Here is a 143,836-nt window from a genome sequence, read left to right on the forward strand (position 1 = left end):
TGCCTGGGTTGCAGGCCAGTTCCCAGCAGGGGACGTATGAGAGGCAACCATACATTGATATTTCTCTCCCTCTTTCCTTCCCTTCCCCTCTAAAGATAAATAAATAAAATCTTTTAAAAAATTATTTTGCTGTTGAATAAACAGTCCTACCACACATTAGAAACCATCCTACAGGCAATTTGACGTGACTAAAGGCATAAGAAACATTAGTAGTGGTGTTGCAGCTCATCTAAGAGTTTTTAGTACAGTCGACAAAAGTTATATATTTTCCATCTAGAGCTACATTAGCATTTTTAAAGAAACCATTTCCCTATCCTTTAGAGTAACCACAGGTCCCCAGTTATCTTTCCTGGGGAGTACAAACACCTATGAAACATGAAATGAAAGTTTGTTTAACATATGATCCAGTCTACTTTTCTTCTAGTTGGCTTTGTGGGGATATTATCTTCAGTGTCTTAAGTCATACCTTATCTCCAGGCTCCAAGGAATGTAGCAAACCTGTGGGGAAGATATCTCTAATACAGATAAAATCATTAATCACAGCTAAGGTCTGACTTAAATGTTGTACATAGTTCATAATTTCATAAGGACTCAGTTGAATCCCAGTTCCAGGAACCACCCTTATCCTGAGCAGAACAATATGTAAAACATGATCCCAATGGAGATGAGCTTCTTCACACAGTTTAGCTACATTTTTCTTATGGTATAATTAATCTTCTCTAGCTTCCCAGAAGCCTAAGGTCTCCATGCCATGTGGGGTTTCCACTTGATTCCTAAAAATTTACCAACATTCTGTGAAAATTCTGAAATAAGAACAGCTCCATTATCATTCTGGATGCTGCAAGGTAGGCCAAAGGGAGAAATTGTTTCCTTCAGCAAGGCTTACACCGCCTCTGAGGATCCTCAGATCTAATAGGATAGGTCTCCTGAAAAGGTAGCAACAAAGACTAACAAATACTGTATGTCCATTTTTAGGCCCTCTGTATCTGGCTAAAGCCTACTTGCCAGTCTTCAAACAGGCACTGTCCTTGGTATTGTTCCCCTTCTTTCATCTGATGGGGATCTGTCTTAAAGTTGTTCTTCTGGCACACAGTACATCTAGCTTCTGTTTTCCATATGGCTTTAAGAATTCCAGGACCTCAAATCAGTATATACCTCACTCTCTTTTTTTTTTTTTTTTTAGATTTTACTTACTTCTCTTTAGAGAGGAAGGGGGGAAGGAGAGAGGGAGAGAAACATCAATGTATGGTTGCCTTTCATGCATCCCCTGCTGGGAACTGGCCTGCAGGGAACTGGCCTGCAACCCAGGCATATGCCCTAACTGGGAATCGAACCACAATTGTGTGGTTCGCAGACCCGCGCTCAATCCACTGAGCTACACCAGCCAGGCTACCTCACTCTCTTTAATACTATCAGTTCACCTTTCTAAGCAGAGGTTCCTGGCAGTAAGGCCTTGGCCTCTACTTTTCTTTCAAGAGTCACAATGACATACCCATCTTTTCTGTTCCCTTTGTCCACATAACTGCTTCCATCTGTATATAGAGTCCAATCTGCCTCTTCTAGAGGATGGTCCTGTAAATCAATTAGTTTTGAGGGAGACCTTGAGATTATCAAGAATTGTTTGGTACCCCCCCATTCTTCCAGCAGTGAGTCACAAATTTCCTTTTTGCTCTAGCAGGCTTAATACTTGGTGGGGTATATAAATGGTGATAGGCTGTACCAAGTAACACTTTTCACCTTCCTAGTTTTTGTAGCAGATCACAGGTGGCTGCTACAGCTCTCAAGCATGCCGGCCACCCCTGGACAGTGTGATCTAGTTTCTTTTCTTTTCTTTTTTTTGAAGTATTTTTTATTGATTGTGCTATTATAGTTTTCCCAATTTTCCCCCTTTATCCCCCCTCCACCCCGCATCCCCCAACCCTCCAGCATTTCCCCCGCTTTGTTCATGTCCATGGGCTGTATATATAAGCTCTTTGAGTCCTGTTTCCTATATGATTTTTTCTCTCTCCTCATCTATTTTATGCCAACTAATTATGCTTCTTCTTCCTGTACCTTTTCCCTGATATTCCTCCCTTCCCCTTCCCTTCACCTTTCCTATGATTCTGTTACAGTTCTCATTGTTTGCTTAGTTTTTGTTTTCATTGTTTTTCTTTTCTTTTAGGTTCATTTGTTGATAATTGTGAGTTCATTGTCATTTTACTGTTCATAGTTTTGATCTTCTTTTTCTTAGATAAGTCCCTTTAACATTTCATGTAATAAGGGCTTGCTGATGATGAACTCCATTAAGTTGACCTTATCTAGGAAGCACTTTATCTGCCCTTACATTCTAAATGATTGTTTTGCTGGAGAAAGTAATCTTGGATGTAGTTCCTTGCCTTTCATGATTTCAAATACTTCTTTCTAGCCCCTTCTTGCCTGCAAGATTTCTTTTGAAAAATCAGCTGATAGTCTTATGAGAACTCCTTTGAAGATAACTCTCTCTTTTCCTCTTGCTGCTTTTAAGATTCTCTCTTTATCTTTAACCTTGGGTAACTTAATGATGATGTGCCTTGGTGTGTTCCTCTTTGGGTCCAACTTCTTCAGGACTCTCTGGGCTTCCTGAACTTCCTGGAAGTCTATTTTATTTGCCAGATTGGGAAGGTTTTCCTTCATTATTTGTTCAAATAAGTTTGCAATTTCTTGGTGTTCCTCTTTTCCTTCTGGCACCTCTATAATTCAGATATTGGAATGTTTCAGGTTGTTCCAGAGGTTTGTAAGACTCTCTTCACTTTTTTGAATTCTTGTTTCTTCATTCTTTTCCCATTAGATGTTTATTTTTTTCCTTTTGTTCCAAATCATTGCTTTGAGTCCTGGTTTTCTTCCTGTCACTGTTGGTTCCCTGAATATTTTGTTTTGTTTCACTTTGTTTTTTTATTTTTTTTTGACCAAGCTCAATCAGTTCTGTGAGCATTTTAATTACCAGGGCTTTAAGTTCTCCATCAGATAGGTTAGCTATCTCCTCATCACTTAGTTCTCTTTCTAAGGTTTTGCTCTGTTCTCTCTTTGTTCTGTTCTCTCATATTTCTTTGTCTTGGTGCAGCTAATAGGTTGTAAGGGGGCATGGCCTTAGGTATTCACCAGGGCAGGGCAACCCTCTCTGTTGCTCTGGTGCTGCCTGCAGGGGAGGGGCCAGAGACGGAACAATGCCGCTTGCCTGCTTGTCTCTAGTGCATTTCCCAACTGGACTCTCATGTGAGACTGGGAGTTTTACCCACTGCAGCAACTGCTGTACTCCACAGTCAACTCTGAGACTCAGTTTCAACTTCAGCTGGCCCCGCCTGCCAGGTCTGCTGCCTCACTTCGGTTCTTCTGAGTTGGCCAGCACAGTCCACTGCCTTACCAGTCTGCTTATTCTGATTGTTTCTTTTCTTTAATTCATTGGTTATCAGAGTTTTATGCAGTTAGATTTTCTGGTGCTTTTGGTTGTTTATTGATTTTTAGATTGGTTGTTATCCTCTTTTTGGTTGTGCAAGGAAGCTGAGTTTCTACCTATGCCTCCATTTTAGCTGGAACTTGATCTAGTTTCTTTGACAATCCCAATAAGACTCCTACCAGATTAGAGCAGGAACCTTACTGCTTGCTGGCAAATCTGGGCCTTCTGTGCTGAACTTTATAGCTACAAGATGCCAAATGGTTCAAAGTAATTATAGTATTAGTTAAATGACACATCTACATATTGTAACAGAGTTCTTCATTCTAGTTTTAGATCTTTTCAGCCTTGGCTCAGTGTCTCCCCCAAAATTGTAGGCCAGTTCTTTCATTTATTTATTTATTTATTTTCATTAATTCATTAATTCATTCATTCATTCATTCATTTTTAGAGAGGGGAAGGGAAGGAGAAAGAGTGAGAGAGAAACATCAATGTGTGGTTGCCTCTCATGTGTCCCCCACTGAGGACCTGGCCTGCAACCCAGGCATGTGCCCTGACTGGGAATCGATGCTTCACAGGCCCGTGCTCAATCCACTGAGCTACACCAGCCAGGTGTAGGCGAGTTCTTAAACCCTTGTGGTAAGACTGTCCAGCAGTAGAGTCTTGCCCTGAGAGTCCAGGTCCTGCCATTCAAAAGCAAACAATGGTTGAGAGTCTTGGTCAACTGGCATGCAAAAGAAAGCATCTTTTAAGTCCAATACTGAATACCAGAGGCTGTGCAGGGTATGCTGTTCTGTATGTCATTTATAGCTCTTAAATCTTGTATTATAGAGGGAGTGGCAGGGACAAATAGGTCCAAATTTCTGAACCTTCTCAATTATTGTACATATTCCCTCTAGGCCTTCCTTTTGTAGGGATACTGCCTCTTACTGGAGTCTCCACCTCGGGTCTGAGGTCAACTTTAACAAAGGAGGCTGCTAAGCCTTCCCTGGACTTCCAGCAGCCCACACAAAGGTGTTTACTTGATTCTCAATTTTTTATGGTGAGCACTGCTTTCCTCCTTCCCTTAGTTTCATAAGAAAATTCTGGCATGCCCTGGAGGGAACTGTAGGTGGAGCTGTCATTATTCTGGAGAGAGTGATCTGAGCTCAGAGTTTCAATAACAAATCCCAGAGGAGAAAAAACATATCTCCCACAGAACATTCTTAATGTCTTCAAGGAACATTGGCTTTCAGGGCTTCCAGAAATTCCAGTTACAGTTCAGCTAGAGGTCTAAGGACCACAAAATATGTTGCTTTGGTATCAATCAAAAGGGTCTACAATTTGTCCCCCCACTGTCAGTTTTACCTGAGTTCTCAGACTCTGACCTCCTTTTCCCTTGCTTGGGACACTTATTTTTGCAGTGCACTTTTTCCCTTTCAATATGATTGCCCTGCCCTGGTAGGAGTTTGTCATCCACCAAATTTGGTTCCCTAACAGGTCTGAGATAAAGAGATCAGTTCTGGCTCACCTCCTTTGGCTCCCTCAGTCAAGTTAGGAGGAGGACTCCCCAGGGCTGGAGGGGCCATGGGAGCCCTGACCGTGCTTACAGCAGCCATCTTTATCTTCCTGGTCCCTCTATTCTGAGCTTCTGCTATCTGCCATAGGCAAATTCTTTTTTCTCTGAGCCATTTCCCCATTCCTCTGATCTTTGACAAAACAACTCTAAATGCAGTATAGTACAGTAGTTTAAAGAACCATTCATCATCTAGCATTCTCCTAAATCCAGATTAAACATAAGCCAAGCAGCATTACAATAAAAAACCATTTTCTTAGATCATAATCATAGGTCAACCAGTCAGTCAGAATTCACCCCAAAGGTCTGTTCCCAGAACAGAGGCTACCCCACCACCATATTCTACCAGAGCTCTGTAATATTACACAAACCAGAAGGCACCTCTTTACCATACAGAGCTCTATAAACCAGAAACCACCATAATTAAACGGGACTGCAATCCCAAACCAGAAAGCTCAGTGATTCAATTGCAAGTGAAGGTGACATGGGTGCTGAGAATCAGAGAAGAGTCCCCAAATGAAATCATGTGACAGCTGCTAGGGAGTCTCCAATTCCACACACTAGGGCCCCTCAGTCCGAGCAGCCAGTGGGACTTCATGCCAAATAGCCACTTAACAGACTCCTGAAGATGCCTTATCTGGGTCACCTGAACATGAAATTGGAGGTCAGTGATTATGCTGCCTGCCACTACCAGAGTGAATAAGTAGAGACAAGTATTAAATTTTTATGGGTGCTTTATTCAGATGGCTGGCAACATAGAAAGACAGTGGGTTATGTACCCTCAGAAACCGTCTTAACATCTCATTTTAAGTCTGCCTTTTTATAAGAAGAAAAGGTAGGTAAGAGGTTTGGGAAAAGGTTAATTGGATAACAGCAAGTTTCCCAGTACTCCTTTACCTGTTGATCAATTCTTTTTTTTTTTAAATTTAATTGTTATTCAAGTAGTTTTCTGTCTTTTACTCCCATCCCAGCCCACTCCAGATACCAACTGCTGGTTAATTCTTTATCTGCATCCCTCCTTGCAACACAATGGCTCAGATACCATCTCCATGGTTTGCAGATCTCCTAAGGTACAAAAGGTTGAATTGCTTGTGGACCTCTCGGAGTCATTGTGGCCATGCATTTCAGTTCCTGGAATAACAGCTTTCCACGTGCATTAATCCCTTAAGCCTGTTAACTAAGGCTAAAATCTCTGACTCTAGAGTTCCCCTATCAAGTAGGCAACTTGGGAACTGGGTGTTTGGCTAACACAGAGGCAGAGGTAGATGTGCTTCACTTCTTTAAACAATCAAAAGAAAGATAACAACCAATTTAAAAAGAAAAAAAAAACAAGAACTGCAGAAAAATCCAACTGTATGGAAGTCCAACAACCAAGAAGTTAGAGAAACATTCATCCAGACTGGTAGGAGGGGCGGAGACAGGAAGCCGAGGCAACAAAGATGCACAAAAAGGTAGCAGTTGGTGGGCCAGGGTGGGAGAAGGAGATGGTGGACTGACATATCCCACATTTGAGTGAGGATAAGATGGGAAGAACAACTGGGGAGCAAGACAGTCTGTGCAACCCAGGGTTCCACCACGGGAAACTAAAGACTCAAAGTCTCTGTCTGTAAAAACCTTTGGCAGGTGAGGCAGCAGGAGAAACTCTTAGTCTCACTGGAGAGTCCATTAGAGGGACCCACAGGGTCCTAGAATGTGCACAAGCCCGCCTATCTGGGAATCAGCACCTGAAAGGGCACAATCTGCTTGTGGGAAGTGACTGAAAGTGGAGTGAGAGCCAAGCAAGTGACATTGTTCCCTCTCTGACTCTTTCTCCACATACAGTGCTACAATGCAGCAAAGAGGTTTGCCTGGGGCTCTGGCCCTTACAATGTGCACCTTAACAAAAAAAATATGGCCCAAATGAAAGAACAGATCAAAGCTCCCCCCAAAATGCAACTAAGTGATGAAGAGATAGCCAACCTATCAAATGCACAGTTCAAAACCCTGATTATCAGGATGTCCACAGAATTGATTGAGTATGGTCACAAAATAAAAGAAGAAGTGAAGGCTATGCAAAATTAAATAAAGCAAAATATACAGGAAACCCACAGTGAAGGAAGGAAACTGGGACTCAAATCAAAGATTTGGAACAGAAGCAAGAAATAAACATTCAACTGCAACAAAATGAAGAAATCAGAATTTTTAAAAATGAGGAGAAGCTTAGGAATCTCTGGAACAACCTTAAACATTACAACATCCAAATCATAGGGGTGTCAGAAGGAAAAGAGGAAGACCAAGAAATTGAAAACATATTTGAAAAAAATAATGATGGAAAACGTCCCTAATCTGGCAAAAGAAATAGACATACAAGTCCAGGAAGTTCAGAGAGTCCTAAAGAATTTGGACCCAAGGAGGAACACACCAAGGCACATCATAATTACATTACCCAAGATCAAAATGAAGGAGAGAATCTTAAAAGCTAAAAGAGGAAAGAAGATAGTTACCTGCAAAGGAATTCCCATAAGACTACCAGTTAAGTACTCAAAGAAACCTTGCAGGCTAGAAGGAGCTGGAAAGAAGTATTCCAAGTTATGAAAGGCAAGGACCTGCATCCACAATTATTCTATCCAGCAAAGCAATCATTTAGAATGGAAGGGCAGATAAAGTGCTTCCCAGATAAGGTCAAATTAAAGGAGTTCATTTTCACCAAACCCTTCTTATATGAAATGTTAAAGGGACTTATCTAAGAAAAAGAAAAAGATCAAAACTATAAATGACAACAAATGAAAATAGTAAAATGACAATAAACACAACTATCAACGACTGAACCTAAAAAACAAAAATAAAAACTAAGCAAACAACTAGAACAAGAACAGAATCACAGAAATTGAGATCACATGGAGGATTATCAGCGGGAAGGAGGTTGGGGAGAATGGGGGTAAAGATACAGGGAATCAGAAGCATAATTGGTAGGCACAAAATACACAGGGGAAGATTAAGAATAGTATAGGAAATGGAGAAGCCAAAGAACTTATATGTACGACCCATAGTTATGAACTAAGGTGGGAGAATGCTGGAAGGAGGGGTAGTGCTGGGCAGAGAGAGATAAAGTGGAGGGGAAAATGGGACAACTGTAATAGCATAATCAATAAAATACACAAAAAAAGAAGGCAACATGGTTTTAGGAAGCAAGAAGCCAGGGAGAGCCAGACTAGGATGGGGAGAGGGTCCTGGGGTAGGGAGGCTAAGAGATCCCATTCCAAGTTTCCCTGAGTGATGCCCAACCCAAGGCCTTGGGGGCTGGTTTGTGAACTGGGGGAGGAAGCTTATATCTAGGTAACCCTCCCTGGGGTCTTCAAGCATACGAGGGAGCACATGGTTGACCAGACCACATGTGCAGTCCACAGGGAGCCCCTAACCCAGTGACAGTCAGCAGTTGAGGCCAATAGACACTAGCAGGCCCTCAAGGGCATGTAGCTGCTGCTGCATCACCTCAATGTTGCTGTAGATCTATACCATGCTGGCCATGTAGAAGCGGATATCATCTATCAGCAGGATAGACCCCAGCTTTTGCCAACCACCAGAGCCACCACATCTTCCCTCACAGCCTCTGAGAACTCTTTCCACTCTACCAGCTGTGAACAGACTAGCTCAGGGCATGCCTGCTGCCCACCACTGACCACTGCCTGCCCCCACCCACCAAAGCGTATACAGCCCACCTTCTTGATAACCTTAGCCATGTACTCATTGCACTGATCCTCAAAGCCTACCAGGCAAAATAGCTTGGCCACAGGCCACACACCTGCACATGCCGACCATGGTATCCTCATCCAGCAGCTGGGCCAGACTGCAGTCACACAGTTGTTTCAGACCCAGCAATAGGTATATGTTAGCCATCTTCAGCATATCATAAGCCACATTTGCAATGGGGGGGGGGGCAATTGTAGTGAAATGAGGGTGAGGAAGGGTGCACCTCGAGGTCACCAAGACCTCTCAGGGGCCCAGCTGTAAGGTTGGGACCTGCTGGGGAGAGAGGTTGGAGGCTTCAAGCAGAGCAGACGCTCCCTACCCATGCCAGGTGCCTGGCCTAGATCCCCACTGATATAAATGGGACCAAAAGGGACAGAAGAACCTGGAGTTCCCATGCCTCAGGCAAAGCAAAGCCTGAGCTCTGAATCACACAGACATGAGCTAGGAAATTCTACTTGTGGCATCTTGGGCAAATCACTTCACCTCTGTGTCTTAGCTGCCCTGTGAGCTGCAGACAATCATGCCTGCCTTAAAAGGCTGCCAGAAAACTGACAAAAGTTGCTTCTGGTAAAAGTAAGGCAGAGACCCTACTAATGGAGGGGAAGTAACAATTTATTAGCTCCCTCCCACCTATAGAGACTGTGGTATTTAGGGCATAGCCATAGTTGTACCCTGTGCTGGAAGAGATTATGTGCTCAGCTCTGGTCCTGACTCTGGATGGCCACAGGAAGCAGGCTGAATGTAGAGCTGACAGGACCTCTGCCAACCCATCACAGGTCATGTGCATGGTACTTACTTGTGCCAGGCACTGTACTTGCAATGTGCACATTCAACCACACAAGACCTTAAGAGGTAACAACTATCAGCACCCCCATTTTCTAGAAGTGGAAATTGAAGCATAAAGCAGTTGAGTAACTAGCCCAAGATCTCACAGCTCTGTGGGGGACTAACCCAGAATTAAACCAGATTTGGAGCCCAAGTCCTTGCTCTGAGTCATTAAGAAGCTGCCCTCTGGGTGGCAAAGCTTCCTGGGGTCAGGATTGGCCAAGGTGGAAGCTGGGTGGCAGGGTCCAGAGAGCTTGACTACACTACAGGAGAAATGAAATAAGGAGGTAGGAGGGATTCTCTAAAAGGCTATGTGGTAAATACTGTGTGCCACAGGGTCTCTGTCACAGCTGCTCAGCTTTGCCATTGAGTAAAAGCAGCTATGGACAGTACAGAAATTAATGGGTGTAGTTGTAGTTTTCATAAAAAATTATTGACAAACAGGCTAGATATGGCCTGCAGCCCAAGTGGAATGAATAACCAGCAAGCTGCCTGCCCAGGTATACTCACCTCCACATGAAAGGCAGACAAACTTCTCTCTTACAGAAATTGCCATATGTACAATGGCCTTTACAAACACACACATACCTTGGTAGAGAACACTCTTGGCACTATCTGCTGCCACCGATGTTGCCTTGTGTTAGGGAGGCCTTGGAGCAGGTGAAGATAGAGGGAGGCAGTGAAAAAACAGAAGACAGAAGATAAAGAACCCCAGGAGTCTGCAGTAAACTACAGGCAGGAGGCTCAGAGATGCTCACTATTGTGGGAATCCAGGGTTACTGTCCTCTCATTGAAGAAGTTGGGGACCCTATGTGGCTGAGTTGTCCCCAAGTGTCATGTGCTCATGACATGGGTGTTGTCACTCATTCCAGTTCTAGAACCTACTGAGGGCTCTTCCACCTAAAAGAAAAATGCAAATGGGCCCCACACTCCCTCTCCAGCCACATGGAAAACCTGCCTCTCAAAGCCAGTCAGGACCTGGGTACACCCTTAAAGCCCCAAAGTGACATGGGCTGTGTGCCTGTCCTGACCATCGTGCCTCCTGGCCCTGGCACAGAACACACAGCCCACCCCAGCCTGCACCTTGGGGTGGCTGCTGTATGTGTAGTAGATAGAACGCATGGGTGAAGATGCAGGGCCAGATTCAGGGTGATGGCTGGAAGGTAACCAATGGTCTCCAGTCCCTCATTCTCTCCAAAGTAGTCATCCAACAGGGCCTGGAAGTAGTCACTGTGGCCAGAAGAGAAGGCTTGGGGAAGGCTAGGCTTAGGGGAGGCCAGGGCCAGGGCTGTGCCCAGAGGAGCTGGCCCAGGGCTTAATGCAGGGAGGGGGTTGAATATCACCTTGTGAGAGAGACAGCTGTAGCCCTCCACTCAGAAGCAAATATTAGGAAAGATTTTGAAGACATCAGGAAAAAGGAAGGGCAACTCCCCAAGACACCTTGGAGAATGTAAGAGGAGATACCATTAGAGCAAGTGAGAGAAGGTAGAGAGGTTGGCCTCCACCAAAAGCCTACTTTGCCTTGATCCTGGAGGCATGGACTGCCACCCTGTTTGCATATTTAAATACAAGAGAAACAACAGTGTACAACTAGGCTCAGAAAAGGGGTAGGGGTAGGGGTAGGGTGCAGACAGCCAGTAGGACCAGGTCCTCACAGAGCCAGGAGTCCTCTGGTGGGGGAGCCTGATGCTCAGAACCTTCACATACTTGTAAGTGCCTGAGGAAACAACACAGCTTCAGTGAGTTAGGTTGGTTCTGCCAGTTCCTTCCCAAAACCCTGGATCCCAAAGCCTAGACACACCAACTCAGACACTACCTTGCACTTGGCCTCCAGGTCATTGATCCAATAGCTGGCAATGCTTGGCCAAGCACTCAACAGTCACTGTGTTCCACGCTGACCTCCAGGTGGCCTGGGAGCAGTGTGGGAAGTTCAGGGCCTGAGAGGGGCCATTAACAGTATACTACATTGGCATGTAAAGTTTCATAGGTGGTCCCTCCTTCTCAGCCAACTGGCTGCAGAATTGGGACTTGTGGGCCTACATGCTGCTTTGACTTCTCCATAAGAGCCAGTGCCTGAGTTCTACAGGTCCCAGAACAGATGGGAGGGGAGCTAAGTTTATGGGTGAAACAAGCTCTTCCTCATCAGATACACCAACTCATTGTCTGCCAACCCAACCCAGAAGGCAACTGGAACTGCCTCACACTGCAGGGAACAAAGCACCAGGCAGTAAAAGGTAAGCCTAAGGCCACAACTGGGTCTGCTCCTGGACAGAAACACAGCCTCCGCACTGCCTGCTCAACCCTGGCCTGTGGGTCAGGGATCACTGTGTATAGGTACTGCAGCAGGGCCCCAAAGGCCACGGGGTTGATCTGCAGGAAGAGACAGCCAGGAAGGAAGGTTAGAAGTATGGCCCAGCACAAGCCCCCTGCTGTCCCTCTGCTACCCCACCCCAGAGAGGGATGCACCAGTGGGTTCCTGAGGACCATGATGCTCTTGCCCTTCCATTTGGTGTCCAGTATGTTGGTGAAGTAGGCACCGAATGCACCCATGATACAGTGATGGGCTCAGAAGGGCTTCTTGTGTACCATGAAGAACACCTCTCCTTAGTCACACCACTCCAGTCCCCCCTTCCATCCTGTAGGAGAGCCCTCAGCCCTATGCAGGCCACACCTACCTCAGACCCACTGGGCAAAGGCCATCCGCATGCCCTGTGTCTATCCACTACTGTAGGAAGTAGTCACAGTAGTCCCACTTCCTACAGGAGGCTGTCACTTGCTTCTAATTTTGCAGGGCCCTGGTGGATGGTATCACTTACAGCCCCATAGAAGCAGCATTCATCCTGGAAGGTGTTGGCCTTGCAGTGGGCTCCTGGGGGCAGCGGGGCCATGGGGCTGCATGCTATATAGTTGGGGAGGGGCCTGGGGAAATCCTAATTTCCGTCCTCCTCCTCTTCTCCTCACATGTAGGATCCATATACCCTGGGGACACATTCCTAAATGACCCTGGGCCCACTCTGACCCTAGGGCTTAGGCACACAGGCAAAGCCCTGTACATTCACACACACATATTCACTCACACATACCACAGACTACACAAAACAGAGTAGGCTGAGAGGTTGGCCTGGTTCTGTGCACTGAGGACACTGCCATTGACAGGTCCCTGTTCTCACTGAAGTGACATTTAGTGGAGTAGAAGAACAATAAACATATTAACAAATGATAGCAGGTGCTATGAAGAAAAACAAAGCAAAGATGAAGGGTGACAGTGACAGCGGCTACCACAGAGGGAGGCCATGGAAGGGTACTGTGGCAATGACAATGTGCAGAGACCTGAATGAAGTGAGTCAGCCATGCAAAGATCTGGGAAAAAGCAGTCTAAGCAGGAAGAATAGCAAGTGCAAAGGCCCTGAGGTAGCACAAACTTGTAGCAGCACAGAGGAGACCAGTATGGCTGGAACAGGGAGCACATGGGAGAGCCAAACAAGAGAGGCCAGAGGGAGAGAAGGTCATGTAGCAACTCCCAAGCAAAGCAAGGCATTCCATTTCTACACTAAATACATTAAGAAGCCATCAGAGGATTGTAGATGGAGCAGAAGAGGCAGCCATAAGACCAGCGAGAAGGCTGGCACTGCATCTGGTCCAGGGACAGATGTGGTAGCTGGAATAGGCAGGAGCAGCAGAGATGCAAGGTGGACAAAGCAGAGAGTAGGTTCTGAAAGTAGAGCTAACAGTACTTGCTGAATGGGTGTGCAATGAGGAAAAGAAAGGACTCAAGGCTGTTTGCAAACGTGTACACATGCCTTATAGCACTTGCACACATGTACACAAACATCCATAGCCCCTGTTGCCTTCCCTCACCAATGGCCAGAAGGTAGAGTGCCAGCGCTTCAGCTCCACCTGAGGTGGAGAAGGAAGAAGTACTGGGAGGGAGCTGCCAGGACTCAAGCAGCAGCCTCTTCTACGCTGAACACCCACCCAGCTAACACTCACAAGGGGATGGTGTTCCACTTGTCACATACATTCACATCCACATCTCACTGCTGCAACAGGTACCTGGATGGCAGGGGCGGGGGGGCAGGTGTCAGAGCCTGGGTCAGTACAGGCTCATAGTCTGGGAGGGGAGATCCATGGAAGTAGGAGGGAAGACATTCTTTGTGGCTGAAGGAAGCCTCCCCCAGGTAAGGCAGGTGACAGAAAGACCAGCACAGACGGTGTGGAGATGAGAACATAAAAGACAGATCCTGAGCATCAGAGGCCAGGACCTAGAGCTGAAGAGGCTGAGACTCTGGCCTGAAGGCATTTTGGAGAGAGGAGGTGATGGGGGCTCTGCTTTAGCCAGGACCCTCTGGTGACTTAGGGAGGCTTTAGGCAGGGAGGCCAAGGAGGAAGCTGCCTATAGGCATCCTGGTGGTGTGGAAGTATGCAAAGAAGTAGAGATTCTAGAAGGTGGAAGTCAGGAGAAAGGTACAACAGATGATGCAATGTCGAGGCAAGGACATCATCATGGATGGTGGTGGAGCCAACATTGAGAAGGGCAGCCTTGAGGGGTGTCCAGGTTGGACCAGGGGATGCTGAGTAGCATTCAGCTTTGGGAGTTATCTACTAACTCCCAGGTGGCACCTGATGAGAGAGAGTGGCCCAGGGGAGCTGTGGGAATAACTAATGGGGAAGGAAGGGCCAAGTAAAAGAGGTGCCCCACATCCCAACAGGGCCCCCTCTCCACTCCCACCAGAGCCATGGAGATGGTGATTTCAGCTCCATATGTGCTTTAGCTGCATTAATTAATTTCCTAATCTCCGATGACCAGAGGCTGACTGTGGGCCCATGTTTTCCCAACACCAGGTCCACAGGCATCAGGGAGAGGAAACAGATCAGGAGTCCCAGGCCTGCACCTAGTCTGACCTCAGCCTCCAGTACTCAGAGGGTGAACCTCCTCTCCTCCCACTTGTTCTCCAGGGCTCCACAGCAGTCCTCTCCTCCAAGAAGTCCTTTGGGACCATCCTATCCCCACACTCCCATCTGTAAGGCTACTGTGACCCCCGGCGGCCTTTTGCCAGTGGTCTGTGGTGAGAAAGGTGCTGGTGCAGAGGCCGCATGAACTTGTCCTGGAGCCATCCCCTGCAATGCAAGGGGCTGAAGGCACTCTTAGGGTGAAGGCACCCTCTCAGGGCTGCGGGGTCCTCACTGCAATAGGCCCAAGTCCCCCTTCCCGCAGCTGGTGATGAAGGCTCTGGAATCTACGGCACTGTCGAGCGGGCACCCGTGAACTGGCCACAGGCAGCAGAGGTGGCAGCAACTTTGACGCTCCCGAGGACATAAACAGACACCTGCGGCCCCACTCCTCCCTCCCGCTCACCCCACCCTCAAGTTCCCACAGCCCCACCCGCCCCGCAGCAAAAACCAGTCGGGCAGGCAGAGGGACTGGACCCGGTGTGGGCTCCGAGCGGTTTTAATGGGGGGTCCGGGGCCGGCCCCTCAGGACATCAGGTGTGGAGGATTATTCCGAGGCTACGTGGGGTGAGGGGGAAGCGGGAGGAGCCAGCACCCGGGACCAGGTTGTGGGGGGAACCAGGCTGTGGGGGAGCGGCGGTCAGGAGGGAGGGAACGCTACTGTGCGTCCCAGTCCATCTTGCTTGTCCTGATGCAGTGGGCTCACGCCCTCCTCACAGGTGCGTGTCCTCCTCGAACATGTCGGAGTCCTCTGGGTCACGCTTTCCCCCTATGAGCACGCTCCAGCCCCCCGGGCCGTTGACCACCCTGCCGCCGTTCAGTCTGGGATGCTTCTCTTGCATCTCCGACTGGCTGTCACTGGCCACATCCAGCGTGGGGTTGTCGTGGCAGCCGTTCTCTACGAAGCGCAGCTCCTCACCGTGAGACTGTGAACCGGGACCAGGCTGCTGGGCTAGGGCCTCCACCCCGGCCCAACCCCCCCCCCCCCCCCCCCCCCCGCCTCTGACCAACCAACCAGTTGCTCGTTAGTGCCCAGACGACCCAGCTGGTGACCTTGAACAAGTCACTTCATTGTGCCTTCCCTAGTCTATAAAGCCCTATACAGGGAACCCCAAGGACCCTGGACAGATGGCACTTTCCTTCTGTTATGTTTCCACAGCCCAACTCCTTCTTAAAATAATTCTACTGATCCTTTGACTAAAGCCTGTGGCCTCCAGAACACCGGCTGACCCCTCCCAACAGCCTCCTTATAAAGAGAAATTATGGGACTCCTGGGAAAAATGGGAATCTTGCCCTGCTATCTCCTCTGTGGGGATTATTTTCTGACTGTTGGGCAGTGCTGAACTAGGGCTTCTCTGGTGAGAACTCCTGAGATGAGCTCAGGCCTTGCAGGGCTACTCTGCCCCAGAACAGGTTGGTGCCATGAAGGACTCCTGTGGTTGGGGCTAGTTCCCTACACAGAAGGTCATTTGAGATGCAAACATTGGACAGGTAGCCTCACCTGCAGCACTCCATCCCAGGGCAACTACTGCCAGCCCACATGAGATAAAGATGACAAGTTGATGGGCACTTCCATCTCCACCAGCATTGTCCCCAGCCCAGGACCTCTGCCCCACCCACCTCCGCACTCACCACATGTTTCAGCTTGGGCAACCGGCGCTGCCAGCAGTTGTAGAGCAAGCCCAGAACAATGATGATCACACAGATGGCACCGATGACCACCAGCACCACAAAGAGCGTCCCGTAGTCACTACGCACCTGGCTGGCCCGGGCGTGGCAGCTACTTGTCATGGAGTAGTTCTGGATGCCAATCTGGGTTTGGAAGGGGCCAGGCTCCTCAGCTGAGGTCCTGGGGTGCCATGGCTCCCACCCCAACATGGGGCCATGGGGTTGGGAGCTTAGGAACAGGGACAAGCTGTGAGGAGGAGCAGCACACTCCTGGCTCCTGAAGCTCCCTTAGGGGCCTGGATCTGTGTTCATGAGTAATTCTCTCTGCCCTATGCCCACCCTGTTTACCTGGGGGCAGCTTCAAGCCTCTCTACCCAAATCTCCATTCCTTGCCTCCCCCTAACATCCCCACCATGGCTGTGATTGACCCTGACCTTGTGACAAAAGTCTGGCTCTAAATCCTCCTAGTTGTGTCTCTGACCCCCACTGAGACTGCCCTCCCATGCTGTCAGTCATGATCCAAACTCAAAAGAGTCCCCACACCTGTCCCACCAGTTTGAAAAAAGGACAAAGGCAGCTGTGATCCCCGTGCCACACATCCTCCATCACACACCACCACAGGCTCAGGCCCCTGAGACACAGCTTCCACCTTGGGGGTAGGGTATTCTAGTATTAACCTGCTCTTCATGGGACACAGATAGTGCAAGGGATGCTGGGGACAGCCCACATCATGGGCCAACCCCAGCTTTTACCTTCCTTTTCCCACTGGAGTGGTCACCAGTGGTATTTACCTGCCGAGCCCCATTCCCGCATTGCTGGTTGTCTTGGGTGGGCCTGCTTTTTCTGGCCCAGAGGCATTGTGCTCTGACCCAGCCCAGCAGATGTTTACTCCATAAATCAGCATCCAGGCAGAAAGGGAGCAAAGAAGGTGAGATACCCTCCTCAGAAGACAGGTTCCAGGGTGAAGGTGTTGTTTCCTGGTACCTGGTGCAGTGAGCTGGGAGTCCCCTTTCTGCAGGTAGTCAGCTCTTCTTTGGTTTCTGTGAATCGCCTGTGTATTTCTAGTACTTTTCTCTATTGACTCTAAGTTATCAAGAGTCAATTTTTTTCTTGATAGAACTTGATAAATTTGCCCACTAATATATTTCCAAAGGCCTGGCATGCCTTTGGCCATGTCAAACAGTATGAAGTATCCATTAAAGCCAGAACAGCCAGGGGCTGGGAGAAGGAGCAGGAAGGTCTATAAAAAAAATGTCAAGGCCAGCCTGTTCCTACCAGCTCTCAGGGTTCAAACACCCTAACGTTCATAACCAGAACAGCCCTTAGTAAAGGCACAGCATCAAGGTGAAAGACCTGAGTCTTGAGTCATTCCAAAGTTACTAGCTGTGCAATCTCAGAGGAGTTAACTGCCCTTCCCTGGGCTTCAGCTCTAATCTTAAATGGAGTACCAAGATTACTCAATAGGGTGCCTTATTTAATGCTCAAAAGCCCTGGGGTGGTGGTAAAGGAACAGAGTACAGTTTGGCACTCAGTAAGCATTCAATAAGCTAGTCAAAAAACCCAGAGCCCCCACAGAATTCACCCCTCAACCTTGTGTGTAGTAGATGAGGAGGCAGGACCACAGCCATGCACAGCTCATCTTTGTTGTCCAATACTGCACAGCCCTCAAGGAGGAAGACTGATGACAGATCACTGAATTTCACAGTAAGTAGAAGGATTTTAGTAGAAATGATGACTGTCCTCAAGAAGGGATGTGGAATGAGGAGCAGGAGGGAATGTGGATCTGCCCCTCCATCAGCCATGGCTCTGCTCCACTCTGTGGGTGGTCAGCCTGTCTCCTCAGCCAAGGTCTCCAGGATGGGCCAGATAGATGTTAGTCAGGTGAATCTCAAGAAGGCCTGGCTGTCTGCTGTGCCCTAAGCCCCACCCCCCAACCCCAGCTGGCCAAGCACTGCCTACTCCCATGGTTTCTGAAGAAATGCCCAGGCCTCTTGTGCTTTCTCCTCTGGTTCTGGAGCCACAGCACATGCTCCTACCCGCCAGGGTTCTGAACAGTTCCTTGGCCAGACATAGTGTTTTTCCCCACTGTCTACCCCAAAACCTCCCACCTACTTGTCAATATGCCCCTCAGAGGTCTCCTCCCCTCTGAGTCCTCTCCTGATCACCACCCACTCCTTGGCCCCTTTCTGCCCTTAGCTGTCACATGCACACTGCAGTTGGTAGTTAAGTGCTCAAACACTCTGTCCCTCCCATGGGAACTGTGTCTTGGGAGACCTGAAAGGAAGAGCTACAGAGCAAGAGTCTATTTTTTTTTTTTGCTCCTTTGCACCACATGGTGCAGGCTGCCCTCCTGTCCTCAGGCAGCCCTGCTCCCACAGCCTTAAGGAACAGGAGAAGGACTCATCCCTGCCCTCTTACCTCCACCAGACTCCTGCGGATATCACCCAGCATGGAAAGGACATCTTGAGTGGGCACCACTCCTGGAGGGAGACATCAGCAGCAGCACAGCCTTGGCCACTGAGGCACTCCCCCTGCACACTCCTGGCCCCTTGGACAGCCTCTGACCTGAGCTTCTTCTTCTAGAGCTCCACTCCCTGGCTCCTGACCCCATACAGATCTCATGGTGCATGCATGACCACTCTCCTCTGCTTGCTGCCCACTGGTTGACTCATTAAGAAAAATTAGTGAGTTCCTACTGACAGTTGTGATACCAGGAGGTCACTTCCACAACTCCTTAAAGCTAATTCTAAACACACCCCTTTTTGTCTCACCATAAAGTGTACAGTACAACTGTCTGGCACCTGTGCTGAAACCACACCTCTTCCCCCTCCTATTCCCAGTGTTCCCACCTTGTTTCTCCTCCTGTTTCCCAGCTTATTGGTACCCACAGACCCTAAATTAGGGAGTCCAAGCAGCACCTCATCTTGCCATCCTAAAAGCCCAGCGCACATCCAAAAGCCTTTGGCCGCACTTCCCCACAGTCCTGCAGGATTGCTCCCATGGCCTTAGGAAACTTCTACAGATTTGGCCTGCCTCCCACTGCTCTCCTGGACCCTCTCACCAGTTATGCCAATACCTGTCCTTGGGTACCCCTCCAGCTCACCCTGCTCGCCCACCAAAGTCATCAGAAGGTGCTGCTCCTTCTCACTGGGCTTGCTCAGGGAGATGTGCCAGTCTCCATGGTAGCTGCTGCCATGGCGGGGTAGCACCTCCTCCACCAGGGCCAGGAGCTGCAGCCCCCAGTGCTGCCGAAACACCTCCTAGAGGGGCAGAAAGAGAGCCTATGCTCAGTGAGGAAGACAGCTCTAATTATTCCTGCCTCTAGTCCCAGCCCCCCTCCAACTTCCACCCACCAGTCAAACACTTGGAAAGACCATCTGGCTATTACAGAGGGGGATGCTCTGGACTACTCAAGAAACTGTAAGCTTGGCCTTCAGGAGGACTATGGGTTTGTTCCCTACAGACATCCAGGTGCTCCTTCCCACCTTGGTTTTGTACCATCAGGAGGCCATGGGACCTGTCCAGGGATACTCACAGGTGAGCTGGGAGAACGCAAATGCCCACATAGGATGACAAGTCCAGGAAGGGGGTTTGTAACATGTGAAGGGGTATGAAAGACTGTTCATGGTGCCTATGTGTATAGTGCAAAGAATGAATATTTTGGGATGTGGCTGTAAAGGGCCAAAAGATGTTCTCATTCATGCAGCCACTAAAGACCGGGAGAAAGGTGAAAAGCAGTCTAACTGTTCTCATTTCTCATCTATCATTGCAGAGATACAGCCCAAATTTGGGGGCCAAGAAAGGTATCTCAGCACTTTAATGATGGTAGTGGCAACCAGAAGAACTAAAGAAATGGTTAAAATGGTTACCCAATCCCCCTGGAAAGCAGGGCTGGGAGCAAGAACAGGGGTATAAGGAGTCTTCTTTCTCATCTTACACTCTCTTGTACTCTAGATTGTCTTGACCTTGTATCTATGTAATTACATTATTTTCTTTTTAAGCAAGAAGCTGGCACTGAGCAGGAATGCAGTGAGTGGCAGGAGTTCAGGCTGGGTGGGGCTGGAGGCCAAGACCCTGCCTCTGTCTCCCAGCCTGCCACTGTCCCTACCTAGCCCCACCTGGAAAAAGACCCTCATTTTGGCTCTGTGGCTGCTGCCCACACTACCTTCCCTGTCCCCCAGCTCCTCTCCAGCAGCCTTCTCCTTCCAGTATCTGGGAAGTCAATAATACCCTGTTCCTGGTTTCCAAAGCTCCCAGCTAGACACCCCTCTGCCAGCTTCTCAGCTCTTTTGAATGCCCTGCTGTGAAGCTGTAAGCCACGTCTGCCATGAGGAAAACACATCCCTCTGGAACCCCTGACACTCCTAATCTCCTTTCTGCTAAAACCGGAGCTAATGAGCTTTCCCTGATGTCATGTCAATCTGAAGGCCACCAGGGTAAAGTCCCTCATTATTGTGGCAAGTGCCAGATTTAGGCTCAAGCCTTGGCACTCAGCTAGCCTAACAAAAACCCAAATGGGTTTTGAATGTGGAAGAAGACTGGTACCTAGAGATCAACATATGCAGTTAGGAGAGCCCTAGTTCCTAAAATGGTTCTTACCACCTTCACGTGTGTATATATAGGGAGTGGGTGCATGTCCACACCTGTCTAAGCAGGATACATGGTGAATGCACTGTGACCCAGCGGCCTCACTGCTTGCAAACAAAATAAAACATAAACAAAAAACCACTCTCCTGCCACCAGCAGTACATCTTCCCATGCCACAGCCCTATACTCCACCACATATGCATGCCTCCCATTTTCCTGAGTCCAATTATCTAGTAAGCCCAGGCTGTTAGGATTAATACCCACATTTTCAGATGGGGAAACCGAGGCTTATAGAAGTGCAATACTTTGCTAAAGGTCACGGAGCTGATAAACAGCAGAACCAAGACTTGAACCCAGATTATTTAGATTCCAATCCAAAGCCAGGGCTTCTCTCCCAGGCCACTAACACTCAGTTCCTACCTACAAAATAAATAGTATATTTTCAGTAAGATATAGTCATCATGGGTGCGTGGGCTTCAGCCAGATAATTCATCAAGCTATATACTTCAATATTTGTGTGTTTTTCTGGATGTATATTGTAAGTCATTACAACTTATCTTAAGTGCAATACACTCATGAATATAAGCTGTCTTCTCTGCTTACTCCTGAGCAGATGATCCTTCTCACAAATCTCACAGTTTGTCCTACTATAGGGGCTCCAGATTCACTGGTATGGTCCTTACAGCAAACAAGAAGGGACATGTCTTTACCTATCAGATCATGTTGACACTTGGCAATATAGTAGATGGAACTGATGAAAGCTCTGCTCTCCTACCCTGGCCTTCAGGAGGACTGTGGGTTTTTTCCCTACAGACCTCCAGGTGCGACCGACTGCTATTCCTCTCTCTCATTTCTATGCTGCATACACATAGAAATACCAGATAAAATACAACAAAACAATGAAGATGTTCTGAAAGCATGACCAGCCTCAAACGCAGAGGAGACAGAAATAGAGGCAACTCAAAGCCACAAGAGTAAGCAGGCATTAAGGTCACAGTAATCCCTGGGTATCCGGGACCCAAATATAGGATCCAGCAGTTGGAGACCTGACTTTCAATGCTCACATGAAGACAGGAAATGTGCTCCTGACCCAGGCAAGGTAGAGAATTAGAGCAGAGTACCAGGATACAGCCTCAAAGAGCAGCCCTTTCAATAAAATGGGGACTTGAAAAACTTCTCTCACCTGGAGAAGCTCTGAGAGGTATGCCATCTGCCTGTGTCCATGGGTAGGAGGAAAAAAGTTACCTAAGATCACTTAAAACCCCCAGGTTTATATTTCATCTAGGGGTGGATTCTAAACTTGTATTCCTTTGCGGTATAAAAAGCCAAGCCAAGAAATAAGATTAAATTTATTCTAAGACTATTAGAACTCCTGAAGGTACTCTGAAATTGCTCTATAGAACTTCTTTCATAACCTGGGGTTCAAGATAAGATCACAATAAATTCTGAGAAATATAGGGGAGTAAAGCACAAATTCAACAGACAAGAGAACTGACATGCCAAGATGTGATGTCATTAAATATGAAAGAGATAAACGATAAGTATGTGTAAAATAATTAAAGCCTTAGCCAGTATGGCTCAGCTGGTTAGAGCATCATCCCATAAATCAAAAGGTCACGGGTTTCATTTCCATTCAGGACACATGCCTAGGTTATGGGTTGAGACCCCCATCAGAGTGCATACAAGGGGAGACCGACTGCTATTCCTCTCTCTCATTGATGTTTCTCTCCCTCTCTCTCTCCATCCCTTTCCCTCTCTCTAAATCAATAAGCATTTTCTTGGGTGATGATTTTTTTAAGGTAAAATAAAGAAGGAATAGAAGCCATGATGAAAGAAGAGGGCAAAATTAAAAAAGAAGAAAGAGATCTGGAATCAAATAGAAATTACAAAGATATAAAAGGTATCTATATTGCACACTCAATGGATGAGTCAAACAGATGATTAGACACAACTGAAGAGAGTTACTAATTTGGAAGCTAGAGCTGGAAAATTACCCAAAATGCAAAACAGAGATTTTAAATACAGAGAAAACATAAAAGTGTGTTAAAGGACACTGTAGATGGAAAAAAAATCCCAATAAACTTCTGATAAGAATGAGAGAAAGGGAATGCTGGGAAGATGGCAACGGAGTAAGATGGAGCTGATACTAGCTCCTGTACTCATGGGTGAAAATCCTGGCAGATTTATAGAGAAACAGCACAATAAACCATCAGTTACCCAGCATTTATGAAATTAAAAGACCAGAGATTGTGACTGATGCCGAAACACCAGACGGCGGCAGAGTCAGCTACTGGAGCTGGGTCTCACACGGCCCCTGTGCTGCCACCAGAGCAACAGGCCTGGGAGCCGGGGAGTCAGGTACAGAAGCCGGACACTCCAAGCCCCTGTGACGGTCCTGGGAGACAGAGGAGTCATGAACCGGAGCGGGGACATTCTCGGCCCTTGTGCCGATGCCTTAGCTACCGGCCTGGGCAACGGAAGGGTCAGTTGCAGGAGCTGGGACACCAAAGGCCCCTATGACGCCACCATAGAGACAGGCCTGGGCCCTGAGGAGCCAGCTACAGGAACCGGGACATTCTCAGCTCCTGTGCCGCTGCCATAGTGACGGGACTGGACACCGGGGAGTCAGGTACGGAAGCCAGGACTTTCCAAACCCCTGTGACGCAACAGAGGAGCCAGCTATGGGAGCCGGGAAGTTCTCAGCTCGTGTGCCACTGCCACAGCGACGGGACTGGACACCGGGGAGTCAGGTACGAGAGTTGGGACATTCTAAGCATCTGTGCCACTGCCATAGAGACAGGACTAGATGCCGGGGAGTCAGGTATGGAAACCAGGACACTCCAAACCCCTGTGACGGCCCTGGGCGGCAGAGAGAGCCAGATATGGGAGCCGGGACATTCCCAGCCTCTGTGCTGCTGCCGTAGTAACGGGCCTGGGTGCTTGAGGAGGTGGCTACTAGAGCCGGGACATTCAGCAGTGGTAGGCGACCAATGCAGGGACCAGCGTGATGACCAGCGTGAGTGTAGGTGGAGATGAAGAACATCAAGAAACTTCAAGGAGTCTGCACCACTGAACTTCACAAGGATCATACCACAAAAGTTTACACCATAAAACCAGGGTTTCAGAACAGATCAATCTTAGAAGCAGAGACTAACAAGAGTCTCAAACAATGGGAAGACAAAGAAACAATCCCCAAATGAAAGAAAGAGCAGAAACTTCAGAAAGAATGTTAGATGAACTAGAGGCTGATCAACCATCAGGTAGTGAATTCAAAGCACTGGTTATTACGAAGTACAAAGAGCTCACAGTGAACTACCAGAAACTACAGGGGAACTATAATGATCTCTCTGCAAACTACAGCCACATCAAAAAGGAAATAGAAACTATCAGCAGGAGACAAGAGAAAATGAAGAACACAATTTCCAAATTGAAGTACACAGTAGAAAGTTTCCAAAGTAGGATAGATGAAGCGGGAGATAGGATTAGTGAGTTGGAGGACAAGGTAGAAAGCATCTCACAGAAAGAGCAAGAAAATGAAAAGAGGCTCAGAAACAATGAAGAGGGATTAAGAGAAATGCAAGACAATATGAAACGTAATAATATCCGAATAATAGGAATACTAGAAGGAGAAGAAGAAGAACAAGGGATAGAAAACGTATTTGAACAAGTAATGAGAGAAAATATTCCTAATTTGATAAGAGAAAAAGTCTCACAGATCCAGGAATCACATAGAGTCCCAATCAAGAGGAACCCAAGGAGGCCCACTTCAAGACACATCATCATCAAAATGCCAAAATTCCAAGACAAAGAGAGAATCTTAAAGGCAGCAAGGGAGAAAAAAGAAATAACATACAAGGGAGCCTCAATAAGGTTAGCTACTGACTTCTCAATGGAAACACTTCAAGCAAGAAGAGAATGGCAAGAAATATTCCAAGTAATGAGAACCAGAGGCCTACAACCAAGGCTACTTTACCCAGCAAGGCTCTCAATCAAGATAGATGGCCAAATAAAGAGCTTCCAAGACATAGAAGTCTAAAAGAATATGCCTCCACCAAACCAGCTCTACAAGAAATACTAAAAGGACTGCTTTAAGGGCAGGAAGGATAAGAGGGAGACAGAGAGGAACACAGGTACAAAAATGGCAATGAATAAGTACCTATCAATAATAACCTTAAACGTAAATGGATTAAATGCTCCAATCAAAAGACACAGAATAGCTCAATGGATAAGAAAGCATGACCCACACCTATGTTGCCTACAAGAGACCCACCTCAGGACAAAAGACCATCACAGACTAAAAGTGAAAGGCTGGAAACAAGTTTTCCAAGCAAACAGACAAGAACAAAAAGCTGGGGTAGCAATTATCATATCGGACAAAATAGACTTCAAAAAAAAAAAGTCCATAAAGAGAGACCCAGAAGGTCACTTCATTATACTCAAGGGAAGAATGAACCAAGAAGACATTAACATTGTAAACATATATGCACCAAACATAGGGGCACCCAAATATATAAAGAAAATCTTAGAGGACTTCAAGAAAGATATTGACAGCAACACAATTATAGTAGGGGATTTGAATACCCCACTATCAAAAATGGACAGATCTTCCAAACAAAATATCAACAAAGATATTGCGGCATTAAACAACACCCTAGATGAAATGGACTTAACTGATATATATAGAGCCCTTCATCCCAAAGAAGCTAAATACACATTCTTTTCAAATGCACATGGAACATTTTCAAAGATAGACCACATGATAGGACACAAAACAAGCCTCAAAAAATTCAAGAAAATTGAAATTATACCAAGCATCTTCTCTGACCACAAGGGACTGAAATTAGAAACTGACACCAAAGAAAAAAACCCAAAGCACCCAAAAACATGGAGACGGAATGGTATGCTACTAAACAACGAATGGGTCAAGAATGAAATTAGGGAAGAAATCAAAACATTTCTGGAAACAAATGAAAATGATCTCACAACAACCCAAAACTTATGGGACACAGCCAAGGCAGTCCTGAGAAGGAAGTTTATAGCAATACAGGCCTACCTAAAGAAAACAGAAACATTTCAAACAAACGACCTTACTCTACGCCTGCAAGAACTCCAGGAACAACAACAAAGACAGCCCAGAGCAAGCAGAAGGAAGGAAATAACCAAGATTAGAGCAGAATTAAATGACATAGAAACTAAAAGCACAATTCTAAGGATCAATGAATCCAGGAGTTGGTTCTTCGAAAAGATAAACAAAATACACAAGCCTTTAAGTAGGCTCATCAAGAAAAGGAGATAGAGGACACAAATAAACACAATCAGAAATGAAAAAGGAGAGATTACAACTGATACCACAGAAATAGAAGAGATTGTAAGAAATTACTATGAAGAACTGTATGCCAAGAAATTTGAAAACCTAGGGGAAATGGACACATTTCTAGCAAAATACCATCTTCCAAAACTCAGTGAAAAAGAAGCAGAAAATCTAAACACACCAATAACAGCAAAAGAAATTGAAGCAGTAATCAAAAAACTCCCATCACACAAAAGCCCTGGACCAGATGGGTTCACAGGAGAATTCTACAAAGCATTTAAGAAAGAGCTAACCCCTATTCTCCACAGACTATTCCAAAAAATCCAGAAGGATGGAAAACTCCCAAATTCTTTTTATGAAGCCAGCATCATCTTAATTCCAAAACAAGATAGAGACACAACAAAGAAAGAAAACTTCAGGCCAATATCACTGATGAACATAGATGCTAAAATTCTCAACCAAATATTGGCAAATCGCATCCAACAATATATCAAAAAGATCATACACCATGATCAAGTGGGATTCATCCCAGGGATGCAAGGATGGTTCAATATTCGCAAATCAGTAAATGTAATACATCACATAAACAAAAGCAAAGACAAAAATCACATGATCATATCAATAGATGCGGAAAAAGCTTTTGATAAGGTACAATACCCATTTATGATAAAAACACTCAGCAAAGTGGGAATACAGGGAGCATTTCTCAAAATAATAAAGGCCATATATGAGAGACCTACAGCCAATATCATACTCAATGGGAAAAAGCTAAAAGCTTTTCCACTAAGATCAGGAACAAGACAAGGTTGTCCACTTTCATCACTTCTATTCAATATAGTATTGGAAATTCTAGCCACAGCGATCAGGCAAGAAAAGGAAATAAAAGGCATCCAAATAGGAAAGGAGGAAGCAAAACTGTCACTGTTTGCAGATGACATGATAGTGTACATGGAAAATCCTATAGATTCTACCCAAAAACTGCTCAAACTAATTAATGAGTTTGGCAAAACAGCTGGTTACAAAGTCAATATCCAGAAATCAAAGGCATTTTTGTATACTAATAGTGAATCAGCAGAAGCAGAAATAAAGAAAAAAGTTTCATTCGATATAGCAAAAAGAAAAATAAAATATCTGGAAATAAACCTAACTAAGGAGGTAAAAAACCTGTATGCAGAAAACTACACAGCCCTGAAGAAAGAAATCAAGGAAGACACAAACAACTGGAAACATATACCTTGTTCATGGATTGGAAGAATTAACATCATCAAAATGTCCATACTACCCAAAGCAATATACAGATTCAATGCAATACCTATTAAAGTACCAATGGCATATTTCACAGACATAGAACAAACACTTCAAAAATTTATATGGAACCATAAACAAGCCCGAATAGCAGCTGCCCTTTTGAGAAAGAAGAACAAAGTAGGAGGGATCACAATACCTGTTATCAAACTATATTACAAGGCCACTGTAATCAAAACAGCCTGGTACTGGCATAAAAACAGGCACATAGACCAATGGAACAGAACAGAGAGCCCAGAAATCAACCCAACTCTCTACAGTCAATTAATATTTGACAAAGGGGGCAGTAATATAAAATGGAGTAAAGATAGCCTCTTCAACAAATGGTGTTGGGAGAACTGGACAGCTACATGCAAAAAAATGAAACTTGAGCACAGACTTACACCATACACCAAAATAAATTCAGGTGGATAAAAGACTTAAATGTAAGTCGTGACACCATTAAAGTCCTAGAGGAAAACATTGGCAAGAAAATCTCAGATATTTCACGCAGCAACTTCTTTACTGATATGTCCCCTAGAGCAAGGAATGTAAAGGAAAGAATAAACAAATGGGATCTCATCAAAATAAAAAGTTTCTGCATGGCTAAAGAAAACAGTATTAAATCAGCAAGACAACCAACTGTATGGGAAAACATATTTGCCAATGATACCTCAGACAAAGGTTTAATCTCCAAAATAGACAAAGAACTTACACGACTCCACTCTAGGAAGACATGGAACCCAATTAAAAAATGGGAAAAGGACTTGAACAGACACTTCTCCAAGGAGGACATACAGAACATTCAGAGACACATGAAGAGATGCTCAATATCGTTAGCTATCAGAGAGATGCAAGTTAAAACCACAATGAGATACCACTTTACACCAGTCAGGATGGCTATCATAAACAAAGCAGCAAACAACAAATGTTGGAGAGGTTGTGGGGAAAAGGGGTCCTTAGTTCACTGTTGGTGGGAGTGCAGACTGGTACAACCATTATGGAAAACAGTATGGAATTTTCTCAGAAAAATAAAAATCGACCTGCCTTTTGACCCAGCAATTCCACTGCTAGTATTATATCCTAAGAACCCTAATACACCAATCCAAAAGAACCTATGCACCACAATGTTCATAGCAGCACAATTTACAATAGCCAAGAGTTGGAAGCAACCTAGGTGCCCATCAGTAAATGAATGGATCAAAAAATTGTGATACATATACACCATGGAATTCTATGCAGCAGAGAGAAAGAAGGAGCTACTACCTTTTGCAACAACATGGATGGAACTGGAAAGCATTATGCTGAGTGAAATAGGCCAGGTGCTGAAAGACAAATACCATATGATCTCACCTTTAACAGGAAGCTAAACAACAAAACAAACAAGCAAGCAGGAAAAAAAAAACCAAAGACACTGAAATAGAGAACAAGGGGATAGTGACCAGAGGGGAGAAGGAAGGGAAGTTAAGGGGAAAAGGGGGGAGGGATTTGGAGGAACAAATAGGAAGGACACAGGGATGAGAACTAAGGGGGGTGGAAATGGGAGGGAGGTGGGGAGCAAGGGGTGTGGGGGGCTGGGATGGGAAAAATAGACAAAAAACTGTACTTGAAAAATAACTAAATAAAATTTAAAGAATAAGAATGAGAGAAAACTGGGAATCTGGTAATGTCTAACAAACTACATATGCAATCTTAGTTCTAACAATTTACTCTGAATATACATCCCAACAACACTAAAATACATGCACACATTATTCACTGCAGCAATGGAATTGCAGAATATTGGAAACAACCTCAATGCCCATTTGAAGGAAATTTGATGAATTAACTGTGGTACACAAACATAATGGAGTTATTATTCAGTTGTAAAAAATGATAAAGCATGATCTCATAAACTGACATAAAGCGATTTGCAGAAATATTGTTAAGGGGAAAAAACAAAATGCAAGAATATTGTTAAGGACTGAGTTGTGTCTCTCTTGAATTTATATGTTAAAGTCAAGTCCTAACTTCCAGCACATTAGAATGTGACTGTATTTGGAAACAGTTCCTTTAAAGAGATAAGTTAAAATGAGGTCTGTAGAGAAAGCCCTAATCCAATGACTGGGTTTTTGTTGCATTTTTATATTTTGTTTTTGTATTTTTACAAAAGGATATTAGGACATAGATATGAACAGAGGAAGCACCATATAAGGACACAGGGAGAAGATAGTCATCTATAAATCAATGAGAGAGAGAGAACTCAGGAGAAAAAAACCTGCCAACATTTAATCTTGGACTTTCAAATTCAAATATAAATAGTATGCCCTTTTTTCTGTAACAAAGAAAGAATAAATTATACATCTGCATATTTCAATAAAAAGGAACTCAGGAAAAATAACCAGAAACTTATGACTGGTTATCTAAGGGGAATGGGTGGGGGTAAAAGAGATATGGGGGAAAATGGTGTTTCTCTAAGTATACATTTGTATATCATTTAGTTATTTAGAACCACAGTATTGTTTTACATACTCAAAATTTGTAAATTTGTAAAAACAAATAAATCAACAAGGATGAGAAAAAGAAACTAAAATTAGACACAAACAAAAACAAACCTAACTATGTTTCAAATGTATAACTACACCAAAAGGTGGGAAAAGCACTAACCTATGGTATCTTAGGTAAAATAGGAGAGGCCAGTGAGTCAGCATTGCTTTTTCTAGATTGTGAGGATCAAATTCTTCAAACTGAAGCTCTAACTTGCAAGACTTAACCTGTAAGACTATGGGCACTTTCTCCCTATCTTTTTCTGAAGATGTGTTTTCTGTATGGCCCCATCATTTTTTATACACTACTATTACTCTTTGATCATGTCAAGGTCATTAAACACGAAGAAAGACTGAGGAACTGTTGTTCCAGATTAAAGGAAACCAAAGAGATATGACAACCAAATGCAAGGCATGATTCTGGATTAGATTTTGAACCAGGAGGAAAAAAGCTAAAAAATGTAGTACTGGACCACTGATAAAATCTAAATAGGGTCTATAGATTATGGTTTTATGTCAGTGTTAATGTCCTAATTTTGATAATTGTTCTGTGGTTATCAAAAATCTTATTCATGGAAATACAAACTAATATACTTAGGGTAGGAGCAAAAGGGAATGATGCCTTCAATTTGCTCTCAAATGGTTTGAGAAATTGCTAGCGATTAGTGAATCTGGATGAAGGATATATGGATTTCTTTGTACTATTCCTTCTGTAAGTTTAAAATTATATCAAAATTAAAAACTACAAAATAAACATGAGAAAGACAGGCATTTTTACATAAATAAAGGCCGAGATATCTTTGCAAAAATAATTACTAAAGGGTATATTGGATTGGCAAAAAAGTCTGTTTGTTTTTTTTTCTGTACAATGGCTCTAGTAGCACTTAGTTGTCTTTAACTTCATACAAAACAATTCTGTTAGATTGTACTGTGACAGCTGTCATCTCAGCATATATATTTTAAAAACTTATCAAAATTGTGAAAATTTTTGTAGCTACTTTAATACTGAAGATGGAAGAAAATATGCAACATTTTCAGTATGTTATGCTTTATTATTTCAAGGAAGTTTAAGACACAACTGAAATGCAAAAAGAAAAAATTTGTTCAGTGTATGGAGAAGGTGCTGTGACTGATCAAACATGTCAAAAGCAGTCTATGAAGTTTCATCTTGGAGATTTCTCACTGGATGATGCTCCATGGTCGGGCAGAATACTTGAACTTGATAGCAAACAAATCAAGACCTTAATTGAGAATAATTGATGTTATACCACACAGGAGATAGCGGACATACTCAAAATATCCAAATCAATAAAGTTACTGGAAAAAAATGAAGAAGTCTTTTATTTTATGAAAAAAAAATAAACAAACTATTTTGCCAACCCAATATTTCAGGATGAAGGTAATTAAACCCAGAAGAAAGCCGTGGGAATGTGAGATATGAGCAAAGAAACCAATAAATATGTTGATAAAGCAAAATAAGCATTCACTACTAACAACAATGACATGTTCAACATTACCATTCATCAGAGAAATGAAAATCAAACCCATAATGATATCTTACCTCACATCCAATGGCATGGCCACTATAAAAAAAAAACCAACAGAAAATAACAAATATTGGCAAGGATGCAGAGAAAGTAGATCCCTTATTAAAAATAGAATCACCATATGATCCAGTTATTCCACTTCTGGGTCTATACCCCAAAGAATTTAAAGCAATGTCTGGAAGAGATATTTGTACACTGATGTTCATAGTAGCATATTCATGAGAACCAAGAGATGGAAGACACTGAAATACCCACTGATGGATGAATGAATAAGCAAAATGTGTTCTATCCATACAATAGGATTATCTAGCCTTAAAAAGGAAGAGAATTCTGATACATGCTGTAACATGGATGGACCTTGAGAACATTCTGCTAAGGAAAATAAATCAGTCACAAAAAGACAAATACTGTATGACTCTACTTCTGTGAGGTCCCTAGAGTAATCAAAGTGATAGGGACAGAAAGTAGAATGGTTGTCAGGAACTGAGAGGGGGAGAACGGGAAGTTGGTTTAATGGGTACAATTTTGCAAGATTAAAAAGATCTGGAGATCTGTTTCACAACAATATGCCTATACTTTCAAAACTGTATACTTAAAAATGATCAAGAGGGCAAATTTTGTTCATTTTTTTACTATAATGAAAATATCCATCATAAAAATGACTAATTGGGTAGACATCAAATATTAGATGAGAATAACAAACAAAAAATCAGAGAAAGCAGAATGAAAGCATTTTAATTATCTGTGTTATTTAGAAAGAAAAAAGAAATTTATCTTTAGATTTTATTGTTCAAGTATGCATACCAAATATTTAAGGGTCCTCAGTACCTTTATTGTGTCTCTAAGTACTATTTTTCAATAAGGAAAGTGAGCTTGGAGAAATGTTGATTATGAATGTGGGGGAAGGAACACACAAGACAATCCTGGAACATCTTATTATGACAGAAAGCAAGGAAACTACCAAACACTAACAAGTTGGTCAAATGGACACAGAAGCCAACTCAAAGAAGCTTTCACTAACAAAAGGCAGGGCATTTTAGCATTAATAAGAATAATAACTGGCCCTGGCTGGTGTAGCTCAATGGATTGAGTGCAGGCTGTGAACCAAAGGGCGGCTGGTTCGATTCCCAGTTGGTGCACATGCCTGGGTTGTGGGCTAGGTTCCTAGTGGGGGCCACATGAGAGGCAACCATACAATGATGTTTCTCTCCCTCTCTTTCTCCCTCCCTTCCCCTCTCTCTAAAAATAAATAAAATCTTTTTAAAAGAATAATGACTGCAATGGATTAAGATACATCAGTATGTTAAAAGTATCCATGTATAATTACGCTGAAAAAAAATCTCAATGGTCACTTTTGGATTAAACATATGCACATACTTCCACTTTCCCTCAAACTCACTAAACAAAAGTAAAGAATATTTTTAATTTAAAAAAATTTTTAAAGATTTATTTTATTTATTTTTTAAATTTCTTTTTTATTGATTATGCCATTACAGTTGTTCTATTCCCCCCTTCATTCCCCTCCACCCTACTCCCCCGTCCCCACCATTACCCCCCCTTTAGTTTATGACCATGTGTCTCAAGTTCTTTAGATCCTATATTTCCCATACTATTCTTGCCCCCCCCCCATCTATTTTCTATCTACTGTCTATGCTACTTATTTTCTGTACCTTCTTTCCCCTTCTCCTCCTCCCACTCCCCTATTGCCAACCCTCCTTGGGATCTTCATTTCTATGTTTCCGCTCCTGATCTAGCTGTCCTTTTAGTTTGCTTTTGTTTTAGGCGTGGTTCTTAGTAACTGTGAGTTTGCTGTCCTTTCACTGTTCATGTTTTTTTACCTTCTTTTTCTTAGATAAGTCCCTTTAACATTTCATATAATAAGGGCTTGGTGATGATGAACTCCTTGAATTTGATCTTATCTGAGAAGCACTTTATCTGTCCTTCCATTCTAAATGAAAGTTTTGCTGGATAGAGCAATCTTGGATGTAGGTCCTTGCCTTTCATGACTTGGAATACCTCTTTCCAGCCCCTTCTTGCCTGTAAGGTCTCTTTTGAGAAATCAGCTGACAGTCTGATGGGCACTCCTTTGTAGGTGACAGTCCCCTTAGCTCTTGCTGCTTCTGGGATTCTCTCCTTCACTTTAATCTTGAGTAATGTAATTCTGATGTGCCTTGGTGTTTTCCTTCTTGGGTCCAACTTCTTTGGGACTCTCTGAGCTTCCTGGATTTCCTGGAAGTCTATTTCCTTTGCCAGATTGGGGAAATTCTCCTTTATTATTTGTTCAAATAAGTTTTCCACTAGTGGCTGTTCCTTTCCCCCTTCTGGTACCCCTATAATTCGGATGTTGGAGCATTTAAAGATGTCCTGGAGGTTCCTCAGAGTCTCCTCATTTTTTTTTTGAATTCTTGCTTCTTCGCTCTTTTCTGGTTTTTTGCCATTATTTGCTTTCTTCTGGTCCAATCCATTGATTTGAGTCCCAGTTTCCTTTTCATTGCTATTGGTTTCCTGTGCAATTCCATTCATTTCAATTAGTTTCGCCTTCATATATTTGTCTAATTTGTGGCTATAATCAACCAGTTCTGTGAGGATCATGATCACCAGTTTTAAACTGTTTTAAACTGTGCATCTGAGAGTTTTGCTATTTCTTCATCGCTTAGATTTATAGGCTCTGGGGCTTTGAGATCTTCCTAAGCCATTTTTGGTCTGTTCTCACCCATTAAGTATGAGTAGCGGAACCTTGGACTCTCAGGTTGCTGGGTTGTGACGCTATATATGGGGGCGTGGTCAGAGCGGGGAAATGGCAACCTCCTCTGCTGTTTCTCGCCATTGGGTGAGGAGCAGAGCCTTAGGTGGTTCACCAGGGTGGGGCCGCTCAGGTCTCTGGGTTATGACGCTGCTGTATGTGGAGGCAAGGTCAGAGCAGGGAAATGGCAGTGCCCTGCGCTGCCACTCGCCGTGGGGCCTGCTCAGTCCCGTAGTCTCACTGCCCACACCCTTGCTTGTCTATCTGCGCAGGAAAGCGCGACCACAGTCAACCCGCAGCCCTGCTCCCTCACTGTTTCCCCAAGGTCACTCGCTGAGTCGCTTACTAGGTCCAACCCTGCGCCTGGGTTCCGCGCGCCTGAGTCTGTCTGACCGAGTTTTTCTGTGCAACCCTGCTCCGACAGCTGCTGGTTTCACCCCTCTTACCGGTCAGGCTGAAGAATTTGTTGTTATCAGACTTCCGAAAAGTTCAATTTTCTGTGTTCTGGCTGTGTTTTCTGTTGCTAATATTTAATTATCTCTAAACTTGGTTGTGAGAGAAGGCACAGTGTTTCCACCTATGCCTCCATCTTGGCGGAAGTCTTAGTTTATTTATTTTTAGAGAGGGGAAGAGAGGGAGAGAAACATCAATGTGTGGTTGCTTCTCACATGGCCCCCACTGAGGACCCTGCCTGCAACCCAGGCATATGCCCTGACTGGGAATCAAACTGGTGACCCTTTGGTTTGCAGCCTGAGCTCAATCCACCAAGCTACACCAGCCAGGGCCATTTTTTTAAAAATTTTAAAACCACAAAGACAAAACCAAAAAAACCAAACAGAAGAGGAGACAAGAGCAATAAAATCTGAATATATGAGTTAGAATTTCCTGATTTAGCTGAAAAGTTGCTCAACATCACTAATCATCAGAGAGATGAAAATCAAAACCACATATTACTTCACACCTGTCAGAATGGCCATCATCAATAAATCAACAAACAGTGCTGACAAGGATGTGGAGAAGAGGAACCTTAATGCACTGTTATTTGGGAATGCAGATTGGTACAACCACTATGAAATATAGTGTAGAGTTTCTTTCAAAAATTCAAAATGGAATTGCCTTATAACCTAGTGATTCCATTCCTAGGAATATATAAAAAAACTAAAACACTAATTTGAAAGAGTGTATTCACCCCTATTTTAATTTCAGTGTTATTTACAATAGTCAAGATATGGAAGCAACCCAAGTCCCTACTAGTAGACGAGTGGATAAAGTAGTGCAGGCATGCAATGGAATACTATTCGACCATAAAGAAGAATGAACTCTTACTCTTTGCAACAGCATGGATGGACCTAGAGGGTATTATACTAAGCAAACTAAGCCAGAGAGAAAGACAAACACCATTTGGTATTTCGCTTATCTGTGGAACTTATAGAACAAAATAAACAAATAAAATAGAAACAAACTCATAAATATAAAAAACAGACTGACAGAAGATCCCTTCCCCTTATAGAGAGGCTAGATGAAAAAGATAAAGGGATTAAGCAGTATAAATCTGTAGTTACAGAGTAGTCACAGAGATGTAGATTACAGCATAGAGAATATAGTCAATAACTATGACAACTATCATGACAACTATGTATTGAACCAGGTGGGTACTTAAAATGTGGGAGAACCACTTCATAAAGTATATGATTTTTCAATCACTTTGCTGTACATCTGAGAGTAATACACAATAATATTGAATGTAAAGTTTAAGTGAAAAAATTTTTAATTTAAAAACACTTAAGGGATTGAGCATGGGCCTGCGAACCAAAAGATCAAGGTTCGATTCCCTGTCAGTGCACATGCCTGGGTTGCAGGCCAGTTCCTAGCAAGGGCCAATTCCCAGCAGGGGACAATTCCCAGCAGGGGACACATGAGAAGCAACCATGCAGTGATATTTCTCTCCCTCTCTCCTTCCCTTCTCTTCTAAAGATAAATAAATAAAAATTTAAAAATATTTTTAAAAACACTTAAAAAGAAGAATTCCTTGATTTAGCAAGCCCCAAGGAGTCAAATCCTTAGCTAAAACAGAGAAAGCTGAGAAGCAATAAGACTTATACTGTCAAATTTCCCAAATGCTCTGGAATAAGCAGCACTGGTTACCTTTATAAGATGGGATGAAATTAAAAAACTAGATATAAAAAAGCTGTTTGGAAGTCTGTTTAAGCATCAGCTGGATTCCTACTTCCTCTTCCCAAAACTTCACAGCTGACAAATATCTCTCCCCCCAGTAGAAGAATGAATGTTTATTCTTTAAAGAGGATAAAACAGAGGATCTCTAACCTAGCAGACACCTGGCACAACTGTGGGAGGAGGCTCACACTGCAAACAAGAGGAGTAAAATATATTTATGCACACATGTTTCTAATAGTGAGATGCCCAATTCTCTCCCAACTCTGGCTCCCAGAACATTGGCAACCAGCCCTTTATACTCCCAGGAGAACAGAAGTTCCCTTTTTCAAAGAATCTAATCACCTCAGAGAAAAAGACCCAAAGATGTTGAGATTAGAAATTTTGAAGTAAAATGATTCAGCCAGAACATCCTCCTGAGAAGCCATAGTTAAGAGACTCCACCACCATGCTCAAAACTTCCAACCAGCTTTCTGGTGGCAAATGCCACCAGACATTTGAGGAGAGTGGGCATGTGGAAAAACTGAAACCAAAAATATAGAAATGGGGAAAGCAACCCTTACAGGGAGAAAAGATTTTTTAAAAACTATTTTAACATCTTCAGAGAGTTAAGATACTGCGCACAGAGCAAAACTATCCCTTTAAATTAAAGACAAAGGGGAGCAAGAACAAAAGAGTCCTTGCTCCTAGAAATGTGAAAATATGAAAGTACTATCTTCCTGGATGTTCGTGGGTTTATTCCCTGGGTTAGGCTAGTTCCCTCTGACTTAAGAGCTAGGCTTTCTACCCTGTCCACTGCCCATTCTCCAGTGCCTACCCACTGCCCACCCACTGCACCTTCTTTGCCCTCTCCCTCCAATCTCAGCCTGAGGTCCTCAGCTTAGCTCTGCACTCACACAGTCTATGTTCTCTGTCATGTTCAGAATGATGTAATTTTTCCCAGCCAGATTGCTCCAGTCTTTGCAGATAACCTGTACAATGAAACAAAAAGAAGGGTGACAGTTACAAAGAGTGTAAGGAAAGGCATCCAGAGAGAGCATGGGTAGAAAATTTTTGAGAAGCTAGGAGGTGAAGGCCAGGTGTAGGCTGTGATAGCTAGTGGGGAGCTGATAGCCTCTGCAGGAAAATGACATGCCCAAGATCCACAAGGTCCACACACCCATATATCTTCTTGCAGCAAGTGAGAGGAGGAAGCCAAGAGTGACATAAAGGAAGAGGAAACTGTGCCAAAGGAGCTAGACCAGAGAGGGTTTGCCCTAGCTACAGACAAATTAGTTTTTAATATTCTGTTGGGCAAACAAAAATATCACTGCGGGCCAGGTGCACAGGCTGAAAACTTAGGATCCCTTTCTTTTCCTTCTGTTGTTGAAAGGTGTGAGCACTGATTTAGATGTGTGTGTATACTGCATAGGTATAATGAGGGGAGGAGCAGAGGACAACTGCACATGTAGTAGGTGTGAGAACAGAGCTGAAGAGAATACAGCACAAACTCTCTCCACTGTCATAAGCAGTATGGAAGCCAAGGGTAGCAGCAGTAGCACCTGAACAAATGAAAACCAGGCCAGGGCACCATATGCTTTCAAAACTTCTACTTTGCATGTAAGTGTGGTGAGGACACCCACTGCCAGGACATGAGGTGTGCATCCCCAATAGTTCTGTAAGGCTATTCATGATATCATGGGCCTCTATCCTCAGCCTGGCACACCTCCCACTGACATGCAGCCGCAGGGTGGCCAAGGGCCTGCACGCACTTCCACATTACCTGAGTAGAATCCCAGGGGATTCTGGATTGAGCTTCAGCAGCCTGCCTTTGCTTGGACTGCTGGCTGAGGTCTTCTTGTCCCAAGGTAGCAGAGGAAGGTGTCAGCTCTGTGTCTTGGGGGGCCTGGGAAAAAGCAGCTGAGGCTCCAGGGTAAAGGGGATCTTCATCTGGGGTCTCAGATCCACTGGGGGCTTGAGGAAATGAGGCTGAGGACAGCACCTCCCCTTGTTTGCCAGCCAACACAGCTATTCCCATGGTAGACTTCTCACTTGTCTCCTGAGGAGCCTCAAACTCTATTTCATGCTCTGCAGCTGGTAGCACTATGCCCCCTGCCTCCTGGCTTGTGAAGTCCTGACCCCCCATGATGACAGTATTTGGGGTGACTGAGGGTGGTGACAGGCTTGGCTCTATGCTGTTCCCTACCTCCACATATGAGGAGGTCTGGTCCCCAAAATCTTCATGCCTATGTTTGGGAGCCAGGGGAGTCTGGCTGCTGCTGCTGGTGGGAGAAAAGTGGTAGACCTGAGTTTGGGCTTCTTCTGGAGCTCTGTTCACAATCATTCGTTCTTCCTCCTCCTCCTCTTCCTCCTCCTCCTCCTCCTCCTTCTCTACCTCCTCCTCCTCCTCTTCTTCCTCTCCAGGAGCCATATGCCAGGGTGGCTCCATCAGGTTCATCTTAGGCAAGGGAGGGGGGAGGCTTGACACCTCTTGACCCTGGCTGGTGTCTTCTATGGGATCTGCCTTCTCAGTCAAGTCTGGGAAACCATAATCTAAGAACAGAGATAAAAAAAAATTAATTCACTGGTTTCATTATTCACTGATTTGTTTAGTATTTGCTGGAGAGATAATATAAAAGAACCATGAGACCCATAGGGGGACAGTGAGGAGGTTGCAACAGAGGTCATGTCAGAAAAAGAGTAGGCTGTGGCTGGGTAAGGGGAAGGGGGCTAACTGCAGGGGAAACAAGGACCAAGCTATTCCTCATTTCCTTAATAATATTAAAAATGACAAACATCTTCCCTGGCCAGTGTGGCTCATTTGGTTGAAATATCATCCTATACAGCAGAAGGCTTTGGGTTCAATCCCTGGTCAGGGCACATGCCTAAATTGTGGGTACAATGCCCAGTTGGGGCACATATGAAAAGTCACAGATAGATGTTTCTCTCTCCTGCTCTCTCCCTTCCCTTAAAATCAATAAACATATTTTAAAGTATATTTTATTGATTATGCTATTACAGTTGTCCCATTTATTTTAACCCTTTTATTCCCCTATACCCTGCACCACCTCCTCTCCTACCAGAATTCCTCCACCTCTTAGTTTATGTCTGTGGGTTGTGCATACAAGTTCTTTGGTTTTTCAATTTCCTATACTATTCTTAACCTTCCGGTGTCTATTTTGTACCTACCATTTATGCTTCTCATTCCCTGTACCTATACCCCATTCTCCCCACTCCCCTTCCACACTGTTAACCCTCTGTGTGATCTCCATTTCTGTGATTCTCTTCCTGTTCTAGTTGTTTGCTTAGTTTGTTGTTTGAGGTTCAGTTGTTGATAGTTGTGAGTTTGTAATTTTAATGCTCATATTTTTTATCTTCTATTTCTTAGATAAGTCCATTTAACTTTTCATATAATAAGGGATTGGTGATTATAAAGTCCTTTAACTTGACCTTATCTGGGAAGCACTTTATCTGCCCTTCCATTCTAAATTATAGCTTTTCTGGATAGAGCAATCTTGGATGTAAGTCCTTGCCTTTCATCACTTGGAATACTTCTTTCCAGCCTCTTCCTGCCTGCAAGCTTCCTTTTAAGAAATCAGTTGACTTCCAGTCAAGATGGAGGCACAGTTAGATACACTGTGCCTCCTCACACAACCAAAATAAGGACAACAATGATTTAGAAACAAAATAACAACCAGAACTGACAGAAAATTGAACTGTATGGAAGTCAGACAACCAAGGAGATAAAGTAGACATATTCATCCAGACCAGTAGGTGGGGCAGAGTCGAGCAGCCAGGGGAGGGGGGTTTGGCAAAAAAAGTGGTGGCACCAGGCACACAAGGAACCCCAGATGTGCAAGACAGCAGCAGACAGACCCTGGGCACACAGGTGGTGGCTGGCAGACCCCGGGCCTGGGTGGCAACAGGAAGACCCAGACTGGTGGTCACTGTGAAGCAAGGCACTGCACACAAGGCAGCAGGCTGACTGAGCAGTCCCACATTTGCACACAGATAAACCAGGTAAAATTGGGGAGTGAGACAGACCACACAACCCAGGATCCCAGCACAGGGAAATAAAGCCTCAAAATACTGACTGAAAATACCTGTGGGGGTTGAGGTGCCAAGAGAGACTCCCAGCCTCACAGGAGACTTCCTTGGAGAGACCCACAGGGTCCCAGAATGTATACAAGCCCACCCACACAGGAATCAGCACTAGAAAGGCCCAGTTTGCTTGGGGGAAGTGGTAGAAGGGACTGAAATTCCACAGAGAGCGGAGCAGGCACCACTGTTCCTTCTTGAACCCTGCCCCCACATACAGCACCACAACACAGCATCTAGGTTGCCCTGCCCTGGTGAACACCTAAAACTCCACCCCTCATACATAACAGGCAAGATAAGACAAAAAAATGGCCCAAACAGAAGAACAGATCAAAGCTCTGGAGTAAATACAACTAAGTGATGAAGAGATAGCCAACCTATCAGATGCACAGTTCAAAACACTGGTGCTCAGGATGCTCACAGAATTGGTTGAATTTCGTCACAAATTAGATGAAAAAATGAAGACTATGCTAAGTGAAATGAAGGAAAACGCACAGGGAACCAATAGTGATGGGAAGAAAACTGGGACTCAAATCAAGGGAGTGGACCAGAAGGAAGAAAGAAACAACCAACCAAACAGAAAACAATGAAGAAACAAGAATTTTTAAAAATGAGGAGCAGCTTAGGAACCTTCAGGACATCTTTAAATGTGCCAACATCTGAATTATAGGGGTACCAGAAGGGGAAGAGGAAGAGCAACAAGTGGAAAACTTATTTGAACAAATAATAAAAAAGAACTTCCCCAATTTGGCAAGGGAAATAGACTTCCAGGAAGTCCAGGAACCTCACAGAGTCTCAAAAAAGCTGGACCCAAGGAGGAACACACCAAGGCACATGATAACTACATTACCCAAGATTAAAATGAAGGACAGAATCCTAGAAGCAACAAGAGTAAAGGAGACAGTTACTTACAAAGGAGTTCCCATCAGACTGTCAGATGATTTCTCAAAGGAAACCTTGCAGGCAAGAAGGGGCTAAAAAAAGTATTCCAAGTTATGAAAGGCAAGGACCTACATCCAAGATTGCTCTATCCAGCAAAGCTTTCATTTAGAATGGAAAGGCAGATAAAGTGCTTCTCAGATAAGGTCAAGTTCAAGGAGTTTATCATCACCAAGACCTTATTTTATGAAATGTTAAAGGAACTTATCTAAGAAAAATAAGATAAAAAACATATATAGTAAAATGACAACAAACTCACAATTATTAACAACCACACCTAAAACAAAAGTAAACTAAGCAAACAGCTGGAACAGGAACAGAACCACAGAAATGGAGATCACATGGAGGGTTAGTAACAGGGGAATGGGAGGAGGAGAGAGGGGGAAGAGGTGCAGAGAATAAGTAGCATAGATGGTAGGTAGAAAATAGGGGAAAGCAAGAATAGTATGGGAAATGTAGAAGCTAAAGAACTTATGACACATGGACATGAATAAAAGGGGGTAATGTGGGTGGGAGGGGGTGTGGAGGGGAATAAAGGGGGTAAATGGGACAACTGTAATAGCATAATCAATAAAATATATTTTTAAAAGAAATCAGTTGACAGTGTAATGGGAAATCCTTTGTAGGTAATTCTCTCCTTTTCTCTTGCTGCATTTAAGATTTTCTTCTTCAATTCCCAGTCAGGGCACATGCTTGGGTCGCAGGCCGGTTCCCTGCAGGCCAGTTCCCAGCAGGGGACGCAAGAAAGGCAACCATACATTGATGTTCCTCTCTCTCTCTCCTTCCCCCCTTCCCCTCTAAAGATAAATAAATAAATAATTTAAAAATATCTTCTAAAAAAAAAGATTTTCTTCTTATCTTTAATGTTAAAATGTAATTATGAGGTGCCTTGGTATGCCCAACTTCTTTGGGACTCTCTGACCTTCCTGGACTTCCTAGGAGTCTACTTCCTTTGCCAGATTAGGGAAGTTCTCCTTCATTATTTGTTCAAGTAAGTTTTCAATTTCTTGGCCTTTTTCTTCTATTTCTAGCACTCTTGTGATTCAGATGTTGGGACATTTAAAGTTGTCCCAGAGGTTCTGAAAACACTCCTCAGTTTTTTGAATTCTTGTTTCTTCATTCTGTTCTGGTTGAATATTTATTTCTTCCTTCTGCTCTAAATCATTGATTTGAGTTTCAGTTTCCTTCCCTTCACTTTTGGTTCCCTGCACATTTTTCTGTATTTCACTTTGCATAGCCTTCACCTTTTCCTCTATTTTGTGACCACACTTAACCAGTTCTGTGAGCATCCTGATTGCCAGTGTTTTGAACTCTGCATCTGATAGGTTGGCTATCTCTTCATTGCTTAGTTATTTTTCTAGAGTTTTGATCTGCTTGTTCATTTGGGTCATATGTCTTTGTTTTGGCACAGCTGTTATGTTGTAAGGGGCAGAGCCTTAGGTATTTGCCAGGGTGGGGCAACCCACATTGCTGAGTTGTGGGGCTGCATGTAGGGGAGGGGTCCAAAAGGGAACAATACTGCTTGCTTGGCTCTCACCTGACTTCCAGTCACTTCCCCCAATACCCACAAGCAAACTGGATCCTTCTGGTGATGATTCCCAGGTGAGTGAGTTTGTGTACATTCTAGGACCCTGTGGATCTCTCCAGTCAACTCTCCTGTGAGGCTGGGAGTTTCTCCCACAGCTGCAACCCCCACAGATTTTTACAGCCAGAGGTTTTGAGGCTTTATTTTCCCATGCTGAAACCCTGGGTTGCATGGCCTGTCTTGCATCCTAGTTGTTTCTCCCAGTTTATCCATATGCAAATGTGGGACCACTCAGTCTGCCAGCCACCTTACCTTGCATCCTCTCCATCCTAGCTATCCACCTCCGCCCCTCCTACCAGTCTGAATGAATGTGTCTTCTTTAACTCTTCTTTAACTCTTTAACATCCATACACCAGTTTGGATGTTCTGGCAGTTCTGGTTGTTTTTTGTTTTTAAATTTGTTATTGTTCTTCTTTTGGTTATATGAGGAGGCAAAGTGTATCCACCTAGCCTCCATCTTGGCAGAAGTCCCATTTTTTTTTCAACAAACATTTCTTAAATGACATAAATCTTCCACAAAAATTACAGAAATACAGGATAGTATAAAGTAGAAAGTTTATATTTATACCCCTCAGAGCTAGCCCTCATTTGGATAGTTTGGATATCTTCTCTATTGTTTTTAAAATTTGTTTGTGTTTCCTCATCTGGGAATTTCACCAAGAATACCACATTAGAAAAGATTCTCTTTATAAGGTCTAAGAACCCTTTTGGGAACAAAATATAATTTTGAAATTCCAATTACTATCCTCAGAAAGTCAAAACTATTGCATCCCTAAAATAAAAATAGGATAATAAGAAAGTCAAGTAATCTTTTAAATAGAAAGAGTTCTTAGAAATTGAAATTCAAATGTTGAAATGTAAAAATTCAATAGAACAGCTGAAAAAAATTATGGGAAGGTCTCCAGAGCAAAAGGAAAATGACAAGTTTTATTCTTTTATAATTCCCAAAAAGATAGAACCAACAAAATGGAGACAGTAAATAGCCAAAAGAAGAAAAAGAAAATTTTTGTGGCCTAGAAGCATGAATCTTCATAGTGAAAGAGAATACACACAAGGGGAATGATAGAAGACTCACATTAAGCCTCATTCTATGACAACTCGGAATTTTAAGGGGCAACAGGAAATCCTAAAAACTCTCAGAAAAATAATAAAGGAACCCATAAAGGAACAAGAAACAGATTATCAAATTATCATTGAAGCTGGAAAAGACACTGGAGTTTGGAGCCTGTCCCTACCAAAACAATAAGCAATGACAGTGATTGAATCTTTATGGGTGCTTTATTTGATGGCTGGCAATCTGAGAAGATGGTGGGTTCATACCCTAACAGACCATCTTCATCTTTTCCTTTCAGGCCAAGGCTTTTATAGCAGGGAATAAACAAGGTACAGTGAGGGGTTTTGAAATTCAGGGAGGGTCAGGTAGAAGAAACTGCAACATTCCTGTCCTGGGCAGTTACTTGTTCCCAGGGGCAGGTGGTTGTTTGCCCTTTCCTGAAACACAATGGCCTGGATACCTCCACTTGTCCTCAGGTGGTCATCTTTAGCAGTGCCCCAGGAGAATGACTGTTTTCCCAGGAGCCAGGATGGGCCTTATCTGTAGTTTCTGAAACAAAAGCTTTAATATATACATTACTTGCTAGGCTTATAACTCTTTACCCCAAAACAAAGTTTCCCAACTCTTAAGTCCTCCATCATCATCACACTTCTAATTAATAACACTAGACTGAAGGAAAAAACTGAAAAATGCATTCCAAATTGTAAGGGAAGTTTAGTTTGAACTTGAAATGTTATACCCAAGTAATATAATTCAAGTGTGATTAAAAATAAAGACATTTTTATGTATGCAAGGACTAAAAGGTTTTACTATCCACAGATTCTGAGAAAATTAGTTAAAGAAGTTCTCTAAGAAACCATCCCCCCTCTCCGACCACCCCTGGAAAAAGACATGGGAAATCAAGAAACATGACAAGAATGTCATAAAAGTAAATCTCAGGGTAGAAGCTGTGCAGCAGACCTAGGGAGCAATTATTCAAATTAAACACAGAATATAGAGAGCTCTGAGAATTATTACAGAAAGAAAAACTGATTACCTATAACAAAAGTATTGTTTTTACAAACTGAATAATCTCAGTGTTAATTGAAAGCCCACTATATTTAAATGAGTAACTATAATATTCTACCTACCCCACTTCTTTTAAATGTATGCCTTTTTTTAAATAGTACAGACTTAGCAACTCAAGACCTTTCATTACTTTCCCTCTTGTACACACTCTGCAGGGAAGCTTACTTGCTCCCCACACAAAGAAGACCTCAGGGACGAAACCTGCTGCTGGAACGGTGACCACAGAACTGCTGAGGAAACCCATGCCAGACTCCAATACAGAGCAATCTAGTATCATTTTTACAGACAGGGGAAAACAATCAAGGTTCACAAAACATTTGAGGAAAGCTAGGTTTGTGAAAAAGCATGAGAGTAAGAAAGCAAAGCAAGTGACCTCTGAGAGAAGAGTTAACCTAGTAAACAAAAGAGAATGTAGAAAACCTTTTTATTAGCATCTTCAGAGATATTCAAGAGGAAATTATATCCATAAAACAAGTATATAGAAGGAAAAATATTTGACTTCAATATAGGTAAAAACTTTATAATAGATGGGTTTAAAATTGAAATGTAATGCATAAAAAAATAACTGAAATGGGCTGGATGACCACTTGGCAGAATACTATAGAACAGAATATAAGATGGGTGCTTGGGAAATAAAACAAATACAATCATCAGATTTCATTACTAGAAAATTAATCTGACAGCAATATGCAAGAATTAGAGGAAGGAGGAAATGAAAGTAGAGAAAAGAACTAGGGGGCTTGTTGCAATAATTCAGGAGAGGGGAATTCTGCCAAGATGGAGGCATAGGTGGAAGCACTGTGTCTCCTCGCACAACCAAGTTTAAAAACAACAAAGTTTTAGCAACAAAAACACAGCCAAACCACAGAAAATTGAACTATATGGAAGTCTGACAACAATGAACCCTTCATCCAAATGGGTAAGAGGGGCAGAGCCAGCAGCAAAATGGGGTCGGGCAGGAAAGATCCACTGGACCTACCCGGGCAAGCAACCCAGGCATGCAGGCAGCTGTGGGCAGATCTCAGGTGTGGAGTAGTACGCCCACTGAGGGCGCAAGGTGGCAGACTAACCATGGTCACACATTCGAGCACAGATAAACCAGTGAAGGAGTGAGTGGTGAGACAAACCGTGCAGGCTCCAGTGGCAGGAAGTGGCAGAGGGGACCGCTGTTGTCCCTCTCTGACCCCGCTCCCACATACAGCATCGCAAACCAGCTACCTGGGTGGCCCTGCCTTGGCGAATGCCTAAGCCTCTGCTCCTCCTACCTAACAGGCACAAACAGAGAAAAACATTATGGCGCAAGAACAACTCAGAGCCCCAATGTTGACAAATCTAAGCAATGAAGAAATAGCCAAACTTTCATATGCACAGTTCAAAACACTGGTGATTAGGATGTCCACAGAACTGGTTGATTTTAGTCACAAACTAGAGGAACATATGAAGGCTAAACTAATTGAAATGAAGGGAAATGCACAGGAAACCAATAGTAATGGAAAGGAAACTGGGACTCAAATCAAAGGAGTGGACCAGAAAGAGGAAAAAAATAACCAAACAGAAAAGGATGGAGAAACAAGAATTCAAACAAATGAGGAAAGGCTTAGGAACCTTCAGGACATCTTTAAACGCTCCAACATCCGAATTATAGGGGTACCAGAAGGGGAAGAGGAACAGCCACCAGTGGAAACCTTATTTGAACAAATAAGAAAAGAGAACTTCCCCAATCTGGCAAAGGAAATAGACTTCCGAGAAATCCAGGAAGCTCAGAGAATCCCAAAGAAGTTGGACCCAAGAAGAAACACACCAAGGCACATCAGAATTACATTAGCCAAGATTAAAATGAAGGACAGAATCCTAGAAGCAGCAAGAGATAAGGGGACAGTCACCTACAAAGGTTACCATCAGACTGTCAGCTGATTTCTCAAAAGAGACCTTACAGGCAAGAAGGGGCTGTAAAGAAGTATTCCAAGTCATGAAATCCAAAGACCTACATCCAAGATTGCTCTATCCAGCAAAGTTTTCATTTAGAATGGAAGGGCAGATAAAGTGCTTCTCAGATAAGATCAAATTCAAGAAGTTCATCATCACCAAGCCCTTATTATATGAAATGTTAAAGGGACTTACCTAAGAAAAGGAAGATAAAAAAGATGAACTGTGAAAGGACAGCAAACTCACAGTTATTAAGAACCACACCTAAAACAAAAGCAAACTAAGAGGACAGCTAGATCAGGAGCAGAACCATAGAAATGAAGATCACATGGAGGGTGATCTTCAACAGGGGAGCAACAGGGGAGTGGGATGAGGAAAAGGGGGGAGAAGGTACAGAAAATAAGTAGCATAGATGGTAGGTAGAAAATAGATAGGGGGAGGGCAAGATTAGTATGGGAAATATAGAATCTAAAGAAGTTGAGACATGTGGTCATAAGCTAAAGGGGGGAATAGTGGGGGAGGGGTATGCAGGGTAGAGGGGAATGAAGGGGGGGAAATAGAACAATTGTAATGGCATAATCAATAAAACATATTTTTAAAAATCAAATAAAATTCTCAATGTAGAAGAAAAAATAATAATTCAGAAGAGATAAATGAAGATGATGATATTGGAAATGATGAGAGAAAAATGAATTCAGTACATGTTCCTGAGGTAGAACTGATAAAATGTGGGGGATTAACAGGAAAAAGTTAGCACTCTGACTGACTATAGGAGTAGCCATGCCATAACAGAAGTTGTGAAATCTAGAGGAACGGTGCTTTGGAAACCCTCAGGAATTACTTTAACAAGCCAATGGATTAGAGAAAGTCTCAAATGTGGCAGGATAGCAATGCACTCACCAGCAGAATTCCACTGGGGTGTAAAGTGGCAAGGGGGGGTGTCCTAAGATATCAAGCTGGCCAAAACAATCCCTCTACTCAATTTGATGCCCACTTTCCAAAACCCAAGTTTCCATACCTCCAGAGAGAACCTTGCTCCCAGTAAAACAGTTCATATTCTCCTCTAAGATTCCCTTGGCTTCAGTTTTTCATGTGGCAAACCAGCGTTCTTACTGTCACATGAAAAACTGAAGCCCAGAGAATTACTTAGAAAGGTTTAAAATTGAGACTAATTTTAAGTGGCTAAATCTTCTGGCTCCCAGATCACATCAACAGCATGACCACTATTATTCACCATTGTAGAGGAAAATATAAACAGTTTAGGGGATTTTACTGGGGTTCTTTCTAGAACCTATCTTCTAAGTTTTGAAGATAGTTTTGATAAATGTCTTACATATATGGCATTAAGGACAACTCCTCTACTATCCTAAATAAAAACAAAATAGGCTCACCCTGGCTGGTGTAGCTCAGTTAATTGAGCGCGGGCCTGTGAACCATGCGATCAAGATTCGATTCCCAGTCAGGGCACGTGCCTGGGTTGCAGGCCAGTTCCCAGTGGGGGACACATGAGAGGCAACCACACATTGATGTTTCTCTCCCTCTCTTTCTCCTTCCCCTCCCCTCTCTCTGAAAATAAATAAATGAAATATTTAATAAAAAAAATAGGCTTCACTTGATTACAAACTCTTACTGATAAGAGTTTGTAATCTCCTTCACTATCTATAGAAGATCCTCTCCTCCTTAAATGTGGTTACTCCCAAACAGTGAGCTTTGATTCACCATTTCTACACTTCTTTCTAACAGAGTTTGCAGATTCCAAACACTTACTTGTTGGCTCTATGCTAAAGGCTCCTAAATCTACATCCCCCATCATCTCCCTGAGAGACTTCCAGCCTCTCATCTTCAGTGACTTAACAGGTCACTAAACGATACTTGCTGAGACTTGGAATTGGCAGGGTTTTTTCCTACTTCTTTACCACCTCTCAGTATCCAACACAATTCCTTTTTCCTTTCACTGCGTGAAGTCAGTTCCACTGCTAATTAACTGTGTTGCCTTAAACATGTTACTTCATCTTGGGTGTTACTTTTATGTCTCCTTTTTCTTATGTGTAAAATAACAGTACCTAGCACATAGGGCTATGGTTATAATTCAATGAGATAAAATCTTGGCACAGCCCATAGTACAGAGCAAATACTTGTTGAACTTTAGTATTCCTCCCTCCGTTATTATCACAAAAAGAATTTTTCTATTGTAAAATCATAATAGGAAAAATAGCACTGTTCTGGAAATCTGCTCCAAAGATGAGGAGCAGGATAAACACTTGAGTGATAAATCAAAGAGAGTCCAGAAAGAGGGCAGGAAAGGACAGACCATCTACTGACAAGTCTAGATATGATCTGAATATCAGAAATGACTCTTACACCAGAAACAAGAATTTGTAGTAAGACCTACTGGGGGCATAGACTATGATTAGGAGGCATGATTAGAAGTCTGCCAGGAGCAGCTGCAGGACAGACCTGGGTGGGATGAAAACAGGGTTCTCAGGAAAGTGGACAGGACCCAAATATGAATGTAGACTAATGAGTAAAGAAACCAAGCATTATCCAACAGTAGAACCATGACATGATCAACTGAGAAAAATACAATAGCACTTCTATAACATTCCTGCCAAAAATGCAGAATCTGAGTCTAATCATGGGGAAACAGTAGACAAACCAAAATTCAGAAATATCGACTTCCGGCCAACATGCAGGCATAGGTAGACACACCATGCCTACCTCGCACAACCAAAAGAAAGACAACAACCAATTTAAAAAGAAAAAAACAACCAGAACTGACAGAAAATTGAACTGTATGGAAGTCCAACAAGCAAGGATTTAAAGAAGAAACACTCATCCAGACTGGTAGGAGGGGTGGAGAGGACTCAGGGCAAAGCAGTGGCTGGAGGACCAGGGCAGGCAAGGTGGCAGCTGACAGACCAGGAGAAGCGGTGGCTTGTTGACTGGGTGGTCCCACATTTGCATGCAGGTGAACTGGGAGGAATAACTGCTTTCCTGGGAAGCAAGACAGACTGTGCAACACAGGGTTCCGGTATGGGGAAATAAAGCCTCAAAGCCTCTGACTGAAAACACTTGTGGGGGGAAAGCAACAACAGGAGAAACTCCCAGCCTCACAGGAGAGTTTGTTGGAGAGACCCACAGCATCCTAAAACAAACCCATCCACCTGGGAATCAGCACCAGAAGGGCCCAATTTGATTGTGGGTAGCAGAGGAAGTAACTGAAAACTGGCAGAGAGCCAAGCAAGTGGTGCTGTTCCCTTTCTGACCCCTCCCCAATTTACAGCACCCACAATTCAGTGACCTGGGTGGCCCGGCCCTGGTGAACACCTAAAGATCCATGCCTTGCTACATAACAAGTGCTCCAAAACAAAACAAACAAAAAAAGTGGCCCAAAAGAAAGAATAGATCAAAGCTCCAGAAAACTACTAAGTGACAAAAAGATAGCCAACCTATCAGATACACAGTACAAAACACTGGTAATAAGGATGCTCACAGAATTGGTTGAGTATGGTCACAAATTAGAGGAAAAAAATGAAGTCTATGAAAAGTGAAATATAGGAAAATGTACAGGGAATCAACAGTGACAGGATGGAAACCGGAACTCAAATCGGTTTTGGAAACCAGTTTTGAGCAGAAGGAAGAAAGAAACATTCAACCAAAACAGAATGAAGAAACAAGAATTCAGAAAAATGAGGAGAGGCTTAGGAACTTCCAGGACATTTTTAAATATTCCAACGTCCAAATCATAGGGCTTCCAGAAAAAAAAGAGGAAAACTAAGAAATTGAAAACTTATTTGACAACATAAAAAAGGAGAACTTCCCTAATCTGGCAGAGGAAACAGACTTTCAGGAAGTCCAGGAAGTTCAGAGAGTCCCAAAGAAGGTGGACCCAAGGAGGAATACACCAAGGCACATCATAATTACATTACCCAAGATTAAAGACAAGGAGAGAATCTTAAAAGCAGCAAGAGAAAAGGAGAGAGTTACCTACAAAAGAGTTCCCATAAGACTATCAACTGATTTCTCAAAAAAAAAACTTACAGGCAAGAAGGGGCTGGAAAGAAGTTTGTGAATTCATGAAAGGCAACATCCATGTAATTCATGAAATTCATGAAAACTTCATCCATGAATTCATGAAACCTACATCCAAGATTCCTCTATCCAGCAAAGCATCATTTAGAATGGAAGGGCAGATAAAGTACATCTCAGATAAGGTCAAGTTCAAGGAGTTCATCATCATCAAGCCTTTATTATATAAAATATTACAGGGACTTATCTAAGGAAAAGAAGAAAATAAAAATATGATCAGTACAATGACAACAAACACACAGCTATTAACAACTGAATCTAAAAGGAAGAAATAAAACAAACAAACTAAGCAAACAACTAGAACAGGAAGAGAATCACAGAAATGGAGATCACATGGAGGGTTATCAGTGGGGGAGTAGGAGGGGGAGAGATGGGGGAATGTACAGAGAATAACTAGCATAAATGCTAGGCAGAAAATAGACAGGGGAAGGGTAATAATAGTATAGGAAATGTAGAAACCAAAGAATTTATATGTATGACCCATGGACATGAACTAAAGTGGGGGAATGCAGGTGGGAGGGGGTGTGCAGGGCAAAGGAAAATAAAGGGGGGGAATGAGACAACTGTAATAGCATAATCAATAAAAGATATTTTTAAAAATTCAGAGGCATCCTATAAAATAACTGGCCTATCTCCTTCAAACATGTCAAAGTCATGAAGACAAAGAAAAGCTAAAAAACTTTCCAGGATAAAAGAGACAAAAGAGATATGACAACTAAATGTAGCACATGATGCTGGACTGGACAGTGAACTAGAAAAAACTATTTTCTTTTTCATTTGCTAGAAAGGACACTACTGGGAAAACTGGCAATGTTTGTAATTATATAATAGTATCTTATCAATGTCAATTTCCTGATTTGCAATCATTGTACTGTGGCTTTGTAAGAGAATGACCTTGCTCTCAAGGAATACAGACTGGAACTTCAGGCCAAGATGGAGGCATAGGTGGAAATACTATACCTCCTCGCACAACCAAATTTAAGAACAATAAAGATTTAGAAACAAAAACACAACCACAACAGACAGAAAATTGAACTGTACTGAAGTCCCACAACAATGAATCATTCATCCAGACCAGTAAGAGGGGCAGAGTCTGCAGCAAGCAAAGAGGAGTCCCAGCAGGAAAAAGCATGGGAAGAAAACCCAGTAAGGCTCCCAAGGCAGCTGGCTGACTGTGGACACATATTCACGTGCAGATAAACCAGGCAGGTTTAAAAATGGTCCATGAGGCAAACTGCACAACCCAGGGCCCAAGCTACAAGAAATAAAGCCTAAAAGCACCAACTGGAAAAACTTTCGGGGGTTGAGGTGTCGGGAGAGGCTCCTAGCCTCACAGGAGAGTTTGCTGGGGAGACCCCCAGGGTCCTACAATGTACACAAGCCCACATACCCGGGAACCAGCACCAGAAGGGCCCAATTTGCTTGTGGGAAGCAGCAAAGGGGACCAAAATCCAAGAGAGCAGAACAAATGCCATTGCTCCCTCTCTGACCCCTCCCCTAGTCACAACCCAGCAACTGTGTAGACCCGCCCTGCTCAACACCTAAGCCCCCGCCACTCATACATACCAGGTGGGTACAGACCAAACCATTATGGCTCAAGCAGAAGAAGAGCTCAAAGCCCCAGAGCCAATACTTCTAAGCAACAAAGAGATAGCCAACCTATCAGATGCACAGTTCAAAACACTGCTCATCAGGATGCTCACAGAACTGGTTGATTTAGATGAAAAACTGGCAAATTAGATGAAAAAATAAAGGCAACACTAAGTAAAATGAAGCAAAATGCACAGGGAACCAATAGTGATGTAAACAAAACTGGGACTCAAATCAATGGAGTGGAACAGAAGGAAGAAAGAATGAAGAAACAAGAATTTAAAAAAATGAGGAGAGGCTTAGAAACCTTCCAACATCCGAATTATAGGGGTACCAGAAGGGGAAGGGGAACAGCAACAAGTGAAAAACTTATTTGAACAAATAATAAAGGAGAACTTCCCCAATTTGGCAAAAGAAATAGACTTCTAAGAAGTCCAGGAAGCTCAGAGAGTTCCAAAGAAGGTGGACCCAAGAGGAATATACCAAGGCACATCATAATTACATTACTCAAGATTAAAATGAAGGAGAGAATTCTAGAAGCAGCAAGAGATAAGGGGACAGTCACCTACAAAGGAGTTCCCATCAGACTGTCAGCGGATTTCTCAAAAGAGACCTTACAGGCAAGAAGGGGCTGGAAAGAAGTATTCCAAGTCATGAAAGGCAAGGACTTACATCCAAGATTGCTCTATCCAGCAAAGCTTTCATTTAGAATGGAAGGGCAGATAAAGTGCTTCTCAGATAAGGTCAAGCTCAAGGAGTTCATCATCACCAAGTCCTTATTATATGAAATGTTAAAGGGACTTATCTAAGAAAAAGAAGATAAAAAATATAAACAGTGAAAGGACAGCAAACTCAGTTATTAAGAACCACACCTAAAACAAAAGCAAACAACTAGAACAGGAACAGAACCACAGAAATGGAGATCATGAGGAGGGTTAGCAACAGGGGAGTGGGAGAAGGAGAGAGGGGGAAGAGGGACAGAGAATAAGTATCATAGACGGTGGGGAGAAAACAGACAGGGGGAAGGGTAAGAATAGTATGGGAAATGTAGAAGGTAAAGAACTTGTGACACATGGATTGAACTAAAGCAGGGGGAATGTGGGTAGAAGGGGGTGTACAGGGAGGAGGGAAATGAAAGGGGGAAATGGGACAACTGTAATACCATAATCAATAAAATATATTTTAAAAAACACATCTCGGCCTCCTTTTTTCCTCCCTAAATTCCTTAAAAGAAAATGTGATAGTTCATCTACAACTTAATTTAAGCCCATTTCTGTTTTATCTAAGTTAGAAATACCTAGGAAGTATCTCCCTCAGGGGAGGAGAATTTACATGTTGTCTTAGTCCCTCTAGTTTAACCTTATTTTCCTGGAGCTAAACAACCAACATTAATTATTCCTTATTTAGCAACCCTTATTAATATTTTTCTTCTCTTGTGAAAACTCTGGATTCACCACAATTTTAACAGTGGTTATACAAAATTGACAGAGTAGTTACACAACAAATTCTTGCTGAATAAGTTGTTAAAACTAAACAAAATCCACTAACTACAGGCTAATTGATGCAAAATGTAAAGTGAGGTTTGGGGGTTTTTTTAAGATTTTTTTCTTGTTCAAGTACAGTCGTCTCCATTTTTCCCCCACAACTCCCATAGCCCCATCCATCCCCAACTTCCACCCTCAACCCTACTTCCCTTTGACTTTGTCCATGTGTCCTTTATATACGTTCCTTGACAACCCTTCCCCCCCTTTTTTTGTTATCCCCATTAGCCCTCCCCTCTGGTTAGTCAATTTGCTCTTTATTTCAATGTCTCTGGTTATATTTTGCTTGCTTGTTTGTTTTGTTGATTAAGTTTTACTTATAGGTAAGATCATATAATATTTGTCTTTCACCACTTGGCTTAAAATAAGGTTCTTGATTCATGTAGCATTATTTATCACAGCACTTAAGCAGCATTCCCCCCAGGAGATGTGATGGGTGGCTCAGCGGCCACTAGAGGTCACTATGATGAAGCTCCAGGTCTCTGGATAAGTAGGATTCTCCAGGCCTTTTCTTTTTTTCTTTTAATTTCATTATTGTTCTCTCAAAAGATCACATTGCATTTTCTTCCTCCTATATTTCACCACAGTTTTGTATGTCTTGTTCCCCAGTTTATTAAGGCCACAATGGACTTTATTTCTTCCTTCTAGAAAGGCCCTATTTCAAGGATGACCTTCATCAGCAGCTTCAACATTAATGAACCGATTCTTCTGTTTAAGACATGGAATTAAAATAGGCATCAGGGCCAGTGGCCTTGAAAAATCACTTTAAATATCCTTTTAGATTAATTTCAAATCACTGAAAATTGTTCCCTGTGTGCAACACTTAAGCCAGTTATTCAACCTAGTGCTAATATAAAAACACAAAATTCAGAATAGATTTATATAAAACAGAGGTGCAAGAGAAGAATGTTTCAGTATAATTAAAAACTTTTTAATGGTCAATCTCAGTAGTCATGAAATAAATGTAAATTAAATAAGATGATAAATTTTTTCTTACCAATTTGAAACTAAATACATTTATATATATGTATACACATATATGTATATATGAAGATAATAGCCATTTTTGAATCAGTGCAGAAAACAGGTACTTACTGCAGTGCTGAAAGGAATAGAAATCAGAACACACTGGGGCGGGGGGAAGCAATATGAATGAAAAACTTTAAAAACAAATATTCTGAACCCACAATTTTACTTCTAGAAGTGCACCCTAAGGAGACAAGTAAGGATGTTAATAACATCTGGTTTTAAGAGTTCCCATCATGGCACAGTTCATATAACAAAGACTGAAAATCATTCAGCTCTCACATAGCAGGAGCAGACTGAGAAATGGGAGCCCATCACATCTGAGATAGATGAGGTTGGAAAGTTGTGTTATGCTGACTTGGAAAGACGTTGTTAGGTGAAACAGCAAGACCTGTACACTATAATTCCATGTTTTTGTAAAAGCATATTTTATGTATTTCCCACATGGGAAAAAGTTCAGAAAGACATACACAAGCCCTGACTGGTGTAGCTTAGTGGATTGAGCATTGTTCTATAAACCAAAAGTTCACTGGTTTGATTCCCAGTCAGAGCACATGCCTGGGTTGTTGACCAAGTTCCCAGCTGGGGCCGTGCAAGAGGCAATCGATGAAGTTTCTCTTTCTCTCTCCCTCCCTTCCCCTCTCTCTAAAAATAAATAAATAAAATCTTTAAAATATATATATATACACCAACATGTTAACATTTGTTAACTCTGGGTGATGGGATTTTCAGTAGTTTTTATTTTGTTCTGTTAACTTCTTTACCTTTTCTCATTTTAATATAATATTTATTACTAGCATAAAACAAAAATACAAATTTTTTTTTGGTGTCTAGGTGAAAGTACTTCTGTCAACTGGTCCTCCTCTTAGTAAATATGTCTGATGTGTGGACAGTAACTCAAAAGGTCAAATCATTCTATAGCAGATAAAATATCAATAAGGATTCACCGTATAGAAAATGTGTCTAGGTCCCAGCAGAAAGATGCTTTGATGATCTGGTTTCTATAAAACTCATTATAGGGATTAGTAATTAAAGTAGTATCATGAATAATTTCATATAGAGAAGGAGCAGCAGATCTTGAAGTAGAAATCTCAAATTTGAGATTTAGCTCTGACACTTATTACTGGTGTAATTTAGTGTTACTTTTAAACCTCTCTAAGCCAGTTCCCTTATCTATAAAACACTGATACTAATCACGCTGACTTTTACAAATTTCAGGTTGCTATGAGGCAAAAAATATTATGTCAAAATAATTTATAAAGTATGCACTGGCCAGATGGCTCAGTTGGTTGGAGCACTGTCCCATACACCAAAAAGGTTGAGGGTTTGACTCCTGGTCAGGGCACATACTTAGACTGCAAGTCTGATATCCAGTCGGGGTGCAAATGGAAGGCAACTGATCAATGTTTTTCTCTTACATTGATGTATCTCTTTCTCACCTTCTTTTCTCTCTAAAATCAAAAAATTTTTAAAAATCCTTAAGTAAGCATTAAAAATAATATTTTATAAAATATAAACATTTTATGAATGTTCCTCACTCAAGTGCAGTGGGGTTTATGCACAACCATCATTTCATTACCCTTTTCCTGTGAATGCACCTTGAGTCTCTTTTGAGAGGCACTCCTCCCTTCTTCTCCATCCAGGAGTAGGGGGCCCTACTACCCCTTGGCTTCAGGGACCCTCAAGACCCACTCTGGGCCAGTAAGAAAACTTAGTCCTGATGGCCTTAGGATTGGCTCTGAGAAGGGCTCACGACCAAGCCCAAGCTCAGTCTCCCCTCTGAGATTTTCCAAAAGTAATGGGGAGGCAGAGTTCTCTCTTATTGGGGTTGCTATGTGAAAGAAGGAAACTGTAGGTACTGGGGGTTCTCAAAGCCACCACACTGGAACAGCCTGCCTAAGATGAGGTCAAGAAAGGAAGGTGAAGCATGATGGAACAAGGTAGATTCTGACTCAGGTTCTCCCCCTGGACCCCACCTGCTTGGAGCTCTACAGTTACTGAGCCAGGAAACACCTGTGAGCCTATTTCATTAGGGTTTCTAGAACTTGCCAATCCCAACGAGTTATCTCTTTTGTTGTAGAACATCAGTTATTTTGTTCACTTGGAAAATTGAAACTGCTTGCAGAGAATTTTATTAAGGACCTTGGAAAATGAAAGGAGTGAAGAGTGACAATAGGGGCAGTCTTGAGATGAATTAGGTAGCCTGGGAAAATATTCTTTTTTTTTTATCTCTTTGGCTCTTTGTTTCTTTTTTTTTATTTTAATTGTTGTTCAAGTAAAGTTTTCTGTCCTTCCTACCATCCCACCCCACTCCCCCAGTGCTCCCCACCTCCCTCCCATTTCTGCCCCCCTTAGTTTTTGTCCCTGTGTTCTTTATACTTGTTCCTGTAAATCCTTCCCCTTTTCCCCTAAAATTCCCTCCCCTATCCCCTCTGGTCACTGTCTGTCTGTTCTCTATTTCAGTATCTTTGGTTATATTTTGCTTGCTTGTTGGTTTTGTTATTTAGCTTCCTGTTAAAGGTGAGATCATATGGTATTTGTCTTTCAACACCTGGCTTAAGTCACTCAACATAATGCTTTCCAGTTCTATCCATGCTCTTGCAAAGGGTAGGAGCTCATTCTTTCTTTCTGCTACATAGAATTCCATTGTGTAAATGTACCATAGTTTTTGGATCCATTCATTTACTGATGGGCACTTAGGTTCCTTCCAACTCTTGGCTATTGTAAATTGTGCTGCTGTGAACATTGGGGTGCATAGGTTCTTCTGGATTGGTGTTTCAGGGTTCTTGGGATATAATCCTAGCAGTGGAATTGCTGGGTCAGAAGGCAGATCCATTTTTAGTTTTCTTAGAAAATTCCATACTGGGAGAAATATTCTTAATCATTAACAATTCTGCATGAATTAATTGATCTGGCTTTCAGTTGGCTTGATACTAGCTACTAGAGTGGGAAATTTATATTACATTTTTCCCTACTTTATTAAGACTACTCTTTTCAATTGAAATGTCAGAGAATCATAATATTTTAAAGCTGGAGAAGATTTCAATATGTTATTCCCAAAGTCTTACTTACAGATGAAGAAACTGAAGCCAAAATTAGGAAAGGAACCCACTCAAGGTCACACCAGTACTCATTATCAGGCAAGCAAAAACTCCATCAGCTGTTTTTGCCATTGGACCCCCCTGAGGATTACTGCTACAGAAGGTGAAGAAAATCACAAGCTCTAGTTCTTCTAGGCCCAAACAAACTAGAAATGAGATGTATAATAATATTAGTAACAATAGAATGTACTGATTTCCATGCTCTCTTTGGCAGCACATACACTAAAATTGGAACAATACAGAGAAAATTAGCATAGCCCTTGCACAAAGATGACATGAAAATTTTTGAAGCAGTCCATTTTTTTTTAATTGAAAAAACATACTGGTTTCCTTTAACACATACCATCAACGTGCTCTCATGACAATAACCCAGGTCTATAGGCATCACTGCTCAGGAGATGCTGATTCTAGACTCAGCTCTGCTGCACATAAGCTGTGTGACTTTGGGCAAAGCACTTGCTGTGGGAAAGTAGACCAATCAAAAGACAAGCAATGGGGGAGCCTGGACAAAAGCAGCTCTCCTTTTCCCACCTGCTCTAAATCTCCTGCTCATTCTCATTGGAGGGCACTTGTGTCCCCACCTCAGAGTCCTTCAAGTATGTACAGTAGAGATAAAAAAACCAGATCTGTGTTGTGGAGCCAGCACGTTGTGCACCTGGCATGAGCAGCAGAAAGAATGTATGCAAAGTGCTCATTACATGTCTTGTGTTCAATGAATGACAGGTATTTTTATTATAATGAAACCTACAGAAGCCAGTGGGATAAGAAAAGAGGTGAAGTGAGGGTAAAAGAAGAGGAAACAACTGGAGGAGGTGTGTGCAAGGCAAATCTGAGTTAAAACCAAGGTCTTCCTGCTGTGTTCCTGAGGAAGGTCCAGGTACATAACTGTTACTTTCTCATCCAGGCTCTCTGAATGATTGCTTGTCTTAAACTACAATCTCAGTTTGAAAAAAAAGAAAAGCCCAGAGAAAGACCAAGTACATATAATTTTCCAGTATACGGTAAAAGTGGCATTTCTTTTCGATGATGAGAGGATAGACTTATCAATGAATGTTTCTACACCAATAGGTTATATATATGAGGAAAATAAATTAGATCCCTATCTTATACCACACAACAAAATAAATAATAAAATAAAATATAAAAAATCAAGCTCCTGGGGGGGTGGGCTGGGATGGGTTTAAAAGGCAGAAAACTGTACTTGAGCAACAATTAAAATAAAAAAATAAGCTCAAAAAGAATAGAAGAAATAAAGATGTATACACCACAGGGAAGAAAAGGCTTTTCTAAACATAAAGCATAGAAAAACACAAAAAATTCATAAGAAAAATTGTTTTAAGCTTATAAAAATTAAATTTATGTATATCAAAAATTACTATGATAAGGCCCTGGCTGGTGTAGCTCAGTAGACTGAGCACAGGCCTGTGAAGCAAAGGGTCGCCAGTTCAATTCCCAGTCAGGGTACATGCCTGGGTTGCAGAGCGGGTCCCCAGTAGGGGACACATGAGAGGCAACCACACATTGATGTTTCTCTCCCACTCTTTCTCCTTCCCATCCCCTCTCTCTAAAAATAAACAAAATATTTTTTAAAAATTACTATGATAAAAACAAAGGTAATTGACAAACCAGAGAAATGTTTTCTATTATATATACATCAGAGAAATGGTTAGTAGCTATTCTATATGAAAATGTGTATGGTAATAAAAAAGTCTCAGTAGAAAAAATGAAAAAGTAGTAATAATAGCTAATATTTACACAGGACTTACAATGTGTCAAGCACTGTGCTAAGCATGTTAAATGTATTATTGTACTTAAATCTCACAACCTTATGATACTACTATTATCCCCATGTCCTAGATGATAAAACTGAGGCTTAGCTTGTTAGTTGTCAAAAATCACATAGCTGTTCAATGGCAGTGCTAGAACTGTGGAATCTGCCTGACTTCAAAGCCTGTTCTCTTAATTACACTGTATTTCAAATCAAATAGAACTCTAAATGGACAGAATATGTATATATCATATCTAGAGAGAATATATAGAATAAGTATACATACAATATATGTGTATGAATATATACACATATATGTTAAAATTTACTAGTAATCAAAGGCCATTGCAATCTTGTCTATCAAATTGACTAAGATTTCTAAATGGCAAAATTCAGTGGTAGGAAGTGTTAAAAAAACTGGCACTCACTACACTTCTAGTGGACATGCACACTAAAAACACCTTTCTGGAGGATGGCTTGGAAATATTTAAGCCCTGTGGAAAGATTTATATCCTTTGTGTCAGATGTGTGTTGTCCCCTATAGATCCAGTCTCCACCCTTTTCTAACCTGCCCACGCCCAGGCCAATTGACCCAGTGGATTACATCAACAAGCCATGTTTTGCTTCTTGACCTGACTCCTGGGCAGAAGAAGGGAAGGGAGAATTATGGGGTCCTGGCAAGAGATGGGAAGAGGAAAGTTGAGTACTTATTCTAGTTCCTTCTCTGTAGAGCCAGCTACTCCCCAGCACTGTCTGTCCTTGCAAGTTCCTTTCATCCTTCCCTGCCTTTGTCTCTGTGGGTGTAGGGTGCTAGCAGCTCTGTTGCCACTGGCCCTGGATTCCTCTGTGGTCACCCACTCCCTGCCTATACCTTTGTAAAGTCACTGCTCTATAAATAAACCCTCCTTGGATTATCTTAGCTTGACTGAGTCTTAAATTTCTGGTTGGGAAGCTGACTGACATATCTTTAGACGTAGAAATTTTATTTTAGAAATCAGAAAAGTACAAAAACGTATGAGAATATTTACAGCAGCATTAAAACTGAAAAACTAAATACCCAATAATAGAGAACTGGTTTCATACATACAATGAGGCACATGATGAACTACAATGTAGTCATTAAAAACCATGTTATAAAAGAATATTAATGATGCAGAAATAAATTTATAAGTGACTTAGTAAGTGAATTCATAAGTGAAGATATTATGTCCCCTATGATTCTAATTTTGCATATAAAGTGATTAGAAAAACATATCCCAAACTATTAGTAGTAATTATCTTTTAGTTGTAAGACCATAGCAGGATTTTATTACTCGTACATTTGCACTGGTTTTTTATTTTTCACATTTTCTACAATTTTCATATATTATTTTTGAAATTAGAGAACATAAATCCAAAGTATTACCTTTTTTCCCCTTTCTTTTTTTTTTAAGAGGGAGAGAAACAGCAATGTGTGGTTGACTCTTGCACACCCCCAAGTGGAGATCTGGCCTGAAACCCAGGAATGTAACCTGACTGGCAATCAAACTGGTGACCTTTTGATTCGTAGGCCAGCACTCAAGCCACACCAACCAGGGCCAAAATATTACATATTTTAAAAGAAACATTAGAGCAAAAATCTCTGACACCCCACCCCCATGTGCAAGTACACATGCACACACACAATTTGACAGTATGACATTTAAAACTGAACTCCTGCTGGCCAAGGGCATGTGCACAGCTGCTGTTGCTAGAAGCATGGAAGCTCTGTTGCATTTGTCATCAGCCATGGTACACGCATTCCTGATGAGCCCATGCCCCACATGTCCATCAACCATGTTCTGTAAGTCCAGAAACAAGCTCTGGTCCATGTAGGGCAATTAGAATGCCTTGATGGGGCCAGAAAGATTTAAGGGGGGACATGTAATGTGTGGACCTCTGGGAACCTTCAACTGAGACAATACAGCACACTACAGAAAAACAAACAAAAACAAACAAACCCTATACCTTGGAAAGATCTTAGCTTGAATCATGAATGAACATCTGAATAGTTGTATGATCTTAAGTATGCTTTTAACTTTTCTAAGCTTCAGTTTTCTCATGTGTAAAATGGGAATAATATTATGAGCACAGAATACAGCTTACTAAACAGCAGTGAATATTAAAGAGAAAAGGACCTCCTGAGCCAACCAGACATTCAGAATCCCAGAGACTTGGCTTTGATACACAGAAAAAGCTGATGGGGAGAGAGAAGAGATGTGATTTCAGCAAGGAAATGGTCCTTTGGCATGTTGCCAAGATGGCCTCATACCCAGCTATACTCTGTACATACTATTAGGTAAGAAGAGCTACCTGCAGTGGGTCCCAGGTCCAAACTAGAGTCATTAAACTCCTCCTCCTCTTCCCAGAAGTACTGTGGTGGCTGCAGAATGCGAGACTCTTCACTCTCTTCGCTGGGGAAGCCTGACCCAGGGGCTCCCAGGCCAGGTCCCAGTCCCAAGGCCTCACGGGGCTCCTCTGAGTCAAATGACTCCAGGCCAGTGGGCAACAGGAGATCCAGCAAGGAGGTGGAAGTCAGGCCCTCTGAGCCAGGTTCATCAGATCCAGCTGCATAGGCTCCCAGGGACACTCCTGCACAAACACAAAAGCCAGACCTATGAGAGGACAGAGAGGACGACAGGCTTCTGTGGGTTAAGATCTGTCTCCACAACAAAAAAACCCTGAAGTGGGAGTGGGGCTTTGGGGATCAGTCCTGACAGCCAGGGGCTGCAAGGGGATTCTGAGATGCCATTCACATTTCAAAAGAGCCAAAATGCTTAGCCAGGACAAAGCAGAGACAGAGGGAGACAGAGGCAGGAGAGAATGAGTGATTAATGAACTCAGTAGTATCTGGGCACTCACTCAAATGTAGACTGTGTTCCTGTTCTTCGCCATAGCTGTACTAGGTGCTAGGGGACACAAGTAGCCAAAAGCAGGGTCCTATTTTCAAGAAATTTATATGGACAGGTTTATTCCTAGGTACTTATTTTTCTCATTGCTATATCAAATGAGATTTTTCCCCTGATTTTTGTTGCTGATATTTCATTGTTGATGTACAAAAATGCCTTTGATTTCTGAATATTGACTTTGTATCCAACTGTTTTGCCAAATTCACTTATTAGGTCGAGTAGTTTTTTGGTGGAATCTATAGGATTTTCTATGTATATTATCATATCATCTGTAAACAATGACAGTTTTGCTTCCTCCTTTCCAATTTGGATGTCTTTTATTTCTTTTTCTTGTCTGATTGCTGTGGCTAGGAATTCCAATATTATGTTAAATAGGAGTGGTAAAAGAAAGCCACAATGAGATAATCATTTCACACCAGTCAGAATGGACATCACAAACAAATCATCAAATAACAAGTGTTGGAGAGGATGTGGAGAAAAGGGAATCCTAGTGCACTGTTGGTGGGAATGGAGACTGGTGCAGCCACTATGGAAAACAGTATGGAATTTCCTCAGAAAACTAAAAATGGAACTGCTTTTGACCTGGCAATCCCACTGCTGGGATTATATCCTAAGAACCCCAAAACACCAATCCAAAAGAACCTATGTACCCTAATGTTCACAGCAGCACAATTTACAATAGCAAAGTGCTGGAAGTAACCTAAGCGCCCGTACATAAATGAATGGATCAAACAGCTATGGTACATTTACACAATGGAATACTACGTAGCAGAAAGAAAGAAGGAGCTCCTACCCTTTGCAACAGCATGGATGGAACTGGAGAGCATTATGCTAAGTAAAATAAGCCAGGCAGTGAAAGACAAATACTATATGATCTCACCTTTAAGTGGAGCCTATTCAACAAAACCAACAAGCAAGCAAAATATAACCAGAGACACTGAAATGAAGAACAATCTGACAGTAACCACAGGGGAGGTGGGAGGGGATGATGTGGAGAAAGGGGGAAGGGTTTTCAGGAACAACTATAAAAGACACATGGACCAAACCAAGGTGGGGGAGTGGAATCAGGGGAGGGAGGTGGGGATGGCTGGGATGGAGGGGAGTGGTGGGGAGAAAATGCAGACAACTGTACTTGAGCAACAATAAAATATTTTTTTAAAAAAACAAATTTTTATGGACATTGCTGCCATCCTAGCCTGAAAATTTTCCAAAACTGCATTAAGAGCATGATTTGTATTTCAGCAACATGGGATTCCTGAACACAATCTTTAAAAAACCATTTGAGGTCATAGGTCAAATTCATCCAATGTTGGTAATAACATGTTCATTTAGAATCTTGACTTCATCTCTCCTATTTTACAAAACAGACAAATAATCAGATATAAACAGTAAATTAAAGGGCATTTTGTTATAAAATAAACAAACAAAAAATTAAAGGGATACCTTTTTTCCTCTCTCTCATTTACTAAGAATAGGAATACAGCCATATTTCCAATTCCACACCTTAATTACTAAATTAATTACACAAATATTACTACCTTGCTATATGTCTTCCACAAAAGTTGCTTAAAGCTTCTGGGTCTCTCAGCCTTCTCATCCAAAAAATGAGGAATGTGTATGAAGACCTCTAAATTTTATTTTTTACAGCCCACATTCAGTGATGCAGGCAAGATGGAATTTTAGGAGTTATTTCCTGCTCTGCCCCTGTTGTGCACTATGACATAACTTGACAGTACTTCATGAAAATTTTTAGTAATGTTTAAAACAAAAATAAGAGCTAACATTTTTATTTTTTTAACATTTTTTTATTGTTGTTCAAGTACAGTTTTCTGCCTTTTTGCCCCACCCCTCCCCACCACCCCAACCCCTCAAAAATCCCTCCCCTGTTTCCATCACCCCACCTCATTATTGTCCATGTGTCCTTCACAATTGTTTCTGCAAATTCTTCACCCTTTTCCCCTATAATCCCCTCCCCTCTGGTCACTGTCCGCCTGTTCTCAATTTCAGTGTCTTTGGTTATATTTTGCTTGCTTGTTCATTTTGTTGATCAGGTTCCTATTCAAGGAGAGATCATATGGTATTTGTCTTTTGCCACCTGGCTTATTTCACTTAGCATAATGAAGAGTTAACATTATTGATGCTGTGTGCTGAACCCTTTACAAGCATTCTCTGAATTTTAATATTTACAACTACCATATGAAATAGTAAGCCATAAGCTTGGCATGTATCAGCAGGGTGACTGGCCACTGAAGAAAAAAGGGCATTCCAGATTCAGAAAAGAGTTTTGTTTTAGCAGAACTAGAGTGAACATCCCAAATATGATGGAATCTGTGCATGCTATGCACAGTCAGACAACACAGGTCCACAAATAACATCTAGTTGTAAGGACAGCATTCTGGGATAGAGTGAAAGGGGCTTAACAAAGTAAAAATCATGCAGATGTGAATAAACAGGTCTGGAAAACACACAGAAGGACGTTCTTGTAGAGAGAACTTATCGCCAAGAAAGCAGGTTTGTATTCTGGCTTCCCTAGCTGAGTGATTCTGAGTAGCTACCTCACTGCCAGCAGCCTTAGTTTCCTCATCAGTAAAGCAAAGACAATAATTCCTCCAGCCCTCGCAGAGGCAAGGGCATCAGATGAGGTAAGCTCCATGTAGTATGTGTAAACTGTGCTATAATGAGCCTATTGTGTTGAACAAATGTGTTATTACTCTATATAAAGGACAGAAAATTGGGATATTCTTACCTAGGAAAAGAGAACATTTAAGAGAGACAATGGTCAGCATCTTCAAATAGATATTTAAAATGTTGATGTAAATAATAAAGATCAGTTATTCTATGTGTCTCTGCAGAAAAAATCTAGGACTAATGAGTGGAAACATGGACAGCATCAGAGGGCCCAAAAGCCTTTAACTAGAAGTTGGTCACCTCTACCCACCTGCCTAACTCTTCCTCTTGCTTTTGAGAAGTATTCTCTAGCCACTCCTAATCTAGGCTAGGTACCAATTCTGTTACCATAGTCTTCTGAACAAATTACTTTTCTCACTGATTTGTAACAGACCATCTTACAGGATTCCTTTTGCTGAATAGTGAGCCCACAATCAGCGTGTCCATGTCAGATTTAACTTTGTCATTCCAGTGCCTGAACAGTCTCTGAAATATAGCATAAGCTTAATACATGTTGAATAAATGAACGAATAAATAAATAAATAACCCTCTTGTTAAAAAAAAAGAAATAACTGAGACCACATGAGATTAAGGTCAAATAGCAAAAAGATAATAGTTAATAGAAGAGCTGTAATTAGCTGTTTCTCTCCATAAGAAAGGTCTTGCAGATGCTCCATGAAGAAAGACTGGAAAGCTATTATTTGCTAGCTGGGTACCATTCTTCCAAAGTATAGGTAAAGAAAGAGAATACCCAAAATAGCATAAATACTTCATAGGATTTAAGGAGCAAGGGAAGAGGCCAGAGCTAAAGACTGAAGGACATCCATCCCCTTCCAGCACTCTGCTCAGGGTCCTCGTGGCAAATTCAAAACAAACTGTGGCTCAGAGTGCAGGAATCTCTCCTCTTGCTCTGAAAGTCAGTAAGGTGGTTCCATATATTTTCACCAAGAATCATTCTTACCTATGTCTGAAAACATGTTATCTATACACTCATTTAATAATTATTTTCTCATTTTTAAAAGTTAATCAGAATCATAGAATTTGCCAATCAGATACAATGCCAATTAGAATCAAACTTTGATTTTAGGTAGGCATCAGTGTATTATTAGAGGTAGAAATTGCATTAGAATTTCAGTTTACACAGAATAATATGGTCACCTCTGAGCTCCTTCTGTATCACATATTACACCAGGCCCTCTTGAGATACAATCATGAACATAAGACAGTCTCTATCCTAGGGAAAATGACCACTGTTTGGTCATTTCTAAGTTATATAAAATATCAGCTGACATAACAGCCCTACTCTGCAGAAGTGATGTCACTAGGGTAGGAGAACCAAATACAAGAAACTAATCTGGAAAAACTCATGCAGTCCAGAAAGAAAAAAAGTCAACCAATGAAAAATACTTATAATAATTAAATAACAAAAATGTTACAGGGTCAAGAGCATCTGAGCAGCCAATTTTTTAGAGGGTCATGAAGTGAAGATTTTAATCTACATATATCAGTCATTAGCAGGTATATTAGGAAAGATATTACTTCAGCTTTTTTAGATAAAGGCAACCTGATTTGTTAAATTCTTGGGATCTTACCCTCAACAAAAACACTGGAGGATCAAACACATATTTGCCTCTTCAAAACCTAAGAACTGTCTCTCTCAGAGCTGAACACTTGTGTGTTGGCAGAGAGGTCACTACCATCTAGGACTTGCTCAGACTGTCCTGGACAGCTTGGATCTTGAAAAAAATGTGTCTGCCCTCTTGAAAAAGTCTGACCAGCAGTCCTGTTGATTTCCCACCTCTGGAAATAAAATACCTTTTTACTCAGTGAAGCTCTGTGCACAGAGAAGACTGTGATCTGATGATTTCACTGGGTTTATTCCCTATAACTTCCACGATTTAGGTGATTCCTCCATTCTCTGAACCTCTCTCCTCTACCTGTCAAGCAGAGAAGCCATGATGTCTCTCTACATTTTCTCCCTCCCCCTCCTCGTCTTCCTTTACTAACAGCCTGAGAGGAATTAAGAGAGATTTTTGTAACCTTGCTGGAAAGCTGTATGTAAGAAAAGGAATCTATCTGTTTTTTTGTTGCTGTTGTTGTTCATTCTCCAGTAAACAGTTCCATGTTCTGAACATTATTTTTCCCTATAATTATTTTTTCTTTTTATATACCTTGGTATTTTCAAAAGCCTTGACAATGCTTAATTAGTTAGGTAATTATAAGAGGTTACTTACTTTCAAATTTGCCCACCAAAATAGTAGCTGAGAACTAACCATTCTATGTATATTACTTTTGCACTTAACTAATCTACCTGGAGACCACCTGATTTAAAGTTTCAGATATATACTCTTTGTAATTAATTTTTCCCTCTAATACCTACATTTTTCTGTTTCTTCATCACTGCCAACAAAGGCAGGGTGAGAAAAAGAAGGGACATAAAAGGATTTGGGGATCAGCCTCAAATAATTGAAAATCTGACCCAAACACACTGAGAAAAAGAGGCAAATGAAGCAGGCTTATATCTTGAGGGGTGAGAAAACAAGGCCTTAGTAATCCCATGTTTTATCTCCCCTGCAATTTCCTCCTGATCTAAATATCCTTTTATGATTTCTAACATCAGCTTCATCCCTACCTTCCCCCTAATCAGAAGCTCTGAAGTCCAGATCTCTCTAGGCCCTTGCCAGACACCAATACTGGAGTTGCCCAGCAGCATCTGTTAACATAGCTCCCACACCCTTGAGTGTCAGCCGCAATAGAAATTGTCTAGCACTGTTGCCCTACCACACATATACTTATACTCATTTGTGTGTCTGTACACATCAGAGAGACAATGCTGAAGGGTTTTTGTAGGGTTTCCACACAAAGATGTGAAGAAAGAGACATACTGCTGGACACACACATCACCCACACTAATGTGTGTCTAATAAGATGTGTTATGAGAAGACTGCATGGGAGGCTGGAGAAGGGAGAGAGAACAAAAGGGAGAAAAATTGCCCACAGTAATTTATGGCTAGCCATGTAACAGTACAGGCAGTTACAGCTGGGCATGGGTGCTAGCACACTTTGATGGTCAGTTTTGGTGGGACTGTCACAAAAAGAAAGAGTAAATTAATCAATATGTAATTTATTTATTGACTTTCACCTTCTTCAAAGAGGATTTAAGGTTTGCCAGAATGCAAGTAGGTGTGTGTGTCTGAGAGAAACCCTTATAGACATTTTTTCTGTGAACACACTTGGGTCCTTACCCATTCCTGATTGACAGTGGAGAAAAAGTACCCCTGCTTGAACTGATCCTTCCTGGGACATGCTCAGGAGTGGCCCCTTTTCCCTCCCACAAGTTTTCCTTGGCATTCTATCACTATGGCCCATGATAATGGCCCATCTCATCAAACAAGATTGCTCCTCCCCTCAGGAAGAGACACTTCACAAGTCTCTCCTTCATCACACACATCACACAATGTGCCTATTTTTGTGGGTTAACTGCCAGTGTCCCATGCACACTGCTACACATACACACATTATACCCCTGTGTGTCCATTGGAAGTGGAGTCGCTCCAGCCTATCTGACGTGGGAGCATGCAACACAAGCACACATGCCAGCACTCCTCTCCACCAACACCAATTTCCAATTACGCTTTAATATGTACTCATGACAACCCTCCCCGTTACTCTATAGGGCTACGAGGAGAAGCTGTTTAGCCATGTCCTGATTTGACCCATCTTTGCAGACAGCTCTTCTCCCTACCCCCATTCTGTTGTGGTTGCCTGTCTCATAGGCTGTCACACACCTTGTGTCCCCCACCACCACCCTGCACACACCTAAGTCCCAAGCCTGCCACTCAGAAGCTGTTCTCAGGCTCTGTCTCCTTCTCAGAGGCACATCCATTTCACGCCTGCCCCCCACCACCCACCGTACAGCCCAGTGCCCTTGAGTAGCTGCTGAATGGGAAACCGGTTCAGAGGGTCTCTCACACATCCTTGTTGTCAGCTGCGCAGGAGCTATCCAGCAGTGTCACTGTCATAGAGACTTTCTGGAGCTGCCATACCTCTTTTTTTGTCAGCTCCTAATAAACTAAGTTGCCCAACGCAGCCTAGGACACTCATTCACAATGACACACCCCTCCTCCTGTCCAGTAACATCACACACGTAAACACACTCTCCATGATCGCAGTAGCTGTATGGAGAGGTTCTTGGCAGTCTCCCCTAGAAGAGACAGACACTCCCACCCCACGCTCACTGTCGCGGCCCCATGGGACCTTTAGATGCTGTCTCCCATTCTTGTGTGACTGTCGCAGGGACTGGCGGCCTGTTCATCCTCTCAGCCTCGCTCCTCTAGTCCCGAGCGACCCTCGTGCAGTGCCGCAGGGAGCGTGCTCAGGTGGCTGATGACACTCCCGGCTCACTCGCCGGGGTATGTGTCTGTGTGGTGCTCGCAGGTGGAACGGCTCACACCTCAGGCACACGGGGTCACCCCACGCCCCCACCCTCTCCCTGAAGGTGCGCGTGTGCGGCGGAAGGATCGTGCCTCTGCCCAGCCAGACCTTGCTCCCCGCCCCACGGCGGTCCTTTGTTGGCGGCAAGGAGCTGTCCAGCACCGCGGCCTGCCTCCCTCGTCCGCCCAACCTTGCGGACGCCCGCCGACCCAGGCGCCGGCGCGCACTCACCTCCGGCTAGCAGCAGGAGGAAAGGCCGTAGCGGCAGCGGGGGAGCCCGAGGCAACCTGCCCATTGTGCAGCGGTTGCCGCCCGTAGCCGCAGCGGCCTGGCACCTCTGCCTGCGTTGGAGGTCTCCCTGGATGCAGGGGCGGCTCACGTCCTCCCCAAAGGACCAAGCTGCCGTCACTCACTCTCGGCCCCGCCCAGTCGCGTGCCACGGGCGCGCCCCCGCGGAGATAAGGAGGGCGCGCAGGTGGCCTCCCATCTGTCTTTTCCCCTTCCCCGGGTCAGCCAGAACCGAGGAGGTCTGGAAGAGGGGCTGCAACCGCGAGGCCTGGAATTTGGATCCTCGCACCTCGGATGAGCCGCGGTCTCCTGTTTGGCCGCAGCCATGGAGGTGAGCTCCCGGAGCTACTCAGTCACCCATCTCCCGGAAACATTTCCTGAGCACCCAGGAGGCAGGCACTGGTCAACTGCATCAAATGAGATTTATCAGAGGACAGAGGAGTGAGAGAAGTAACCACTAACCCTGGACGTGGAGTGTTGCCAATTGTATGTATGATATGAGGTTGAACAGCAGCTTCAGGAGGATCTCTCCTCCTGTCAGGAAAGGCTTCTCAGGGCCACTTGAGAGGGTGAGCCATGAAGGCAACCTAAGAGAAGGACGAAGCAAAGACCCTGGGTCAGAAAGAAGCAAAGAACTGACTTGGGACCAGTCTAGTGTACATCCTTACTTCAAATTGGCCCTGAGACCTTGAGTGAACCTCTTCAGAACCCTGGGCCCCCATTGCCTCATCTGTTGGAAGTGGGCTTTGAGTTATTAGGGCAGCGTTTCTTTCTCTTTTTTTCAAACTATAAGAGAAGTTTATTTAGGAAGTCACGGAAGTAGGAAAAGTGAGCCATAGAAGAAATGGGCTCAAGAAACAAGTTCCAAAGGCAAAAGAAGGGCCCTTGGAGCTTAGAAGAAAGAGGGCCCTGTGCAAGGAAAATGCACCCGGGGAAAGGCCGAGGTGTGCTCCACAGAGAGCTACTAAGGCAGTGTTTCTTAACTTTTGTTAAGCACTTTGACCCTATGACAAGTAAAGTTTATTTATGTACCATGCATCCCTGTAGTAAACAAAGCAGTCACACCCCATCCTCAGTTTAGTCTAGTGAAGAAAACAAAGAAAAATCAACAACAATTACAACTATAGTGAAGTCTGTCAAGAAGCAGAAAGAGCAATCAGACAGAATAGAACAGAAGTTTTACACTTCCCTTCCTGAAGGTACATTTAAGTTGGCACCTGGAAGGGTGAATGGGTACAAGGTTGGGTTGGAGAGAGAACATTATAGGCAGAAAGAAAAGTACATGTGTAATTCCTGTGTTAGAAAGGTCCTCAGCCTCTTTGAGAAACAGAGAAAAGTCCCAACGCTTTTGGAATTACTGCAGTTTGAATGTGCCCAGCAGTTGGTATTTTGTGGAGTTTTACTTTATATATAGTATATTCAGAAAACACTTCTTGAAAATAAATTATTATACTGAATCTGTTTTTTCAAATGCAGTCTTAACCCCTCTATCACTAAACATTGGATCTCAAAGAACTCTTCCAGGACTAAATACTTAAGAGAAATAGGTGTTGAGGTGGAGAGTATGTTACAGTAGATAGGAGCACCAAGGAGTCTCTCCCATTGGCCAAGATGGTGCTGGGGGAGGTTCTTACACTGAATGAGCCAAAAGTTAGAAAGATAAATCCAGAGTACCAAAAGCTAGAAAGATGAATGTACAGGACCTGAGGGTACCAAAAGCTAGCAAGATAATAAGACAGAGAAAAAAGCTCTCCCCTCCCTCTCCCTTTAAGAACTGAAGGCTTGAGCAGGAAGGCCGATGGTCTTTGAGACAGGAGTCTACCATTCTCCCAAGTTGTGGCATCTGAATAAACTTCTTTCCTTTTTCACCAGCACCTGTCTGACAACTTTGGCTTTCATTGAAGCAGGCAGCTGAATCTACATTTCTGTTATGGGAGATAAGTGGAAGTGAATCCTAATCAAAGGAAAGAATATGAGTAAAATGTAGCTCAGTATGATAACATTACTTGCCATATCAAATTTAGGAAATAATAGTTTCATGATTAGGATGGGGCAGAAGACAAGGTTAAAAAGAAAGATGACTCATTAGCTAAATACCTTACTGAATTTTTGGTTAATTCATACAAAGTAGTAGGTCTTCAATATTATAAATGAGGCAGTGAGCCATAGCTGTGTGGTCCAGTGGGTTGGATATCACCCTGCAAACAGAAGGGTTGCTGGTTTGATTCCCAGTCAGGGGATATGCCTGAATTGCAGGCAGGTTGCTGGTCTGGGGCATGTGAGAGGCAACCAATGGATGTTTCTCTCCCTCTCTTTCACCCTCCGCCCCCTTCTTCCTAAAAATAAATAAATAAAATCTTTTTCTTAATGAGGCCATAAAACACATGGGAAAAGTGACAAGTCTAAGAAGATAATGAAAAGTAGTAAATATATTTAGAATTTTTAGGTAAATCATTTCATTTAGCCTGAAGTCAGATTAAACTCCACAACCCATTTTATTCAATGGACATTGAACAGTCTGGAAGGGTGTCAGGACCTGGTAGTAAAGGATCTTGAAGGTCATAATGAGCAGTTTGGACTTTATTCTCCAGAATTTCATTTTTTATATAAGAATCATGTCATGGTTAGGTCTGTATTTTAAACAGATGATTCAGAGGACAATAGAGAGGAAAGATTGGCCAGTGAAGAGATTGCCACAGGTGTCTTAGTGGCAGATGGTAGAAGTTTGACCTTGGGCTAGCACAGCAGATTTGAAACAACACCCCAAAGACAGTAGGATGACTCAAAAAATGACTGAATTGAGTCCTGTTGACTGTCATTTTTACTGCTATTCTCTATGCAAATACTAATTACACAAGACCTAATTTATAACAGTTTACACAAAAAGCCCACATATAGGAAGTGACTACAAAGTACAAAGCGATTTTGGACTTAAAATGAGTACAGTGCCCAGAACAAGGAAGTTAATGGTCCTGCTATTTGGAACTCTTTGAACTTTGTCAACATTATGTTTTTATAGTAACCTGTTTTGTTTGTTTGTTTAGTAAATGACCAAGTAACAGAGGAGATATCCAGGAACATATCAGAAAAAACAACTGGTAAAGCTGGGAATATCTGGCTTGAAAAAGAAAAAACTGGGGTGCATCTAGACCCATCATCTATGTCCTTTTTTTCCTCTGTTGCAATGAAATGAGTGTCCTTCTTTATCACAGGCCAGTTTCCTCCACTGGGGCTCTGTAGGGAGCTGTTCCATGGGGTGTGGAAATGTAGCTCAGCACCCATATGGAAAAACCAGTGGGGATCCAGTCGGCACACAGAACCATACCCACAGAGAGGTTTTCCCATGGAGAATCAGGTCTCATTGTACCTAGACTGCTATGAGACTTGCTTTTGCTAAAACTCCCTCATCCTGAATTGAGGCAGAAAGTGCTTACTGTAACTTCCTAAGATCTGTGCTAAACCCCCCAAGTATGGAGTGTAACTTATTCAACAACTTTTCCCCTTGGTCTGCAACATCCTTTTCTTTGAAGTAATTAGCAACATTCTTTCCTTTGTTATCTGTAAAAGGTAATCACCTGCAATGAACCTGTGCACAATATATGAGGACCATCCTCCATGTAATGTACCCAGAAAAGCAATAAAAGCCTGTCCAAGCAGGTACTGGGGCCTTCTTGCCCTCTTCCACTCTTAGAGAGTGGCCATGCATCCCTTTTTTCTCCATAGGACTTCTATAGTCCATGTGTATTTGTTCATAGCAACTACAACACACATACACAGATCCTGCAGGCCAGGATCCACATCAGGGCTCATCACTGCATTATTTGTCTTCTTTTCAAGAACTTCCATTTAAAAGTATCTATTTTCTGACAGTGTCAGTCTTTTCTTTCTCCCTGACCATTCTCATTAGGTATAAAAACATAATCCAGAATCTCTCATCTTAAAAAAAATACTGGAAGAGATGAAGTCATGCTGCTGGTACACTGAGTGCCTGTGCTTGCTTTCACCTCCTGCTCTTGACCCCAGAAATCAAAGGAAATATACATACCTCAGTCCAAAACAGCACTGAAATACAAAATGGGATCAATTTGGTGGGTCTAAAATGATGAGGAAACACTTAAAAAATAAAAAGCAAATAAGATTAAATTGGTGCAGAAACCCACAGTGCAAAATGCATGCCTGTGGCGAACTCCAGCCAGCAGAGTCCACCTGTTGTGGCTGATTATGAGAATGAATGCACAAATGACAACAATCCTGTAGAGAAAAAGGGAACAGCACAGCTACTCTCTCAAAGGGAAAGTGTCTATGGATGCCTCAGCCACTCCCTCAAGAGGAGAGCGCCTCAACCCTTGCCGAAACAGGCTTTTATTGTTTTCCTTGGGTCTTACATCAGAGAAAGATTTATTACCTATTACATAGAATATTATTGTCTACATTTTAGGTACAATCAAGGAAATGAAAATAACATGCAGAGCGGAATGGCAATGAGCTGCACACACACACACACACACCCCAATTAATTTCTATTGCTGTTAAAATAACAATAAAATCCAGTAGAACTACTTGTTAAAGGCCGGTTGTTTGAAAAGATGAATAAAGCAATCAAAACTTTAGTATCAAGATAAAAAAGAGAAGACATAGAAAAAGCACTAGGAATGACAATGGGAACAAAACTACAATTAAGATTTTAAAATTATAATCAAAATTTGACATATAATTTATTAATAATTTTTTAATTGAATTGAAATGAATACTTTTAAAGAAAACACAAAATACTGAGCCCTGGCTAGTGTGACTTTGTGAACAGAGTGCAGGCCTGTGAACCAAAGGGTCACTGGTTCAATTTCCTGTCAGGGCACATGCCTGGGTTGCAGGCCAGATCCTCTGTAGGTGGTACACAAAAGGCAACCACATATTAGTGTTTCTCTCCCTGTCTCCATCCTTTCACTTCTCTCTAAAAATAGATAAATAAAATCTTTAAAATAACACACACACAAAATACTGAAATTGATTCAAGTAGAAGAAAAACTGCTTATTTTTGTCCAGAACCTCCATCTTCCAGTAATTCACCAACATGACTAACACAAAGGGAAAGAGGAGAGGTACCTGTTATATGTTCTCTAGGCCTTTTAGAAAACATGGAGTTGTTCCTTTTGCTACATACATGTGAATCTACAAGAAAGGTGATATTGTAGATATCAAGGGAATGGGCATTGTTCAAAAAGGAATGCCCCACAAATGTTACCATGGCAAAACTGGAAGAGTCAACAACATCACCTAGCATGTGGTGGGCATTGTTGCAAGCAAACAAGTTAAGGGCAAGATTCTTGCAAAGAAAATTAATGTACAAATTGAGCATATTAAGCACTTGAAGAGTTGAGATAGTTTCCTGAAATGTGTGAAGGAAAATGATCAGAAAAAGAAGGAAGCCAAAGAGAAAGGTACCTGGGTTTAACCGAAGTATCAGCCTGATCCACTTAGAGAAGCACGCTTTGTGAGAACTAATGGAAAGGTGCCTGAGCTGTTGGAACCCATTCCCTATGAATTCATGGCATGATAAGTGTGAAAAAAATAAAAGACTTCTATACTGATAAAAAAGAAAGAAAAGCTAAATACTAATAACAGTGGGGGAAATAAAAAGACAGTAAAAAATAATCTGCCCTTCAAAAGACATAAAGCTCATTTAGAATGAGTGTGCTCTAGCAAACCTTAAACATAAAAACTCTTGTAGAAAAAAGTTAGAAGTCATCCCAATTTACTTTATGAAGCTACTATAAAGTTAAAAAGAAAACATGAAGATAATAGAAATAGAAAAAACCCTAAGTCAATTTTATTGAACACAGATACAACTTTTATAGAGAAAATATGAGCAAGTTGATTGCAGCAATATGTTAAAAATATTGATATATCCTTGATGCGATACTAGCCAGCAGTGTCCATGGCATTATGGATGAGATACAAGACAAATTCACATGGACCACTGAGTCCTGTGAAGGAAAAGGGATGGCATGGCTACTCTCTCTAGGGGAGAGCATGCTGACCCCCTTGCCTTGACAAGCTTTTATTGGCTTTCTAATCATATACATCGAAGAAGGTTTTCATTCATTATACTTAGGTTTGCTTTAGATAATTACTTTTTACAGATAGCAACAGAAGGGATGTATTCCCACATACACAGGGAACTGATTACTTCTTACAATTTAACAAGGAAAAAATGTTGCAAATGAAAGGGAACGATAAGAGTAATAGGTCTGGTTACACTTTAGTCCTTGGGAGAATTAGCACAGATTTCAGGAACTTACTTTGGAGATATACAGTAAACCTTTGCTGCCTCCACTCAGGAGGGGAGTTTTAGCAAGAGCAAGTCACAAAGCAGCCTAGTTATAATGCAGGCCTGATTTCCTACAATCCATGGATGCCACAATATGCCTATTGGATTTTCAACAGGGCTGAGCTACAATTGTCATTGCCAGGCATATTGGTTCCCTACATGTCCTGATTAAGTAGGTTTTACCCTGGGGATTAAAAATTGGCTCAATATTAGAAAAAGCCACTAATTTCGTTATCTGCACTAAGAGTATTGATTTTAAAAACTTTTTAAAGAGATATCACCACCCCTCCCCCTCAGGAGTGTGGTTCCCTAAAGAACCATGGCATGGAAGGCTCATGCTCTTTTCCCTCTGCCATTAAAAACTATTTCCTAGATTTGGGCTGTTCCTAGGGAGCCAGAATGGAAAAATACATGAAGCAGAGCTGAAGCAGCTGGCCTGTGGCCACTGATTGTAATATGAATGAGAAATAAATGTTTGTTGTAGTAATAAGAAAATTAGCCCTGACCTGTGTGGCTCAGTTGGAGCATCCACCAGTAAATCAAAAGGTCTCAGTTTGATTCCTAATCAGGGCACATGACTGGGTTGCAGTTAGGTACTAGTCAGGGCATATGGGAGAGGCTACTGATGGATGTTTTTCTCTCTCACATTGATATCTCTCTCCCTGTCTCCCTCCCCTTCTCAAGAAGCTCTCCTTTCCTCTCTCTCTAAGAAAGCAATAAGGAAAAAAAATGTCCTCAGATGAGGATAAAAAGTTTTTTAACTTTTGTGCTTTAAAGTGTTACTGGAGAGAACTAAGTTTAATTGCTTACTTGTTGTGAGCTAAAAGACAATTCCAAGATGATTTTTTAAAATATATTTTATCGATTATGCCATTACAGTTGTCCCATTTCCCCCCTTCCCCTCCACCCTGCACGCCCCCTCCCACCCCCTTCCCCCCCCCTTAGTTGATGTCCATGTGTCACAAGTTCATTAGCTTCTACATTTCCCATACTATTCTTGCCCTCCCCTCTGTCTATTTTCTACCTACTGTCTATGCAACTTATTCTCTGTACCTTCTCCCCCCTTCTCCTCCTCCCACTCTCCTGTTGCTAACCCTCCATGTGATCTCCATTTCTGTGGCTCCGCTCCTGTCCACTTAGCTGTCCACTTAGTTTGCTTTTGTTTTAGGTGTGGTTCTTGATAACTGTGAGTTTGCTGTCCTTTCACTGTTCATATTTTTATCTTCTTTTTCTTAGATAAGTCCCTTTAACATTTTATATAATAAGGGCTTGGTGATGATGAACTCCTTGAACTTGACCTTATCTGAGAAGCACTTTATCTACCCTTCCATTCTAAATGAAAGCTTTGCTGGATAGAGCAATCTTGGATGTAGGTCCTTGCCTTTCATGACTTGGAATACTTCTTTCCAGCCCCTTCTTGCCTGTAAGGTCTCTTCTGAGAAATCAGCTGACAGTCTGATGGGAGCTCCTTTGTAGGTGACTGTCCCCTTATCTCTTGCTGCTTCTAGGATTCTCTCCTTCATTTTAATCTTGGCTAATGTAATTCTGATGTGCCTTGGTGTGATCCTAGTTGGGTCCAACTTCTTTGGGACTCTCTGAGCTTCCTGGATTTCCTGGAAGTCTATTTCCTTTGCCAGACTGGGGAAGTTCTCCTTGCTTATTTGTTCAAATAAGTTTTCCACTTGTTGCTCTTCCTATTCCCCTTCTGGTACCCCTATAATTTGGATGTTGGAGTATTTTAGGATGTCCTGGAAGTTCCTAAGCCTCTCCTCATTTTATTGAATTCTTATTTCTTCATTCTTTTCTGTTTGGTTGTTTCTTTCTTCCTCCTGGTCCACTCCATTGATTTGAGTCCCAGTTTTCTTTCCATCATTATTGGTTCCCTGTGCATTTTCCTTCATTTCACTTAGCATAGCCTTAATTTTTTCATTTAATTTGTGACCAAATTCAACCAATTCTGTGAGCATCCTGATCATCAGTGTTTTGAACTGTGCATCTGATAGGTTGGCTATCTCTTCATCGCTTAGTCATATTATTTTTGGAGCTTTGATCTGTTCTTCTGTTTCCACCTTTTTTTTTTTTTTTTTTTTTTTTTTTTGTCTCGTTGGGCCTGTTATGTACTGAAAGGTGGAGCCTTAGATGTTCACCAGGGCGGGCCAACCCAGTTGCTGAGTTATGATGCTCTATGTGCGGGAGGGGTCAGAGAGGACTCAATGGCTCTTGCTTTGCTCTCTGCTGGATTTCAGTCCCCTCTGCAGCTTCCATCAAGTAAACTGGGCCCTTGTGGTGCTGAGTCCTGGGTGGGTGGGTTTGTGTTTGTTCTAGAACCCTGTGGGTCTCTCCAGTGAACTCTCCTGTGAGGCTGGGAGTCTCTCCCGGCACCTTAACCCCCACAGGTGTTTTCAATCTGTGTTTTGAGGGTTTATTTCCCCGCACTGGGACCCCAGGTTGCATGGTCTGTCTTGCTCCCCAGTTTTGCCTAGTTTATCTGCATTCCAGTGTGGGACCACCAGTTCCACCAGCCACCTTGCACACCAGGCTGCACCGTGCCTCTCCACAATCTGCCGCCTTGCTGGGTCTGCCAGCTGCTGCCTGTGCACCTGGAGTCTGTCAGCTGCTGCCTTGCGTACCTAGGGTCTGCAAGCCACCACTTATTTGCTGAGACCCCTCTCCCTTGGCGGCCCGACTCTGCCCCTCCTACTGGTCTGGATGAATGTATCTATTTTAACACCTTGGTTGTTGGACTTCTGTACAGTTCAATTTTCTGTCAGTTCTGGCTGTTTTTTGTTTCTAAATTTTTGTTGTCCTTATTTTGGTTGTGTGAGGAGGCACAGTGTGTCTATCTATGTCTCCATCTTGGCTGGAAGTCCATTCTCCCACTTCTTAATTATTACTAAGTCTTGTCTAATCTACCTGCAGAATATATCTAAAATATGTCCACTTTCCCTATTCCGTGAGTCTAGACCACCACCATCTATAGGCTATTCCACAGACTTTCACTCAGCTCTTCCTCTTTTCTCTCTTCAATATGATTTACAGTGGCCAGATGTGATCATCCTATAAAATACATTGGGCCATGTTCCTCTCCTGCTCACAATCTTAAGGGCTGTCTATTATAGTTGGGCCTTATTAGGCCTGTGTGATATTACGATAAAATCAGAAATATATATTTTGGTCTTTGTCTCAGCTCCAGGTCAGGACTCCTAACATCCCTGTAATTTTCTAAGTGATAAGAACCATAGAAATGTCTTTTGTTGTAATACTTGGTTTTGACCGATTCCTGAACCAGCTCTGAAAACAGCTCTGGAGTAGTAAAGGTGATGTCTTTTGTTATTTAAATCAATCCTCTTCCAACCACATCTGAGTTTATTTTTAAAAAGGTGACTTTAGGAAAACCTGTAAGAATGGGGGCCAGATGCCAGGGGAACCAACCCTGTGATTTGAGGGTTGAAACTTTTAGCCCCAGCCCCTGGATTCTGGGGAGAGGGGCTGGAGTTTGAGCTCCTCACCAATGAAGAATGATTTAATGATCATGTCTACCTAATGAAACCTCTATAAAAAAGCCCTAACTGAAAGGCTTTGGAGAGTTTCTGGGTTAGTGAAGAACACCTTCACATTCAAGGAAAGTACTGTATCTCAAATTCTCTAGGTGAGGTGGGATCAGTAAGAAATTAGGAAAATTCCTTCACAAGTGCAATGAGGAAATTGAGACAGCTGATTTAAAAGTGGCCTTATCCAGCACCCTGACACACCTGTTTCCTCCTTTGCGTGACCACTCCCTTAAGCATTAAACTCTCAGGGCAATGAGATTCTGATCTGCATCAAATAATCTTAGGAACAAAGCCTTAGGTCTATTGACCACAGAGACAGTTTTGGTTAAACTAGTGATAAAGTCTAGGCCTCAGTTATTTTTCAATACCAGGCCCAGAAAAGCAGTAAAACCAGATGAAGTGATGCCATGGCTGGCATCAGGATGACATGTAATGACCAATGACCTGCTACCCTAGCACCAACCAATCAGTAAAGACTATGACCCTGACACAACAAACTCTTTTCAATGAATTAGTATGTTATAGGACACACTTAGACAGCTGATGAATATTCTATTGAGATCCTCCTCTGAGACTGCCCCTAAAATTCATGTCTTTAGAAAACAGATAAAAACCATTAAGACAAATGACCCAGTGCATATGTTTGCTCTCTCTCTCTCTCCTCCTCCAGCATGGCCATGATGTCCCCGGCTTCTTTCCTAAGGCACTTCTCCAAGGGGCCTGCCTTGATTTCCCTCAATAACTTGTTTCCTAAGTCCATGCACTCAGCTGGCACACTTGTTCTGTGTCTGTGACTTTCTAAAGGGCCAAGACAGCCACACCTAGGCTTGACTCTCCCTCACATTTCCAAAAAGCCAAGAAAAGACAACTCCACCTTGGCTCACTCCCGTTGCTGACTTTTCCTCTTCTATCTTAAGCCCTTCCTTTATTTCATTGTCCCCAGCTTTAGTCAATGTACTCCAAAATCACCTGGACTCATATTGTGAAATCTTTCCTGCATGAAGTCAAGAACCAAGAACCCAAAATGTCACTAACATAGGGGCAGAAGAAGCTCCTATGCAGGACATCACTCTATGTATCACTTCATCTGTATTCTTTTAATATGTCCTTAAAGTAAATCAATAATAGTAAGTAAAATGTTTCTCTGGGTTCTGAGTCTTTATAGCAAATTATCAAACCAGAGGAGTTCATGGAATCCTCTATAGTCAAATCTGATAGATGTGGGTGACCTGGGTACCTACTACTGTAACTTGTGTCTGAAATGGGGGCAGTCCTTGAGGATTGAGCCCTTAACCTGTAGGGTCTCCTGGTAGTGTCAAACCTGATGTAAACTATGAGATGCCTGATCTGTGACCATAGAATTGTTTGCCTGGTATGGAAAACCCACAAATATGTCTGAAGTGTTCTGAACATAGAACAAAAACCTTTCCTCTCAGCCTGCAAACCTAGCATGGTCTGGTTCTACCCAACTCGGCCTTCACCTTTTGCTCCTAGTCTGCTTCAGCCACATCCACCCTTGCATTGGCTACTTTCTTCCCTGTCTTCTTCATGAAGATTCCACCTCCAGAAGGGTAACTTCCTCAGTCATTTCTGCCCCATTCATTCCCATAGTATGGGACTGCTTCCTCATTGTCTTCCTTCCCTTCATTGACTGTAGTCTACCCCAGCCCCCAACCAGACAGAGACCATGTCTGATTTGTCCCCATTAGGGCCTGGGACTTATTAGACTCTCAGGATGGATTTGTGGAACTGAATGAGGCAATGAGACATATTCATCAAGTATCTTCACAGCTTTCATAGAAAGGGCTCATCTTGGAAAGTTCTAGAAGGGAAAACTTGGACAAGAGATCTTTCAAGCAGACATTTCTGCTAAATTGCAGGTATTGAGTGGGCCAGAAAGTTTTTTTCCCTCCCCACAAGATGGCTCTAGTAGTGTTTAGTTGTCTTTAACTTCATTCAAAACAATTTTGTTAAGACTGTATTGTTACAGTTCTCACATCAGTGTGCTTTAAAAAAATCAAAATTGGTAAATTTTTGCAGTCATTTTAACACTGAAGACGGAAGAAAATAAGCAACATTTTCAGCATATGCTTTATTTCCAAAAAGGTAAAAATGCAACTGAAATGCAAGATTTGTGCAGTTGTATGGAGGTGCTACGACTGATCAAACATGTGAAAAGTGGTTAGTGGTTTCATCCTGCAGATTTCTTGCTTGAAATATCAAGACCAGTTGAAGTTGATAGCGATCAAATTAAGACACTAATTGAGAACAATCAATGTTATACCACACAGGAGACAGCTGACATACTCAAAATATACAAATCAATAGTAATTGGTGAAAACAAAAAATGTGTCTTCTTTTATGGAAAAAACCAAAGTTTTTGGCCAACACAATTTAAAAAAAACAACCTGGCTGGTGTGGCTTAATGGATTGAGCACTGGCCTGCGAACCAGTCACCAGTTCAATTTCCAGTCGGGGCACATACCAGCACTGCAGGCCAAGTCCCCAGTAAGGGGCATGCAAGAGGCAATCATACATTTATGTTTCTTTCCCCCTCTCTAAAAATAAATTAGTAAAGTCTTAAAAAAAAACCAACCCGGAAACATTTGAAACTGTGTGTCCACCCATTCAAGAGAGCAGCTGATCAAACCTTGGCATTTCCAGGTAGGGGATGGATGGCCATGCTGATCAGATGAACAATATGGACAAAAACAGGGTCACATGTTAAACCTGACAAGCTCTGAGGCCTGCATGGTTGACCCTACAAACTCCAAAAGTAGCTACGCAAAATGACTGAAATTAAAACTGCCTAACTAAAAGCAAGTCATCTTAGGCCTGTCTTTACAAAGGTCTGACTTTACCTGAGTCTGTTGTCTTTTTGTATCTACAATAATATACCTTTGGAATGTCTAACTAAACCCCTTTAATACAGATTCCCTCACGACAATCTTCTACCAGAACACCCAACCAGGAACCCCTCACTGTTATCTTATTGCATAATATACTCTGTGTTGTAAATGCTCACTTATACTCACCAATGTAAAAGTATTTGTCTCATTTTATTCTTTACCCAATCTCTGATTTCCTGGCTTTGCTTTTTTCTGCCTCCCTAACCTGGCCACCAATGCATTTCATGTAACCCTTTTTATGCTTCCTGCTTTATGTTTAAAAATAGACTGCAAAACTGCTATTCTCCAGAACATTTTCTCAATTTGTTAAGATTTTGCTTTGCAGTAATTGTTATTAGTTTGGTTCACATAAACTCATAAAAATTCTCTACAGGTTTAGACATTTCTGACATCAGCAAGAATGTTGCTCCAATCAGAAACTAGGCCAGGTTACCTCCAATCCTTCCTGGTGTACAAGTATGTTTTATGCTTCCCACAGATCCCACAGACAGCAACTGCCAACTGAATTCCCTAGGGAGATCCACAGCATTTTGGCTTTGTTCATTCTCAAATAAAACAGCTCTTCTAGCCTCATATACCTCTTTCAGAACACCAAAGGCAGCAGATGAAAAGGGCTTTCAAGGGAAGTCCAGGAAAGCCTGCATTATGATACTGAGATAGAACTAAGACCAACAGATACCAGTATTTAGATTTTAATTTTATTAAAAATTTAAATCACAGAAACAGAATGTACAAACAATGAGAAAATGGGGACATGATTAGGTAGGAAAAACAGATTAACACAGCTAGGGTGTGCAGTAGTCTTCATTATATCAACCCCTCTGACCCTTCTACCTGTAGGAAACCAAGCTGTCATTAGAGGATAGAGGGATTGTACTTTTTTCCTGCCTACATGATTTCTCCACTCATAGAAGCCTATATATACCTGCAGGACAGACTTCAGAAAAACACTACCAGTATCTTTGAACTTGCTCTTCAGCCAAAGTTGCCAAAGCAGTAAGGACACAGAATTCAAGCCAAGAAGGCAAGAGTTCTCATAACACCCTTATATGGTTAGTCACTTAAAAACAGTGAGTATCCTCAACACACCAAAATGAAGGGGAAGCAGACTTCGTTTGAGTGGTGGGTTACTGAGCATTTGAAAAAGAAACATAAGTAAATCATGTCTATCCAAGATGATGAGAGAAGCAGAAGGGGAGAAATAAATAGTAACATTCCTAGCCACAATTCAAGCCCAGAAGACTCAGGGAAGTCAGATGGTTCAGCTGCCAGCCCTGGCCTCACCATACTCTGTGTCCCCCAGTGGTTTGTGTTTGTATCCCTGAAGTACAAAGTAAAGTGAACACCAGAATTACTTCCCAGCCAAAATGAGGAGACTGTGGAGGCTCAGAACTGCTGGAGGATCGTCTTCTGCTTCATATCACGACTAAATTTGTTCATCCGAAAGAGCTCACTGTCATAAAAGGCAGAGAGGTTGTGAATGTTGATCTGACGGGCCTAAAAGGAGAAAGGGTCAAGTAAGCTGTGGAAATGGATTCTAGAATGCTCAAATCCACACAATCTTTGGTTCAGTTCACTTTGCTAAGGCCTATGCACCATAAGCGAGGTAGGGTTCCTGTCTTCATTGCAGAGAAAAGTCAACCAGGGCAGAGGCTGGCTGTATCATGGTGTAGAGCTACACACAGCTTGCCACTGTAGCTCTGTGTCGTCTCCTCCATAGAATGGAATGACAGTAACAGAACTTACTGTCTTTTGACTGCTGTGAAGATTGAGTACATGGAACACTGCTCAGTATATTATAAACACTAGATAAATGGCTCTCATCCAAAACCTGCCCACTCACCGACAGTGCAAGAACCATTTGTTCCCCCAAAATGACTTGACAGCTCCCCAGGCAACCAGCCTGGCTGTTCTCCCACCTGTGCCCATACCTTGTCCACCAAATCCTTCTCAGGCACTTCAATAGTGTCCTGCTGGGCCCCAAAGCGGTTGCGTTGATAAGTCACCTGCTCTGCCACTAACTGCTTCAGTATGAAGAGTAACAGCTCATTGTTATCACGCCGGAATGAAAGGTAGCGGGCAAACGTCTGCATAAGAGAAGAGCAAAATTCACTCCCTCCCTACTAAGACACTCAAAGAAAGACATTATAGGATGTGGCCACCCCACTCCTGCCCTCCTCTCTTCTCCACCAGCAAAAGCAGCCAGATAAGAAAGCTTCTGCTGCCAGGCGGCAGAGCAAAGCACAACATCCAGGCCAGCATCCCAGGATGCCCATGTGTACGCTCATGTGTCAAGCTGACCTTTAGCTCCAAAGGGACTTTGCCTCAGATCACACCTACCTTCCGCATGCTGCGCATAACACTGAACTTCTGTGTGTCAATAAAGCTCTCCAGCATCACACGGATAGCCATGTTGACATCATCCTCTATCACATAGTCCCGAAGGTGGATGCGTGCGTGGGCCTCTGCCATTCGGATCATGGACTCAATGTGCCGCACCGTGATGGGGATGCTGCCTGTTGCCTGGAGAGCATAGCACCAGATTTTCTCAGCCAGGAGAGAAGCAAGGAAAATGACTGGCAATGCTAGCAGCCTAAAACCAGAGGGCACATCTCACCTCCCTATGGCAGAAGTGCTCAACAGAGCCACCAGGTGAGCTCACTCTTTCTCCTCCTTCTTAAAGTGTGGTAATGCCCAGTGAATGTCTATGCTATGGCCTGCCACTATCACCAGTTCTGCTTCCACCAGTTCACTTATATGCATCCTAGAGTCCGTTACACTTGTGGCCAGCTGTCCTTGTTACTGTCATGTACCAAGACTTGCAAGGTCCAATGCAGCATGAGAAAATAAGCTGTTGTTTGCTTCTATGAAAACTAAGCTGAATGCTGAGAAGACTTGAAAAGGTTAAACAAAATGAAAAAGTTGTTGTGTTAATTAAGTGTGTGAAAGTACCAAACTACAAGGATTCTGTTTTCCAATTGCTTGCAAGCTGCCTTTAAATCCTCACCCCACCATGGAAGAACCAAAACTAGGTCAGAGCACCCATTCAAGTGAGATTTATGCAAAATAAAACATGGAACTTATTCAGTGGCAATCAAAAGACCCTCCCTATACCCACAGAAACAAATACATACACATTTAAGTGCCATCTAAAAAAAACCTCTCCAGGCACAAGATATGCAAGTTTCTTTTACAAGGCCTTTCTGCTTTAGCACTTTCTCGGGTAACTGACTACAAGGATGAGAGAGCTGCTGCCTGCTTCCTGCTGTGCCTGGCCCCCCAGCTCCCAGGGCCTGTACCATGGATTCTTTCCTCAGGTCACTGTACATCTTGGCCACCTTATCCTGGTCCATCTGATTGAGCTTCGGGTGGACCTTTTCCTTGGCATAGATGATATACTTCTTCAGGACCTCCTGTGGCAGCGGCTTCACGCCATACATGTTGGGCATGTTGGGCTCTGGGGCACTGCCCAGCCTCTCCTCTTCCTTGTTGCTAGGATGGTGTCTAACGTGGCTGCCAACCACAAAACGGGCCAGCATCTCATCCTAAAATGGAAGAGGGCAGATCACAGGGGGAGTCTCGTGGCCTGGGGAGAAGTCAGCTAGCTGAAAGAAGTGCAAACTGATATACTTCGGAAGAATATTCTCTCAACACTTATATCCCACACCTATTTTATGTGCAGCTCCAGGTACCTGGGTCCATTGGTAAATGTGACCAAGCCCTCACGGAGCTTACCTCCTAGTGAGAGTAGAGAAGGCAGTTTTAAAAATTAACTACAGAAAGTAACATGTGCTAAAAAAAGAAACAGGGCAATGGGTGAGGGCCCGAAAAGATTCTAGCTAAGGTTGCTAGAGTACCTCTGTCATCTGATAATCCCAGATAACAGCATTCTAAGGTCTGGCATCTTTAAGGTGTGGGCAAAGTGAGGGAAGAGGAAGAGAGACAATTTTATAAGGACAGCAGCAACAGCAAAGATGGTGGATCCTCTGATAGTTACAGGGGAAGCTGCTAGCAGGTTAAGAAAGAAAGGTATGACCTGACTTTTGCTTTGAAAAAAACAGGCTGGCAGTCTAAATGGGCATGAAAGTAGAAGCCAGGCGACCCACAACCACACACCACCATACTTCAGTCAGAGCAGGAGAAACTAGGTCTCGGGTTATAGCAGACAAACAGTAAAACGTGAGTACTCAGGCAGTAAGACCATCAGAACTTGGTGGCAGAGTATGGACTGTACTGACTGTGTTAGGTGGGTGGCTGGGAAAGGGGAGCCAGTGAAGGAAAGAGAAACCAACTGTGTCTCTGGACACAAAAACAAGAGTGAAACACTCACCAAGGTCCATGTGGTAGCCCCTTTTCTCATGCCTGGTACACCACAGGCCCCAAGCTGTAGTAGAGGTCCCCAGAACTTATTGCATGGAACCTGGGACATGGGGTTGGGTACCTGGACTGGGTCCACCGTGTCCCTCACCACACACAGGATGTCAAAGCGGGAAATGATGGGCTCTGTGAGGTCCACGTTTTCTGAGAAAGTCAGTGAGGGGTCATAGCGGCCCCCTGTAACACAAAAGAACCTATCAGGGTGCATGCTACCATAGATCCTCTCTTCTAGAACCATAGAAAAGTTCTCTCCAACCCCAAGTTGCTTCAGTGACAGAAGGGGAAGAAAACTTTGGCAGAGGAACTAGAAGAGGCTGGAGATTCAGTGCCTGCTATCTGTGAGGCATTCCAGATGAGATAGAAAAGGGCTTTCCCCAAGCAATGGCCTGAAGTAGTCTTGAGATAGAAACCCTGTTTGTCTCCTGGCAGGAACAGCCAACCAGACTGGCAAGGGTGCCTGGCAGGGATCAACAAGCCACTTCATAATGAATTAGATTCTGCTCTTAGGCTTTCTGAAAAGAATGGCCATGGGTGGTTCTGAGAACATGGCTCAACAAAAACCCAAGAGTCCCACACAGGAAAGAACTACCTTCTGTTGCTTAATTCCTAATTCAGATCTGCAACTGGATGATGGGTACTACAGGTTCCTGATTCCCAAAGGCAGGGACTAGTTCCCTTTGGCAGTCCCTGGGCCCCACCAGCCATCCTGCCTGGTATACCTATGGGGTTGGCAGCAGCAATGACAGTGCAGCGAGCCTGCAGGGAGGTGACGATACCAGCCTTCGAGATGGAGATACTCTGTTGTTCCATGGCTTCGTGGATGCTGGTTCTGTCTTGGTCATTCATCTGCAAGAATCAAATATATGATTCTCCCTGACATGCCAGTGTAACACTTGTCCCCCACTGAGGGCTAAGCCAACACACTTTAAGTCCCATTACCTATAGGGTCCAGGACCTACCTTGTCAAATTCATCGATGAGACATACTCCTCGGTCAGCCAGAACCAGGGCTCCAGCTTCTAAGGTCCACTCCCTGCTGACAGGGTGCCGCTGGACATATGCTGTGAGGCCCACAGCTGAAGCCCCCTGGCCAGTGGTGAAGATGGCGCGGCTAGACACTTTCTCAACATATTTGAGGAACTGAGACTTGGCTGTGCCAGGATCTCCACACAAGAGCACGTTGATATCGCCTCGCACCTTGTGCTTGCCCCCTGGAGGAGGCAAGGACGGCAACAGAGGGAATGGGGACAAAAGGAAGGTGATGGATATAGGGCTTATACCCAATTTCTCAGCCTATTATGAATGAAAAGGAATATTCTCTCCAGAGAGGGATGCAATACCCTAGGACCAGCAATCCCATTTCTGAGCAATGAACCCAGAAAAATGGGTACACAAGGAGGTGAGTATAAATATCTTCTTCATAAATGTAAAAAACTGAAAGCAATTACATGTTCTTCAACGAGAAGGATAACCAAATACATTATACTATATGGACAATGAACAGTAACTTATATGGACAATGAACAGTAACTTAAAAGCATGAACTTGCTCTGTATAAACTAGTGCCAGAAAAATGTGTTACGTGAGTGGTAAAAAGCAACCCGGATATTTTATGCATAGTCACTTATACACACATACAGGAACTATAAATAGAAATGTGTTTTATGAAATACTGTGTTTCCTAGGTATGCATGTTAAGTCTATGAACAGCCAAACAAAGGTCTGGGAGTCACATACCACAGTGACCAGAGGAGTAATCTATGGGGAGGGGACTAAAATTAAAAAGGGTGGTCAACAGTAACTTTGGCTTTTCTGCGACTTCTAAAAATTTAATAAGAGTATGTAATATAACAAATTCATGTATTATTTTTAAGTTAAAACAATTCTTTAAAAGACAAAGTTTAAAAAAAAAAAGACAAAGTTTTTTAAAACGAGATAAGTGGCCCTGGCTGGTGTAGCTCAGCGGATTGAGTGCAGCCCTGCAAACCAAAGGGTTGTCAGTTTGATTCCCAGTCAGGGCACATGCCTGGGTTGCAGGCCAGTTCCCAGCAGAGGACGCAGGAGAGACAACCATGCATTGATATTTTTCTCCCTCTCTCCTTCCCTCCCCCTCTAAATATAAATAAAATCTTTAAAAAGTTATTTAAAATGAGACATGCAAAGATGAATCTGCTAATCATAAAAGAAGGCAGAGGTAGAGCTAAGGACATGGCGATGCCCGAGATGCCATGCCTGTAGGCTATGTTCTCCCTATGACGACTGAGCTGTACATGGTCTGGCCACCTCTTAACATGCTTTCAATACAGTCCTTCCTTGTCTGATATGTAGAACCTGGCTCCTATTAAATTCCCTATAGACTCTACTTACCTGGGTTTTTGGGTTCTCCTCCAAACAGAGAGAGTGCTAGGCCTCTCTTGATATCTTCATGCCCGTAGATGGAGGGAGCAATACTGGCAAAGATCTGAAGAAGGGAGGGACAGGCATGGGTAGAGTCTGGGCAGATAACCCACCTGTTCTGGTCTTAGGGGATGGAAAAGTCTCTAGCCCCAAAGCACCCACTCCACAGCTGCTTAAATTCCACCAGGCCTCAACATTAAGCCCTGCTCTCTGACTTGTCACTAGCTGGCTCTTTCTGAAAGTCACAGAACTTAGAAATTTAAAAGAACTTTGGTCATACTCCTTTATGTTGTCCCAGTTCAATAAGGACTACCCCAAGGTTGCAGACCAAGAGCAGAAAGGAGACAAAATCCAGCTTCTGACAGTAGGAAGACCCCTCACAGGGGTTCTGTACACTGCCTGAGTCTGTTTCCTCTAATGGAAAAGTAATACTACCCAATTCACAGTTTTTTTTGAGCTCTAAGTGAAGTGTTGACACAAGTTATCTGGCTCCTGGCTGGGTTGTCATGGAGAAATACAATACAAAGTCAGGTCTGGTGTAGAAAAAACCCAAGTGTCCTTTGATGGATGGATGTGTCATATACATATACAATGGAATACTAGTTAACCATAAGGAGGAAATATTGTTATTTACAACAACATGGGTGGATGTTGAGAATATCACACTAAACAGAGTCATACAAAAAGTGAAGAATCATAGGATTTCACTCATGTAAGATATAAACAGAAAGCAACAAATGAACAAATAAAACTCACCAACATACACAACAGTATTGTGGTTACCAAAGGGTCAAGAGGGATTGAAGAGGGTGAAGGTGGTCAAATACATATGGTAATGGACAGAGGCTACATTTTGAGTGATGAGCACACAATCCAATATACAGATGATATACTATAATTCTGTACACTTAAAACATAAATATAGAGTGCCTGGGAGACATAGTCACCAGAAATTCAGGTCATTTCAACTTGTGAGCCAGTGAAACAGTCTCCATGTCTCTGTGTACACGCAGCAGAGAGAGGGAGAAGACTGCAAAATCTGCTGAATGGTCAAGATGAAACGAAAGACATGTCTGGCTGATGGGAATCAGCTTCTCCTTCCACCTGTGGCACGGTTATGCCCTATCTCTACCTTTCCACCTTCTGCAAAGCACTGTATCCTCACAGGTCAGACTGAGTGACTTGGGAAGCACCAGGCCCTGGAGAATGGGGGCTCTGATAGAAAAACAACACTGGGGTGGCGAGGGAGAACCACTCCCTAAGCACTGGACTCAGCTGTCTTGTCTCTGCTGACAGCCAAGTGGAAGTTACTTTCTCTGGCTTCCCTGGAAACGTGAAGATGGGGGAAACCCAATTCTGGGCACTGGAACTGGGGGTACGCATCAGCAGTCTATTCTGTGTATGGCCACTCTTCACAACAGCCAGGGCAGTGTGATTGACATGTCCTTCTTGGAAACAGGACCTGCTGGTACCACTCTGATGCTGTGCCAGAAATGCTTCCTATCACCATTTTACATAAGTTAGGAGTGGAGGTCTGTTTCCACAACATTACATCTTTTCTAGTTCTATCTTTGGCTCTAACATTTAGTGTAAAAACTAGTCAAGCAGAAGTTGTTAGCACTGCTAGCATTAGTGGCTCACAGTGGTCCAGACCTAGTGCATCTAGGAGCTGATGTTTCCAAATACTGTTTCCCACCAATGGGAAAGAATACTTCCCACCGGGCTGTTTGGAGAAATAGCTGATTCTAGGTCTGGAACAGGAAATATAGTATCTGGTACAACTAATAGCCTTTTTATTATAAAATCATAAGATTGTAATTCTGTAATATAACAAGATCATACTCAAGCACACCATATAACATTTTAGGTGAAATGTTCAAATTTCAAAACTATAAATTATTACACCCATATTATCACCCTACCAACCACACTCAAGTACGTATCACTTCTGCCAGACCCTGTACATAAGGAGACTGCAATAACCTTAATGACATTAAACCCTAGAAATCAAACATCCTGCTTTTATTATAGGAGTTCCACCTTGGGTAAGTCAATATAGTTAAGAGCAGTTTCTCTATGTAGAAGTGTTCCAGCAAATGAATGAAGACAGATTTGGAATGAGAGGACTGTTATTTCATACCCCTCATGAATGGATAGATTTAGCCAAGGATCATCAGTGGCTGTGAACATCACAGCCCTGGGTGCTGTACCTCCTGGTCAAGTCACCTCTGTAGAGTCTTGCTATGGCTCCCACCCAAAAAGAAAACAAAATTTAAACAAAAGTCTGATGAAGCCTCTGTATCTGACCACCAATTTATAGAAAACAAGCAACAGGAGTATGTTCAACAAAGACATAATTAGCAACATCTAAACCATGAAAATAAGACAGGACAAATGACACATTGTCTTCTGTTTTTTAATAATTGCAAGAGGCCCTGGCTGGTGTGGGTCAGTTGATTGAGTGCCAGCTTGCAAACTGGGGGGTTCACCACTTGCAGGTCAGGGCGCATGCCTGGGTTATGGCAGGGTCCCCAGTGTGGGGTGCTCAAGAGGCAACCACACACTGATGTTTCTCTCCCTCTCTTTCTCCCTCCCTTCCTCTCTCTCTAAAAATAAAGAAATAAAATCTTTAAATACATATATAATTGGAAAATTAAATTAAAATTAAAATATATAATTGCAATTAGAGATGGAAAATGACCAAGAGACAGATCAACCAATCCCAGTGTGTGGACTTTACTGGAATACTAACTCCAAGAAACTATAAACAAACAAACAAACAAACAAACCAATAAGATAATTAGAAAAATGTAAACATGAACCAAATAACTGATATAAAGGAAATGCTTTAAAGAGTGACAGTGGTATTGTGACTAGGTTTTAGTAAAAAGAGTCTTTCAGAGACACACAATAATATAGTTACAGATATAATGCTGGCATTTGCTTGGAAATGCTTGAGGGGGGAGTGGATTCAAGTACAGAGGAAACAAGCCTGGAGAGACTGGGACAACTGGTGAAGCTAAGTGAGCAATGCATAGGGATTCACTATACCATTTCACATAAAAGTATGAAAATTTTTATAATAAAGTTTAAAAATATGGGTCAGGACTTGTGCTAGGTATCCCACAGAATCCACAATAACCAAAGATTCACACATGCACCCTCCCAAACTTTGATTACTATATGGAGGGAGCAGAGTGCAGTCATTGGGTAACTCTGAAGTCACCTGGGTAGATCCTGGCTCTGCCACTATTAGCTATGTTATGTGGGCAACTTATTTAACCCTTGTGCTTGTTTATTCATCAATAAAACGGGACACAAGATGACACCTAAATTATAGAATCATTATCACTATCTGAAAATTACCTAGACAGTGTCTAGCAGATGCTCAGTACTCTATATAACAATTCTTTTATGAAGCCCTTATATGCATTAGGAATACTGAGAGATGGTATGCCCTAGATCTCCCATCTTCCTACACATTGTGTGAGTATGCCAAAACTGTCCATCCCTAAATTCTTTACCCAGATTGCTTCTTAGAGCTGTTTATGTAGTGGGCACCCTTGCAGGGTGAACTCTTTATGTCCCTCCAAGACTACAAATAGCAGCCTGAGTCCTATTTGCTGGGCATGGCAGATTCCCAGGCCGTTACCCTCCTGCAAAGCACCCACACATACAGGTGGGCCTCCCTGTGGAGCAGAAAGGCAAGGGGCAACTGTGTTAATGCTTACACTGCTCAATGTGCCCTATGGCTAACTTGGTTATCTTGGAAGGTTATCAGGCCAACTTAACAGCTGGTATGAAGGGTATATTCAAACCCAGACCTGCCAGGAAGTATCACAGTGCTTCCCATTAATTATTTCACTTAACCCTGAAAATTCAAATCCTAATTAAAATATGTACCCAATGAGGGCAAGGACCATATCTTACTTCAAAAGAGAACTGTGAGCTTGAGAACACTTACACCCTTGGTAGGTGGTGGCATTTGAGCAAGTAAAATAGCAGAGGACTTGTATGAATAGAAATTTAACATTATACTTGTTATTTGTATGTCTTCAATGTTAATCTCCTAACTTTCTGTAAAAATGTCTAAACAAACAAACAAACAAACAAACAAACAAACAATGGCCTGGCTGCTGTGGCTCAGTGGATTGGGTGCCAGTCTGCAAACTGAGTCGTCACCGGTTTGAGTCCTGGTTGGGGTGCATAACTGGTCCCCTCATGGGGGCGCTCAAGAGGCAATCACACATCAATGTTTCTCTCCCTCCCTCTCATGTGAGACGATGTTTGAGAGGCAACTGATGAATGTATCTCTTGCACATTGATGTTTCTCTGCTTCTTTCTCCTCCCCTTCCCCTCTAAAAATAAAAATTTTAAAACATTCTAAGAAAAAGTCATATCGAGGTAGAACTCTTTCTGGAGAAGACTGTGGGTCTTCCCCATAACCTGACACTTGGGGACAACCACATGTAGCAAGTTATTCTTAACTGCTTTGCCTCCATTTCAACACTGAGCTTGGGCTCCACATCTGATGAATCCTTACAATCCTGTCCTAACCTGATGGGGCCACAGGCTCAGACCAATCCCCGATGCCAACAGCTGAGTGTGGGGACCCCCATCAAAGCAAGTTTACTGAGTTGCCACTAGGAGAATAAAGTAAGAGAGAGTAAAATTTCCAATACCTGACAATTAAGACTGAGATTTCAGGACAGACTTGGAGTAGCAGCTAAAGCTTAGGCAGCAAACCCTGGGCACCTACAACACACTCAGCAAGTCCCTGGCTTTCTCACAGAGCATGGCAGCCCCAAGGACTTCCACTTGCCTTCTCTCCAATCTGCTGGTCCTTGGAGAGGCTGGTGATCATCTTCACATCTTCATCAGTCAACTCCCCCATGGCAACCTTGTTGTCTTTCTTGGAAATGTGGTTTGCTAAGATGACTGTGGCAAAGATGGGGAAGCCATTGGCAGTGTTGAGGGAACCATCGTAGTTGTTGTGGTAGATACCAGTCAGCTCCTAGGGAGAGAGGGGAAATCACATGGTCAGGGTGGGGGGCAGCCCCAGGGTCAAAGTAGGGCTGGGCATACTTCCAAAGCTGGCTTCATCCAGTTGCTTTTCTTCTAAGTCCTCCATGCTACACGCACCAAGATTAGAAACTCAGTAAAACCAAAACACAACCAGTTCCAGATAGCCATTCCAGTACAAGGGTCACTTAAGGACTCATCTCAGCCCACTCCCCAACTACCATTAACCCTTCCCTGGCCCACCAGAAACACACAAATCTTAACAACTCAGTTCCCTCCCAACATACTCCTCACCACGTACTATCTCGTCTCCTGGCTTGCAGCTGTCCACCAAATCGGCAAGAAGAATTGCATCCTTGGAGCGGGGCAGCCGGCCAGCTGCCACTTTGCCAGGACTCTCTTGAATGCGGATGCGCTGGTAGTTCTGATAGATGGTCTGTGAGGGACAAACAAAAAGCCATGGGACCTATCCCCGTGAGACAGTCTTCATACTCCTCCAAGCACTGAATTATGTCACTTCACCTTGATGGGGACCCAGTGAGGGACAGTCAGCAGTATTGTTGACTCTCTATTATTATTTTTTTGTGTGTGTCTATTGTCTTCACTAGGAAAACAAAATCAAAGACAGCACAAAGGGATCCCACTGTGACCAGCACATCAACGGAAGGTCCCTACTCCTGACACTACCCCTCAGATGCCTCCTGACTGGTGGACAGTCAAGCATCTGTTACTGCCTCAAAGCTGAGTCCTCATGCATATGAAGCCAGGCTGCCTAGGTTCAGATCCTGGCTCTGTGGTTTACTCTGTGTAATCCTGGGCAAGTGATGATTACCTCTCTTGTGTCTTCTTGGCAGAATGGAGATGCTAATACTGCCAAATGCAACCTCCCAGTGAGGATTAAATCAAGTCACACATACCAAGCTCTTAAACTGATGCCCAAACAACAAATTACATTAGTGTGGGCTCTGATTATCAAGTATGTGCCAACACTGTGCCATGCAATTTAATGTCCCTTATTGCACTTATTGTCTGGAAGAGATCACATTAACAGAGCAGTTTGCTCTGGGTCAAAATGTCTGACTTCTAATACTGAGTCACTTCCTAGCTGACCCTAGCCAATTTCTTCATTGGCCTAAAACAGGGTAACAGTGCCTGCCTTACAGGGTGTGATGAAGACTATATAATTTTCACCAGGCACCTGAAAAATCCTCTAAAATACAGAAAAGTCAGCTGTAATTATCAATCCTATACTAGTTACTGCAAGTTCCCTAGAAGTGAAGCCTCAAGTTCTGCTCCTGTGCAAGAGATTTTTGTAAAGTGGAATCTGTAAAGGAGGGAAGATAGACAGGGCAGGTAAGCCTCAGCACAGGCGTGGACTCAGGTAAGGTCCAGTCTGGCAGATATGTCTCACTAGGCAAGGCATACATGAATGTTTAAAGAGGTCAGTTTTTGACTGTAGACTATCACAAGCACAACTTCCCAGGCATTTTCTAGCAAGGCAGCTCTGGAAAGGGTACTTCTCAGAAGTGTAGAGCAGTAGAGGTTAGCAGCTAACACTTAGGGCAGCAAGGCACAAAGGAGATCTGTGCATCCACTGCAGGTACTATGACTTTACACATTAAGCTGTTCAAGTACAAATGATACAGGGTGCAGCCAAAGGGGGGCCCCCCAAAAAAAAAGATTTGGAATGGTGTCCAGAATTCAAAGTGTATGGGAATAATGGAGAGACATATAAGATGTCCTCACCCCACCCCCACAGGTGTGAGTTGGGGGGGAAGGGACAGTTTTGCACAGCCACAGCCTTGCAGCTAATCCATGGCATTGTCTTTTAACATATCTATAGCCTCTGGCGGTCACTTGGATATGTTAAATGGCTGTGGCCAGGCTTGGAGCTAGGGGGATGAAGTCACTTCCCCCCAAGATGTAACTGGGGGCAGGTCCCCCCAAGTTACAGCGCCTGCGTAGGGGCTTGGAGAAGACTGGCTCGAGGACATGGGATGATTACTGCCCAGACTAACGATGGCAGCCCAGTAAACTTGTATTAATACAGAATACTGGCAGGTGTAACTGATCTTGGGAGGAGTCGGAAATAGGGGTACAGAGGAAGATGGGTGCTGGGATTTAAGAGCCAGGCACGGCAGCCATAGAGAGAGAGCCACGCGGTTTCAGCAGAGTGAGGACCCCCGGTTGGTGGGGTGAAAGAGGGAGCCACGTGGTTTTGGCGGAGTGTGGACCCCCTCTTTCCCAGGTGAAAGGGAAAAACCACGCAGTTTGGCCAGAATGGAGATCCCTGCAGCCAGGTGAAGAAGACAGCCACATGCTTTTGGTGGAGTGCGGACTCCTGCAGCTTTGGTAGAAGAGGCCCACGCGGCTTTGGGGTGCCCCCCTTTGGCCACGGGGCCTGAAAAGCAACAGAGACTTTGACTGGAACTGGGTACAAAGGACTCTTGCCAGTGGACCATGAGAGGGTACCACAGTACTTTGGATTAACTCGAGATCCTGCACAGTGACACAGCTGATGGTGCCAGCGGCCTGCAACACAGACGTGTGCTCTTTTCCTGATTTACGGTACCCGGAGTTGGGACAGTGGGAGAAGGGAGCGCTGTGTGGGTGTAGGTGTACAACCTAAAGGACTTTGATATTTTAGTGGTGGCATTAGGCCTGAATAGCATTAAATAAACATTTTGTTTCCTTTTCACAAATCTCTGGCATTAAGAGATGTGTTTCCAATTGGCGGCGGACAGAAGGGCCCAGTAGATTTTAGTATTTTGGTTTTTGGGAGGGGCCCCTGTTGTACAGCAGTTTTGGGCATCCCTAGGTGGGCCAAATATTGTATTGCCCCTCCCTCGGACCACCTCCTCTTGTTCGGTAACACAAAGGCATATATAATGTGCCTGGGGTTGTAAGGCCCAGAGGCTTTTAGCAGCATATCTTGTATATGCCACAGTAGTGTCTGAAGTGGTTATAACCCAGAAGCCCCCAACCAAAGGCCCAGAGAGGCAGGAACCAGAAACATCAAGAGATGTCTCAATGTGATTAGAGGCGCCCCATGTGAATGATGGACTGAAAAGCAGGTGCCCTACTAAGGGTGCACCTGGAGAAGAAGGGTGGGCCCAGTTTAGCCAGATCTTCCCATTTTTCAAGAGAAGCCATAAACTTTTATGTTTTAAATAAAACTCACCCAATTTTTAAATACTGGCTTGAATTTTTGAAAATACCACGTGGGAAAAACTAAACAGGCTGGCCAGACAGAAGTAGTTTGCCCTGTGGTGTGGACAATACACAACACCCTCTTGTTTCTCTCAGTTGCTTATGCTGGTTTTCCAAACTGCCTAAAATGTCAGGCAGGCCCTGCATACCAGGGACTCCTGAGATGGCGACAGCCAGCAGCCAGTGCTGTGTGCTTGCTCACCTCTTCCATGTTGACTTCAAAGGGGCCAGCTGACTGGCACTCAGGGCAGGAGCCAGGCTTCACCTCTTGGTTCTGTGACTGAGAAAAAGGTCCCAGCACAAAGCTACACTTGTTGCAGTTGTACTTGACCATGCTGAGCTGGGGCAGGACGCCTGTGCAGCTGGTTACCACCCCACTTGTACGGATCAGCTGGTTCAGGTGAAGCTGCCTATGGAGATGAGAGAGCACATCAGAGGCCTGGAGCCCTGATGTGCAACCCATGCACACCCTCTGGAGAAGTCATGACTGCATGTGAGGGAATTCCATCTTGTGATCCCAAAAATCTGGGGCTTGGCACCACCAGATCAGATCAATCACACCACAACCAGTGCAAGCCAAAACTAATGGCAGAGGGCTCGCTTGGCTGTAGCCATCTGCCCACACCACCACCCTGTCAAAGTTTTCTCAAATGATGCCCAAGCCAGAGGGTGCCAAGGACTGGATTCCCGATCCCTGCCCTCAGCTTACCTCAGCGAACGCAGCTCCTCCACTAGAGGCAGATGGGAGATGCGCACATGTATGTGGCTGGTAATACGGTCGTACTTAGGGTACATGGCAAGCACGACCTCCAGAGCAGCCTCATCGAAGATCTGTAGCATTTCTGCCGGTGCTTCTGGCAGGAAGTATGCCAGGACATGCTCCCTGGCCGCCAGGTCCTCATAATTTACCACCAGGCTCTCACGGTTCTCTAGAGACAGAAAAAAACTGAACATCAAGCTAGAGGAGGCAATTTCCGTATCACTGTGCAAGTAGAGAGCCTGCTCCACCCAAGTCCTTGACTTCAAGCTGGAAAGCCCAGCTCTCATTCCTAAGTCTACCTTGCTTTAGCTACGTGCCTTACATTAAGTGACAGAGCTTGAGCCTCAACTTCCTAAATCTATAAAATAAGGATATCACACAGAGTACAAAGTCACTGGGAGAGTTAAGTAAAATAATACACACAGCATGCCTAATACACCAGGGCTGTAACCTGACATGCCTATAATGGCCAAGAAGGAAACCAAGGAATAAACTGTGTCAAATATAGGACAAAGGGAATGGAAGAAACAGCAGGAAACCAAGAATTGCATGCCTCCTTTTGAAATAATTACTGTCACAAAGAAATATGCCAATACTTCCGCCAAGATGGAGGCATAGGTGGATGTGCCGTGCCTTCTCACACAACCAAGATTAGAGAAAACTAAATATTAGCAACAGAAAACACAGCCAGAACACAGAAAATTGAACTTTTCGGAAGTCCGTTAACAACAAATTCTTCAGCCTGACCGGTAAGGGGCGAAACCAGCGGCTGGCGGAGCAGGGTTGCACAGGAGGTCTCGGCCAGACACACTCAGGCCGGCGGAATCCAGGCGCAGGGTCAGACCTAGTGAGCGACCCAGCGAGCAACCAGGCGAGCGACTGCGGGGGAGACAGCCGGCCCGGGGCTGCGTGTTGACTGAGGTCGCGCATTTGTGCGAGGGTGGACAGGCGAGGGAGTGGGTGGTTGGACCTGGCCGGCAGGTCCCCACGGCAAGCGGCAGTGGAGGGCGCCGCCATTTCCCTGCTCTGACCCCACCTCCATATACAGCATCATAACCCAGCGACTCTGAGCGGCCCGGCCCAGGTGAACCACCTAAGGCACTGCTCCTCCGCACCCAGCTGTGAGAAGCGGCAGAGGGGGTCGCCATTTCCCGGCTCGGGCCACACCCCCACATACAGCGTCACAACCCAGCGACCTGGGAATCCAAGGCACCGCTTCTTAAAGGGCCCGAACAGACCAAGAATGGCGCAGGAGGATCTCAGAGCCCCAGAGCCAATAAATCTAAGCGATGAAGAAATAGCAAAACTCACAGACGCACAGTTTAAAACACTGGTCATCAGGATCCTCACAGAACTGGTTGATTATACCAACAAATTAGACAAATATATGAAGGCGAAACTCATTGAAATGAATGGAATTGCACAGGACACCAATAGCAATGAAAAGGAAACGGGGACTCAAATCAATGGAGTGGACCAGAAGAAAGCAAATAATGGCCAAACAGAAAAGAGTCAAGAAGCAAGAATTCAAAGAAATGAGGAGAGTCTTAGGAACCTCCAGGACATCTTTAAACGCTCCAACATCCGAATTATAGGGGTACCAGAAGGGGGAAAGGCACAGCCACCAGTGGAAAACTTATTTGAACAAATAATAAAGGAGAATTTCCCCAATCTGGCAAAGGAAATAGACTTCCAGGAAATCCAGGAAGCTCAGAGAGTCCCAAAGAAGTTGGACCCAAGAAGGAACACACCAAGGCACATCAGCATTACATTAGCCAAGATTCAAATGAAGGAGAGAATCCTAGAAGCAGCAAGAGCTAAGGGGACAGTCACCTACAAAGGAGTACCCATCAGACTGTCAGCGGATTTCTCAAAAGAGACCTTACAGGCAAGAAGGGGCTGGAAAGAGGTATTCCAAGTCATGAAATCTAAAGACCTACAACCAAGATTGCTCTATCCAGCAAAACTTTCATTTAAAATGGAAGGACAGATAAGGTGCTTCTCAGATAAGATCAAATTCAAGGAGTTCATCATCACCAAGCCCTTATATGAAATGTTAAAGGGACTTATCTAAGATAAAGAAGTTAAACATGAACAATGAAAGGACAACAAACTCACAGTTATTAACAACCACACCTAAAACGAAAGCAAACTAAAAGGACAGCTAGATCAGGAGTGGAAACATAGAAATGAAGATCTCAAGGAGGGTTAGCAACAGGGGAGTGGGAGGAGGAGAAGGGGGGAGAAGGTACAGAAAATAAGTAGCATAGACAGTAGATAGAAAATAGATGGGGGGGGGGGCAAGAATAGTATGGGAAATATAGAATCTAAAGGACTTGAGACACATGGTCATAAACTAAAGGGGGGGTGATGGTGGGGATGGGGGGTAGGGTGGAGGGGAATAAAGGGGGAATAGAACAACTGTAACAGAATAATCAATAAAAAAATTAAAAAGAAATATGCCAATACTTTCTGATCAAAGTAGTAATCCAGATTTGCACATAAAACCCGTCAAAGTTTAAACATGTTAAAATACACTTCTGTGATTCACATGTGCTCCCTGGACAGTTAGCTAGAATGTTCTAGTGCAGAAGCACAGTATCTTTTGTGTATGTCTGAAAGTTGGATACGGTGAGCTCCAGGTCCTAGCTCCTGTCCAGTAACAGGCAAGTTATTTAATGTTCCTTGCACTTGACATCTTTATTTAATGTGCTGTTGCAGGGCCAAAGTGATAACTTTCTATCGGAGAGTTTTGCAAGGTGGACTGTGGTGAGCAGAAGCCCAGTGCAGAGAACAAACCTTTGCACATGTCACTGATTCGCTCCTTGAAGACGTTGTGGCCATGGCTGTCCACATGGGTGCGTAAGAAGTTCTTGAAGCGGTGGTGGATCTCCAGTTGGGGGCCTGCCAGGCTTACCCATTCACGCACAGAGTGGCCCTTAAGGTCCTCCAGGTTCTCAATGCTCTCTATCATCTCCTCATCCTCTTCACCATCCTCTGTGGCCCGTTCCACTTGGTGGCGCTTCCGAGTGGGACGATCCTCATCTTCTTCATCGCTGTCTAAGGATAAAAGGGACATGCTGGAGAGAAGTCTTCCCTAGCACTCTTTCCAACTCCTGGAGGCTCTGGAAGCAGGACTAGTCCCATCAGGGTTGCAGACATCTCAACCTACCATATAAGAGCCCACGTCGCATGCGACCCAGTCCCCGGCTAGCCTCACGATCACGCTGCCGCATGGCCCGCTCTGCTGCCGCCCTCTGACTGGCTGTCAGCTCCTCTATATCTTCATCATCCAATGCCAGTCCATCAGCCTCATAGGTGTCTATCTCTGGGATGGCACGATAGTCCCTGAAAGATGCCCAAATGGACCCTGTTAGTATTAAAAATGAAAACAAAAATACCCCAAACACGACTCAGGAATCAGACCTGTTCAAGAAGGCCCAGAAGCCCTGGCCTGGGTAAGCCCAAAGAATCTCTAGGCCAGAAACACAGAAGGCTCAAAAAGATCTCCCAGGAAGAAAAGTCATGCCATAACACGGATGAACCGCAAGGACATTATGCTCAGTGAAATAAGCCAATCACAAAAAGACAAATAACCTATGAAATTCAGTCTGGTAAGTTGAGAAAATTCTGGAGATGGTGATGATGGTCATACAACAGTGTGAGTGTACTTAATATCACTGAAATGGGCCCTTAAAAATTATTAAGATGAGAAATTTTATGGTATGCGTATTTTTCCACAATAAAAAAGGGTGAGGGGCTCCCCAGATAGCTTTAAGCAACTAATAAGAAAAAGGAATTGGAGGAACCGTAACATCTTCACACAGGAAGGCCTTTTAGAGAGCCAATTCAAGCTCACCCTCAGGGGAGGAATTCTCTCTCTCAGATAATATTGCCTCAAACCCCTTCAAGTCCTAGGGAAGGTCTTTTATTCACATCAGGCAAACCAGCCTCTCTGATATACCGTCCAACTGGCTCAAGTCTCTTAGGTTCTCTAAGACCACCAAGTACTCATTTTCCACAATGTCATCTATGAGCTATTTGAAGGGGAATGATGTCTTAACAAGGAACCCCCAGAAAGCAAGCGCTACTCTCCCCTCTGAAATTCTGGAAAGTGCAATAGATATCACTGTTCCACTCAAAAGATGAGGGAATTGAGCATTAGAGGATGATTTGACCTTTGCCAATGGGTGTGAAAATATAGCCCAAACACAAATTGCAAAGTTTTTATCCTGATACCATCCTGCCTCCCTAAGATAATCCTCTTGAATTCTCCCCTGTTCCAGGTGAGTAATAATTAGTGGAACTGCTACTTTTTGGGTTTTCTGGTTGTTTTTCATGTCAGACTATATTCTCAGAACAAGTAATCCTATACTGCTCATGCCAGAAACAGAAGCCAGAGACGGGCACATTTCTAAGCTCATCTGTTTCTGAATTCTTAAATTCTCAGGAAAAAGGGTATCTGACTCTTGAAATATATCAGGTCACATAAAATGTCCTTTATGTGTAAAAAGTTTTGTGTTTTAAAATAAACTATTAAAAAAACAAAAAAGAGCCCTGGCTGGTATGGCTCAGTGGATTTAGTGCCTGCCCAGGAATCAAAGGGTCACTGGTTCGATTCCCAGTCTGGGCACATGCCTGGGTTGCAGGCCAGGTCCCCAGTAGGGGGAGTGCAAGGCAACCACACATTGATGTTTCTCCCCCTCTCTTCCCTTCCGTCTAAAAAGAAAATAAATCTTAAAAACAACAAAAAAGACAAGTCACAGGTTGAGAAATATTTGCAAACTGTGTATCTGATGACTTACATCCAGAATAAAAATTCTTACAACTCAAGAAAGGTAAAAAATCTGAATAGACACTCTCCAAAGAGGATATACCTATGTCCAATAAACACAACTCAAGAAAGGTAAAAGAATCTGAATAGACACTTCTCCAAAGAGGATATACCTATGTCCAATAAACACATGAAAAGATGGTCCACATAATTAAGCACCAGAGAATTGTAAATAAAAATCCCAATGAGACACTATGTCATACACATTAGGATGACTATTATCAAAAACCAGAAAATAACAGGTGTTGGCAAGAATGTGGAGAAACAGGAACCCTCATACTTCATGTGTGGCAATGTAAAATGTTGCAGTTTTTTTTGGAAAACAGCCTGGCAGTACCTCAAAGGATTAACCAGAGTTAGCATACAACCCAGCAAATCCAACCCTTGGTATTTGCCCAAGAGAACGGAAAACACATGTCCACACAAAAACTTCACAACAGCATTACTCATAAGTGACAAAAAGTGCAAAGAACCCAAATGTGAACCATTATGATCATGGAGTAAAAAACATGGTTGGTCCATACAACAAAATATTATTCAATCATAAAAAAGAATGAAGTACTGACACACTACAACAAGGATGGACCTTGAAAATCAAAGAAAGTAAAAGAAGCCTGTTGCAAAAGCCAGTCTTGTATTATGATTTCATTTGTGTGAAACGGCCAGAATTGGCAAATCTAAAGAAACAAATTACTGGCTGCTTAGGGGTGGGGATGAGAACCAGGATTAAATGTAAACAGGCACAAGGGGATGAACATTCCCAATAAGGAAATGTTCTAAAACTGGACAGAGGTAATGGCTGCCAAACTTAAGAAATTGATTAAAAGGCATTAAATTGTATTCTTAGAGATAAATTTTCAAATATTTAAATTATCGCTCAGTAAATATGCATGTTAAAAAGCCCCAACAACAAAGGCTAACTGGGCCCAGCTAGCTCAGATACCTTGATCCAGAAGCCCCTGCTAAGGGCCTCCTCTCTTGCTCTCTGAAGGGACAGAGGGTAGAGAATGTTAGGGAGGGGTGTACTGCCTGGACAACTCCACAGCATACAAGGACCTGCCCAGATTGATCTGTCCCTAGACTCCTCATTCTTTCCACAGTATGAAATGTACTACACAACAGATCTGACTATCCAGGATGACAGAGCTTAAAGCAAAGATCCAAATGGTCTACAGTACAGTCCACAGTCCATGGGATGCTTCACAAAGGGCACTCCCTGTTGACTGTGGGATGGCCTGGACAGTCCTCTCACACACACCAGTCCTGGAACCGAGTCCCAGGAAAGGCAGGCCCAAAAGGAGACTCTTCACGAGGCTCCTGGGCATTCACATAATTCTACTAGAACACCTACCAAATCCTGGTTGTAAATATGGGGTAAGGCAGCAGAAACCTAACCTTACTTCCTTGCAAAGCTTACTCCACTGTCTTTGCACTGAGCACCCACAGTGTAACACACTGTGCCTTGATAACCTTTAATATGCTCACATGTTTTCTAGTAAGTGTGAAAGTATCTAACACATGGACTGGTACAGATTAAACATAATAAATGTTTGCTGGATTGAATCTAAATGTTGCTTAATCAGCACCCACCCACCAATGGCAACACGGTATTCCTTTGAAGTTGCAGAAAAGCACTCAGCTGCCTGCTTCCTGTCCTTCACAGTTGACTCTCTGATATGATCCACCAGGTTACAGACCCCTTGTAGCCCTGGGGCACACAACTCATGGAGCTGGGCTTACCCAGTCTTGCATATAGCAAGTTACATGGACCTATATTGTGGCCCCACAAACCTGTCCTCCCCCAGACGCAGAACCAAGGTGCTCTGATTTGTCTCCTCTGCCTGCACCCAAAGCCAGATGGTTGACAATTGGCGCTCTACAAAACTGATGATTGCAGGGCCTTGAAGAAAAGTACCTCTCCATGCCATCTCCAATAAGTTCCTCTCCATCCTCCTCCTCCTCCTCCTCCAGGGGCCCCTCTGTGCCTAGTAGCCCCTCAGACTCATCTTCAAAGGGAGGAAGGTCACGGCCAGGGCTGGAGGTCAGAGCATCTGCCCTCCGGGAGCTCCGTCCAGGGCTGGAGGTGAGAGGATCATTGCTTTGCCCACGGCGGGCAGGGCTGGAGGCCATGGTGAAGGACTCAGATGATTCCTGCAAGGGAAGACAAAAAAAGTGAGGGCTGATTTAGTTTTCTGTAAGGTTGCCCTCCCCACCAGTTATCCTGTCCTCTACCACACCAAATTCCTTCCAGCCTCAAGACTTCACACTTGCCATTCCCTCTACATGAAATGCTCTCCTGTGAGCTGTGCCAATGACTTAACACACAAGAACCAGCCCAAATACCATTTCTTCGAACATGTGGTCACTCAGAATACCCTGAGTTGTCTCCATGACAAGTCACTGAGGATACCCCATTTGTTCATATATCTATTGTCTCTTCCTCCTTGTAATCAAGCATTCCTACCCTTTTGAGCACCCACACTATGCCAAGCACCATGATACAAGAGCAACCAAAACATGAGAGGTCTTGATGCTTACAGATTGGTGGACGGGTGAGACAGTAAATAAAACCAAAAAAAATTACAGTAACAAGTGCATGAAAATGCGGGACCTTGCCTGTCTCGTATTATTCAGCTAGGGCCAGGCATACAGAGGGGGCCCAACCAGCATGTGCGTAGCGAATAAATCATAGTAGTCGTGCGGTATGGTCTGAGAGGGGCTTCAGGGGTCCAACGCTCCCAAGCTGGAGTGGGAGAGGCGGCATCACCAGGCACCGTATGGTGCGGGTCCCGCTGGCTTTGCAGACCCCAGGAGAAATCAGCTCCACACCAGAGCCCAAGGGCCCAGCCTCTGCCAAAGAACCGATCCCAAGAGGCGAGGATCATGGCAAGAGCCCAGCGAGAACAAGGACAAGAAGTCCGCGGCAACACCCCCTAACCCCCAGGGTCGCTGCCTCTTAGCACGCGCCCGGCACCCCTGGACTCACCGCCATCTTACCGACGCCCTCTCTGCTCCTACCGCAACAAGTAGATTTCGCGCGAAAAGTGGCTCACGTGATCCTCCAGCCCGGGAAGCGCCCGAAAGAACGTAGCGACGTCAGCGTCCCTTGCATCTCCGGCGCAGGGGGCGAGCCAAAGCGAAGGCCCCGCCCACCACGTAAGGAGAGCTCCTGCCATTAGGACATGGCTGCGTGTTATACGTTGACTGTCCTGATTAGCGGTTTGGGAGCAGAAGTTGTGGGTGCGGGCAGGGAGGACCAGCCCTAAATGCTGCCTGCGTGACCAAACCATTTGATAGGTTAGGTAACAAATTCGCAGCCTTGCTTCCTGACGCCTTACTGTCTTATGAGTGACAGTCAGTTTCAGCTTTTCCAAAAGCTCTCAGGCTGAATACTTCAAGCACCGAAACGCGCAGAGAATGGACTGTTGGAAGCCACTTCTGAGGTTTACAGTAGGAGTTATTCTTACCGAGGGGGGTTTAGAAATAGAGGGATGTTCTAGATTAAAGAACGACTTTTGTAAAGGTGTAGAAAGCATGAAACGCACAGTGAGTATCTGTAAGCAATTTCGTCGTTAAGGTTACGCAGTTTGTAATGCCCAGGAAGGGATAATGCTTCATGTTGGAGAACCCTGGTCACGAAAAGATCTCCCAAATCTTTCTAGGGAGTTGCAGCTTTATCATGAGGACACTGGAGAACCGCGGAAGAGTTTTGAGCAGATGAGACGAAGGCCAATGTGGGTTTTAGGAGAATCCCACAGACTGCCCCTGGGTGGAGATGGATTGAACCAGGTTGTAGGCCGTTGCTGTGGTTTTTCCTCTAGTTACAGGCAGCTCAGGCTAAGGCAGGTCCCTTGGTGATCAGAGCAGGGCTAGGTCTCAGCCCTTCTGGTACTTTTGTGCAGTGAACAAGCATCTCTGGATGGGACCCAGACCATGGGGCAGGAGGGATGATGGGGACTGAAAATATCCAAGTGATATTTAGGATATGGAGTCTGTTGATTGAGGAGAGCAAAGAGATACCTTGGATGACACCAGGATTGTGGTTTAGGAGACTAGGTCGATGATGACACAACCTCTGAGATGCAGACAGAATGCAGGAGGAAGACTAGTGAGTTTGGAGGGGAAAGAGGATGAGTTTATTTCTGGCTGTGGTAATTATGGTTCTTGCATGGAGATATCCAGGAAGCCATTTGACAATTCATTCATGTCTGGGACTTGAGAGGGAGTTTGGGCTACAGCTGTAAATAGCCTTAGGAGTGGTTGGATAACCAAATAGTGTAGGGAAGAGAGCAGAAGGCTTAGACCTGGGATCCAGGAAACCCTAAGGGTTAAGAGGCACCAACAGGATGGTGGACAGGAGTTGGTATACTGTGAACCACTGAGGGTGAAGCCAGAGAAGAGATGGCGGATGGGATTGTATTATTTATCTATTTAAGTGTAACAAATTATCTGGGAATCTAGCAGGTTAAAACAATTACTGCTTATTATCTCAGTGGCTGTGGTCTGGATGGGAGTTTGGCTTGGCTGGTGCCTCTGCCTCAAGATCATTCACAGGGTACACCCAGGTCAGTTTAGGGTGGTCCTGCTTCCAAACTACCTCATGTGGCATGTTTCAGTTCCTTCTCGAATATTGGATGAGGACTCAGTTTCACACTGGCTCTTGGGTAGAGGCCCTCTCAGTTTCTTGCTATAGGGCACCTCACAATGTGGAAGCTCACTTTGCTCAAAGCAAATGAACAAGAAGGTGAGAGAGGCTATACAAGACAGAAGCCATGTCCTGGAGGGACACTTTTGCTATATCCTGTTTGTTAGAAGTCAGTTATTAGGTAGGTTCAGCTCACTAGCCAAGGAGATGGGATCATTGGGGACCATCTCATAAGCTGCCCACTGGCAGGGGTGGGGGGTCAAGATCGTAGATGGGGCGTGTACGTGACAAGCTGCCAAGAGGTCAAGTTTAGTAAGGACCAGGAGCCACTTGGTAGCCTGGCAAGAGCAGGTCTCTGCTGGGTCAGTGTCAGACACCACATTGGAATGTGTGGAGGAGTAGGGAAGGAAGAAGGGTAAATTCAAATAATTCTTTGGAGAGAGAAATGCCTTAAGTGTCTTCACCCAAAGACATGGAAACTAACATGGACCCACTGGATACTATAGTCAACAATTAGATCCAGTGGCCAAAGGTCTCCTTCCATGTTTGAAAACCATTGTGGCTACTGTAGCTATTGCTACAACATGTAGAATAGACAATAAAGGTCTCTCCAGTGACTTTTCATGTACCTCATTCAATGGAAGACAGCTCATCATACTCATCACCTCTCTGCTAGCAGACTACTACAAAGTTCTTTCATTTATTTAATGTGACTGTTGCTCCTTATAATATTCTGAATTCTATTCTTCTTCCTCTGTCCCCCAACAAAACCTATCATGACTGCCTGACATTAAGACCAGCTACCAACTCCTCAAATCGATTTACAGGAAACACCTCTTGAAAATGCTAAATTAGTTTGTTTTACTGATGGCTCTTACCTGAAATATGAAATAGCTGCTATGGAGCAGGCTATGCAGTTATCTCAAACTGAGACCACTGAGGTCAGTCCAATGCCTTAGGAAATTTTTGCTCAACCAGCAGAGCTCTGTGCATTAGTTTGAGCTTGCAATTGGCCAAAGGTAAAACAGCTAACATGGGTAATACCAAAGGTGAACCTACTATAGCAGGTATTACCTGCTATACCCATGACTTTGGGTATGATCTGGAAACCGGATTCTTGACTATTTCCAGACAAAAGATAAAAAACAGTTCTTATGTTTTACAACTCTTAGAGGCTAAATCTTTAGCAATCATAAAGTGCTGAACATTCATTGGCAAACACAGAAAGTAAAAGTAATCACTTGGCTGACACTGCTGCTAAGTTAGCTGCATTAAAACAATCTCAGCCCCAATGGACGCACTTATGCTACCAGCTGAAGCAATTGGAGATTTTTAAAATTTTTTTTATTTTATTGATTATGCCATTACAGTTGTTCTCTTCCCCCTCTTCATTCCCCTCCACCCTGCATCCCCCCACCCCTACCATTACCCCCTTTAGTTTATGACCATGTGTCTCAAATTCTTTGGATTCTATATTTCCCATACTATTCTTGCCCTCCCCCTATCTATTTTCTACCTACCATCTATGCTACTTATTTTCTGTACCTTCTCCTCCTCCCACTCCCCTGTTGCTAACCCTCCATGTGATCTTCATTTTTATGGTTCTGCTCCTGATCTAGCTGTCCTTTTAGCTTGCTTTTGTTTTAGATGCGGTTGTTAATAACTGTGTGTTTGCTGTCTTTTCACTGTTCATCTTTTTTATCTTCTTTTTCTTAGATAAGTCCCTTTAACATTTCATAAAATAAGGGTTTGGTGATGATGAACTCCTTGAATTAGATCTTATCTGAGAAGCACTTTATCTGTCCTTCCATTCTAAGTGAAAGCTTTGCTGGATAGAACAATCTTTGACGTAGGTCTTTGGTTTTTTATGACTTGGAATACCTCTTTCCATCCCCTTCTTGCCTGTAAGGTCTCTTTTGAGAAATCAGCTGACAGTGTGATGGGAACTCCTTTGTAGGTGACTGTCCCCTTATCTCTTGCTGCTTCTAGGATTCTCTCCTTCATTTTAATCTTGGCTAATGTAATGATGATGTGCCTTGGTGTGTTTCTTCTTGGGTCCAACTTCTTTGGGATTCTCTGAGCTTTCTGGATTTCCTGGATGTCTATTTCCTTTGCCAGAATGGGGAAGTTCTCTTTTATTATTTGTTCAAATAAGGTTTCCATTGGTGGATGTTCCTCTTCCCCTCCTGGTGCCCCTATAATTCGGATGTTGGAACATTTAAAGATGTCCTGGAGGTTCCTAAGTCTCTCCTCATTTTTTTGAATTCTTGTTTCTTCATCCTTTTCTGTTTGGTCATTATTTTCCTCTTTCTGGTCCACTTCTTTGTTGTGAGTCCCAGTTTTGTTTCCTGTGCATTTCCATTCATTTCAATCAGTTTAACCTTCATATGTTCCTCTAATTTGTGACTATAATCAACTAGTTCTGTGAGCATCCTGATCACCAGTGATTTGAACTGTGCATCTGAAAGTTTGGCTATTTCTTCATTGCTTAGATTTATCAGCTCTGGGGCTCTGAGTTGTTCTTGAGCCAAGTTTTGATCTGTTCGTGCCTGTTACGTACGAGGAGGTGTTCACCAGGGTGGGGCCACCCAGGTTGCTGGTTTGTGATGCTGTATGTGGGGGCAGGGTCAGAGAGGGACAATGGTGGACCCCTCTGCCACTTTCTGCCACTAGGGCCTGCATGGTCTGTCTTCACCGCTTGCTCCTTCACCAGTTTATCTGCACTCGAATGTGTGACCGAGGTCAGCCCTCAGTGAGTTCACCGCCTTGCGCCCTCAGTGGGTCCTCCCACTGCTACTCCACACCTGGGATCCGCCTACAGCTGCCGTCATGCCTGGGTTGCGCGCCGGGGTCGGTCCAGTGGATCATTCCTGCCCGACCCCACTCTGCTGCTGGCTCTGCCCCTCTTACTGGTTTGGCTGAAGGGTTTGTTGTTGTCAGACTTCCGTATAGTTCAATTTTCTGTGGTTTGGCTGCGTTTTTGTTGCTAAAACTTTGTTGTTTTTAAAACTTGGTTGTGTGAGAAGGTGTAGTGCTTCCATCTACACCTCCATCTTGGCGGAAGTCCCCCTTTTTAATTTAATTTCTTTTTTTTTGTTTTTAAAGGTTTTATTTTTAGAGAGGGGGAAGGGAGGGTGAAAGGGAGAGAAACCTCGATATGAGAGAGAAATATTGATTGGGTGCCCTTCACGCTTGCCCCATCCAGGGACTGAACCCACAACCCAGGCATATGTCCCCACTGGGCATCAAACCAGCAACATTTCACTTTGGGGATGATGCCCAATCTACTGAACCACACTAGTTAGGACAACGCTTCCTCATTTTTAGAGCAGGACATAAGCGAAGAGCAGGGCCCAATGTTGTCAGGTCGGAGTTACTCAAGACAGACAGATGCAATGAGTCAAGGAACAGGGTTTTTTATCAGGGAATAAGAGTGAAAGTGGAGCCAACCAAGGGAGGTTAAGACTCGTTTGGTTGTTCTTAGGGCAGGGTTTTTAAGCTCAAAAACCCACAAAGGTTAACTGGTTGGGGTATCAGAGTCTGATTGGCTAGAGCTGGTTGCTGGGTGCCATTTCTGCCACCATTGTTCTTAATACATCTTGTCAGGCTCAAGTTAAAGCTGCATCCTGTTATGCCAGATAGGCCCACCCCAACCCCCAGTTTTAGATGGGCATCTGTTTGTCCTGGGTAGGGTCAGCAGGCAGTTTCCCAGGCAGGTATTTTCCCACACTACAGTTTCCCACGGTACAGTTTTCCTGCTTGGTGATTTTCCATTTCTCCTAGGCCTGCCTAGGTCTGTCAAATGTCATTCTAGCCCAACTGTGAAGCAATTTTCTTATCATGGGATGTGTATCTTGAACTTACTGTGGTAAGTGGGTCTCTAGTACTTGGTTGCAATTCACCATTTGCATGAGGCACTGAGTCAGCCTCAGGATGATACAGGGAATGTGATTAGCACAGTTCTGTCATCCTGAAGCTGAGTCTGATGGGGGGGGACTGATGACTAACTGAAGCAAATAAATGAATATAATCATGTTAGTGAGATGATCCTCAAAGAAATAAAAGGACATTATGTGACAAAAACTAGCCAACTACTTTAGCTGGAATGCCAAGAAGGAGGATGTTACATGACAAAGAGCCAGCCCTAGGCAGTGAACAGATGCAGGGACTGCAAGCAGGAATAGATTTGCTATAGTCAAGGAAGAGAAACAGAAACCATTGTGGCTTTAATGAACAAGGGGTGGGTGAGAAATGAGGACTAGGGGCAGGAGATGGGGGGAGGGCAGGTCATGAGGGGTCAGCATGAGAAGAGCCAGGAGAAAATAACATAGCTATAGGCAGGAAAGGCTTCAAAAAAGGAAGTTGACTGAAGAATTGTTGTAGTTAGAAATGCAAGTAGGGGCAGTTCAAATTCCAGTGTCTAGGTTTTGTCATTTCCTAGTTTCGTGGCTTTGGGCAAGTTATTTAACATCTCTAAACCTCCTATTCCTCCCTTGTAAAAATGAGAGTAGTATTGTAATAATCGCCCTGCAGGGCTATTGTAAAAATCAGTGCCTGGAACGTGGGTGGTGCTCAATAACAGCGCAATTTGATGGAGGCTATCCTGTGGCACATAGGTGGAAAAGCTTCGTTCAGGGGCGGGGTTGTCCCTACTCTTCCTTCCTCGTTTTTGTGACCAAAGGTCATCAGGCGGGACTGCCCCTGCGGAGCACGCAACAGCAGTGGCTGCTGCAGGCGGCAGGGGCTGTCAGCGTATGCTCCTCCCTTCTTCCCCAGATCATCAGGCCCCAGTCAGTCTGGGAGGAGGATCGCTGGCTGGAGCAAACTGGTCCGTTGATAGCTGTGGACAGCTGGTAGGCGCAGGGGTGGAGAGGTGGCAGTGTCAAGGATCCGACCGCCTTCTGGGTAAGAAACCGCAGCCGCTTCCCGGCTCTGCAGGGGCTTCCAGTCTCCGCTTGTGTGCTGTCTCTTTAAGAGTCCCCGGCTTACTGGGCATCTGATTGGCTCTTTGCGCCGAGTGGGCCCTCTTTTAGGTGGATCACCATTTTATAGGATATTGGGGGCCGGTGTGGGCCCCTGTGCTTCTAGTAGGGACCTTGGTTTTTTGTTTGTGTGTGTTTGTTTGTTTTGCAGTTTTGGTTGAATGAAAAGGCCGTACTGCCCTTTCCGGGTTGCCTCTGTGGAGGAGAGCCGCAGGGTGTCCTGGGAGCCCGTAGGCTCAGCTAGGTTGATCTCTCCTCGCCTCCCTCTCCAAACTCTCATTTCTGTGGAGGCAGCTGCTGGTTGCTCTTGCGCGAGGCTCCTGGACCCCGGCCGCCTGCCCCGGACGCTGGAGGCCAGAGTCTGGCGGCCTATGCAGGGTCTGCACACTAGCAGGCGCGAATGGGTGACTGGGGAAGCGAGGCCTGAGCATAGCACAGGGCCCTCAGGTACCAGTGGCCCTCTGCTCTACCCTACCGTGGGGCTGCCACCTCTACTCCAGAGGTCCCTGGCCTTCGCTGCACCTACAGCCCTTTCCTGACCCTTTCCCGGCAGGTAGGCCCTGGAGCCTGGGTGCATCTAGGATCTTCCCGTAGCAGTTGTGAGGGAGTGCAGAGCTGATTTGGAACCCCGTCCCCATTACCACAGCTGGACCAAGGCCCATCTGTCCCGTTCCTTCCTTAGGGGTGTGATCACTTCCTGCTCTTGGCACAGCTTCAGAGAACACCCTTAGGGAAGTTTCAGAAGGCCAAGGGGTCCCCTGGGTGTGAGGATTCAAAGGAAGAGGGGACGAGGTAACTGGGAGACCTATGAGGGATGGGAAGGAGGGGAAAGCCCTGGGATTGGGCAGTGACCACACACACAGCAGCACAGGCCCAGGGCTGTGGCTAGTGAGCAGAGTTTGCTCACTCTGCAGGTTGAGGCTGTGGTGGAAGAGATATAGGCCAAGACACCCTCACATCTGGGCCTGTGTACCCATCTACAAACAGGGTGACAGAGCCTGCCTCCAGCTTTGCTGTGGCATTCAGCAGCCTGAGAGGGGCAGTGGAGTGTTGTTTATGTGCTGAGGCTGCAGTTCCTTCTAGGTTTTGCTGTTGCATGAGGGGCTCTCTGGAAGGCTGGAGGATTCTGCTTCCACAAGACTAGGGGAAGGAGGTGGGGAGCGACTATGCCTTTCAGTCTGTAATGGGGATGAGGCTCTAGGGTCCTCTCAGATGGCTCCTTCTCTCCCCAGAAGGGCTTAGCTACACTGTGCTGGGGATTCAGTTCAAATCATAACATTTGTTGAAAACTAATTTTGTGTGTGGCCCTGTTCTGGGCAATTGGGTCATGAGCACACCTGGGTGGATAGGCAGTAAACAAATAATGCACAGCTAGGGCCACTTCAGACAGAGGCCAAGTGCTGTAAAGAAAACACAGGGTGGGCTAGCTGTGAGAGATGGTTAATGAGGGGTGCTTTGAGGAGGTGGCTAGAATGGTGAGGCAATGCTGGAAGAATGATCTTGGAGAGCAAGATGAAAGCCAGTGGTTGGAGAGTGGGAGGGAATATGGCAGAGCAGTAGGCAGGGGTAAAGTCAGGTTGGGCCTTGAAGGCCAGGGAAGGGGCCCAGGGCTCCTCTCTCTCTTAGGGGTTCTGGGCTGGGCTGCTGGCAGTTTACTAGGAGTTGGCTTCTAAAGGATAGTGTCCACCAAGGCTAAGGGGTTTAAAAGCTAAACAACCTGCTAGGGTTTGGAAGCACTGATGGGCGTAACAGCAACTATGAACCAGTGAAGCTTCTCAGGGCTTTCTGATTTCTCCATCTGGTAGGGGTTGCCCCAGGGCACTCAGCATCCCAGGACTACTTCCTCTGAGAATCCCCTTCCCCGTTTCTCTGGTCTGGACTCCACTCCTTCTCTTGTCTACTCTAGCCTTCCCACCATTCCTATTCCTGAGCCTGCAGACCCCTTCCCTGTTTCTTCAGGGTTTGTGCCCCAAAGCCAGGAGCCCAGGGGCAGAGATATGGGGCAGTAACTTTTTTTTTTAGAGAAAGAAAGGAAGGGAAGAAGGAGATGAAATCAGTTTGTTGTTCCATTTATTTATGCATTCCATTTATTTATGATTCTTGTATGTGCCCTGACTAGAGATTGAACCTGAAACCTTGGCATATTGGGATGGCACTCTAACCAATTGAGCTATCCGGCCAGGACCTGGGACAGTAACTTAACTCCTCTGTGCCTCCTTTCCTCTGTAGAATGGGGAAGCTAGGAGTTTAGAGGCTGGTGTAACGGTTAAATGTGTTACCAAATATTAAGCACTTGGCTCCATGTCTGCACATAGTGTTGATAGTTGTTGTTTTTTTTTAAAAAGATTTTATTTATTTATAGTTAGAATGAAGGGAAGAAAGGGAGAAAGAGGGAGAGAAACATTGATCTTGCATGTACCCCAACTTGGGACCAGGCCCAAAACCCAGGCATTTGCCCTAACTGGAAATCAATGAGCGACGTTTTGGGGGATGATGCCCAACCAACTGAGTCACGTCAGTCAGGGCCATAGCTTCAGTTAGTTATTTTATAAGCTTTTACAAGAATGGCAGTTCTGGTGTGGGTGACAGCCTTTTAACTCAGAGCAGTGGTACAACCCGGTAGTGTGTTAGAAATGTGGACTGTCAGCCCCACCCCAGGCCTGCTGGAGCTGAACAGCACTCAGGTCTGAGAAGCACAGCTTTTCATCTCAAGTAAAGAAACTGAGGTCTGGAGAGGGTCACCTGGCAAGTTGTTCTTTGAAATCCTGGGCTCTGGAGACAGATGGTGTGAGTTGCTCTGTAGGTGATTACCTGTCTCTGAGATCTGTACTTCTCAGGGAGGATAATATAAGTACTTCCCTAGGACAGTTGGAGGGCTAAGGGAGTGTTCTCTGCTGTTATTGGGGAATTATGGGGGGAATTGGAAGGAAGCAGCTGACATTCTCATTTGTCACCTCAGACCCTGTAGTACATGTGGATATGTGAGAGGCCCTTGGACCTGTGACTGAAAGTCTCTCTATGACCCTAGCCACCTGCCACTCCTGGGAATAAGAGCAGCAGCTAGCTTTGTGTATGTGACCTTTTTGTAGACACTTACTTCTTTGGTCTTATTTGGTCCTTACGGCAACACTGTAAGGTAGGTGTTACTGACCCTGTGACACTCAAAGGGGAAATGACTCACACAGGGTCATATAGCAAGTACATGTTAGAGCCAGAACTGCAACCATGTTTGCCCAACTCTATAATTTGTGTACCCTGAAGTTTTTTAGTGGTAAATTAGAGAAATCAGGTTCAAATTGGCCTAAGCAGAAAATGGAATTTTTAGATTTTATAACTGAAAAAGTACAGGGGGATAACTAGCTTCAGGTGTGGCTGGATCCATGTGGCTCTGTCTTCAGGGTCTATTTCTATCCGTCTCTCAGCTATACAGTTCTCTGTGTTGGTTTTATTCTCATGTGGGTCTCCATATATAGGGTCAGAGTAATACAGGTCATGCTTACTGCTGTCAGCAGAAAGTGTGTATCTTTCCTGGTTATAGCAAAAGACACAAGGCTGATTCTCATTGGCCAGAACAATGGAGCATTCCAAATTGGCCAGGTTTAGATCACATGCACATTCAGTGGAGTTGTGAAGGAGTAGAGTCAGCTGTACCTAAACTACGGGATAGATACTGGGGCAGTGAGGTACCCCCTGAGGAAAATAGAGTGTTAGGCAGGCAAAGCCAAGAGAAGCTCCTTCTAAGCCTTCCCACTCTGGACTCATCCAGATACCCCATGCTCCTGCCCCATTTTCATCCCCACTGGTTTCTCTTTGCTACAGGGACCTCTCAGCTTCCTTGTGACTGACTGCTGGGTGCTTGGCCTGCCCCCGCTGTGGCTGCTTGATATTCTCTATGCCAGAGCTGGTGTGGGGGCTAAGTTCAGAAGTTTGCTCCATAAGGAGTGTGGCAGAAGGGGCTGTGGAATCTTGCTCCTTGTCTCACAGTCACTTCCAACTTATCTCAGGTCACCAGAAATCTTGAGGGAGGTGGCATATCCCCTGCCAGCTGTAAGCTCCCTGTGCTCGGCTTGGTGGCCTAGTCCTCATATGTGTGCAGCATGGCCACAGTTAATACCTCAATAGCCATACATAAGTGCAGAGAAGGGGACTTTTTTCCTTGGGAGTGTTTGCTGATCAGGGAGGAACACTTTTCTCAGGAGACTCCACAGGTGACATTACATGTTCCGCCTAACAACCATTGACAAGGAAAGTGGGCCCACCCTTCTTGACTGACCAGAGCTTCTCTGTAGTACACTACACTGTAGTGTAGCCAAAGGGAGGATGATCATTTATTTGGTAGACTATCTCATGCATTCCAGTACATTTGGCAGTCCTGGACTCTGTGCATGAAAAGTACACAGCACCCTGCCCCTGAAGTCCTTGTGTCAAACTAGAGCACCTGTGTATCCTGCTGAGGTATCCAGTATTGCCCTATACAACCACTGACTTACACTTATTGAGGTTCAGCTTCTGATGTTAGGGGGCCCCTGCCCAGAGCATAAGACATCATAGAGGGGTGCCCTGGAACAAAATAGCGGCTAGTTAGCAAAGAAGTAGAGAGCAGTGTCTGATGGAGATGCCGTGGGCAGTCTTGGCCTCTTAGCTGCTATTTTGGTGTCAGGGGCTCAGGCCAGACACCATATTTGCCTTCTTTGCTCTCCTTTCTCCCTCCACGTGTCTGTCAGCAGGTCTTGTGTCCTGACTTCCCTAAGGTATCCCACAGCCCTCCACTCTACCCAACTGCTACCTCTAGTGAAGCCACTGTCTTCTTGCACCCAGCTTGGAGCTGTAGCACCCGGGTCTCCCTGCTTCTACTCTTTCCCTTCTTTAGTCCATTGTCCACAGGAGCTGAGTGATTCTCTCTACAGGGAAATGGTATGCTGTCACCTGCTTTTGGAACACCCTTCTTGGTGCATTTAGAATAAAATCACATTGTGGTCATGTGGCCCTGTCTGATATGACCTCACCAACATTTTTTATCTTCTGTCCAGCTACACTGGCCTGTTTTTTGCCCTTTGAACAGGCCAAGCCTGTTTCTATCTCAGGGCCTTTGTGCCACTCTCCTTGGTATGCTCTTTGTCCAGACTGTTCCAAGGCTGGCTGTTTCTCTGTTATTTGGATCTCAGCTCAAATGTCTCCTTGTCTGACAGCCCAGTCTGAGGCAGCACACCTTTATGTTCCCTGGGATTCAGGCTTAGCTATTGAAACAAAGGCTGAGATAACATGATTACTCCTGTCTATTGCATGATAGTCTGTGTGCAGTCTGTCAACATGAACGGAGCCTGGTCATGCCTGGAACCCAGATACCTTTCTTATTGCTCTGTTATCCTCAATATGTGGCTTCTGTCTTGTGATCTAAAATGGGTGCTCTTGTTCCTACCACCACATCCACATTCTAGCCAATGGGAAGGGAGAAGGGCATAACCTGAAATTGGCAAACCTCACTATTCATGTGCAGTTGGATAGAATTTGTTCATGTGGTCATGGCCAGGGGTACAGACCCTAGGAGAATGGTCATTGTTCTGGGAAGGCAAGTGCAAGCTAAAATCCAGGGGTTCTATCACTCCAGGAAAGGATGCATGTTGGGGATTGCAGCAGTCTCTACTGTTTCTGTCCTTCTGTCCCACACCTCTGCAGTCTTCTTATCTCAGCACTTAACTCTAGGAGGAGTTTGCTTTTAAAATATGGGCTTTTGTACTGGCTATAGGCCTCCCCTCCTAGAATGAAGGTCCTGTGGGGGCACTTGTGTACCAGCACTTGGACTCCTGCCTGGCTCACAGTAGGTACTCTGCACCACCTATAGGTGGTGAAGAATGCATGAGTGAGGGAAGGGGTGGACTTCTTTATCTGTCTTTCTCATTAGTAGAGAATAAAGGAGCCCACTTCTTTCTTTGGATCTATTATGTGTCAGGCATATGTTCTCTTTAATATTCCTCACTGTTGATATGTCCTCAAGTTGCAGGTGGGCATGTGATCTCAGAGCCAGTCATTGGCTTGTGGGAGAGAGGGATGGAGGGGTTTGAGCCACAGGTCTTGGCCTAACCTTTTGGAGTCTTCTGTCCCTTTAAGCGGGAGGTAGCACTTTTGTTTCATGGCTGTGAGAAATAATGAGGATGTCCCTGCATCCCCTCCAGCTCTGCATTGGGCCTGCTGTTGTTCCGGGATAGTGTTAGTGACAGATAAGCACTGGTTTCTGTTGCAGTGCTGCAAATCCTTCTTTCCAACAGGTGCTAAGTATCCTGGGCTGCTCCTTGCTGAGTGGGAGACCTGTGCTCTTGGTGTGCAAAAGAACATCTAAGTTTTAAAATATTTACTGAGATGTAATCAATACAGACAAGTACACAAATGATAGGTCCATGAGTTAGTGTATTAAGACAGTGAGCATGCCTGTGTACCCACCACCACCCAGATCAAGCAACTAGAAGCTGGTGTGCCTCCCTCCACTCCTCTGCCCTCCATCCTCTACAAAGGTGACTTTCACCCAGCTGTGTGCCTAGGGTCAGACTGCATAGCTCCCTCACATTAGTATCTGCAAGACTTTCATGTTGCTGCCTGTAGTAGTAGTCCATTCTTTTTATTTCTGTACAGTATTCCACTATTCATGCAAACTGCCATTCTCATGAGGCTATTATGAACATGCCCAGAAGTGGAAATGCAGGTCATAGGGCTCAGTCTGTTCAACTCATCATTTTAAATGCTGACATCTGTTACATCCTGATGACCAGGCCACACATGGCTCACCTACCCTGAGCCCCTCAAGTTCCCTGTGGAAGTCTCTGCCACTGTCAATGCAGGACCAGCTCTACTGTTACGAATCTGAGTCCTTGGACCTGCAAGCCTGCCTCAGTTGTCTAGGGTGGCTCAAGGATTCTAAACTACCATGTCTCCTATCTTCCATGCTGGACTCAGACCTCTCATTCTCAGATCATCACATGGGTGCTTGACTGTGCCACCCCCCTCCACCACAATGCCGCAGCAGTTCCCTCTACCTCCCTCCACAGTACCTCCCCTTCCCTCACCCTCTCCACTTCAAGACCTCCATGCATCTTCCAGGGACAGTGCAAGTGTTCCCTCTATTTATGTTTGCCTTTCCAGATTGGGCAGCAGAGGGAGACGGGCTTGAGGGCCACCTGAGGTGTGCTCGATACCCTGCTCTGGCACTTGGCAGCTGTGATTGCACTTGGCCTCCAAGTGGGTTCAGCATGGTTTTGGAGGATTGGAGCTGAAGCTCAGCTACTGAGGACTTAATGTGTGTGGGTTGTTGGAGGCACCTGACGTCACTTATCTGCAGCCTCGCAGGGTGGACATTGTTACCCCCATTCCAGGGATGGGAAATTGAGGCACAGGGTGAACAAGGAAGTAAGGGGCAGGTGAACCCTGTCTCTCCCCAGCTCCCCAGAATAGGAGGGACTAACTGGGGTGATGTCAAGTAGTTTGCATTGCTGTGCCTGGCACAGAGGCAGGCTCAATCACTGGAGGGGGCATTCTTTTATTGTTTGGGAGTTACAAGATAGCCTGAGACAAGGAACTGGATCCCTGTGTAGGGGTTGGGTTGGTTTGGGGAATGTGACAGTGCCATATCTCACCTCTTACCTGGTATGATGGGGAGTAGGCAGCCCCTCTTGTATACCACTGGGAGCCTGAGACCCAGAGGGCCAGGGCTACACAGCTTCTGCACTGCTAACATGGTGGCTCTCACTCCCCAAGGCCAGCTGCTGGTGGAATGGAGACCCTTCAGGAGGTGATTTGGGCCAACGGGAGCACAGTTCTGCCCCCACCCCTGGCTCCCAACATCAGTGTGCCACATCGCTGTCTGCTGCTGCTCTACGAGGACATTGGCACCTCTAGGTAAGGCAGTCACAGCCTTGGGCTAGCTAGCTATGAGTGGGTTTTCCTGGTGTGTGTGTGTGTGTGTGTGTGTGTGTGTGTGTGTGAGAGAGAGAGAGAGAGAGAGAGAGAGAGAGAGAAAGAGAGAGAGAGAGACAGGGGTGGGGTAGAATGCAGGCACATCCTCACCAGTGAGCTGGTTTCTATACCTGTCCACTAGGGTTCGGTACTGGGACCTCTTGCTGCTCATCCCCAATGTGCTCTTCTTCATTTTCCTGCTCTGGAAGCTGCCATTTGCTCGGGCCAAGATCTGCATTACCTCCAGCCCCATTTTTATCACCTTCTATATCCTGGTGAGTTTACTCCAATTGGTGACAGAAAACCCAATTCCAATTGGCTTTAACAAAAAAGGGAATATAAACTGCCTCTGTAATGAAGGAGCAACTTCAAGTATGGCTGGGTCCAGGGGATTAGGTGATGTCATCAGGACTCTATCTCTCTCTGCATCACTGCTCTCCTCTGGCCTTATCTCAGATGAGTTCTCCCCGTATAGTGTCAAGGATAGCCAAGAGCAGCTATGAGCTAATACCTTGCCTCTCTGCCAACTCTAGCAAAGTACCTCCACTGTAACCTGGACTTCCTTCTGATTGGCCCACATTGGATTCTCTGTTCAGCCCTGAGCCAATTACTGGGACTAGCTGGGAATGAGGTATTTTGGAGTTGCAAAGTTGGGGTCAGCTCAGCCAGACCAGCAGAGGATGGTGGTCCTTGGAAGAAAATTGGGGAACCATTACTGGAGGGAGGACAAATGGAGTCTGGATAGGGAAAAAATACCCACTAAACCTCCATCCATCTGTCCATCTATCATCCATCCATCCACACATTCTGTGAAACTCTTTGGAACAGACTTCCCTCCTGTTGGGAGAGCCTATTTCTTCTTATTCAGTGGTCTTGGTGGGTGTTGCCTTGGGAGAGTACAGCTGTGGTTAAGTAGGCAGCCCTAGGTGCAAGTCTAAGATGTGGGCTGTCCAGCTCCCTGTCTTCAGGGCTCAGGCCTAACTGACTGGAGTCCTCCCCTCTGTGCCTCTTAGCTATCACTACATGAGAGTTTAATGGCTCCATGGTCTCCTTCTTGTGGCCTTCCCAGTCAGAGGAGTGGGTAGTAGGTAGGCAGAGAGGCAGGGGAGGCTTTTGGTGATCTCTGCTCTTGTGAGGTGGTATTAAATAGGGATGGGGATCAAGGCCTGCTTTCTTTTCTGTCCTCTCCCACACGTCTCTGACCATTTACTTGTTTGCGTATTTATTCAACAAATATTAAGCACCTACTGTATGTCAGGCAGATGCTCTTTCTGGGGGAGCAGGCAGGGAAAAGGGACCTAGGGCCAATTACCAGGAACATGAGGCAAGGCCAGGGGAATCAGCACTGGCCCTGCCTTCTTCCTCTTGGGGACTCGTCCTGGAGAGGAGGCAACAGTAAGTGTCCACTTATGTAGACCACCTTCAAATTCCAGCTGTGCAGAATGAGACTTTGGGCCAGTGGCTTGACCTCTTGGTACCTCAGTGCCATCCTACATGATGTTTATTGGATTTGATTTTGCTTGTGGCACTCCTGTGACCTCTACATGACAATGGGCACAGCTGCTGCTCAGTGGTGGCTTGGCATATATGGTATGTACTTGGCAGTTTGTTGCTTCTACAGCCTGTCCTGCTTAGTAGTATAGTCTTCCCCAAGACTTGGACATGGCTTTCATAGCACAAAGGAAAGAGTAGGTATGAATGTGGGCTCTTTTATTTGTATCTGTCAGAACACCAAACTTAAAACCCACAGAAGCCAGAAGAAATGTGTTGACTGAGCAACTAATAATCCTAGGGTTTTGGGCATGGCTGGATTCGGAGGTTCAGTAATGCTGTACAGCACTGTCTTTAGCTCCTTCTCAGCTTGGTGTCTTTCTGATGGCCCTGTCTCTAGCAGTCTTCTCCCTTTTGGCAACCAAGCAGCCCAGCAGCTCTGGGCTTGCATCCCTTCAGCTTCCTTTCCCAATGATTGCAACTGATGTCCTTTTACTCAACTCTCTTGGGTCCTACCCCCATCCCCAAACCAGTGGAATAGCATACAAGAATCACAGGTCAGTCCCTGAAGCCAGGAGTAGTAGGGTCAGCCTCTTCCCCCAAACCATGTGAAGGAAGAGGGTGGGAGAAAAATGAGGCTGTTACCAGAGGAAGGATACTAGGCTGACAAAAGCCACAGATTCACAGGCACTTCTGAAAAACCTCCTGTGCACCTTCCCTGTGAAGAGGGCCTGTGATGCCTCTTCTCTGTGGCCTCCTTTCCTCCAGCCCCTGCATCTCAGAATTAAAACCATCAATATGACAAGACTAATAGCAGATGTGGACCTTGAAACTACTGGGTGTCAGACACACTTTTACATTGATTTGCCCATTCAGTCCTCCTAGTGATCAGATGCAGTAGGTGTTATTATTACATCTATTTTATAGATGGGGAAACTAAGGCATGGAGGTACAGTTGATTGCCTGAGATCACAGAGGAAGGAAGCAGCAGAGCTTGGATTTGAACCCAATCAGTCTGGTTCTACCATGTCACTAAACTAGCCATTCCATAGCTGGGACACTGAGGCCAAAGTGGAGGGTGGTCTCCTCATCTCCCAACTTGTTTGGTTTGGAGTCCTTCCAATTTTAAGGGATCAATACTATTACAGATGTGAAGTGTGGGTTTGCTGTCCTTGTGATTCCCACAGGCCTCATTCCCCAACTCCACAACACCCCCCTCTCACCCACCAGGTGTTTGTGGTGGCGCTGGTGGGCATCGCCCGGGCCGTGGTCAGTATGACGGTCAGCACCTCGGATGCTGCAACTGTTGCTGATAAGGTGTGGCTGGGCCTGTTGACAAGGGAGGTGCTGGGCACTGGGGAGATGGGTGACAGGGCTCCCAGGCTGACACTCTGCCTACTCTGTGTCCAGATCCTGTGGGAGATTACCCGCTTCTTCCTGTTGGCCATCGAGCTGAGTGTGGTTATCCTGGGCCTTGCCTTTGGTGCGTCTGCTGCTGGGGCCAATATTTTTCCTGCCCCTCCCTGGCTGGGGTCAATCCTACCACAGTCACCTGGGCTGACGTCCGCTGACCTACCAGCATGTTTCTTCCAGGTCACCTGGAGAGCAAGTCAAGCATCAAGCGGGTGCTGGCAATCACTACTGTGCTGTCTCTGGCCTACTCTGTCACCCAGGTAAGAAGGGTTGGGTGGGGCAGGGTAGCCTTGGGGTCTCCCTGGAGGAGGCCTACAACCAGCAAGGGCCAGGTATCCATTTCCTCCTGGTCCTGGATAAAGGTTTGAATGTTTATCAGGTACAGTGTTCTCAGATTTTAAGTGTATCTAAGGAATCATCTGGTGTGCTTATTAACAAAGCAGGTTCTGGAGGCCCTTCCCAGATTCCTATCTGATGGGGTGGAGTGGGGTGGGAGGGGTGGAGGAGGGGAGGATGCTGTCTTCTGTGGTTTTAACAAGCAGCTTAGGTAGAAGAATGTAGGTCTACTGAGCTCTGTATCCAGAGGGTTCTTTCTTAGTTCGGGACAAGGTTTGCCTCTTGCCCAGCTCTGTTCCCTGCCCCACGCTAGGCCTATGCTGAGTGCTGGAGCTACAATGGGCAGGGTTTGGTCAGAGAGCAGGCTGGAGCAGGAACCTCTGGGGGCCAGGCTGGGGCTGGGCTTGGTATGGTGGAGAGCATCTGGGGCTCTGCATTGGGGAAGGCCCCAGGGAGGGGACTTTCCAAGTAGCTGAAGTCTGAGAGTCTACTCTCCCCTGTCTGCCCCTGCAGGGGACACTGGAGATCTTGTACCCCGATGCCCATCTTTCAGCTGAAGACTTTAACATTTATGGGCATGGGGGCCGCCAGTTCTGGCTGGTCAGCTCCTGCTTCTTCTTCCTGGTGAGGCAGAGGGTGGGCCCCAGGCCTGGGTGTGGTGGGGGTGGCATGGTTGGTTGAGGTCTGGCCTAGCTCTGGGCCTGGTGCTCCCCAGCACCCTTCTCAGCCCCTGTCTGCCTCTGCAGGTGTACTCTTTGGTGGTCGTGCTTCCCAAGACCCCTCTGAAGGAGCGAATCTCCCTTCCTTGTGAGCTGCTCTGGGACACTGCTGGGTGCAGAGAGGGAGGGGCAGTCTGTTTGGGCCAGCTGGAGAGCCCTGGGTGGGAGGGAGGGACGGATAGCTGCCCCAGGAACTAATGGGTCCCAATGAGGTGCTTGGGATGTAGTGGGGATGAACTGTGAGGAGAGGGCAGGACCTCACGCCCCCCACCTCCCAGCGCGGAGGAGCTTCTATGTGTACGCAGGCATCCTGGCGCTGCTCAACCTGCTGCAGGGGCTGGGAAGTGCGCTGCTCTGTGCTGACATCATCCAGGGGCTCTGGTATGGAGGCTGGGGGAGCTGGGACTGGGAGGCCCCGCCCTCTTGGGGAGGCCCCGCCCTCTTGGGGAGGCCCTGCCCAGCGAGGCCTGCTCTGACCTGCCTCCTCCCCCAGCTGTGTGGACGCTACCACGTTCCTCTACTTCAGCTTCTTCGCACCCCTCATCTACGTGGCCTTCCTCCGGGGTTTCTTCGGGTGAGTCCTTCCACAGGGGCCGGCGGGACTGGTGGGCTGGAGATCTTGGCAGAATTCAGGGACCTTACCTGCCCACTACCAGGGGTTGGAGGGCTCCGAGAACCCTGCGTGGCTGCAAGAAGGCTGCAAGTGGGACTGCGCCTTCTTCCTGCGCTTGCTCACCTGCATGGTATGATGGCCTGTAGAGCTACCCTACTCTAGATGCAGGACAGACGAGGCAGAGTATATGTGTGTACACATGTAGACATATGTTTATATACATAGACACACAAATACACACATGCACGGGTCTATGCATACATGTATATGAGGTCATGTGTATACATATATAACCACACATGCATATATACACATGAATGAATGAATACACACACGTATGCATACATATATACTTTCCCCACAAGAGAGACCGGCTATGCACATTGTTCTGCACTTGCTGTTTTTCATTTAAGAATAGATTAGCTCATTCATTCCTTTAGCACACATTCACTGTTCTAGGCACAGCTGTAGCCACAGGCACAACTGGGAACAAAATATACACAAATTTTTACGCTCATGGAGCTTGTATTTTAGCTGGGGGTGAGTGGGCAGAGGAGCAGGGTTGGGGGAGTCCAGCATGTATTTGAGCATGGAATGGGGTTCACTTTAGTTCAAATGTGTGTTTGGAGGTATGTTAGGGAGATGGGTTGATAATGATGTACAGGATTAAGGGTCAGACCCCAGGCCTCTGAGGTGGTGGAAACTGAAGCATTTTTCCCCAACCCCACCCTTCCGCACTTGCCAGGTCCGAGGGATGGGGTGGAGGAATCTTGCTGCTGAATAGGAAGTCTAGGAGAAGGCTTTAGAGGTAGAGTGAGAAGTACTAGATTGATTGCAGCCTATCCTCAGTCTGGCCTCAGGCTCTTGTTTATAAATTAGGTGCAGTGCTTTCTCCCTTGGAAAGTAATTCTGAGGATTGAGGGATTTGGTGAATTTAGAGTAGGTAGTTAAAAGCTGCAGGGGTGAAGGTCACAGCCCATGCTTGCTGAGCATATTGGGCCAGGTACTGTTTTATGCTGTTCACCCTCCACAAAGAACCTCTGAGGCTGGGGTTGTTGTACCCATTTTGGGTGAGAAAGCAGGCCCAGAACCTTTTACACAAGCACACACAACCAGGAGAAGGAGGCTGGGTTTTAGTCATGTTGGACTCCATAGTTCAAGAAATAGGTACCTTAGGTTGGGTGTTGGGCAACCATTAGTGCATATCCTGCTGGTCTTATGGTCTCATTGCCCAGTGAGGGAGGTCCTTTCTGGATTCAGACAGTAAGTTCCCCTGCCCATCTGTCCTCCCTACCAGCTCGGAGCCCAAGATCCTCTTCTCCTACAAATGCCAAGTGGATGAAACTGAGGAACCAGACATGCACCTGCCCCAGCCCTATGCTGTGACACGGCGGGAGGGTCCAGAGGCAGAAGGTGCTGCCAGCACACATTTTGACTCAGCTGGTATGGTGTCCTACCTGGATGACATCGCCTCCATGCCCTGCCATATGGGCAGTATCAACAGCATGGACAGTGAACGCTGGAAGACTCTCAATGCCTGAGTGCAGTTGTCCTGGTTGGAAAGAGTGCCAGGGCCCATGGGGGCAGATGGAAGAGGAGGCCAGGTAGCGCAGATTCCCTGGAGGGGAGGAGGAGGATAAGGTTATGAGACCTTGTGTGGGTGGCAGCAATGTGTAGGCTCTGTCCTTCCCACTGGTCCCCTAGTTCCCCTCAGCCACCTCTGCCCTAGCAGCCCCTCTCCGTTCCATCTGCCCTTGCCCTGTTCTGCAGCATGGCCCAGACTTTGATCTCCAGGGCCAGGCTTGGCTAGACTAGCTGAGGGCATTTTTTTTCTCCCAAGGAGAAAGTCTGGGTACTTAGGACTGATCTGGCCCCCTCCCTATAGCACTTTGGCCTTCTTAAAGCCCAGTCTGGCAGGTGGGCTGAAGAGTGTATAGTTTCTTGATGTATTTTTTAATAAAAATGAAAAGGAGTGAAGGTGTTGCTGTGGAGATTTTGCAGGAATACTGGGGCTGGTTCCTTTTAGGAGCTCAAGGGCTGGGCTGTTCAGATGTCCTGGCAGATGCCTCTGCATCCAGAGCCCAGGGAGGTCCAACCAAGGACCACTGCCAGCAGGTAGGCCCTGCTGGCTGCTAGGAGGTGGGGTGAAATCTGACCCTAGTCATCCCTGTTAGGGTGAAGGAAACAAATGTAGAAAAAGATTTGTGTTTCTGGGGGCTCTTTTGCTGCTCTGTTGAAGAGTGTAGGGGTTGGGATAAAGTCTTTGGGTCCTGTCCTATCTCTCCTCCTGTTCCATTGACTTGAGCCAGCCACTTCCTCCTTTAGTTCCAGTTTTACCCTCTGTTAAAGAGGATAAGGAGCCCTGTCCTGCAGGGATTTTATAAGGACTAGAAAATAGTGTGAATGACTGGAATTTGGGAATGTAACAGTAATGATAGTGTATTGTTTTTAGCCTCTAGAATAGAGCTTGGCATGCAGTAGGCACTCAGAAGACAGGATACTGGGGGATGATATTCAAAATGAGTACAATGAGGTAAAAATGAGGAAAGTCAGAGTAAAACAGTGGGTTGAGAAAATGAAAAGAAGAGGAAGATTCCATGTGTCCATATTGCTGCTGGTTTAGCTAACTTTGGCTTTCAGTTGTTTGGAAGCCAAAGGAAGAAGAGAGTTATAATTCTGTAATTCCCACTGTCAGAAAGGAGGAGGTCTTAGCTGGGGCTGGGGGTATTGTCAGGCCTGGCACTCACCTCTGCTGCTGTCCCTTTTCTCAGGAGTGCATGAAAGCACAGCTGGTGACAGTGGAGATAATGTGCCAGGCTCCCCAGGACCCTGGGCCTAGAGGGCTGACAGTGGCATGGGCATGACAAGGGCAAAGGCACAGCTAGCTAGCTGGGTTCCCAGTTGAGGGGACCCCAGGGCTGCTGGAGGATCCTGGCAGGATTCTCCACTTGGTATATTTTGTTACAACCTCACAGCATTTGAATAATCCTGTTGGGTGAGAAAGGAAAGCCTGTGGAGTGTTGGTGGCCACATGGGGCAGGTGTGGGGGTTGACAGTCAAATCCAGAGCTGGGAGCCTTTGATGCTTACACAATCTAAGATGTCATAGTGACAGCCTAGTTTACTCAGTGAGATTACTGAGTAAGCAGCCAAGTCCTCAGGGAGGTGTCAACAAAAGAAAAAAGGTAAGTTAGAAGCCTGCTGCTTTTTTGTTGACTTTAAAGTTTGTTTGTTTCTTTAAATAAGTAATACATGTAGGTAGCAAAAAAAAAGTTCATGCAACAAGGGTTATACAGTAGGAGGTGAATCTCTGTGACTTTGACGTTTGGTTTTCCACCCTGCCTCCCAGAGTCACTGTGAGGGGGTCTCTGTAGTCTTGTGGAAGTACATGTATGTGTGTGTATATTACCTCTGGTCCGGGAATGTAAATGTTGTGTAGCTTGTTTTCTCCACTTGATAATTGATCTGATAGTGATCATTCACTTTGGCAGCGGCATGTATCATTATGGATACGTGGCAATTTATTTGACCAGCCTTTGTTTCTAATGTGTTTGGCAACAACAAACAATGCAGCAACAAAAGTTCTTATAAATAAGCTTTTGGTAACTCATGTAAGTATAATTGCTAGAACACACAATCTTAATTAAATTGTTTTATTTAGTTTTATGGTCTTCTGGCAGAGATTAATAGCTGTTTTTCAATATGTACTCTCCTTTTCCTTCACTGTGATAAAATGCCTGATTTTTAGCTGGTTACACAGCTGCCTGGAATAAAGACTATATTTTGCCAACTTTCCTTGCAGGTGGGTGTGGCCATGTGACTAAGTTCTGGAAAATGGGATGTAAGTGTGCATGCAACTCCCTCAGAAAGAGGGTAAGCCCTGTTGTTTCCTGCTAAACTGGGCTGTGGTTGCAATGGTTGGAGTGTCGTGACCATTTGAATTACGGGGTTATCTTGGGAATGTAAGCCTCCCATGACAGTGCAATAAGGTAAAAGGAGCTCATGTCCCTTATATGTGGTGCATTCATTACAGCCCTAGGTTTCCTGCCTTCAGGTGATTTTCTGAATATGAGAGAAAAATAAACATCTATCTTGTTTAAATCACTTTGGATTTTTTTTCTTATAGTTGAACCTAATCTGAACCAACAAACCATTCATAAAGGCTGGACTAGCCTAGTTTTAACTCCTGCCAGAATAGCCCGACCAGACCAACACTGTATGCTGTTCAAATTTTCCAGTCCTCCTGAGGAGCCCTATTTATGTCTCTTCTGCTTGGATCACATCTCGTGTGCTGTGCCTGGGTGGGAGCAGACATCATGTAGAAGAATGGCCAGGATGTGCAGGTTCTGGCAGCTGCAATATGATGATGGAGTTCACCAAATATGGCCCAATTCCCAGTCTTACCTCCTCAATGCTGCTTCTCATGGGCTGTGGGCTTTGGGTAAGTCAAATCCTTTCATAACCCTCAGTGTCCTTGTTAGTGATGTGAGGTAGCAGATGACTGGTTGCTACCTGATACCCATTTTTCCTCCTTTAGTAACCACACCCTGATGATTTATGGCTCAGTGAAGCACCCGGGTAAAAGGTACCTCCATTGCAGTCACTCATGTAACTAAGTTCTGACCAATGGGATGTTAACAGAAGTAAGAGAGACATTTTAGTAGAGACTGCTTCAAAGGTGTTGACTCAGCTAGATGTACTCTTTTGTCTTGCCTCTCTCCTTCTTGCTTCGAGGAATGCAGATATGATAACTGATTCTCTAGCAGCTATATTAGATGATAACTTTGGAAAGCTATTCAGCAAAAATGATCAAATACAGGGGTTCCCAGGCCACAGACTACTAGTGGTCCGTGGCCTGTTAAGAAGTAGGCTGAACAGCAGGAGGAGAGCAGCAGGCAAGTGAGCTAAGCTTCTGTATTAACAGCTGCTCCCCATTGCTTGCATTACTGCTTGAGCTCTGTCTCCTGTCAGATCAGCAGCAGCATTAGATTCTCATGGGAGCATGAACCCTACTGTGAACTGTGCATGTGGGAGATCCAGGTTGCATGCTCCATATGAGAATCTAATGCCTGAAGCTGTGATGCTAGTGCTGGGGAATGGCTGCAAATACAGATTATCATTAGCAGAGAGGTTTGACTGCACAGAGAACATAATCAATTGCTTGCAGACTCATCAAAACCCTATCAGTGAGTGGCAAGTGACAATTAAGCTACATCTAGTGGCAGGCTATAAAACCTCCCGACCCCAGTCTGTGGGAAAGTTGTCTTCCATGAAACCAGTCCTTAGTGCCAACAAGGTTGGAGAGTGCTGATCACATAGATTTAACAATATCTGTCCCTACTGATGATGGTGATGCTATACCAGCAGTAAGCTGCTTCCAACAGACTTCTTTTACACGAGACAAACTATCTTGTTTACTTGTTTATGGCAAACCCAGTCTCAACTGAAACACCTGAGGATTATGATAATGCCTACCTCCATGGTTGTTTAAGGGAGACAGGATAATTTTTCAAAAAAAACCTAATTATATCTTTTTCTTTCTGAACTTCACCCTTCTCCCATGTCAGCAGGAGTTTGGTTTACAGCTTTCTTGCCCAAGAAACTTTGAAGCTGGTATATGACTTTCTGACTGTGTTTTCAAATGCCTAGGGTTACAGAGGGCAGTAGGGGCTTATAGAAAGAAACAGGTGGGCATTCCCTTGGGAGTGAGGTCTGTGTGACCCAGAGCATTATTCTATCCTGGAATGGTAATGGTAGAGCCATGTCAAAACTGAGCCTCTGTCCCTGAGGACCTCCATGAGAAGAGTGTTTCTGCTGAGCTGATCAGAACACATAACTGGAATAAAAACTAAACCTTGTCCTTTAAGCTCTAATGTTTGGGGTTATTTGTTGCTGTAGTATATCCTGCCTGATGCAAGGGTTAACAGAGATAGGCTACTTGGTACACAGTAGGTGCTCAGTTCATTTGGTTTCCAGTAAATAGGGAGAGTAGGACCTCAGCTGGGAACAAGGAACATTTATGAATTTCTGGGATTATTCTCTCATCTTCTGCCTTATGGACCTCATTTTCAGACTTCAGATCATTTTGTCAGTGTCACACAGTTGTCCCACCCATTTGTGGCTCATAGATATCTGGGCCAGCCTCATAACCCAAACACCCTAACTTTCCCCCTTCAGGTTCCAGGAGCCTCACCTCTTTGGGGATAGTGCTTGTGTGACCTTGGGGAGGAGTTAATGCATTGTGGTGGCACAAGCTTGTTTTTGGAGATGGGGACTGTGAAGTTGAGGAAACACTGACATCCATGGGTAGTATTTATTAGAGCATCTCCAGTACCCTGAAGCTGAGCTATCTCCTGGAATGCTGACATGGGAAGCATCATCTCTTCCTTGACAGGGTGTCACTGACAAGCTGCCTGGATTTTGCAGTCCCAGGCCCTGAACCCCAGAGAATCAGGCATGCTCTCTCCTAGGGAGAAGGGGAGTCACCCCTCTTAGAGCAGCTAGCTTTCTGGGCTGGTTTCCAACATCACTCAGGTTGCCAGCATCTGCCACCTGGGCTGTCTAGCACCATGTCACTGAGTCTGTGGCAGATGGGCTGCTAGAGAGAATTCCTGCTTCCGATTTTCCCTGCAGACCGTCCTCCACAGGGCAAGCCATCCCAGGAGGGATCCCTCCCCAAGGCAGGCTGTTCCAGGGGGCCACCGCCAGCCCAGAGAAGCAGCTGCAGAACCATCAGAATGGGAGCCGCAGCCACCAGCAGTGTGTGTCCTCAGTCTAGGAAGTGGGTTTGTGGAGAAACAAGGTGTCAGAGATACCTGTTTGGTTCCAAGCCCCAATGAACAGATTGGTATGAGTGGCCTGGAGCAGATTGGCAGTCTCATTGAGCAAGAGACTAGAGCCACATTGCTCAGAACTACAAAAACTGAGACCTAAAGGACATAAGTCCTGAGTTCCTATTGTCCTTGGGGATTTGTACATGGACTCTGCCCCTAGCCCCAGCTCAGTGGAGCAGGGGCAGGGTAAGCCCTTCTGGATTTCATGGGGTTGCTGTGACTCAGAGGGCCAGTCTCATTTTAGAGCCAAGTTACCCTCATTCATACCTGTGGGCATCCAACAGAGATCATTCTGCTATAGTCCTGGTAAGTAATCTGCAAGACAGGTATTCTTCACTGATTCCTATTTTACATATGAGGACTCCAGGACCCAGAGAACTTGTGGGAAGTGGAGCTGGGAGGTGGGCCCTGGGGAGAGAAGGTTTCCACACTGTACCCCCAGACCCCCAGTAGCACTGAGTGTGGAAGGTATGAATTGGAGCTGGTGTCAAATCAGAGAGGAAGTCAGAGCCATGTGGAGGGGCCCTGTGTCAGAGTTGAAGGCTGTTGGTTGGTTATCCCAGGAGATAATGACATTTGTCATCCAGAGGACTGTGGTCTTGGTAGTTCTAAGCATTATATGTGGGTTACACAGTCCCATGCTATTAAACACATACTTCACAGATGAGGAAGCTGAGGCATAGAGAAATCCTATGGCTAGGGCAGGGTAAGGTTTCTCTATCCACTGTACCCCACAGCCAAGACTCACAGAAGCACCTCCTGCATAGAAAAGTTTCCAAGCTTTGCCTCTGGGGCCACTGCAGGTGAGGAAACTGCAGTCACTCCGCAGCCAGTCTGTGGGTGCAGAGATAACCCCCAAAGGATTGTCAGGGAGGGGATAGAGAGCTTCCTGGCATTTATGGCAGAGTGGGGTCCAGAATGCACACCTTTTGGGCATGGAGCAGACAACCCAGTTCCAGTGCCAGCTCTGCCTTTCCTTCACATGTAACCTTGGCAGAGCCCCTTGTTTTCTCTGCCTTGGTTTCCCCACCTGTAATGTGGCACTGATCAGACCTCCTAGGCATCCATGGAGCTTCTTAACCCAATCCAGTACAGGGACTGGCACAGAGCAGCTTCTCCATCTAGAGGGCTGCCTACTCTGTTTCTAAGCAGGACCTTGGCAGGGGTCCGGGTGGGGAATGCTGGGGCTGTTGGTGGGAATGCTTGCATAATTGGTCCTGTATGTAAGGAGGTACTACTGGCCCCAAGTGTGGCCAGTGTTTTATTTCTCATATTGTTGGGAGCTGGCGACTCAGCTGAATGTATCTAGCAAATGAAGACCCAGTCACCTGCTGTGAAGAATGTTTAAAGCTTCTTCAGTCAAGCGCTCATTAGGTGCTCTGGGACACCCTGGGATGCAAAATCAGTTCTGCTCTGGGCTGAAGGGCCTGATTCCAGGTGGAAAATGTGAGAGCCATCCAAGGTGGATGGCCCTCCTCTTGGGCTAGGCCCTCATACCCTGCCCTGCCCCTAGAGTTTGTGTGGGATGACTGCCCTCTCGTAGTCATTCAAGGAGCTTTCCACCCTAAAAGGTGGCCTTCTGGTAGGCTTCTATTCTTGTCTTCACATTCTAATTCCAAACATTGACTCTCATCACCCTCAAAAACACAAGGGCCCAGGGCTTGCTTTAAATTTTTTTTAAATATTTTATTTATTTATCTTTAGAGGGGAGGGGAAGGAGAGAGGGAGAGAAACATCAATGTATGGTTGCTTTTCGTGCGTCCCCTGCTGGGAACTGGCCTGCAGGGAACTGGTCTGCAACCCAGGCATGTGCCCTGACTGGGAATCGAACCGCGATTGTCTGGTTCGCAGGCCCGCGCTCAATCCACTGAGCTACACCAGCCAGGCTAAATTTTTTTTAATAAGTCAGAATTTAAATATTTGATTTCACACACATTTCCAGATATGTGGTTTCTCAAAAAAAAAATCACAAGATGCAACAGTCCCAAATTGGGACATTTTCTCCTTAGTTCTGACATGTCCCCTGGCCTGCACCAATTATCTATCTTCTGCCTGGCCCCTGTATATATGAGAATTTAAATATTAGAGAAATTCTAACATCACTGAAGTGACATCTCCCAGGCTTTATCCCCACTTGTGTCATTCCACAAACATTTCCTGAGCACCTACTGTTTGGTGGTCCAGACACAGCAATCAAGAAAACAAATTACAGAGACTTCCGCCAAGATGGAGGTTTAGGTGGATGTGCCGTGCCTCCTCACACAACCAAGTTTAGGGACAACTAAATATTAGCATCAGAAAACACAACCAGAACACGGAAAACTGAACTTTTCGGAAGTCCGCTAACAACAAATTCTTCAGCCCGACCGGTAAGGGGCGAAACCGGCGTCCGGTGAGGAGTTACAAAGGAGGGCTCGGTCGACCCGGGCGCGGAATCCAGACGCGCGAATCCAGTCGCACGGGTTCCAAACCCAGGATTGGACCTAGTGAGCGACCGAGCAACCCACTGGGTGAGCGACTGCAGAGGAGACAGTGGGGAGGCGGTGCAGCGTGTTGACTGTGGTTGCCTAATTGCGCGCGAGTGAGGGAGTGAGCGGTTGGACCGGCGGAGGAGGCGGCCGCGGCGACACTAGAGGGCGCCGCCATTTCCCCGCTCTGACCACGCCCCCACATACAGCCTCACAACCCAGCGACCTGGGACTCCAAGGCGCCACTTCTCCCACTTAAAGGGCCAGAACAGACCAAAAATGTCGCAGGAAGACCTCAAAGCCCCAGAGATAAATCTAAGTGACGAAGAAATAGCAAAACTCTCAGACGCACAGTTTAAAACACTGGTCATCAGCTTCCTCACAGATCTGGTGGATTATAGCCACAAATTAGAGAAACATATGAAGGCTAAATTAAGGGAAATGAATGGAATTCCACAGGAAACCCATAGAGATGAAAAGGAAACTGGGACTCAAATCAATGGAGTGGACCAGAAGAAACCAAATAATGGTCAAACAGAAAAGAGTCAAGGAGCAAGAATTCAAAGAAATGAGGAGAGTCTTAGGAACCTCCAGGACATCTTTAAACGCTCCAATATCTGAATTATAGGGGTACCAGAAGGGGGAAAGACACAACCATCAGTGGAAAAACTATTTGAACAAATAATAAAAGAAAATTTCCCCAATCTGGCAAAGGAAATAGACTTCCAAGAAATCCAAGAAGCCCAGAGAGTACCAAAAAAGTTGGACTCAAGAAGAAACACACCAAGGCATATCATAATTACATTAGCCAAAATTAAAATGAAGGAGAGAATCCTAGAAGCAGCAAGAGCTAAGGGGACAGTCACCTACAAAGGAGTCCCCATCAGGCTGTCAGCAGATTTCTCAAAAGAGACCTTACAGGCAAGAAGGGGCTGGAAAGAAATATTCCAAGTCATGAAATCTAAAGACCTACAACCAAGATTGCTCTACCCAGCAAAACTTTCATTTAGAACGGAAGGACAGATAAGGTGCTTCTCAGATAAGACCAAATTCAAGGAGTTCATCATCACCAAGCCCTTATTATATGAAATGTTAAAGGGACATATCTAAGAAAAAGAAGTTAAAGAAACATGAACAGTGGAAGGACAACAAACTCACAGTTATTAACAACCACACCTAAAACGAAAGCAAACTAAAAGGACAGCTAGATCAGGAGTGGAAACATAGAAATGAAGATCTCAAGGAGGGTAAGCAACAGGGGAGTGGGAGGAGGAGATGGGGGGAGAAGGTACAGAAAACAAGTAGCATAGACAGTAGATAGAAAATAGATGGGGGGGGGCAAGAATAGTATGGGAAATATAGAACCTAAAGGACTTGAGACACATGGACATAAACTAAAGGGGGGTAATGGTGGGGTTGGGGGGCAGGGTGGAGGGGAATGAAGGGGGGAATAGAACAACTGTAACAGCATAATCAATTCAAAAAAATAAATTAATTAATAAAAAAAAAAGAAAACAAATTACAACCTCACATTGTTGTGCTCTTGTGACAGCTTCATCTACTGACAACCCCATTCTCACTTTCATGGACTGGCCCTCCTGCATTCTCAGGACCCCACCCTCCCCTAGCTCACCAGTGGGCCCAAGCCTAGTTTGTGAGAGGCTGCAGTAATTGGCTCAGGGATGCAAGTGAGATTTGGGCCTAGCCAGTCTTGGACCTTGAGGACAAGACTTTTTCTGCATAGTTGGCTGGGCTGGTGGGATGGTATCTGAAACTGCTATTACAGGTTTGTTAACACCTTTCTCAGGTTGAAGCCAGCCCAAAGTATAGCAGAGCTAAGACAGGGAACAAAGCACAAAAGCAAATACCCAGTGCCTGGACCTGGACCCATCAGTCCGAGTGTAGTCCTGCTGGGTTTCCAGGCACAGGAACCAATACAGCTCCTTTTTAGCCCAAGCCAGTCTGAATCAGGCTTCTGTGCCTTGTGACTAGAGGAGCCCTGATGAAAGCAAATGAAGAGTAGTTACACTGGGGACATGCTTGGGGGCCGAAGGCATGGAGAAAGAGAACCAGCTCTGCCACAAGATCCTTTTGCAATGGATCTTGCAATGGATCTTTGGGGGACAGAGGAATCCTATGAGCAAAGGCCGCGAGAATCAGTGTTGATTTTAACGAGACAGGACTCTTGGCATCTTGGTTCAAACAGAATCCTATGTCTTATTCGTAATTTTTTTCCTTGCAAATGGCAACAAGCCTCCTATGGTTTGATCCAGAAATTCTAGAAAATAACAGATGTCACATTAATATTATCTACAGAGTGAGAAATAATCACATGACCTTCCTCCATGGACCTTGGAACCTTAAGGGGAATGTAGATCCCATCTTACAGGACACAACAGCCAGGCCCAAGTCTCTTGTACAAATAACCCTCCTAAGGACACTTTTGTACACACAGTAGAACAGGAGTTTATACTTTCACATCAGTCCCCACACTGAAGAGGAGAATGTACATACATTTTTTGGTGAACATTCTTAATTGCCCACTTATTGGAACAAGCTTTGTGATTCTGAAGAGTGTGTTTTTCCAGCTGTAGGGAAGTAGCAACATTTTCCTTGCTGAAATTTCTTTTATCAGCATAGTAAAGGCTTAGAGTTTTCAAGGCTTAATGCTGACATTTTGTGATTTGGCAAGAAGAGGAGGGAAAAAAAAAGGCAGGGTCAACAAGTTTGAACTGTAGATTCTGGAAAGGCAAAGAGCAGAAGATTAGCAAGTAAGGGACTTAGGGCATCTGTTGCCTACGACCATGGTGAGAGATGGCAAGCTCTGAGTGTGCTTTGAGGAGCAGTCACTGTCTGTGGATACATCCCAACCCAAGGTGCTTAAATACAGAGATTATTTTCCCCTGATAAAGTGAGGTCAGGAGGCAGCAATCCAGGGCTCGTGCTGGGCTCCATGATCTCATCAGTGCCCTGCTCCCTCTACATTTATGCTCTACTATCTTAGTCTTGGCTCGCATCCTCAGGGTGGCCTCGCCATCACACAATGGCAGCCATAGCTCCAACAGTCCTGTCCTCTAATGTTACATAGGAAGATGGAAAAAGGGCTGGGGTTAACAGTGAAAAGAAACCATGCTGTCAGTTGTCACACATGTTTGAGGAGTTTTCCCATAAGCTTCTTTAAGTAACTCTTGCTTTACCTAGCTCACTAAAAATTGCTGATTTGGCCACCACACTGTAAGGGATCCTGGAATATTCAGGGGGCTTTTTGTTATTTTGAGCTGGTCACATGCTGTCCCCAAAAATTGGTAAGGAAGGAAGAAAGTGGATATTAGGGAGGCATCTGGCCATCTTTGCTACATGTACTCAAGAATGTGAAGAATCAGCAAATGAACTAACTGGTGGTACCACATACTGCCAGCTTATCACAATTTTACACTTTCCCACAGTCAAATAGGTATTTTTAAAAGAACCTTATGAATTTAACATCACAGATACAATGGAATCCTCCATGTGACCTCCCTTCCTAATTCCTTCCCCTGACTCCCACAGCAGGTAACCATTATCCTACTATTTTGAATTTTGTGTTTATCAGTGCAGCAAATGGACATGTATCTATGAACAATGTGTAGCCCTGTCTTGTTTGCTTTAAATTAATCAAGTGGGTGCATACTGGTCCTTTTCTTCCACAAGTTGCTTTTTTCATTCAATTTTGTTTGAGGAACTTATCTATGTTGATATTGCTAGCTACTGTATATATAAACATCATTTATTTATCAGTTCTGTCAGACAGGTTATTCCCAAACTCTGAAAGCAGATGGTATTCTGATCCACGGCCTTGTGTCTGACTTTCTGGTTTACTCATTTGGGGAAGAACTCTTTCACCTGTATCTGGGGAAAAAGAACAGCTGGTGTCATGGGCTATGCATATTCAACTTCACTCGCTGCTGCCAGAGTTTCCTTCTAAGTGTCACAGCCATTGCTGAAGCAGGGAGGTAGCATAGACAAGGGCATAATTTCAGAATAATTATATACTCCCCCTTTTGAGTACCTGCATGTCTCATCCACAGTGATTATCAAGAGCCAACAGAGTGGGTCCATAAAACAAATCTTTAAAGTACTTTTTATTGATTATGATATTACAGTTTTTCCAGTTTTTCCCTCTTTATCCCCCCTCCACCCTGTGCCCCCCAACCCTCCTACATTCCCCCTGCTTAGTTCATGTCCCTGGGTTGTACATATAAGTTCTTTGAGTCCTCTGTGTCCTAAACCATTTTTTATCTCTTCTTGTCTATTTTATGCCTACTAATTATTCTTCTTCCCTGTACCTTTTCCCCTGCTACTTCTCCCTTCTCCATCCCCACTGAAATCACTCCTTGTCATGTCCATTTCTCTGATCTTCTTCTTTTTCAAATTTTATTTAGTTATTTTTCAAGTACAGTTTTTTGTCTATTTCTCCCATCCCAGCCTCCCCTGCCCTGTGCTCCCCACCTCCCTCCCATTTCCACCCCCCTTAGTTCTCGTCCTTGTGTCCTTCTTATTTGTTCCTCCAAATCCCTCCCCTTTTTTCCCCTTAAATTTCCTTCCCTCTCCCCTCTGGTCACTGTCCCCCTGTTCTCTATTTAAGTATCTTTGCTTTTATTCTGCTTGCTTGTTTGTTTTGTTGTTTAGCTTCCTGTTAAAGGTGAGATCATATGGTATTTGTCTTCCAACACCTGGCCTATTTCACTCAGCATAATGCTTTCCACTTCCATCCATGTTGTTGCAAAGGGTAGTAGCTCCTTCTTTCTCTCTGTTGCATGGAATTCCATTGTGTATATGTACCACAATTTTTTGATCCATTCATTTACTGACGGGCACCTAGGTTGCTTCCAACTCTTGGCTATTGTAAATTGTGCTGCTGTGAACATTGTGGTGCATAGGTTCTTTGAAATTGATGTTTTAGGATTCTTAGGATATAATCCTAGCAGTGGAATTGCTGGGTCAAAAGGCAGGTCGATTTTTATTTTTCTGAGAAAATTCCATACTGTTTTTCATAATGGTTGTACTAGTCTGCACTCCCACCAACAGTGAACTAAGGACCCCTTTTCCCCACAACCTCTCCAACATTTGTTGTTGCTTTGTTTATGATAGCCATCCTGACTGGTGTAAAGTGGTATCTCATTGTGGTTTTAATTTGCATCTCTCTGATAGCTAACGAGAACCTCTTCATGTGTCTCTGAATGTTCTGTATGTCCTCCTTGGAGAAGTGTCTGTTCAAGTCCTTTTCCCATTTTTTAATTGGGTCAGTGGTCTTCTTAGAGTAGGAGTCATGTAAGTTCTTTGTATATTTTGGAGATTAAACCTTTGTCTGAGGTATCATTGGCAAATATGTTTTCCCATACAGTTGTTGTCTTTTTATTTTAATATTGTTTTCTTTATCCACGCAGAAGCTTTTTATTTTGATGAGATCCCATTTGTTTATTCTTTCCTTTATATTCCTTGCTCTAGGGGACATATCAGTAAAAATGTTGCTGCGTGAAATATCTGAGATTTTCCTGCCAATGTTCTCCTGTAGGACTTTAATGGTGTCACGGCTTATATTTAAGTCTTTTATCCACCTTGAATTTATTTTGGTGTATGGTGTAAGTCGATGCTCAAGTTTCATTTTTTTTTGCACGTAGCTGTCCAGTTCTCCCAACACCATTTATTGAAGAGGCTATCTTTATTCCATTTTATGTTACTGCCCCCTTTGTCGAATATTAATTGACTGTAGAGAGTTGAGTTTATTTCTGGGCTTTCTGTTCTGTTCCATTGGTCTATATGCCTGTTTTTATGCCAGTACCAGGCTGTTTTGATTACAGTGGCCTTGTAATACAGTTTGATATCAGGTATTATGATCCCTTCTACTTTGTTCTTCTTTATCAAAATAGCAGCTGCTATTCGGGCTCGTTTATGGTTCCATATAAATTTTTGAAGTGTTTGTTCTATGTCTGTGAAATATGCCCTTGGTACTTTAATTGCATTGAATCTGTATATTGCTTTGGGTAGTATGGACATTTTGATGATGTTAATTCTTCCAATCCATGAACAAGGTATATGTTTCCAGTTGTTTGTGTCTTCCTTGATTTCTTTCTTCAGGGCTGTGTAGTTTTCTGCAAACAGGTTTTTTACCTCCTTAGTTAGATTTATTCCCAGATATTTTATTTTTCTTTTTGCTATATCGAATGGGATTTTCCCTTGATTTCTGCTTCTGCTGATTCATTGTTGGTATACAAAAATGCCTTTGATTTCTGGATATTGACTTTGTAGCCAGCTGTTTTGCCAAATTCATTAATTAGTTCGAGCAGTTTTTGGGTAGAGTCTATAGGATTTTCCATGTACACTATCATGTCATCTGCAAGCAGTGACAGTTTTGCTTCCTCCTTTCCTATTTGGATGCCTTTTATTTCCTTTTCCTGCCTGATCGCTGTGGCTAAAACTTCCAATACTATATTGAATAGAAGTGGTGAAAGTGGACATCCTTGTTTTGTTCCTGATCTTAGTGGAAAAGCTTTTAGTTTTTTCCCATTGAGTATGATGTTGGCTGTAGGCCTCTCATATATGGCCTTTATTATATTGAGGAATGCCCCCTCTATTCCCACTTTGCTGAGTGTTTTTATCATAAATGGGTGCTGTACCTTATCAAAAGCTTATTCTGCATCTATTGATATGATCATGTGGTTTTTGTCTTTGCTTTTGTTTATGTGATGTATTACATTTACTGATTTGCGAATATTGAACCATCCTTGCATCCCTGGGATGAATCCCACTTGGTCATGGTGTATGATTTTTCTGATATATTGTTGGTTGCGATTTGCCAATATTTTGTTGAGGATTTTAGCATCTATGTTCATCAGTGATATTGGCCTGAAGTTTTCTTTCTTTGTTGTGTCTCTATCTGGTTTTGGAATTAGCATGATCCTGGCTTCATAAAAAGAGTTTGGGAGTTTTCCATCCTTCTGAATTTTTTGGAATAGTCTGTGGAGAATAGGGGTTAGCTCTTCCTTAAATGCTTTGTAGAATTCTCCTGTGAAACCATCTGGTCCAGGGCTTTTGTGTGATGGGAGTTTTTTGATTACTGCTTCAATTTCTTTTGCTGTTATTGGTGTGTTTAGATTTTCTGCTTCTTTTTCATTGAGTTTTGGAAGATGGTATTTTTCTTGAAATGTGTCCATTTCCCCTAGGTTTTCAAATTTCTTGGCATGCAGTTCTTCACAGTAATTTCGTACAATCCCTTCTATTTCTGTGGTATCAGTTGTAATCTCTCCTCTTTCATTTCTGATTGTGTTTGAGTCCTCTCTCTTCTTTTCTTGATGAGCCTACTTAAAGGCTTGTCTATTTTGTTTATGTTCTCAAAGAACCAACTCCTGGATTCATTGATCCTTAGAATTGTGCTTTTAGTTTCTATGTCATTTAATTCTGCTCTAATCTTGGTTATTTCCTTCCTTCTGCTTGCTCTGGGCTGTCTTTGTTGTTGTTCCTGGAGTTCTTGCAGGCGTAGGGTTAGGTTGTTTGTTTGAAATGTTTCTATCCTCTCCAGGTAGGCCTGTATTGCTATAAACTTCCCTCTCAGGACTGTCTTGGCTGTGTCCCATAAGTTTTGGGTTGTTGTGAGATCATTTTCATTTGTTTCCAGAAATGTTTTGATTTCTTCCCTAATTTCATTCTTGACCCATTCGTTGTTTAATAGCATACCATTCAGTCTCCATGATTTTGGGTGCTTTGGGTTTTTTCCTTTGGGATTGGTTTCCAATTTCAGTCCCTTGTGGTCAGAGAAGATGCAATTATGATTTCAATTTTATTGAATTTTTTGAGGCTGGTTTTGTGTCCTATCATGTGGTCTATCTTTGAAAATGTTCCATGTGCATTTGAAAAGAATGTGTATTTAGCTTCTTTGGGATGAAGGGCTCTATATATATCAGTTAAGTCCATTTCATCTAGGGTGTTGTTTAATGCTGCCATATCTTTGTTGATATTTTGTTTGGAAGATCTGTCCATTTTTGATAGTGGGGTGTTAATATCCCCTAGTATAATTGTGTTGTTGTCAATATCTTTCTTGAAGTCCTCTAAGATTTTCTTGATATATTTGGGTGCCCCTATGTTTGGTGCATATATATTTACAATGTTAATGTCTTCTTGGTGGATTCTTCCCTTGAGTATAATGAAGTGACCTTGTGGGTCTCTCTTTATGGCCCTTTTTTTGAAGTCTATTTTGTCCGATATGAGAATTCCTACCCCAGCTTTTTTTTCTTGTCTGTTTGCTTGGAAAACTTGTTTCCAGCCTTTCACTTTTAGTCTGTGATGGTCTTTTGTCCTGAGGTGGGTCTCTTGTAGGCAACATATGTGTGGGTCATGCTTTTTATCCATTGAGCTATTCTGTGTCTTTTGACTGGAGCATTTAATCCATTTACATTTAAGGTTATTATTGATAGGTACTTATTCATTGCCATTTTTTACCTGTGTTCCTCTCTGTCTCCCTCTTATCCTTCCTTCCCTTAAAGCAGTCCTTTTAGTATTTCTTGTAGAGCTGGTTTGGTGGAGGCATATTCTTTTAGACTTCTATGTCTTGGAAGCTCTTTATTTGGCCATCTATCTTGATTGAG

General features: G+C 44.2%; 4 protein-coding genes, 1 non-coding gene and 1 pseudogene across 14 annotated transcripts; 3 read left to right on the top strand and 3 right to left on the bottom strand.

Annotated features, from left to right (window-relative positions):
• Positions 1-8,372: 8,372 nt before the first annotated feature.
• ABTB1 (ankyrin repeat and BTB domain containing 1) lies at positions 8,373-15,146 on the bottom strand. Its single transcript, XM_053670280.1, is given in 17 exon segments — positions 8,373-8,518; positions 8,521-8,578; positions 8,663-8,746; positions 8,748-8,916; positions 9,490-9,571; positions 10,602-10,663; positions 10,665-10,832; positions 11,324-11,359; positions 11,361-11,392; positions 11,394-11,431; positions 11,846-11,888; positions 11,985-12,118; positions 12,216-12,324; positions 12,326-12,410; positions 13,509-13,571; positions 14,704-14,814; positions 15,130-15,146. Coding segments are annotated over 17 exon segments (1,437 nt in total).
• On the bottom strand, positions 14,986-70,495 carry PODXL2 (podocalyxin like 2). Its single transcript, XM_037135066.2, has 8 exons — positions 70,329-70,495; positions 62,401-62,679; positions 38,068-38,837; positions 37,202-37,276; positions 19,240-19,396; positions 18,555-18,616; positions 16,101-16,280; positions 14,986-15,394 (listed from the first exon to the last, which is right to left on the bottom strand). The coding sequence occupies exons 1-8, from the start codon at positions 70,390-70,392 to the stop codon at positions 15,182-15,184; spliced, it is 1,800 nt and encodes a 599-aa protein (XP_036990961.2). The 5' UTR covers positions 70,393-70,495; the 3' UTR covers positions 14,986-15,181.
• On the top strand, positions 58,500-58,606 carry LOC119041695 (U6 spliceosomal RNA). The gene has a single exon (XR_005081087.2). It is a non-coding gene; the product is annotated as a U6 spliceosomal RNA (small nuclear RNA).
• A 4,961-nt stretch (positions 70,496-75,456) lies between the features above and the next one.
• LOC119041687 (60S ribosomal protein L21-like) lies at positions 75,457-75,939 on the top strand (annotated as a pseudogene).
• A 7,910-nt stretch (positions 75,940-83,849) lies between these two features.
• MCM2 (minichromosome maintenance complex component 2) lies at positions 83,850-106,864 on the bottom strand. Of its 2 annotated transcripts, none has more exons than XM_037135065.2 (16): positions 106,759-106,864; positions 105,688-105,923; positions 102,111-102,286; positions 101,738-101,998; positions 98,888-99,107; positions 98,381-98,588; positions 95,270-95,404; positions 94,769-94,960; positions 89,917-90,010; positions 88,510-88,760; positions 88,270-88,396; positions 87,615-87,727; positions 86,473-86,718; positions 85,514-85,696; positions 85,105-85,260; positions 83,850-84,670 (listed from the first exon to the last, which is right to left on the bottom strand). In XM_037135065.2, exons 1-16 carry the CDS (start codon positions 106,762-106,764, stop codon positions 84,560-84,562), a joined length of 2,715 nt encoding a protein of 904 aa, XP_036990960.1. In that variant the 5' UTR covers positions 106,765-106,864; the 3' UTR covers positions 83,850-84,559. The 2 variants fall into 2 exon arrangements, with proteins under 2 accessions (XP_036990960.1, XP_053526295.1); XM_053670320.1 differs by having other exon boundaries at positions 106,770-106,788.
• A 64-nt stretch (positions 106,865-106,928) lies between these two features.
• TPRA1 (transmembrane protein adipocyte associated 1) lies at positions 106,929-127,888 on the top strand. 9 transcript variants are annotated; one of them, XM_037135059.2, is made up of 11 exons: positions 106,929-107,069; positions 121,146-121,286; positions 121,486-121,618; positions 124,065-124,151; positions 124,245-124,317; positions 124,428-124,507; positions 125,097-125,207; positions 125,330-125,390; positions 125,581-125,683; positions 125,796-125,876; positions 127,213-127,888. In XM_037135059.2, exons 2-11 carry the CDS (start codon positions 121,162-121,164, stop codon positions 127,454-127,456), a joined length of 1,098 nt encoding a protein of 365 aa, XP_036990954.2. In that variant the 5' UTR covers positions 106,929-107,069; positions 121,146-121,161; the 3' UTR covers positions 127,457-127,888. The 9 variants fall into 9 exon arrangements, with proteins under 9 accessions (XP_036990954.2, XP_036990951.2, XP_036990947.2 ...); XM_037135056.2 differs by lacking the exon at positions 106,929-107,069 and adding an exon at positions 107,076-107,222; XM_037135052.2 differs by lacking the exon at positions 106,929-107,069 and adding an exon at positions 107,076-107,215.
• The last annotated feature ends 15,948 nt before the right edge of the window (positions 127,889-143,836 follow it).

This window comes from Artibeus jamaicensis, unplaced genomic scaffold (assembly GCF_021234435.1).
Source record: "Artibeus jamaicensis isolate MK-2021 breed Jamaican fruit bat unplaced genomic scaffold, CSHL_Jam_final contig_558, whole genome shotgun sequence".
Lineage (NCBI taxonomy): Eukaryota > Metazoa > Chordata > Mammalia > Chiroptera > Phyllostomidae > Artibeus > Artibeus jamaicensis.

Coding starts and splice junctions, on each gene's coding strand:
- PODXL2 (XM_037135066.2), bottom strand. CDS start 70,392: ATGGGCAGGTTGCCTCGGGCTCCCCCGCTGCCGCTACGGCCTTTCCTC. Junction 62,680..70,328: donor CCTCCTGCTGCTAGCCGGAG/GTGAGTGCGCGC, acceptor GTGTTTGTGCAG/GAGTGTCCCTGGGAGCCTAT. Junction 18,617..19,239: donor GACTTTGGTGGGCGAGCAGG/GTGAGCTGGAGG, acceptor GTCTCCCTCCAG/GAGTGGTGCCCACTCAAGAT.
- MCM2 (XM_037135065.2), bottom strand. Junction 98,589..98,887: donor GAGGAGCTGCGTTCGCTGAG/GTAAGCTGAGGG, acceptor TCATCTCCATAG/GCAGCTTCACCTGAACCAGC. Junction 87,728..88,269: donor TGCTGCTGCCAACCCCATAG/GTATACCAGGCA, acceptor TTTGTGTTACAG/GGGGCCGCTATGACCCCTCA.
- TPRA1 (XM_037135053.2), top strand. CDS start 107,382: ATGCTTCATGTTGGAGAACCCTGGTCACGAAAAGATCTCCCAAATCTT. Junction 121,287..121,485: donor GAGGACATTGGCACCTCTAG/GTAAGGCAGTCA, acceptor CCTGTCCACTAG/GGTTCGGTACTGGGACCTCT. Junction 121,619..124,064: donor TTATCACCTTCTATATCCTG/GTGAGTTTACTC, acceptor CTCACCCACCAG/GTGTTTGTGGTGGCGCTGGT.